The sequence below is a fragment of the Crotalus tigris genome, unplaced genomic scaffold, assembly GCF_016545835.1.
Source record: "Crotalus tigris isolate CLP2741 ecotype Arizona unplaced genomic scaffold, ASM1654583v1 scf7180000017710.2780689, whole genome shotgun sequence".
Classification (NCBI taxonomy): Eukaryota; Metazoa; Chordata; class Lepidosauria; order Squamata; family Viperidae; genus Crotalus; species Crotalus tigris.
In genome coordinates, this window is record NW_024096582.1 from 1,316,923 (window position 1) to 1,438,818 (window position 121,896).

The following is a 121,896-nucleotide window of genomic DNA, read 5'->3' on the forward strand; positions in this document are numbered from 1 at the left end:
GTGAGCTACAGACTGGCTGTTTGTTTCTCCCCAATGTGAGAACACATGTTTCCTGCGAGATCCTGTGAAGAAAATTTGCAACTAAAATCATTGCACTTTACATGTATTTCACATCAGGAACTATTCACCAATCATTCACTTTTTTCCTTGCTTCTCTTCATGAATACTCTATCTAATGGTACTCTCTCTGGCCTATGTAGTACTATCCAGGAAAACTTTTCTTGCATTTTTTTTCTTCTAATTCTCAATGTTAAAGACTTTGCTTTCAAAATTATTTCAAAGGAGAAGTTTGATGAAATTCTTATAGGTGGAGTGTGGTATATGTACACTTATTTAATTATAAGGTGTGAACAGATTTTCACTACACAATCATCTTTCCAGCTCTGGCTTCACACTCACTAATTAATTCCCAAGGGAAGGTTCCTAAAGGAATGTCTCCTATAAGGCTTGTTCAGAGGGGGAAATGTGGGCCTGGGAAGACTTCAAAGTGATGTAATAAGGTATAATAGAAAATATAAACATCAACATAGCATCTTCACCATATCCATCAGGAATCCATACTCAAAAGAAACATTGAAAGGAATTCAAAAGAAATTCTCAAGCAGCCTGAAAATAAGATATTAAAACTGAAAGCTTTTTGACAGGAGAAATTTTCTAAAAACTGTAAAGCAGTTTTTTTACTGAAGCATTAGGAAAAGCATTATTCTCATTTTACCTCCATTTATCCTTCTGGGGAGAACTTAAGGTTGCTTTAAAAATGGAACTGCCTTATTTGGAAGATTTTTCCTACTTAATTCTTTTGGGAATCCTCCTATAATACATTTCAACTATGAATTAGATATGTCTATCTAAAAACCAACTGTATGGTTTTTAGATAGACATATTTAATTCATACCTACAAATTTAAAAGTAGGACACATTAATGCTAATGTATGATATAGCATAGAATCATACTTATTGCAAGCTATATGTTGTACCCACCACTAGATTCCATTATTTTGTATGTATTCAATGAGAATAACAGATAGGCAGCTATTTTTGTCTTACATGGTGAATGATATAGCAATAGTATGAGCCATGTATCCTTGAAAATTTATTCAGAAGTATGCCATATCTTGCATGAAGAGCACAACAACTTGCAAAGATAGCACAGCAGCTCTCTTTGAAGATGCCTATATTTTCAGATACTTTAAGTGAGACTGAAAGAAGGCAACCGCCATTGGGTATTTTAGTAGGTGCATTAACTGGATATATCAATTATTTCAATCACCTGCATTGTTTTTCAGGCTGGTAGGGAAGCTTCTATGAGGGACAGAGAAATATATAAGATCCAAAGCACTTCTTTTGATTTTCTTTCTTTCTTTCTTTCTTTTTGAAACATACAATAAGGCAAAATCATTATCCAACTCTAGAGGGTGGTACCTTCATTGCTTAGCCCAGGGAGTCTGCATTGTCAAATCCATTCACACCCATAATTAAAAAAGCTCCGAGAGTTTCTCCTTTCATTTCATCAGAAATGAAAAGGTTAAGTCTATTTGGAAATGATATTGTATTTTCATGCTGGGGAGACAAGGGTAGAACCATGTTCCTAGTTAACCTGAGTATAAGTGAAGATAAAGTGCTAGAAGGTAATGTTAAAAACTAATGACAATAATTGGGGCTGCTCTCTCAATTTTCAAGCACCAACACCTGCTCTCCCTAAACTATCCGAAAGTCCTAGATTCACCCACAAGAATCAATGTATAGCTTAAAATGTACTCAGAAATCTAAATTAGTGGCTTAATATAAAAAAAGTTCTTGGTAATGATTCAAGCTTCCTGAATTAAATATATATATATATATATATATATATATATATATATATATATATATATATATATATATATATTCCCCCAAATCCCAAGATGAGTATCTGCAAATACCCAGAAGAACATCTGCAATTTTGAACATCAGAATCAATTATTTCCAGAAACATCAAATGCACCAGAAATCACATCCAACCAATGTTTCATCTGTTCTTATATAAAACAGTAATCGCAGAAATCTATATGATGTTGCAAACAAGGACTGAGTGCTTGAAGTCTTATTGCAAGAAACTAAGTGTGACATTGTAAGAATTACTGAAACTTGGTGGTATGAATCTCATGATTGAAATACAGTAGAGGAAGGATATAATTTGTTTTTTTTAAAAAAAACCCAGATCCAACAATATAAAGAATGACTTCATTGGGTGAAGGATGAAAACCCTACTAAAAGTGTGTAAGTGAATACTAAAGGGAAAAGGCAAATTGACTTTATTGTGAAAGTATATACTACCAGTGGTCTAACTAAGCAGACGATATAAATCAGGGGTGTCAAACACGCAACATCACATGACGTGTCATGACGTATCATGACTTTTTTGCCATTGCCGGCAATGGGGTGGGCGCAATTTCGTTATGATGCATCAGACCGTGGGCTGGCAGTTTGCCACCCCTGAAATATTTGCAGACCAGAGGACCAGGATACCTAAGGAAAACACCACTGTATTAACGAGGGATTTCAATTACACTGACATCAACTGGAAATCAAACTGCTATAGGCAGGAAATCCAACAAACTCTTGATGTGTCTTTAAAAGCTGGAGAAGGGAAATAGAAGATCAGCTATATTAAATGTAATGTTTTTTAACAGAAAAAAAATGGTAAATTTCACTAGCCTGAAGGCAAGAACTAAAGGTAGCCAGGTTAATGTTCTAGATTTCAAGAGAGCTGACTTCAACAAGCTAAAAGTAGTAATGATGGAAATCCTGAAAACTTCAATAATTAAGGCCTAAACACAAAAAATAACAAAAATGGGGGGAGGAGATGAGACTAGAATTGCTGAACTAAAATCTTTCCGATAAACTGAAAAACAAAAAGGACAAGTTTGAAAATTGGAAAAAGACAAAATATCAGGAAACAATTGTAAGGATGGCATCAAAAAGGCTAAAGCTCAATATGAGTTAAAGCTTATTATGAATATCAAAAATAACTTAAAGAAATAAGGGTACTTTAGGTATGTGTGGAACATTAGGAAACTCAAGGAAACGATTAGCTCACTGGTTGGAGAAGATGACAAAATGATTACAGCAACAAGAAGACCATTGATCTGCTTAATTCTCATCTTGCATTTGGAAATGCAAAAGTAATCTGTAACAAAAATTATTTCAAATAAGAAATAAGTGAAACATTTGTTAAGTAAGTTTGTCCATTTTACGACTTTTCTTTCCACAGTTGTTAAGTGAATCACTGCATTTGTTAAGTTAATAACATGGTTGTTAAGTGAATCTGGCTTCCCGCATTGACTTTGTTCGTCAGAAGGTCACAAAAAGTGATCACATGACCACAGGATACTGCAACGGTCATAAAGGTGAGTCAGTTGCCAAGGATCTGAATTTTGGTCATATAACCATGGAGAAGTTGCAACAGTTGTAAGTGTGAAAAATGATCATAAGTCACTTTTTTCAGTGCCATTATAATTTTGAACAGTCACTAAATGAACTGTTGTAAGTAAAAGACTACCTGTATTTACTTTTTTGTTCTGATGAGCCAATAAAAAATTGATGCAGGTTAGTGGTTAGTATGGTATGGTGTGTGAAAGTAGGAGTGTGCTAGTAAATGTGAAGAAAGCAGCCTCATAGTTATACTCTGATAATACTGTGAATTAATCTTCTGCATTTTACAAGTGAAAACAGGAACAGTCCTAGAATGTTAGGCAATTTTAGCCATCATTCTCTTCTTTCTAGACTCATACATGATTCCACTTTTCAAAATAGTTCTTCAAATGTGTATTTTAACAATATAACTAACAAATTTCTGAAAACTGCATTGAAAAGTGCAATCACTGAAGTATAAATTCCCGTCAGCACATTTATTGACGAAATAGGTGGATTCTTGAACATTGGTATTCCTCCACTAAGATCTGACTGTCTTGCTCAAATAATACTATACAGTATCTTGTCAAAGACTCTCCTGTCCCCTGCTGTGCCCTGTGCTCATTTATAGTGAAACCACCTGTTCTTTCCTGATTGTTAAAACAGTGTGATTTTTCCCCTCTCTTTGTTAACATTCCTCATAAATTGAGCTGTACAATTAAATTTGTTATCTGTCCTGTATCTTCCACCATTTCACTGGCTGTTATTAGGTTATTGAACAGAGCCCCTTGGCAGACTTCAGGTATCAAATGTTCAGTAGTTCTGTCAGGAGGAGCAACTGGGGTGTCTTTCTCTTACCAACCAGTTTAAAAATGCTCTCTTCTACAATAGGAATGTCTGCCCTGAGTCCCGGTGCCAAATTTCAACAGCATTTTAATGCTAATAATAACAATCTACACCATTATCAGGCAACTAGCCCTCTGACAAGATGAGATAAAAAATGTCAGAAACACATAGAGAAAGAAAAACAAACAGAAAGAGGGTTCTTGTAAAAAGAAAATGGAAACAAACTCATGTTTGCCTCTTGCCACTCCTTGTTGTGCTTTAACCCTGCCAAGGGGCATCCACAGAGTTGGAGAAAGTGTAGTCCAGTGTTTCTCAATCTTTGCCATTTTAAGATGCTTGGACCTCAATTCCCAGAACACCCCAGCCAACAGATGGATATTCTGGAAGCTAAACACTACACATCTTAAAATGGCAAACACTGGTGTGGTCAAAAGGGTCAAGATGGCAGAAGTGATTGTGCAAGTGTGTGGTCTATGATCTCTATAAAACACTTGATTGGCTTTGGTTTAATTTGGCATTTCATGTTGTGAGTTTGATAACTTTTGGTAGAACAAAAGGAAATCAGTTTGGTCACCTGGCTAGAAACCAAGACACTGTGAGTTCTAGCTCCACCCTAAGTATGAAAGCCAGCTGAGTGACTTTGAGCAAATCACTCACTCTCAGCCCAACCCACTGCGGAGTATTATTGTTGTAGGGAAAATAGGAGGCTGAAAGAATAATAGGTATGTTTGCTACCTTGGGTTATTTCTCTCTGAAAAAATCAGGATCAAGCCAATGAAAACTGCATTGGGTCCTATGCTACAATGAAGCTCTACAAAGTTAGATGATTCACAATGCTAGAGGAATGCTCTAACTAACTTCTATGTACAAACTAAGTTGTATCAAAAGAAATGGTAGCACTTTACCCAGAAGAATGTTATCTTTGCCTTTATATATCAGCCAGTCTAATAGTAGGCAATCACTACAGTAGGGCCACTATAAATCTAAATAAATATGCAGCAGGGAACAGATTATAGCCATCATCTATCATGGAGTAATGCTGCAAAAATGTAATTAAATTGGTTAACACCAATGGTAGGTGATTTTTGCCTTCGCTTCAACATGCTGGCAGGCACAGCTACTTGAATGGGGCTGTTGGAAATTTATCTGGGAAGAAAGATTGCTATGAACAGATCTTTTTGTGCTGTAAATCTGCCTGTATTTTTCTTGAAGGTCTTTCTTGAATCTCTCATTCTACAAGAAATGCAGATAAGGTTTAGTATAAAAATAAACAAATGTTAACACTAGAACCTGGTTTTCTAGATTTACAAATCAGGACTCAGATTTAAAACAAACTGGTTGAATTATTACCTGAAGACAAACTTGAATTAATATAAACAAGCTAGGCAATACTTCTGGATCTCTGCCAGGGAAGATTAATACCCCATCCCTAACTGACTGACATTAAAATTGCTAGGAAACACATTCCATCAGCCTAATCTCATTCTGTGTATTCCAGATTGTATGCCATTATGCTTCCTTAATGAGGTAAACATATCCACTCAGTTGTTGGAAATTATTTACATTCCACATTTTATTATCATTTATAAACAGTTGTAGTACCTGTGAAGCACAGGCATTGATCATTAAGGGAGTTTAGGCAGATGCTCTTCTTGAGGTATTCATTGCTTTGTTTAAGCTGTGGCTCTTAACAATGAACTTAAAGATGATTAGTGATTTCTAATCAAGGTTTATTAAACAAAATGGTTTAATTAGCTTGTCACGTAAACTTCAGAAATGAAAATAAGACAACTGCATATCTAATTTTCAAGGTTACAGGTCTGAAAATCAGGGTAAATTATAGTGGAGTTTATCACTTCTAGCACTGAATTTAGCATCTGCAATAGTAAATGAAGTGCAATATTAAGCAGGTAACGTATCCCATCTATTGGCTTAAAACTGCCCTAGGATAAATTCTACAATTTATCACTACAATTGTTCAAATAAAAAGGGTTCTATCCTACTATAAAGCTTCTACTTTTACCTCTATCCCATGTATATATGCCTGTATATATACATCTACGTTTCTGTACGTACCAATGGAAATCTAACTAATACATGTGTTACCTATGTGTAGAATGCAGACAGAATCAATTATGTTTATCCTGCTTAATTTCTCAACCATAATACCTTGAGATTGTCGTCATAAGTTAGCAGTCTGAAGCCCAGGGACAGTGTGAGAATAGACTCCCAGGGACAGAGTCAGGAAATTGTACTGGCTAACCACGCCTCTTCACTTTACTAGTTATGCTGTAAAATGTCACATTTCAATGTAATTTCACATCAAGTTGAAGCTACTGAGAGTGGTAATAAGAAGTGATTGATATGCTGATGACATTCACCTCTACTTTTCTGTCTCCTGAATTGAGTATCAAATCAATTTTTTTACTACAGTCATCTACCAGTGAAAGGAGTATAGTTATTAAATAAGTGTAAAAGATAAGTCAAGAGTAAAAACAAAAATATAAAAAATATAAGATATAAAAGATATATGAATTAAAAACTAGAAGTATATATACAAAAAGCAGGAATCTGAAAGAAGAGGTAGAAGTATTGGACAGATATAGGGGAGCATAAAAGTTGGTATGTGGACAATATGTCTATCAAATTACAAAGCATTCTAATATGGTGAACTAGGTGGTTGTCAAATACAGTTTATAGCAGCAGAGGTCAACATCTGACAAACTTTTAGTGCAGTTCCATAGAACCTGACAACACTCTATATTATAGTAAAGTTGGCATCTGAAAGAGTGCTGTAAAATTGTTTTGCATATAAATGTCTGTATAGTACAAATGCTGGAGAAGCAAATGCTCTGTTGTTTCTTTGTGTGCAGTGAGAAAATTAAGCATGTTTTGAATCCATGTCAGAATACAGTGATGGAACTTATCAGTATCAGTTAAAAGAAAATTGAATCCTAATAAAATGAAGACTGGGTGGGTGGTTATAGAACATGAAAAGTGGAAAGTTTAGCTGTTCTGGATGGGTTTTCATTTCCTTGGAAAGGACAGGTATGTAGTTTTGGAATGTTCCCATTGTTATTGAGGGCTCATTCAACTTCTGTGATATGAGTGCCTATTATCAGCATTAGTGGATATGCCAATAATATTCTTTCCTAGATAGAAACAACCTAGAACTAAGAAGAAATTTCCTAACAGAACAATTAACCAATGGAATGGCTTGCCCTCAGAAGTTGTGGGTGCTTCATCAATGGAGGTTTTTAAGAAGAGATTGGACAACTACTTGCCTGGAGTAGTATAGGGTCTCCTGCTTGAGCAGAGGGTTGGACTAGAAGACCTTCAAGGTCCCTTCCAACTCTGTTATTCTTTTATACGAAGTGATTCATACATGGGTGCTCACATTTCAATTACTATAATGCTTTCTTTGTGGAGCTTTCTTTGCACCTGGTCTCAGAGCTGCTGAGCAGGCACTAATATTGCTGAAACCTGACATAAAAGGGCTGGAGAGTACATGGTAAAATTGCAGAGTATCATTCTGTGTTCCTCACTTTCACAATTTCCCTCATGAAATGGGATGTACCTCTATTTACATCTTTTAGGCACTTCTTTAAAATCTACTCCTTCACCTAGATCAGACATATCAAACATGCCGCATGTGGACTGGATGCGACCCATGCAGGCCATGCCCATTCCGGCCTCACAAAGGAAAAAAACATCCCGATATGTCACAATATGGCCTGTGATGCGATCAGTCTTGACACTCCTGACCTAGACATTTACTACATGAATGCAACATGTATGACTTTAGTTTTAATTTGTATTCCTTCTTCCCCTCATTTTAAAGTAAATATATATTACACTATACCAGCGGTTCTCAACCTATGGGTCGCGACCCCATTTGGGGTCGATCGACCATTTCTCGGGGGTCACCAAACAAGGCGATCCGCCATTTTTCCCCCTCGGGGGGCGCGGCTGCACATGCGCGCCGTGCATGGGGGCATCGCCGCGCATGCGTGCTGCACATGGGGGCATCGCCGCGCATGGGGGCACCGCCGCACCACGCATGGGGGCACCGCTGTGCATGGGGCGGCGCCGCGCATGCGCGGCACGTTTGTGTGACGGGGGGCGCCATCACACAAACGTTGAGAAGCACTGCACTATACTTTTTTAAATAGACTTTTTAGATGGACTATTCATCTTTTAAGCAACATCAGAAGCCTAGGAAGTACATAGTAGAACAATGCACAGGCACAGCACAGATACCTCTCTCCCAAAGATTTACTTTTTACTCTGTTAAATCTAGCCTTACTTTTGGTTAGCAACATTAAAAATGTCTCTTGGAAACTAATAAGACTATCATAGCCATGAACAATAATCTATAAACTTTATTCCCAGGATATGATTTAGAAATCTATTGTCTCTTATTATAAAGGAATCTTTGTCTAAAATCCTTTATTTTACTGAAGCTTTTTAAAGGACACCCAAACTAAGGACCAAATCATTAACTCTCTTTGGTATCACAACCCACAGAAATCTAGCAACATTGGTAACTACCTAGGGTTGAATTTACCAGAGGAATTGCACTGTTGAGATGTCTTAGACAAAATCTTAGTCCAATCCAATCCAGGTTTGAGATGAGTAAAGTTCCTTATTACTGATGCCTAAGTTTCAGGGAGCAGAAACAAAGCATTGCCTGGTGAAGGATCAGGAATTTCAGATAAGCAGAGAAGAAGTGGAAATAAAGGATTAGGTTATTCCAGAGTCTGGCTGCTTTCAGGTAGAACCTTTTTTACAGAAGTTTAATAACTGATCTGTATTTAAAAGAAAGTCTGTTTCAGAGCAACAGCTTTCTTTCCATATCAGGTCAGCTGCAAAAATGAAATCCAAAGCATTTTTAAACATATGTTTTTATCATGTTTCTTCCTTCATTGCCATTTATTGTTTTAAAATGTTAATCCCCTGCAAATCACTTGCCATTTTGCAGTTATATTTACCCGGTGAAGAGAAATATGTCTACCTGAAAATAGATGGCAAAATGTATTGTGCTGACTGGCAATAGTTTGCTCAGAATATAAGTTACAGAATGAACATGAAAAATAAACTAAATACATAATCCACTTTTATGTAAAATAACAGCGCTTATTTTAAAATGCATCTGTGCGAAGCTGATGATGAATACTCAACATAGTGAAACCAACACATCTTGTGTTTTCACTATTCAGTATTTTAATGTGCTATTTAGACTTTAGACCATTAATTATATATTTCTCTCACACAAAAGCTGTGTGAATGGGTACCGTAGCCTTCAGTGTTCTTGGTTATCTATAGTATTAAATTTCTGTAAGGAAAATGGATCTCATTATGAGGAGAAAGACTCTAGGAAGATTGCTGTCCTATCAACTCTATTTCCTAATAGGCTTCCTCGGTCATTTCCTTTCCTTCAAATTCACATTGCTGGCTCTTTTGAAAAGCCAGCATTTATCTTTCCAGGTATCTATGGTAACTGCTGTATCTTCTACAGCTGAAGAAGGCTCCATGGTTACCATAATTACCAGAGAGCAATAGGCTTGTTTAGTGGCATAGGACTAATTTGGTAGCCATATGAAGATAGACATCCACTTACAACTCTTAGCCAGCAACCTTTTCGACATAAAGACATTCTGTCTGATTCTCATGAATACAAGATAATACTGTCAGTGCTGAAACTAGCAAAACTGCTAAAACTAATAGACAAAGTCTAGGCCCTGGGAGGAAAGGAAAACTAAGCTTGGCATTATCACCTGAACTATCTTCTTCCTCCAAATCGTGACTAAACTTTACATGTGTCTGGGTCTATCTAGGTCCAACCCTATTACCAGGCTAAGGATTAAGAAACTGACCAGAAAGGCTTAAATCAGGAAAAACAAGAAACAAAAGTCATTTACCTTTTCTATTCACTATCCTATTGTAATACCTGAAGGTATATTTATCACCACCATCCTTTTCTATGAATTTGTAAGTAGCCTTACAAATTTGTAAGTTACAGCATGAGATTTGTTTCTTTGCTTGATTGATTGATTCATTGATGCTCCAAACATCTCATCTAGAGGTGACTTATATAGATTCACTTTCAATGGAGCATAAATTTTAGATGCTATAAATATGGACAATGGAAAACCAATGCCATTCACAGACTCAGCATTATTTGGTGTAAATCCAATAGCCTTAATTTCCCCATGCAGCTTTTTTCTTGAAATGTTCACTTGTTTTTCTTAGATGTTTTTAAAAACATACTGTATATCTCTTCATCATATTTTAAAATAATTGAGTATTTAGATAGAAGGAAGGCAAACACTCTTTATAACATGAAAAGAAAATAATTTGTTCTTATAGCTGTGGGCACTTGGATAGTGTCAAGCCCACAAAGTTGGCAAACCAAGGAAGCAGGAACTATCAGGATTTGAAGAACATGACTTTTAGAAATCTTGGAAACTTAAGAGTGAATTCCCAGTCATGAGCTGATTAAACTGGAGCCTGTTCCAAATGCTTTTTTTTCCATGTCTGTAAAAAAATTAATAATAATAATTCTTAATTTTTAAAATCTCATTGCATTGCTTCTTCTCATATAAAAAGAATCTTCCTTTTCCTCCATTTTCTTATGTAGTGTCTCACAGATAGTGAGACACTACAGATAGTGATGTCTACCCTATGTAAAGATCAAAATTACGTGCCAACTTAACAAAGGCATATTCACATGTACTGTCTAAGCAATTCCTGCCCTGTACTTATGCCAGTTTGAATCTTAACCATTTTTTTTAAAAAAAAAAAAATCTGGACAGACTCTTTGGAAACAGTTTACAAGATATTCCATCAGGACTACAGGCTACCATGCTTCCCATTACTAATTTTCCTTCTGCTATGCCCTCCCACTTTCATAATCCAGGAAAGCCATTGCCAATAAATTTCCTTCTTATGGGCAGCTTTACCTGGATATTCTACAGGTAATTTATGCTATTTGGAAGGTGAGGTGACATCCTTTTATGTCAGGTGAGTGAGAAATGGTGAAATAGTGCATTACTTTTCTTTTGAATGCAAGGAAAGTAGAAAACTTGACAAAAGAAAAAGCATAGTATAAAAAACCCCTGTTCTATAGATTTTGAATCAGTAGCCTTCTATTTGCAAGGCAAGAATTATAGCCATTTAGCTGTTATAGTATTAAAAGCAGCTTTTAAATGTATTAGGAAACTTGGTGAGTAATCTCAGTTGAAGATTTTTTTTTCCTCTTTAAAGGAGCCTACGAACTACTGGAGTTATCCTGGAGCGGACCTCAACACATTCTCCAAAACGGGCAGAAGATAACATAAAATGAAAAGATGTACTTCATAAATGGACTATAAAAACATACCCTGAGTTTGTTTTAATGGTGAGCTGTTGTCATCTGTTTCTGCCATCCAGAAATAGATACCTACGCATTCTTGTGAAGTAGAAATCATGCACTCATAACTTGATCTTTCATTCCATAATTGGTTTTGCTGAGCATGCAGTTGCTGAAATGAAGCTTTTGAAGCAGAAGCAGAGCTTCATAGCCTTTTTTCATTTTTCACTGATAGTCACTATTCCAGCTGTTTTCTCAGGTGGAAAAAAATACAGATATATTTTTCAATGGGGAAAAAAATAATATGGAAAAGTACAGGAAAAACCCTGGTCCCAAAGCTGTTCTTCTGATACAAATTATATCACATTAACTGCCTTGTATGTGAAAGACAAGGAAAAAATAAAACAACACAGAAAAACAATTGAAAAGTAAGTATAAAATGTATTTCCATTTCAAAGTCCTATTTTATCTAAAGAGGCAAGGAAATTTTGACTTTGTAAAATCTATTGAATTCTCCTAGTCATGGTGGGGCAAGCTAGGTGCTACACTGAATACTATTTTTTTTCATCCTAATAACTAGAATCTTATTCAGTTACACTTGATAAACAGAAATTTGCTTGAAAGGGAGAAATAAACATGAAATTCTGCATTATTTATTACAATATCCATTTTCTTCAAAAGGTATCATAGAAATTATTCCAAACTACTACATTTATTGGTGACTGCAAACTTCTTATGGATTTTTTTGTATACAATTCTTTTTTTCTTCGAATATCAATATTTTACCATTTTTTTTAACTATGGAGGTGTGTTCCTTTAAAGGTTACATTTTATTCCAGTATAAAAAACTGTTGAGCAGTAAAATTCCTTTTTGTTCCCATTTCAGTGTTACAATGTGCTGCTCATAGGTGATTATTATCTGTACTTTTATTTTTAGGAGTGAGCTCTCTGTAAACCACAGATCACACGATGGAATTAAATGGAATCGAAAGCTCCTAGTCATCTGAGTCCCTTAACTTAAGTTCATGTGCTTTTTTTCTGAGCTTCTCTACAAAGACAAACAGCCTATTGCATTTATAAACATGATCCCTTGTACCTTCTTGTAAGTAGTATTGTATGTATATTTTAAGGAGCAGTAATAATAATTATATATCCCAAATTCTTATGTTAGCTGAGCTAGCCCTGTAATTTACTCATTTAAAAAACAGTATATTTATGACAACAAAACTAATAATAACCTGATTCCCACTAGCTAAAGAAATTCGCCCGTCATGTTAAATTGGGTGTTTCTATTTGATAAAAAAATCAATATTCACTTTACCTCAATCTGCCCTTAACCATTTAACTATTCCTTACAAGTTCTCTCATTTCATTGAATAATCCTTTTATCTGCCCATGTTCTAAACTGCCTTTGATTATGTTGCCATTCTTCGCTGTCCTGAGTTCCCAAAACAACTTTTTATTGTTATATATTTTCTTCATATCAGATATAGAACTCTATGTTGGAAAGTACTATGGTAGTTGCTCTGGCACCACTCTGAAATTTGATTACTTTCTATTAAAGGGTCCACTTATATATTAAAATAATACAAAAACCCAAATTTCTGAAATAAATACAATGTTTCAGTTAGATCCATAGCTAACTCCAAAGATTGACTTTGATCCATCACCCTGATTATTTTTTTACCCTATCAATCAACATTATTTTCATTTTCTCCTTAACTGAAGTTAACCCCTTCTACATATCTTTGCTTTTCATAGACCCATATTGTCTGGGCTTGTGCAATATGCTAAACTGAAAAAAGAACAGATGTTTGTATCATATAAACCACCATCCTGAAACAAATAAGCTTAACTTACAGAATTACAGAATAATAGAGTTGGAAGGGACCTTGGAGGTCTTCTAGTCCAACACACTGCCCAAGAAAGAGACCTTATGCCTTCCAGACAAATGACTGTCTTAAAAACCTCTAGTGATGGAACACTTACAATTTCTGGAGGCAGACTTGATTTGAGCAAGCTTCTTCACTTTAAAAAAATGTCTAGGTTCCCAAAATATATTTAATCACATTCTGTTTGTGAATCCATCAAAAAGTGAAAAACTACCTAATAAAAAAAAATAAGTTTCCTGGAGATAAATTTGTGGTTTTCTTCAGATCATCCACTGTGAAATCTGTAGATATAACTACCATATAATTTCTACTTGAACCATAACTAAAATTTCACAACATGCATCCCATCTTCTAAGTGCTGCAACAGATTGCAAGAACTTTTACCACCAGCTTATCAAGTACTTAGAAGACAAGGACTGGATGGCACAAGAAAATGACAGCCAACAATTTAAAAGCCAACCATCAACACACCCCAATCAGCATTTAAAAAGCCACATACAACAGGCACTATATAAATACCACACACAGAACAATCCACATGCTGCTAGAGAGAAGTTCCCTGAAGATGGAATCCAGCACGAGAGTCTGAAAACTTGGAAGACAAACCGATTGGATTCTGTATGCTTACTAACACTATAATGGATCACAAGAAGAACAAACCAGTCAATTCAGGGCCAAATTGATACTGCCAGTTCCCTTAGGTGTTTTAGGCAAATGATGCAAATGTATGACAGACTTGCAAAGATAGATTTGCTTAGCAAAATCAAAAGACCTAGAAAAAGGGAAGGCATTGAATAAGTGAATGGTTAGGATTAAATTGATTATCGGTATTTTCTTTAAAAAGATACATGATATTTCTGAGATCAGGTTAGCATCACAAGGGATTGTTCATACAATCATTAAGAGTCAAGCCCCTCTCAGTGGCATCCTCGTTGGCTTCCTGCATCTTTGTATGAAAATCCAAAAAGATGACAGTAGGGTGTGCTTATAGGACAGCAGCAAGAAATTATTTTTACAAAATGGAGTGATATCCGGTCCTATTTCCTGAAATAAGCACATGGTTCAAAGGCTTCATTAAAGATAGCAGCCAAAGTGCTCATAGATGAGAGAAAAACTTCCCTACTGATGGGGGCCAGATTGTTCTAAGTTTTGACTTCCACTTCTGTGATGTGGACAAATGTTCACTATAAACTCATTTCAGTTTGCATATTCAGCCAAGTTTGTGGCCAGAATAGTACTGGTTAAAAGGTTGCTGCATTGATGAGCAGCAACATCTTTTGACTGTAATGAGTTAGAGAACATGAAATAACAATAAAGCCTTTATCCTTATTCCAAAAATAGCATTAAACATTATTCACTGTTAAAAATACTGTTCTGAATAGTCAATGGGGAGGTGAATTTATCTAGCCTAAAAACAAAGGGCAAATATTTCATCTGGAGAAGATACAGATTGCATACAGAGTTATTAAAGGTTCCCATTTCTACCTGCACCCCTCCCACTTCCTAGGATAGAAGGACTACTGGAAGGACAGAGAGATTGCAATAGCAATAGCATTTAGATTTATATACTGTCCCATGGTACAGCACTCTCTGGGCAGTTTACAATGTCAGCATTATTTGCATAATAAAAAGGACCCAAGAATCTGGGTCCTCATTTTACCGACCTCAGAAGGATGGAAGGCTGAGTCAATCTTGAGCCTTGTCAGGACTGACTCCAGAGTTTAGACAGAATTTACTTGCAACACTGCACTTAACCACTGTGCCACCAGGGCTCTTACAGATGTACAGTATAACTTTCCACAAACTGTATTTCTAACCAAGGTGAACAAACAAAGGTCTCTGGATTAAGGTCTCTGTTAGAATGCAAATAGCAATAGCAATAATACTTAGAGTTATATACCGCTCCATAGTATTTTACAGCAGGGGTACCCAACCCCCAGTTGGTACCGGGCCATGGCATGCCAGCAACCGGTCTGCACAAACAAGCAAAGCCCCATCTGTGGGATGCAGGCAGCACACAAAACCATGCACTCTTTGGTCCGCAGAAAAACCTCTCTCTGTGGAACCAGTCTCTGATGCCCAAAAGATTGGGGACCTCTGCTTTACAGCATTCTCTGGGCAGTTTACAATGTCAGCATTATTTGCATACTGCTTCCAACAATTTGGGTCCACATTTTACTGATCTCAGAAGGATGGAAGGCTGAGTCAACCTCAAGCCCATCATGATCGAAGTCTGCAGTACTGCATTCTAACCACTGCACCATCAGTGCAAATATTTTCATATCATTCAAAGATCAAATTTCACCCTGAATCCAAAAACAATTGCTTGCTAGCCTAAATATATCTATATTTGAAATATGTATTGAATTTAGTGGGTAAAACATTTTTGGAATTGGGCTAAACTTCTCGTGTATACTTGTGGTTGCCACAATGTTATATTTTCTTCTTATTATAATTTGTTTCTTTTGCAAACACAGTCAGAGGAGATAAAAGGAAGAAAAAAAGAGAGGAGGAAAAAAAATATAATTATGAAAAGCATCATCGCTGCGCTATAAAGTCTGAAAAGAGACATGAGTTAAATCTGCATATTAAAATGTAATAGATCACTTAGAAGATTTAAATCAGCACTAAAATGCATCAACAATAAAAATATGTTATACATCAATTAACTGCAGCCAATATTATTCAAATTATAAATTATAAATGGAAATAAAAGTTACAATAATTTCTGCCTAATATTCAATATTTGTCAAGTTTAAGAAATCATATAAAATTTAATGCTATAATTGTATGTTAGGAAAAAACCAGGATTGCTGCAATCTTAAGTACATATAACCTCAGCTTGACAAAACTGAAATGTCTTTCTAATAAACCTTTACTATTGGAATCTGTTTATATACTATTTACATAGCTTGGCTTTAACAACTGACAACAACTACTTTTTCAACCTTTTGTTTCATTACAGGTTCTATAGTAAGTTTTTGAGTGCAATCCAAGGTGTTGATTGTCCCAGGGGCCTCTGTCTATTTCACCAGATCCTGCAAGGTGGGAATGTTCCAGATCCCTCCAGTGATGCAGTCTGAGTTTCTCATTTGTTTTACACTACATTCACCTAGTTATTATAGGAAAACTATCTATTCAATGATATAAAAATGGGATTTGTTTATCAGTCAGTTTGTTGCTATTTGATTTGAACTAGGAGGGAATGATCTATCCAAGTTCACCCAGCTGGCTTCTGCACCTTAGGAAGGACTAGGACTTAGTCACTACATTACATCTCATGGATAAAGTCTGTTCTTGCTTTATATTTACAATATGACAACTCAGCAGGGTAGACATTCCCACACCTTATGCAATTGTCTGTTTGAATGTATGACTGCTTGTAGATATGTGGATAAAAATTTCCACTAAAGGAATCTTTAAATTTTTTGTTGTAAAGTGCTATCCATTTTTCCTGGCAATTTTATTTCAGAGTTCCATTCTGAGAAAGTTATAGAGACCCGTCAGTTGGGTGGCATTTATTTCTTTTGGCTGTGATTTTTTTCATTCATTTCTTTTACTCCTTTGATAGTCTTGTCCTTGTGCTAGGAGTCAGGCCAGGCACCCTGCATTTGTTTGCAATGTCCAAATCTGACTGTAAATTACATAAAATAATTGATTTTCTCTATCTGGCCCAGAACTCAATACCCAGGAATAACCTGCTGAACGTCCCTATAGGGCAGGGCATGAGGACAATCATTTCCACAAATTTTACATTGGGGATAAAGGAAAAACTAAGCTATGCAAGGCTGAAACAAATGTGATATTGGTTTTAAGCTGTTTTATATTATTTTCATATTCCCTTAATTCTTTATACATTTGAACTGATTGAATTCTATCCAAAGAATTTCTGTGGTTGACTGGAATGAAAAGACAATAAAAAAGCAGAATAGCAGGAAAAAAACTGAAGTTACATATAATCCTTTGCCCATATTTTAGCTATGCTTTTCTTCAATAAGCCATAGTATCTCTTGTAAATCTAATACATAAAATACCAAGCTATATTTAGTGAGCCTGTATAGCATAGAAAGCAAAAATATTTTTGTTTGTGATTATCAGAGCTTTTTTTGTCATAGAACACCAAGAACGGAGTTCCGGCACCTTTTTGGGATGGAACCTTGTAGGGTAGGCAAGGCAGGTTGTATGACATGTGGTGAGTTCCGGCACTTTTTTTTTTTTTTTTTTTACAAAAAAAGCACTGGTGATTATGCATGAACTAGAATTGTACAAGTACATGAATTGTTATTTTTACAATGAAGATAAACCTTGTTTTCACATTTTGTAATGTACAGTATAATGTATAATGTATAATGAAATTTTACTCTATATAGTACACTAGGATTGTGCAAAGGATTCCAAAAGTATGGTTCGCAAAGAATGTTAATAATAATCAAATACTCTGCAGAAATGAGAAGTATTTTCCTTGAGTAAAGGAAAATTGTTGATTTTAAAAGACTTCAAAGCTGAAAGTATTTGTTTGTGTCTCTGTGTGTTTGTGTATATGATCCTGACTTATATCATGTATTATGTTGAGGAAGAGTCATTTTGGCATTTTAATTTAAGTAATTTAACCAGCTATAAAAACATTAAACTTCATTTTTGAAAAATAAAGAGAAAGAATATATAGTCTTCAGAATAATTCCTTAGCACTAGGTTTTTACTATAAACTTTGAAAAAAGAATTCTACTAAAACACTAGGATACTAGAAGGCGACATAAACTTGATGGCACATAATCAAATCAAATCGATCAATCAATTAATCAATCAAGAATTAAAATATTCTTCATCAGTATTTCTAACATTTTTTTTACAACTTTGGACCATTAAATATTCAAAAAAAGTGCAAATCATCCAATTAAACAAATATGTATCCTCTCTTCATGTTTTTTGTTTAGGAGCATGTAAGCATTTTTTGGTGAATAGGATAATAATTGTTGCACTTATGTATATCTTTATATCTCCTCCATTGTTAAAGGCTTTTAAAAATAAATTTTAGGTAATATTTATCTCAGAATATTTGATATATCTCATGCCATGTAATTATAACCTATATCACAAATTTGCTGGTCGGGATTCAGGAATGATCTTTAATAGAAACCCTCAAGCACCAAGTCTTTCATATTAGGAAGACTTGCTGGCTGACTGATGTGAATAAAGAGACAGCAGGTGAGGTAGCAGAGTTTCTGGTCAATGTGGAGAAACTGTAGTGACCAACTGACCAAAGGTTTCCAGCATCAGAGTGGTCCTCATCATCGGCGCTTCCTGGGCTGATCCTGTGCTGTGAATCTTGTCTTCCCTATACAAAAGCAACTATGTTGCGCATGGAAAATAAATCCCAAAAAGCAATGTGTGAATTAAGACAAATAAATATTAACAAAATAGTATGCTTGTTTTCAAACTCTTGCCAAACTTTATTTCTCCCATAGGGTTGTTCACATTTTTTTAAAAGGAAGATCACTTTGGTTAAGTTCTTGGTTAACCAAAGACTGAATTCACAAAGATTTTATCTAACTTTAAATAAATGGATGCACAGAAGTTCCAGGCCACCCAAAAATGCTAAATCTCAAAGACATAATTTTTTGTGGTCATGATTAGGCAAATCTTATTTATTTACTAAACTTTTCTGCTGATTCTGTATAGTTGTATCTCTTTACTGTTGCTATTATTGATAGTTATATTGTTATTGTTCATGACACAGTAAGCCAGATGTTCAAGCTGGATTTGGCATTTTTATCCAACTATCGAATCCTTCCCAAGGGCCCAGGATAGGCAGATAGGCAGATTATTGTTTTATGTCTCAACTATGGGATTTTTATTATCCAAATAAAATAGTGCTGAACTGTTATGAAGTTGTCAGAATTCATAAATTCATAAATTGTAGTGATTAATTAATTTGGGACTCTGTCATAGGAAGAGTTGGAATGGTAGATTTGAAATGATGTGATGGTCTCAAGGTTAAAGGTTTTAGAAGCTTCATGCTCAGTTAAAACATTTGTCATGAGTATTGGAGAAGGAGGTTTCCAGTAACTCCAATAGTTGTTTTGTATAATGGACACTGGCAATACTGGGTATATCAAGGAAGATACATCTGCAGTTGGAGACCCATCTGGAGCAAGCAGAACCCAAGAGAACAATCTTTTGAGCAAAATAGCAGTGGGAAAGATGATAATTTTTGAAAAATGGACCAGATGTCAACAAGGGCAACTTGTCAAAAGTTCTAGAAGCCAAAAAGCCCAGAAAATAAATCATTCCCATTCTTCTTCCTGTTCCCCCTAGGAAAAGTATGCCCAGAAGTGAAAGAAGAGAAACAGAGAAGGAAAAAGAAAAATAGATAAGACATTGTAAAAAAAAAAAACTTACTTTGAAACTGCTTTTATAAATCTGTATATGGATACTTTATATTAAAGCTAAGACACTGTATATGTTAAATATCAGGGTAAACAGAAAAGAACTGAGGTTCCTGTCCATTTTTGCCATCTTTTGATAGATTCAAAATCCATTTAGTTGTTAAAATAACTTCTCTATTTGACCTTGAAAATGAACTTGTACTTTTTCCTCATACCTTTGTTTGTTACCTCTAGTTTTAACTTTAATCCTTTTTGTATCTCTTACTTCATCTTTGCAATCTGTAAAGCAGCAGCTTCAGTTGGCTTGCACACACAACTGTTTCCAAGCTTCCCATTTATAAACACAGATAAAATACTTGGACTAGAAGCACAATTCACTTCAAATTATAATTACACCATCAACACTTTATCAGTTCATGGGCATTCTGTTTTTCTTTTCTTTTTTAAAAAAGCAGATTCAAGGAAAACTTTGCAACATAGTAAATAGCTATTTTATAACTACTTTCCATAGGGGAGGGAGGGAAGGAAGGAGAGAGGGAGGGAAGGAGGGAGGGAGGGACGAGGAAGAGGAGGGGGGAGGGAAGGAAGGAAGGAAATCAGACAAGTTTATGTTTTTGGTAATTTACATGCCAACTCTCAAATCAGAGTGATCCTTGCCATAAGACCATTATTAACCAGCCTATAGGTATATCAGTGAAAAGACTGTGGGCCCCTTAGCTTTAACAAGTGCTTCAAGAGATGAAACTACCTTCTTATTCTTTCATTTGAAATAAATATTTAGTTGAGCTACATCAACTGACCAATCTCACCTGGATACTGATTTCTTTTATTGAAATTGTGAGTTTAGTTCTTATATTTTGTACCAATATTTTATAATCAGCTCTGCCTTATTCTAAAAGGACAGACTGACCCTGCAGTCTATCTGGAACGTGGCATCAGACTTCTCTACAACAGGAATGACCACTATTGCAAACTGAATTACAATCTATCCTATAAAAACAAAGCAAAAATTGCTTAAAAACAAACAAATGTTAAGAATCATTGCTTGAAGATCTCTAAACTAATTTATGTGAAAGTTGGCATATGTCAGTTCCTCATGATGCTTTAGCATACCAGTAAATTTATCCCATTCCAATGAAAAGGAAAACATTTTTGTTGTACCCACATTAAGTAGAGGAACATGCAACTTTTTTTCTGAATCTTGTTCTGGATCTGCACAACACAGCAAAACTAAACTGTCTTTGGAACAATCTGGAACTGCAGACTTGGCTCCTAAACTGAATTTGATATCTCTGTCTCTCTTTACTTTAAAACAAATAATTATCTAAGAAATTGCCATATGACCTTCTAATAATCATTGACAGAAATAACTTTAAAAATCGCCTGATTTCATAGTAAAAATGTCCACTGATAACAATTACTATGAAAGATAGAAATGCATCTTTGACATTCTGGGAAATTCCTTCCTGTAATTGGATGCTTGGAGACAAACAAACGAGAGCTATTATTATCTCACCTGCTTGTGCGTTTCCCAGGGGTATGTGAATGATGGCTATAAAGTCCTAAGAAGGCTTCTGGTTTGATCCAGCATCATCTTCCTTGTGTTGTTATCATTCTTCATCCAAATGCAGCTGAGTTTAACATTATGGTATAATCTGTGATTATATAAATTTTAACTGTTTAAAGGGCAAGATACTTTTTTATTTTGCTAATTTTTATTAAAATTCAACTTAACTGATTCTCTGATTAGCAGAAGAGGACTAGCACTTAAATACTGCTGTCCATTTACAAGAAAGAATAAATTACAGTAGAGTAGTAGGTATATGTTGGCATTACTTTGATATAATCTATATGATAATAGAATATAAACAGCTAAAGAAATAATCTGAGCTGACTTGCAGCACAGTTCTGCAAGAATAGGCTTCACACATATCTTATGTTCAGCAACAAATATAAAAGAATTATAAACAAAAGCACAACTAATTTAGACAATGAAATATGCTAAACTAGCCCATGCATCTGTCTATAGAAATTCTAGTTTCTATTGTGAACATCAGAAGAACCAAGTTTCCACTAAAAATAATAATAAATTCCTGACATGGCAGATGTAAATGAGCCCATCAAGGAAACATTGGTGATCTATCTCAAAGTGCTTTTTCAAAAGGCACCCGAACTATGTTTTTATTTCCTTGAGGAAGAAGGCTTTTTGCTTCTATCCAAGAAGCTTCATCAGTTCTGGGTGGACGTTGGCAGGTGTGTGTGTGTAAGAATTATATATCTTTTGCAGTTATCTGGTCATTAGAACTCTCTCTGAGAGCTGTTGAGGTCACTTGAGGGTTTATCTGTGCCTTCTGAGTCACCTGAATCAGAGTGCAAATGGGTGTGGAATCTTCTTGGAACTGCTGAAAGGATTGCATTGTAAGAAGATAGATGGTGTTGTCTCCCCACCCCAGCCCACCCCCGTTGAGGAAGGGATGTTCAGTTCTAACATAGATGGCCTCTTTTACCCATCTTTCAAACCAACAGTCCTCTCTGTCCAAAATGTGGACTTTGCTGTCTTCAAAAGAATGACCTTTGTCTTCCAAATTCAGATAAAGTGCTGAATCTTGTCCTGATGAGTTTGATCTTCTATGTTGTGCCATGCATTTGTGAAGTGGTTGTTTGGTTTCCCAATGCACAGGTCTGCGCGTCTCACTGCATTGTATTGCATATATCATGTTGCTCAGTTTGTGTCCAGGCATTGTATCCTAGGGTGGACAAGTTTCTTCCTTAGTGTATTCTTGGGTTTTAGTGTACATGTATGCTGTGTTCATCAAAAATCCTCCTGAGCTTTTCAGATATTCCTGCAATGTATGGAATATAACAATGTTGCTTCGTTTGTTGTTCTCTTCTTTCTCAGTTATGGAGGACAGTTATGGGTACATCCTGTTGGGTCTGAATGATGTATCATTTATGACATGATATCAATTCACAATGCTGCCCATGTTTTAGTTTTGAGATTTTACAAAGTACTTATCCATGGCTTATTGGAACACACTGAAGTTCTCCTCTCTATATTCATTTCTAGAATGGATTGGCTTTTGGACTGGAATAGCAAAGCATTCCTTTCCCTTCAGCCCGGACTCATTGTCGGCAGATTGCTTCTTGTTGGGTTTGGACTGACAGGAATTTGAGCTCATTTGGACTTGTAGTTAAAGATGCCAACTCCTAACATCAAAAAACTATATCGGGAAGATCCAAGAGCTCTGTCTAAATGTTCCTTCAATTTTATAATGTTGTCAGACATCCCTACTCCGAGGCAGTACCATGAGGCAAAGCTTTATGAAGCTAATTTCAGTGTTATAATGGAAGGTGGTGAAAGTGTAGGTATCATTACCTTATCCCTTCTATTGGTGTATGTTCCCTCCATCCCTCCAAGCAGGAAATACATAAGCCTTAAGCTACCTTATATATAATGCCTATAAAGCCTTAGCTTGTACTTCATCTTGAAGAAAATCTATGGTGTCAGCAATTAGATCCCTAGAATATTGTTTCTTCCATTTACTAGTTTAGCTTGTGTGTGCAAAGAGTAATCTGACACATGAAAAGTACAAATCTCACTTTGAACTGGTAGATAAAAAGAACCCAAGAGGAAAAAGATGTTTATTACAGTCAGAAGACAGAACAAAGCTCTTGTTAAAGTCACTGAACAGAGAAAGAAAAAAGTTTATTCCTAAAGTGCCTTTTATGCCCTATAAATAGCTGGTGCAGTGGCAATCTAGGAAATTTATGCCATATATTTCTTTCCAGAACAAATATGGCATTAAGAGAGGAGCAGTAGCAATATATGATTCTTTATGGATTCATAGGTCCATCCATATAAGATGAATTAGTTTATCTCCAGAACAAATATGGCATTAAGAGAGGAGCAGTAGCAATATATGATTCTTTATGGATTCGTAGGTCCATCCATATAAGACGAATTAGTTTATCTCTGGAAAATTACTTTACCATTATCTTTATCTGTCTGTCTATTCTTTGAGTTCACCAACAGCAATACATTAACAAGTTAAATTAAGGAAATAAGATGATATGACAGAATTAGGCAACCTGGCATCTCCAAGCATTTGCACTGCAACTCCAATAATAACTGGCCATTGATTCAAAAATAATAAACACTGTAGTCTAAAACACAAGGTGAATCCTACTCTGACTATATCTCTTATAGAAGACATACCTCGTTTACAATGTAGAGTATTACAGTACCATTTAGGTTTGGATATCAGCACTATAACTGGCTTACAAAATCCACATAAGAGAATCATAACGGGGCAAAAAATGACAGGGGAGAAGGTTGTGCTTGGTGGCTGGGATGGGTTAAAGGCTTTTTTCCATTTAACCCAAAACAAGGTTTGCCCCAAAAAGCTAATCTAATTAAAGTGGAGAAGAGGTACCAACAGCAAGCTGAAAGCAACCACACAGTGATCTAATGATAGCAAAGGAGTGATGGCAAAGTTCTCTGCCTGGAGAACTGTCCTGAGACAACAATCAGATCAAGCATGCTACCACTTGTGTTGGTCTATCAATACCTTAGGTCAAATTGATGGTTGCCATGATATCATGAATTCCTTAATTGAACCACACTTTACATTGTGTCACAGAAAGTTAAAATATCCCAGAACTATCAGTCTTGTGTGGTCCTTGGTGCTCTCTGAGCTTGGTTTTTTTCTTGCAAAAGTTTCATTACCAACTAGGTAACATCATCAATGATGATCTTACATAGTTTGGTAATGAAATGTTGCAGGGAAACAATCAAGCTTAGAGAGCACCAAGGATACTGCAGTTCAATCCTGAGCTACAATATTCTGTTATATTGGTACTATGAGTGTTGTTGGCTTTTACCTCTTAAGGCTGAAACATTTTTGAGCCAAACCAGGAGTACAGTTTTTAGAAGGAGGGAGCAAATCAGATAAAAACCACAAGTAATCGAGGGCCATCTAAATGGTGATGAAATTATAGGCTAGTAATACCTTTTCTTCAATGTATATAACTGCCCATGCAAAGAAAAATCATATAACATTATATATTGATGCAAACTTTCAGTTATTCAGAATGTAGAGTAACTTTAATAGCTTAAATAGCAGTGGTTAGAATGCAGTATTGCAGGCTAATTCTACTGACTGTAAAACACTGTGAAGAAGTATATAAGTCTACGTGCTATTGCTTTTGCTATTCCTAAGTTCAAATGCAATTGTTGAGTTTAAACCAAATTACAATGGATTTTAAAATAAGGTTTATTGTTTATCAGGTGCTTTTATTATGGTCATAGGGTATAATGTAAGCTAGCCTCCTTGTGGTGCATTCTGAGCAACATGACTTTATCACAGCTAAATAGTCCATACATTCTGACTGCTGGACCTCACAAGGATCTCCCATCAAGAAGCAGCAGCATGAGTATCGATAAATAAAACAATGGCTGATACTGTATTCTGTTATGCAATATTGCATTCTGAAGAGTCTATCACATAAGTATACAAAATCCTCATGATCTCTAGATGGAGTTAAAGAGTTAGAATTCCCATTTTGTCTCTGAGAATGTCTGCATAATTTTAAAGCAAACAAGACCAATCCAAATTTATATGCAATATATACTACGTGATATGATACAGAGCTGATTTTAAATCCAGATGATACAACACAATTGATTGTGAATTCTTCACACATAATCTTAGTTGTGGAAGTAAAATTTACTTGTGGCATGCTCCAATCAAGGGCAAGTTGTATCTCAGAAGTTTTTCTCACATGAGTAGCACCTACTGCCTGATTAAATACCAATCAGATAGGAAATACACTGATAATTGGATAGCATCATTCACATTCAATCAACACTCTGGTGGGATGGCATCACTGAAAAACTACTGCTACTGCTGTCTGTCAAAGTGGCCATTGAAAGAAGATTAACAACAACTGAAATCAGCTAAAAATGCAGAACTTCAGCAAGAGCCAATTTCACACACTTTAAGCAAATTGCTGATGAGTACTCTGTTACAGCATGTTCCCTCAGTATATATTTAATTTATATTAGATTAAACCAGTGTTGACTGTTTTACTTTAAACGTATAGTTTACAAAAGAAAATGCAAGTAACAGAGGAAATAAATACATCAGGATATATACTAAGCACGATAATGCTGGCTCAATTTCAACCATGATTTGTTTTAAATCTTTTTCACTCTCAGGTTGCTGGAACAAACTAGAAACATAGATAAAACATTAAATCAGAACCTTCAGACACAATATGCATCATGCCAAAAGCGTGCCTACTCCATTGCCGGCAATGGGGGAAAAGTCACAATACGTCACACGATGTCACATGACATTGTGAGTTTGACATGCCTGTGCTAGACTAAGAGCAAGGAGTCTTGAGTTCAAATCCTGTCTTACCCATGGATGCCAAGTAGATGGCTTTAGGCCACTCACTCTGGGTGAGTGACAAATCAATTCCAAAATCCTTGTTAACCGATTCAAAGGTGCACAGCTCCCTCCCCAGCAACCTTGCATGTTGTGTCTGAAAACACACTTCACAAGAGCTCAATCCTCAAACAATTGAGGGGGTAATAATAATAATAATAATGTTGGAAGGGACCTTGGAGGTCATCTAGTTCAATCCATTGCTCAGGCCGGAATCCCTATACCATTTCAGACAAATGGCTGTCCAGCCTCTTCTTAAAAACTTCCAGTGTTGGAGCATTCATAGCTTCTGGAGACAGGTTGATCCACTGATTAATTGTTCTAACTGTCAGAAAATTTCTCCTTAGTTCTAGGTTGCTTAGTTGGTTAGTTTCCATCTGTTGCTTCTTGTCCTTTCTTCAGGTGCTTTGGAGAATAGCTTGACTCCCTCTTCTTTGTGGCAGCCCCTGAGATATTGGAACACTGCTATCATGCCCCCCCTCGTCTTTCCCTTCATTAAACTAGACATACCCGATTCCAGCTTAAAATCTGCTTTATCTTCAATGGAAAGTAATGGAAACTAATTAATAATCTGAGGGACTTGATGCATAACAGCTTTTATTGATATTTTAAGGCTATAAATACTTACATAGAAATAAAACCCAATGAAATCAGTGAGATTTTCTGTTAAGTACCAATTGTGCAATAAGATGGAAAAATAAACATATACCAATGTATTAGTGGTCAGAACAATTAAGGAAAAATTAATCCTAGGTCTAAGCTGGAAAAATATAACACAATTGAAATACTTAATAATAGCTATTATTTCAGAAATAATAAATGTTTTTAAAAAGTTTTTCTGCATGCAACAATACTGTAATGAAAAATTCAGCCAAAATATTTTCCCTCACTATATTACTAATAAACCTAATGCATTTTTGAAGTAATATCTATAAGATGCAGTGAAAAGACTAAAGCTAATGTAATGTGTGTATGTTTGTGTGTGTGTGTGTGCGTGTGTTAAATTTAGATTTTTGCTGACAAAGAATTAAAGGGAGACTATAGCTATAAACTATAGCTATACTAGTCTCCCTTTAATTCTTTGTTGGCAAAAATCTAAATTTAACACAGAAATAGTTATCGCAGTAGCGACTTTAGATATACATACTTCAGATATACATATTTGTGTATGTGTTTTCTGGGTCTAAGGCCATAATTAAAAAGAAACTAGTACAATTTATGAATCAGCAAGTTAATTGTATTACCCATTTGTAGCAACCATCTTGCTTTTAAATCTCAGAAAAAAAAATCATTAATCTAACCTGAGATCTTTATCTGGAATTAAGATAGAAGATAACACAACACCTTAATCTAGTGTCATCCAGAGTGGTTGGAAAATACTGCAATTCCACTATGTTTGGAAGATGGGGAAACAGAAATCCATCCTAAAGGAAGCTTTTGGAGAAAAATTAATGATAACTCAACAAGGTGTGAATACAAGAAGTCTGTTTGACCAGAGCAAAGGTCCACCTAATTAAATATGCTATGTCACCAATGGTCAACGAGATGCATTCAGAAAATTCCCAAACCATGAAAAGCAATAGCTCTTTGTTATTGCTGCTCACCAATCATAAAATGTATCAACAGATGCACAGTGGTTACATTTGGTTCACATATTTACTTTTAATATGAATTTGTTTAGTTTATTTCTACTTTCATATTCAAGAAACAAGTTGTACTCTCTATATTCAATGAAATCATTTTAAGATCAAATAGAATTTCTGGATCACCTGAACCACTTCCAGTTCTGAGATTTACCTACTGGAAAAACTGCCACATTGCCTCCAGAAAGTTCATAACTGACATGGTCCAGAAGTGGAATAGAAAACCTATGAGTTGAGAATGTGGTGCTCCTGGAACAATACATTTTATATGCATCTTCAAAAAAACCTCCCTTCTTGTTATTATTCATTGCATATTTCAATTATTTGTCTCCACCTGTAAGGGAAATTGGTCCTTTCTTTTTCAATATTTTTATTTTGTGTGTCAAGAGACAAACAGCAAAAGCTTACAGTATCAATGTATCAAAACTGGTCTTATGCATTTGTGTCATATATCTATATATAACTCAGTTTACTTAACAAGAGAAAGCACTTGGATAGTAAATCTTAGTTACACTTCCATCACATAAAAGTTTTCCTTAAAGAACTGGAAATAAATAAGATAAAAGACAAAGGACAATTATGGTTATTTATATCTTTTGAAAGAAATAAGTCAGAATGTGTGGACGTATATATGAAGTGTCTCTTCTTCAATCATTAAAGTTGTCCTTTCTTTCCTCAAGACTTGTACAACTATTCTAAAAACTACTTCCAGCCACCTTTTCATGTGTATTTAATATATGCATACTTTGTTTCTATTTTTCCTAGCCTAGGGCAGTTTCTAAAACAGCCACACAAGTCTTGAAAAAGATTTAGCTGCATAAATAGTTCAGAACAAAGAGTCCTTTGCATACACTTGTGTGCATTCCAAATACTTTTTTTTTTTTTTTTTTTTTGAGATTTTAAACAATCCTGATAGCTTAGCTATGTTGGTTAAAGGGAGGAATAACTCAGAACTGTAAAGAGATAAATGTTTTTCTTAGGAACATCTAAAATGTCACAAAAGAAAGTGTTGACTTCTGAATTATCCAATGTAATATCACACTAGATCAGGGTTCTCTAATCCATAGCCTATAGGCCTGCAGCAATATTGAGCCAGTAATAGCAGAACTATTGTCTAGTTTATATGGAAATATTAGTTCTTGAAGTCATTTTTGGTTCCTGGAGACTGCCTGGACATGTCCCTGCAGTTTTCTCGGAAGTGGTTTGCCATTGTTTCCTTCTGCTTATTAGGGCTGAGGTTGACTGGCACACAGTCACCCAGCTGGGTTCATGCCTCAGGTGGGACTAGAACTCCCAGTCTTCCAATTTCTAATGGCTTGCTTAAACCATTACACCAAACTTGTTCTCGGTTTATATGTCCTGGTTATTGTACAGTTGCACAAGGAGAAAATAGAAGGTACATATAGACATAGTTTATTAGTAGTTATTCAACTAATCTTTCCTTTTCTTACTCTTAAAAGTACAAATTACTTGGGATAATAACAGCTTGGTTTATTGTACATATCTTTATTTAGGATTCTCCAGGTTTAGGTAATTCAATATTGAAATGAACTTTTTACAGATGTTTCATTACTTCCAGCAAGACTTCAGTACAGTACTTCAAAAGTGAGGATGGTCTGCATTATTTATAGTGAGGCGTCCTTGGTACTCTTTAAGCTTGGTTCCTTTCTTGCAGATATTTCATTACCTAAACTAGGTAACATCAGAAGTGCTAGCTGATGATGTTATATAGTTTGGATAATGAAACGTCTGCAAGAAAAGAACCAAGCTCACGGAGGACCTCTCATTTCAATCCTGAGCTACAAATATTATTGATAGCCTTTGTGGAAGTTGTATTCTGTGGGATTGGTTGATGACCAGATCTCCCTAAGCCTGGAGAACGCAAACTAAGTATGTAATATATATTACTGTCATCTTTTGTTGTTCTTTGGACTGTCATTATTGCTCCATAACACAAAGAAGCCCTTGAGGAAAGTAAGCTGGTATTTTCAAGCCCTCGCACATATCTGAACTACTGAAAAACTGCCCACCTGTCTCATGAGGCCTTTTCTACTACCAATGCTTTCCTGGCAAAGATACTACAAAAGCAGTTGGACATTCCAAAGAAGAAGATACATTTATTACTTCTTCCTTTAAGTTTTCAAGAAGCCTATTTATTTTTTAGGAAAATAAGTAAAAATATTTATGCGGATATTAAAGCAAAAAAAACCCCACTGTTTAGAAACTGTTGATAAAAAACAAAGTAATGAAAAATTACTTTGGACAGAAAGGTGTAACAAAAGTCATTCATGTCTAAAATAATTTTTTAACTTTCCTAATCTCAGTCAGGGAGCATGCATTATTTGGTACATTTAAATTTATTATTTCTTAGTTTAAGCATTTAGTTAAAATTTAAATTCATATCTGAATTTTATCTGTATGATATCTAGTTAACTTAGGTTAAGGTTTTTATTTAATTGACTTACTGTAATGGCAGACTCTCATGCTTTTTGCTTTCTTCATGTTTGGCTTGATAGTGACTTTAGTAAAGGTAAAAGAGCCCCTGCAGATTTTACTCTGCTAGTCGTTGCCACCTCTAGGCGGCAGTGCTCATCTCTGTCTTTGGCGCTGTCCAAAGACATTTCCGTGGTCATAATGCCAGCTGTTACCTTTCCACCAAAGTGGTATCTATTTATCTACTCACATTTGCATGTTTTCAAACTGCTAGGTTGGCAGGAGCCAGTGCAAGGAATGCATCACGTGGCATTCGAGTCTTGAAGATAGATAACTTTTATTGTCATTTTTTACTATGGGCACACTGGCACACATTAAAAATGAAATTCTGTTGCCTGCTCTGAAAAGTGTACACCTACATAACACACATATAAACATGCTATATACAACATATGTATATACCTACATCCTTACATATAAATATTAAACACTGTCTATCTTGAATACATAGTGAAAAGAAGAAGCTTGAGAGTTCACAAGGTTAATACTGTAAGGAACAAAACTGTGACTGAATCTGGATGTGCTGCTTCAGATACCCCAAAGCCTCCTCCTGGGCTGCTGGCTTTCCAGCCAATAAGCCCAGCATCTTAACCACTGAGCCACCGCACTACCCAGTGACTTTAGTATCTTGTATGAAAAGACGTCAGTGTTGAAACTCTCAGACTAATGCAGCACTTTTTTTGTTTGAGGTTCCTAGTCTGGAACTAAAATAGTTCATGGTTAAATAACAAAAGTTCAGAAATTTGATTATATTCCTAATGCACATCACTTTTTGGAAATACTTAAGTGGCCACTCAGCTCTAATAAAGCCACTTAAGACTCAGTAGCAGGATCAGTCTTCTGCTGTTGGCATATACATTCTCTTATATATGCATATAATTGTTTCACAGGTTTGCAACCCCAGTAAACAACTATATGACTAACAATATTCATCATCAATGTCCTGCAAGGTTCTACTAAATTAAAAAATACCAAGTTCTTAAATAATTTAAAAATAATCAACAAATTAATCTTAACTACTTTTCTATACATCAGACAAAGGATATTTAGAAACTAACACACTAGCCTGAGCTAAAAAGCTGCTTTCAAAGGAGCCCTAGGATTAAGTTTTAGTCTTAAAACAACTAAATCTGTCAATTTTTAGGATAAAAAGAACAGACTTTAATGCACTTCTAGTGCACATTTTTGAGCAGCCAAAGGGACCCCAAATTTTGTTTTCATGCCCTCAGAGGCATCTTTGTACAGGAAATGTGGCAGCACAGCAGCTTGAATTCTGAGATAAGAAACAGATGAAAACTATTACATAAACTAAGTCTACAAATTTGGGATTTTGCAAAGAAAAAACTTCCCTTCCAAACTTTCTCCAAAAATCCACTGTCATTCTCATGTGTGATATACTTCCGTCCATTTTGTGACTGTCTGTCGCTCAAAAATGTTAAGTGTGGTTCTTTGGTCCCAAAAGGTTTCTTGTTCCTGCTAAAGAGCATTGGGCTACTCAGAGCACAGATTGTTTTATTTATCCTGTCCATAAAATAACATAAAATAGATTCCCAGTGTACAAACACAAAACTTAGAATCCACTATTACCTGGCATCCCATCTATGGCCAATGGCATAAGTAAGTAAGTAAGTAAGTAAGTAAGTAAATAAATAAATAAATAATGGGTATGCTAACCAGGTAAGGGATAAAGATACCAGATATAAGCCTTACTGCAATTTCTCCCTATATTCAGGTGGCTTGAAAATTCAGGTAAAATGAAAAAAGAGAATATTTAAGTAGTTTCTGAGTAGGATTTGATTATCCAAAGGATGTAAGGCAGTCAAGTGATCTAATATTCTAACGTACACACTTCTCTGCTCACTTCACAGCATGAACAAAGGAATGGACTGAATATAGTTCCACTTGTTACTATAAATAAAACATTGCTTTAAGTTTAAAGTGTAAATGCTTGACTTTGCCACCAACAAAATGTTGTCCTTTTAAAATGGTTATGTATGTAAATAGGGCAGGTTTTAAAAAGCAATGTTTTTATTAATAATTCAGACAGAGGAGCCCATGGCTAAATTATTTTCTTCAGCTCCATGGCTGCCTGTGTTTGTTTTATCCAACTTGCAGTGAACCAGCATCCTTTGTCTTACATCTTACATTCAGGGTAAAAAGCATTAGAGATTATTCACAATGATTATATAAAAGTTAGGGTACTGAGGATTTCATGGCAACCTTCGTTTGTTGCTGTCTCATTCAGCCAGTCACAGACCAATTCCTGAACTACAATTTCTATCATTCATAACAAGCTAGAAAATCTGGACAGCACCAAAAGGAAAAGGATTGGTGTACCTAATCTTAGTTTCCCTCAAATCAAATATGCCTCGTTGCATAATAAGCAATTGTGTGAATGCCCTCTAGCCTCTGAATGGCAAGGACTTGATAGAGATGAAATCTTCATGAGAGATGAATAAAGCTGTAGCTCTTTTTCTCCCTCTGAGGCCACAGCCTGGAATAAAGGCTGTACCTTTTTCTGAGCCAAAGTGGCTCTTCCCAGTCTATGACTCTATCTGAAATTAAATAGGAACATTTTTCTACTGAAAAATCCACCTCACCAGTCTAAAGTGTACAATGCCTTCAATTGTGGAAGGTGCAATTCACTGCAATTGGAGGGTGTCAGATTAAACAGGAAAGATTTTCTAGCATGAGAGACTATCTATAACCACCACATAATCCTTGCAATGACGTATTTTAATTTCTACACCAGTCTGAACTCTTCTATGGATCCCACTTGTATCCATGAGAGCCACAGTTGTTTGCAGGGACTAAGATTCCCTTTGTAGACCTTAGCATCTGGCTACAATAAACTGAGAGGTAGGAGAGTATGTGTGTGTGTGTGTGTGAGAGAGAGACTAATTATGAAGAACAGACATGACTCACTGAAAGAAGACCATTCAAAAAAAGGTCTCTCCGGGTTGTCCTTTAATTTTTCCTAAATTGTTCAGTCTGAACACCTGCAGTCTATTTTGAGCTATTTGGTGTGATCCAAAATACTTCAGCACAAATCATGGCTGTAAGATAAAATGTACAAGGAAAGGGGAGGGTGCCCTGCTACCCTTTAAATGCTTCATCTCTTTCAACCCATATTTGCAAGGGAAAAAGAAATAAATGCTAACACAGTAGAGAGGAATTTCTTTTAGTCATTTTTGTTTAATGTTGAAAGTATTAATCCTGCTTTGATCATCCTACGCAGTCTATCCCAACTTTACCTCCCCCCCAAATTCCTGCTTTGTACTCTTGATAAAATGATAGATATTATTCACTGCCTATTCCTTGCACATGTTCAGGCTGGAATTAATAGAAAGGAATGATTTATTAAACAACATGTGTATAAATTATTTAGGATCAATCGGACCAAAATAGTTAAGGTTGTGTCTTGCATATCATAATTTGGGGTAGAAAACTCCCCCTCATTTTATACTTAAACTTTTGTGATAAGCCTTTATGAGGAACAGTTTTGCATTAGCTCTTGATAATGTGTCCATTTTTACATAGCTATGAAATCAGATTTGGGTTGCAAAATTCTGGATGACCACTAGATGGCAGCAAAAAGATATAACATGTTGGAATTGGTAGCTTTGTGCACATCCCCCAGAAGTAGTTTTCTATCTGAACATCCACAAGAAAGTTAAGAATCGCTGAGCTTCATTATAAATATTCTGACAATAATAATCACATGGCAATACAGACTAAACAACAAATTATCAAAGCACCAAGAATAGTCAACATAGCACAGAACAGAAAAGGAAATAAATGATGTATACATACATCAGAACTGGCTTCGAATAAAGGTTTGGGGTCTCACATAAACATAGTATCTGTTTACCCACACCTTGACTTAAAAACAGAGGCAGCTGCTTTAAGCATTGCTTTGCCCTTGCTGTATCAATTCCTTAAAGCAGCTTTAAAAATCTTCCTTCTATCAACTATGCTTGAAAAGTAAGACAAGGAAGCTGAGCAAGGCAACCAGTTTACCACTATTATATAGCATAACCAAAGCTGAGAAAGAAAAGATACAAGACTCCCAGACAATGCAGCTCCACCCAATGCTGTGGTCTTCAGGCAGAAAAGCATTGTGAGAACTGGATAATCAATCCCAGGGTTTTTTGGTTTCATCCTTTTTCTATCATATAACAATATCAATACTTTAAAAAAAAGAACATGTGGGTTCAGAAATGGAGGACATGTTGTCTGTGATATAAGTAAACAGATATATGCAATGTATGTATATGTGCGTGTGTTTTTGTGTATATATAAAAATTTCTCCACAATCAAAAAAGTGGCTTTAGAAACCACTTCAACTTAATCTTTGTTATACATGAGATAACATGTGCACTCTGTGTGCAGTGGGATGTCCTTATGAGCAGTTTTCTATTAAAATAGCCAGTAAAACACTAATTTCAGGCTGAAAGAGTTTAGACTGGTTTCACTCCAACTGAACAACGGGATGGCAACAAGACTGATGATGTAGTGTAAAAAATTACCTTCAGTACAGTGAGTCACCTTTATGCTGGAGCAACCAGAACATATGGATGAATCAAAGCATCTGATCTGATTTGTATATATACTCCACTGTCCCTTTTGAAGAAATGAAGTGCTGGTTAAGTCATTTCTTCAGAAAACAGACCCCGCCAGACTGACTAAAACCAGTCATGATATTTTTCAGCTTTTTTTTTTAGCTGAAGGATCGGTTGTTAACCTTCAAAAATGGGAAAGGAGACAGAGAGGGAGCGGAGAGGACCACCCTTTGTAGTTTCTGTTTAAGAAATGGCTAACTCAATAAATGAAACAGAAATTAATGAATGGAATAGACACAATTCACTTTTTTCTCTCTGCTTGGTGAAGAAAAAAAATCCATATACTGGTTGTAATATCTGAGTATATTTATAAACTCATATGATGCAAGCCATGATGAACATATTAGTTTCTTACGAATGATCATTTTTATTCTATTTGCTTCTCGTTTTGGTAAATGAATTGCCAAAAACTGCAGTTTTAACCTACACTTTTAGTCTAGATTAAACAGAGCTGAGGATATACATTAAGAAGTGAATTCAGAGAGCTATCTGGCACATGAGTGAAGCGCTTTATTGAATGGTTTGCACAGGTGTACTATTAGAGCTTAATTCAAAGGCTATCAATATGACCTTGACAGAATTGGTTCTCTCTGGCCTTTTAACATGTCATTAAGGAATGGAAGGAAAAGGTGTTTAGCTGTTGGCACAATATCTGGGTCTTCGTGGAGTTAATTTCCCTTGCACACATGCCAAATTCTATCTGAATACCTACAATTATCAACCATCCTTAGATAGAATGAGATTTGTCCAGGGAATCCAATAATCAATTTACCATTAGTAGACCCATGTGCCAGACATTTTTTTTTTATGAATCCAGGAGCAACGAGCAAGTATTCAATGTGAAAGTACATTACAAATATTGTATCTGTTGGTAAATGTTAAATGTATAGGGTCCAGTGATCTATATACATATATTTTCCTATGGATTATTAAAGCCATTTACGTTTCATCAAAACTAAGTCTAGCTGTGTTCAGTGGATCTTGGTTCTTTGAAATGTTCTTCTTTATCAGTTGTAAGCACCAATCCATTTAATATAATGTTGGATTTTGGTATCATCTTTCTAAAAGCTATTGTAATGGTTTCTGGGAGGTCAGTTGCTCCTATTCTCATCTTCAAACCTTCACTCAAATTCCTCAAAAGACGAAAAGCTAGTCCAAAACCCTTCAGTCCTGGGACTGGATGAAGAAATTAAATTGCAACCCCACTCTGGAAAGCATTTTCTATTCCTGCTTCAAATTTAGAGAAGAAATAACCAAGACTATAATTTCTGCTTGGTTCACAGAAAACTCTAATCCATTTATATTACCCAGACTGTGAACTCATAAACTAGTTGCATCTTTCAGAAGGCTTGTGTAGCTGTTTCTAAGATTGTGCCCTAAGGGTGTAGGCTTATGGGTACATACATAAACTACTTCCACTGGAGCTGTCAGTGGAGAAATAGTCTTCAAAGCAGCCTGTAGATTCTTCCAAATAATGAATAATATCATTATTCAAATAATAAATATTTGAATACTTCATAGAAAACTGTTTCATTCGTGCTAATGTGTTTTATACTGCGCTAATATTAATAATCCTACTGCAAACTATTAATTCAATTGGTTTGGCCCACTGAACTGTTTTGAAGCATTTTATGAAATCCGCCTGCTATATTTTTATCCACTTAGTCATTCATAGCCCACATTTCTGCATATTCCAAGTAAATGCTGTACACCTGACTCAGGTGTTCCCTATTCATAGAATTGGGCCTTTTCAGAGACTGCTGTCCTTTGAAACAGGTTATCGCCTGACATTTAAAAAGACCTCTACCCTTACAGCCTTCCAGAGAATAGCCTTTCAGTTAAATCTTGGCTTTTTTAAAACAACAACAACAACAATCCTTCAGTGATAAAATAGCTGGAGAAAATTGGAATCATTATTGGTAGTTATTTGTGTCTCTGTGTATAGATTGTTGTTGATTGTGCTGCATTTTGATTTTGTGCCCTCCCTACAGCATCCAATGATAAACACTCCCGTGCTAAATGCAAGTCATATTTCAACCACATTGACAATGCTTTTATATGCCTACTCTAGCAACCAATGCATTAGGCATGTGAAGGTATTATTAAAGGAGATAAACCTTTCTAGAGCCAACAGAAATTTGAGATGTGACAAAAAGGCATAGCAACTCTGAGGGAAAAAAAATGCTATCCTTCAGAAGCTCCATATTAAGTAATTTGAGATGACTAGTAACGATCATATTGGAATTATTTCTGAAGAATTCTTGTAATTAACATGTCATATCAGAAAGAATTTGCCGCCAATTGGATAAGGGAAATTTCAAAATTAGTTATTCACAGTTTTTCTCCTCAAAGTCAAAAGGACTGCAGAGAACAAGTCGCAAAAACATATCAAAGCATGTACTGAACTTTCCACTGCCTCTGTGCTATAGGGCTCGACATCTCTCCAAATCACAAGAGTGAATGTGGTGACAATTTTTCCAAAGGCGATGTTGAAAAAGTGTGGGGGGGCCCAAAGGGGGAAATCTAAGGTGAAAGTTACCCTTAGCATCATGTTATATACAGGAAAAAGAAAAGTAGAAACACGTACCTCCCTAGAAATGTCTGACTTTTTCAGACAAACATCTCCTGGCTCTTTATAGAATAATTTAAACAAGAGACTTCTTTTAAATGTTACGTCTTCTATCGATGCACAGGTATTGTGTGCCCTCTAGTGGAACAATGATGTACTTCAAAGCATTTCAATCCACCATTGTGATTATAGCTATACAGTCACAATGGGATTCTTTTGCCTATATTTTATGCACGGTTCTAATTAGGCTTTAACTAAATACAATAGGTGAGCTTATTAATAATCAGGTAGTTGCTGAGTGGCTACATTAACAGTTGAATTAGCTGGCTGTGATAGCAGTGACTTGCATGTGCAACTGTGCTTTGGTAAGGATTCAATTTTAATGAAGGTCACTAACTCCATCTTTATACAATATGTTTATTCATTTGTAATAAAGGAAGGCTTCCAGAGGCCCCTGGGACTGACCATTAGCTCACCTGCTCCATCATGTGGAATGACACTGGCATCAATTCAAGGCCAGCAGCTATCATTATTACTGGCACATCTGTGGTGTCCCCAGGTATGCACCTGAGAAAGAGATGGCATTATACCGCCAGTAATGTTTGTGTCATTCAGTTTTCATTTCAAAATAAAGTCCCCCTTTTTTCTTGATAAAATAGAGTCTTGGATGTTTTTATCTGTGTTCTTTTCACTGGCAGTTTGCTTAGCAGAAGAAGGAACTGAACAGCCTGGAAAGGCATGGGAAGAGGCAATTTGTGAGACCTGGATTTTATTTTGTTCAAGCCAAACCTCAAAGCTGCAGTTTTAAAAGAGAGGCAGAAGAGGATGTAGTGAGAAGGGGACCCAAGAGACAGAACACATCAAATAAGAAAAGCTGCCTGGACTACTAGCATTGGATCACAGAGAGGAGTTTTGGCTTGTGTTGCAAAATAAAAAGCAGCTCCATTCCATTTGAAAGAGATCATGGTAGTAAATAATATTGGGAGACTTATTGGGAGACTTTAAAAGAACTATTGAGGACTTAATGTTTGGCAGCTGCTGCTGTTTTTGCTTAAATCTTACTTAGTCTTTTAATGGTAAATAACAATGACAAATGATAATCATTCTTTGTCATAACAGATAAGCGTAGTACTACCAGTATATGACTGGAGCCACTACACAAATGGCTGGTTGATCACACAGTCAGCCAGATGTTTAGACTGGATTTGGCATTTTTATCCACCTAACGAGTCTTTCCCAAGGACCTGGACAGACAGATGTTGCTTGATAGCATTAAAGATATTCTCCCATAATGTAAATTGTTTCAAGTACACCTGTCTTTTGCAGTTGATTGAGGGTGATTTTGTCAATGCCAATGGTGTTCAAGTGGTGCTCCAGATGTTTTGAGAAAATTAGTAGCAGTAGTAGTAGTAAGGTAAAGGTTTTCCCTGTCCAGTCGTATCAGCCCAGTTCCAGTTGACGCAGTGTTCATCTCCGTTTCTTAACCAAGGAAGCAGAAGTAGTAGTAGTAATCTACAATTAGATTTACAGTTTATGACTGGTAAAAAGTATTATTATTACAGTATTATTTGACACCAGTACTTACAACACATTAAGGAAAATAAATACCCATAAAGATGCCATGTGGGGGGGGGGAAGGAAGTTTTGATCTGCCTCCTAGAGTTTTCTTTAAAAAAGTGTTTTTGGTGAACTGAGCTCAAATTTTATCATACACTTTTAGATAGGTGTTTGCAAGAGAAACAATATCGTTCATATGATTGTGTCATTATACACGTTGCAAATTAATGCACATGCATGATTTCTATCATAACATAACCCATGCAAATTACATACAAAATTACACAATTTTCTCACTTGTATGGTGATATTATAATACGCCTATGGACATATATTCTGACCTTGTGTGATACATAGCTTTACAATTCTCCTTGCAGGATCAGTAGCAGAATTCCTTTCAATTCCTAAGTAGAAAGATTGTAAAGTAGAGTATATGTAATCCTTATTAATACGTTCCATTCTTGATAACTCCCATCTTTCTTGCTATGCAAAGTACTAGAACTTGAGGTCACCCAATGAAATTGAATCCTGGAAGAATAAGGACAAATAAAAGGAATTTCTTTTTTACATAATACATTATTAAACTTTGAAATTCACTATTATGAGATATGGTGCCAGCTAGTGGCTGGCCTGGCCTGAAAACATGGGTGGATCAATTCATGAAAGTCATGGAGATCACTAGCAATTAGTCTTGCTAGCATTGTGATTGACTCTGAAGGCCATCTGCTGGGAGACCAGTGGATTTCCTTGTGCAATGGATTAGCTACTTTTTCATTCCCTCATAACTAATTGCTGTACTAAACTATTTCTCCTTTACTGTACTCTTTTATTGCAAAGGCTGGTCAAAGACTGTAATAAATATATTTGATTTGATTGGCCATTGTCAAAACAAACTGCTGGACTGAATGGATCAGTGATCTGATCTGGCAGGGCATTTCTTATGTTCTGTCTCTCAGCATGAAACATAAGAATTAGATATCCAAGTGGCCACATTTTTAGCCTTAATCCCCTTTCCCCATCACTGCAATTTAAATACATTTTAAAAATACATAATGCAGGTCTAAAAACTGTATGATTGATAGACTGATAGACCGCCCAATCTTGACCCCAAAAGGAAAATTTCTTACAAAGCTCATTGCCTTAGCTATTCGAGGGACTCCAAGCAGTCTGAATCCCTGGTAGTATGAGATATTTTATTGAGTCTGATATTCTACAGGCATAGAATTATAGTGTCGGAAGAGACGTCTTTTAGTCCAACCTCCTGCTCAAAAAGTGAATCCTTGGACCATATTGGAGTCCAGTTCCCATCTTTCCCATCAAGCATGGTGGACAATTATGCTGGACTGAAGTTGGTTTAATACGTCTGGAGAACATCAGATCAGCTAGAAATGATCTGTGATAAGTATTTTTAAAAGCATTTAAAACAAGGATGTACAATTTTACAGAACAATAATTTCATCTTTTAGCACCTGTCTATAGCTATATTCCAAAAATTGACAGGGCCGGAACAAAGATGTTAGCAAGATTAGGGCAAAAATTAAATTTGATTCAATTCAAATGTATTTTAATATGATAAAAAGACAGCTAACATCATTACTGACTATTCTCTGCTCATGGTTTTTAAAAGCACTGTCATTAACTGCACGCAGACCTCAATGTGCACCAGTGTTTTACTGCAATGATAATTAAATGCATCATAATTCCATTCTTCTTGTTTAATACTTTAAAACACTATTGGGGGGGGGTACAGTGGTCTAAACATACAGTATGATCCTCTCTTCTTCATCTGAAGTCTCCCAAATCCATCAGCCACCTGATGGGTGCAACAAGGAATGGGCTCCATTCCTTCAGCTGTCCTGCCTTATTAATGATGATTATTTCCTAAGTGGTTACAGGACATCATCATAGGCCTACAATTCTATACATATTTACTTGAGGAATAACAGTTATCCAACTTAGTAGGATTTACTTTTCAATAGAAATAGTGTATGCATATATCTTGCACTGAAATCAGTTTTGGCTCTGTCATGCTCATTTACCCCAAGGCAATAGTTTTAAAACAATGTATGTTTCAAGAAATAGTTAAAATTATCCAAAGGACAAGTATAGAAAGTGGAAAGAGGGGCACATAACTAAGTCAGAATATCAGCAAAGAGCCTCCAAAGATGAAGTGAGGAAAGCCAAGGCTCAAAATGAACTAAAGCTTGCAACCAAAGTCAAAGATAACAAAAAAAGCTTCTTTCAACATGTAAAAAAACAAGAAAAAAGTGAAGGAAACGATTGGTCCATTAGTGGGTGAAAATGGCAAGAAGGTGACAAGCAACAGGGAGAAAGTAGAACTATTTAACTTATTTTTTGCATCTGTCTTTACACAATGGGGAAAAAACAGACCAACCTATCAAAAATAGTGCCATAAAAAACAGAATAGAAACACAAGTTAAGATAGGCAAGAAAATGGTAAGTGAGCACCTGTCCAGCCTAGAGGAGATCAAATCGCCAGGACCAGATGGATTACACCCTAAGGTTCTCAAGGAACTGGCAGATGTGATCTCAGAACCACTGAACTATATTTTTCAAAGATCCTGGAGCACAGGGGAACTACCAAAGGACTGGAAAAGAGCTGATGTAGTTCCCATCTCCAAAAAAGGAAAAAAAATGGTCCCAGGAAATTACAGACCTATCAGCCTGACCTCAATACCTGGGAAGCTCCTGGAAAAGATAATCAAACAACAAATCAATGAACACCTAGAGGCAAACAAAGTCATTACTAAAAGCCAACATGGGTTTGTCAAAAATAGATCATGCCAGACAAATCTTATTGCATTCTTTGACCAAGTGACAAAATTAGTGAATCAGAGGAATGCTGTGGACATAATTTACTTGGACTTCAGTAAGGCATTTGATAAAGTAGATCACAACCTACTACTTGACAAGATACAAAAATGTGGGGTAGAAAGCACCACCACCAGATGGATCCGTAGCTGGCTGACCAGCCACACTCAGTGTGTGGTCCTCAATGGAACTGCATCTACATGGAGGGAAGTGTGTAATGGGGTGCCCCAGGGCGCTGTTCTGGGCCCAGTGCTCTTCAACATCTATATCAACGATTTGGACGAGGGGATAGATGGGGATCATCAAATTTGCATACGACACCAAGCTGGCAGGAATAGCCAACACTCCAGAAGACAGGCTTAAGATACAGAAGGATCTGGACAGACTTGAACACTGGGCACTATCTAACAAAATGAAATTCAATGGTGAAAAAAGCAAGGTTCTACATTTAGGCAAGAAAAACCAAATGCACAGATATAGTATTGGGGGTACCTTGCTCAATAGTAGTAACTGTGAGAGGGACCTCGGAGTCCTAGTGGACAATCACCTAAATATGAGCCAGCAGTGTGCTGCAGCTGCCAAAAAGGCCAACACAGTGCTAGACTGCATTAACAGAGGGATATAATCAAGATCACATGAAGTGTTAATAACACTTTACAATGCCTTGGTAAGGCCACACTTGGAATACTGCATCCAGTTTTGGTCACCGCGATGTAAAAAAGATGTTGAGACTCTAGAAAGAGTACAGAGAAGAGCAACAAAGATGATTAGAGGACTGGAGGCTAAAACATATAAAGAACGGTTGCTGGAATTGGGTATGTCTAGTTTAATGAAGAGAAGGACGAGGGGGGACATGATAGCAGTGTTCTAATATCTCAGGGGCTCCCACAAAGAAGAGGGTGTCAAGCTATTTTCCAAGGCGCCTGAAAGCAGGACAAGAAGCAACAGGTAGAAACTAATCAAGGAGAGAAGCAACCTAGAATTAAGAAGAAACTTCCTGACAGTTAGAACAATTAACCAGTGGAACAACCTGCCTCCAGAAGCGGTGAATACTCCAACACTGGAGGTTTTTAAGAAGAGACTGGACAGCTATTTGTCCGAAATGGTATAGGGTTTCCTGCCTGAGCAGGGGGTTGGACTGGATGACCTCCAAAGTCCCTTCCAACTTTACTATTATTATTATACAATGGTGAATCTGCTTCAGAAAGTTAGACTTTATCAAGTTAGCAAGCTAAGTTTTAAATTAAAGCACAACTCACTACAGATCAATGAATTGATTTGCATGCATTTCAAGCAGGACTGCTTTCCTTGGATTTTGAGTGCTTAGTGGCAGTGCAGTTGAAGCCTCTGCATAATTAAATCTATATTTGTTACATTTCCCAAGGTATTGAAACAGGAGTTTTAAAAGGCAGAAAGTATCCATTTGTACAATAGTTAATACAACCTTTTACAAGAGTATTTCCTGTTTGAGTTTGGAAACTATTTATTTGTGCAAAATGCTGCTATGAAACTGCTTAGTATAGCAGGGATAAAGTAAATTTTAGCCATATATTGTCTTGTACCATTCAGATCCATATGATCAAAATTGTGTTCAGTGATACGCTTTTTGAAACTACCTTTGAGCAGCAACTGTCAAATAACCATATTTTGGAATTGCAGAATATTTCTATTAAATTATGTACTTGCAGATGGGTTTTTTTTAATTACTGGATTTTCCAAGATTTTGTTTTTGTTTTTTACCAAGTATGGAGTTGTGAAGCTGGTCCTTGAGTATAAAGAACACAGTGTAGCAGGACATGGGCTGTAGTTCAACAGCCCCTTAAGCACATGGCCTAATTACAATGCCTAATTCGCAAAGTCAGAAAACATTTCATTGCTCAAATCTCATTAAGATTTGAAACAATGGACTTGGAATTGAACATATTTATTTATATGATTAATTTTGTATGTTAATATATACAATAAGAGGATAATGGACATGTAGTTCCACACATTTAGAGGATATTAAGTAGGGTAAAGTTGTTATAAGAAATAGTATCATTAATACACATTGATTTAGAAAGTCATTTTGAACACAAGCTCTTGTCATACATTCCCTCAGCAACTGACCATCTCTGCTTTGAAATACTTTTACAATAATTTTTTTTAAATGTAACAGTGATTATTTCTCATTTGGATTAATTTGTATATATTTGTATATATTTAAGGAAAGAAAAAACAACATGAGATTTATGAAATGAAAGTCTTTCAAGATCTACAGTGTGACCTCATCCTAGGGGTCTGGAATCTATGAACGGTGTGATTCTCAGAAATATTCTTGTCTCAGAATCTGATAGAAATTCTTTCAGAGCTAAGTAAACATAATTTGATTTTGTGGAGAATTACAGGCATCATTTATGTTAAAAGATAATACAACTTTCCCAAATTAATGACTCTCAAATATACTGAAATTTCAACTCTCCAAATGCCAGGCCTAGTATGAAATTCTTGATAATTGTAAAACTAACACATCTGGATAGGAGCAGCTTGGTATAAGGGCATACTGTACATTAATCAGCCTTCAAAAGAATCTTACTTGATATTTTCAACTCACAGAACACTATTCACCAAGTTTCATTTCCTCTAAGTTTCATGGAAAAGATGAATACCTGGCAGTAAAATTTATGTTTATATAAGGTTTTACAAAGTGGGGGAAAGAGACTAAAAAATAAAAAGGACACCAAATTGTAACAAAGTCACCATATTTACTGATGTTTTTATTTATTTTTTATTTATTATATATTTATTACCGGTAGCTCATATCTTTTTTTCACTGTTCAAAATTATTCTTAACTCACAAGAGTTTACTGTCAATACCCCTCAAACTTCAGTAAAGAGATTAAAGCCATTACTACAGTTGATAGAGTCACTTCATCCCAGAGAAGTATCCCTTCATCAAAAGGAGGCATGGCTGCCACCGTCCTGTCTTAATCCTTCAGCTCTCCCAGTTAGGACTAGAGAAAATTGCTAGTTGCCTCTTATCTGCTCCTGCTCAGCAGGATGACAAATGAAACATGAAATGGCATGCAGAACTTCCTTTAATCAAAAGTGTAAGGACCTTGTGTTTATTCTTATTATATTGGCCCACCAAATGGCTAAAGTAGAGAAATGTGTCACAGCTAAAGGGTTAGGACAATGGAATAACTTTTTATAATGCCCAAAGTTACAAGTTCTAGGAAAGAAAATTCAAACTCAAATAATTCTGATACAAAAAAAATTATCCAAAGAGTTTAAATCATAACAAAGACAGCTGAAGAAAAAAAGGTAAAAAAATATAAACAACTACAAAGCAAATAAACTAGTTGGGATACTAAAATTTAACAGGCTATTTAATATTATGAATGCACCTAATAACAACAAAAAGGAAAATAAAAATATTATAAGAAGTTAAACAAGAAACCAAAGAGGGTTTCAAACATAGATTATAAAAATAATAACAGTATATGCTCTAATTTAATGACAACTGGACTTGGTATGAAAAAAAAATCAACAGAAAAGAAAAAAAGTCAACTCTTTGTCATATTCAACCATTAATGCAAAGCAATTTTTATGCTCTTCAGTCCCAGAAGATCCAACTATGGTTAACCACTAATGCAATAAATGTAAGAATGTTATTACTAATTGTTCAATATACCCTGGAATCCTAAGCCTATACTTAATGAATTGGCCTTGATAAATTATCCACAACCTAAATAAATGTTATTTCTGTTGGAACAGAAATTAAATTTGTTCCACTGATTCAGTATTTAATTACAATCATCACTATAAATACATTTAGTAAGGTTGAATACCTATTTTTCATTATTTTAAAGCAATAGCAATTGTTAGGTTCAAAACACAACAACGGCAGATAGCATATTCAATCACAAGGATTCTATTTATAAAATAATTTATCACCGTACTGTTTTTTAAAAGTTTCAGCCAATTGCACATCAACCCTGCATATTTAAAGACTGGCTAATCAAACCATTAGTGAAAATAATCAGCGAAGCAAATCAAGCAACAAAACGTAAACAGACAAGAAATCCAGAAGTAGAATCACTGTGCTATTTGGATAAGGGAGATTACTAGATCTCATTGTTTTTGAAGACTGATTACTTTGAATATTTCTAAACACTCCATTCTGAAAAGGGTTTCCTGGAATACTACTGGTTGGTTTAATATGCATAATGATATTTATTTTATTCAATATTTAAGTAATTTTGTTATCATGCTATTATAGGAAACATAGATGCACAGTTTTCTCTTTACTCCGTTTATTGCAAAGCCTTCTAGAATTTCCAAAAAAAGGCATAATAACTCAGACTTAGCAATCTTTGTCTCAAGTGCTTTAAAGGCACAGACCACCATAGTAAGGACAATATGAATAGCACATTATTATAATCCAATTAAAATTAAAACATTTTGCTTTAATAATTATAAATATTTATTTTTCATCAGTTAAAACACAATCAAATTAAACAGAATTGGAACATATATACAATCTGCTTTTAAAATTCCCCAATATACATTTTATGATTCTGGGAGATGTAAGTACCAGAACTGTCCCTAATAAGGAAGCATCAGTAGCCAAGTTCCCTTATTTATCTGCCAAATCTTAGGCAACTCAATTGTATGACAATTGAAAAATCAGAACATCAACTATGCAGGTTCTTGTTTAGCTTATATTTATAATAAGTAATATTTTATCATTTTAAATGGTACAATGGTACATGATCATATTGGTAAATATACATTTATTTATCGGTGGGACACTAGCGTGTTAGATTACCGATTAATATTAATCGATTGGTCAAATTATTTAATGTCAGCTTCAAATTACAAAGTGATTCTCAAGCCATAATTTTAAGTTTGTTAACCAATGATTAAGATGTCCATGTGATCCAATATTATTCGCTGGATGATCTTCAGGAATTTATATTGCAGGATTACTTGGGTAGAACATTTAAATAATTATTTTAATCAGAAAATTAAATTCTACTCAAGCTTTAAATTTTAGAACATCTATAATAAAAGATGGGAGTTTTGTAAAAAAAAATTCTTTTAATATTCTAACAAATCTAATCAGTAACACTATAGTATCCAGCGCATCAAATCAAAGAAATACTCAAATGAGTATTATTTCCAGTTGATTTGATGCAGACTGTCATAGCTAAGAAAAAATTAAATGCTTTATATTTGTTATATAGAAAATGTAATTTACAACAGCCTCCCTTTAAGATAATATGAGTCAAAAATATATAAGATTTTAATTTGTCAGAAGAAACAGAAGCGGGAAGATATTCCCAGATTATTAATAAATACTTCTCTGTAAAAAGGCTCCAAAATCTTTTGGAAATTAATCTCCAGAGCTCTCCCTGCTCTCTCAGTCCCAGATTCTGTATATTATTCAACTTCTAAAAATGTTTTAAATCAATGTTTATGGAACAGGGACAGCCTGTCCCAAATATAGTAAAAAAAAATCAGATTAAATTTGCTTATCCTTCCACAGTGAGAATCCAGAGTTGGAGGAGAGATGGTTGACCTGACATCAAAAATAAAATTTGGCAAGGTTCTTAGCCAAGACAATATACCTATCAAGCTCCTTAAACAAAATCTAGATTGGTGAGGTCTTTTATAGATGCTTCTATTCACTGCAGTATAGGTAGTCCTTGACTTACTATCATAATTGAGCCAAAAATTTATATTCCTAAGTGAGACTATTGTAATGTCCCATTTTATGACCTTTCTTGTTACAATTGTTAAGTAAATCACTGCAATTGTTAAGTTTGTAACAGTTGTTAAGTGAATCTGGCTTGCCCATTGACTTTGCTTGTCAAAAGGTCATAAAAGGTGATCACATGACCCTGAGACATTGCAACCATCATAAATATGAACCCATTGTCAATTGTCTGAATTTTGATCACATGATCTTCTGGAATGGTCACTTTTTTCAGTGAATTGTTGTAAGTTGAGCACCATCTGTAGATAACTCTGGTTTGATCCCTTCAAGCTGGAATAGGGCTATAAGAGTCCCTCTATATAAGAAGGTAGTTACAGAAAAGTCTGCCAATTATAGGTCAATCAGCTTCCCATCAGTCTTGGAAAACTTTATGGAAGACATTTAAATGAAAAATTAATTTCTTGCCTTGAGGAATATTTTGTTTTAAAAAAATAATCAGTCTCCTTTTGTATCTAGCAAAAAATATCTATTTTCCTGAAAGGTAAACTTTTTTCTTTTTTCATGATTTTTAATGCTGCTTTTGTTAATAGAATCAAACTGGGCCAAATTATAAAATTACATATCTAATAAAGGCACTGTATTAAAATAGTATAATAATTAGATACAACAGAAAAGGTTTGCCTACAAATGACATCACAATGAATAAGTAAATGAGACAAATGCTTCCTGGCACCTACATCATAAATATGCAGCCCAAATCCTTTTTTTTTTGTCATGAATATCAAGAAAATTAAATAGTATATCCACCTCCTCCTATTTTGTCCATGTCTTCTTTTGCTTCTTGAGATAACCCTAAATATGAATGATTTGGTTATGTAACCTCAAAAGATGTTGATTTTACTGAATCACCTTGTAATTACTAAATTGTTCTTTTATTTGATACATAAAATCAGATTGAATTGGCTCCAGGTTAGCTGAGTTTCATATAGAATAGTTGCAGAAAAAGTATTTATTATGCAACCATCCTGTCTCATTCACTGAAATTTTACCTAAATAATTGTTTCCCACCATTTCCTATGATAATGGTGACAAACCTATGGCATGAGTGCCAGAGGCGGCACTTACAGCCCTCTCTGTGGGCACACATGCCATCGCCCCAGTCCTAAGCCTTCAGCTGGGTTTTATAAAACCTTTTTGCTTTAGGGCTCTGCCGCCATGTGCAAAAAAAAAAAAAAAGTTCAGTCAATTTCAACTTCTCACGAAAAAAAAGATCTTGCAAAGTTGGAATTGATTGATTGAACTTTTTAGTTCCACCCAGTCTGCCGTTACCACTGCAGCCACGCCCACCCAAATGGCCACACCCACCAGGCACTCAATGATGCATAAGTGGGTTTTGGGTTGCAGTTTGGGCACTCAGTCTCTAAAAGGTTTGCCATCACTGTCCTATGACATTATTTTGATAAGCGTTGTTATGTGCAATGAATTATGATTATGGGCATTCATATATTTTTAAGGGATCAAAACCCTATCCTTCACTGGCAGTCAGCAGCCACTTTTTCCCAGCCTTGAATAAATCAGACCATTCTTAAAGTAATGAAAATAATGTGAAGTTCTCTAATTTGGCTGCACTGAAAACCTTTTAATTGTGTCCCAGATGTAAGATCAGAGATAAAATTATCAGATTCAAAATAGACTTATTAAAAGTTAATAAAGTAACCTAAATTAAGATTATTCTAAATCAGTCACAATCTACACATTGCACTTTTTTTGAAAAAAAAATTATCCCTGATGAATTAATGGGAGTTTTCATCTAGTGGGAATCCTGCTGCTTCTGGGAAGTCAATACACAACAAAAGATTTAGCATTAAACTTAGAGACTATCCAACATATCTGTGTTTGTTTTACATAATATGCAAACTATTATGTAGACCACACGCTACATCAATTCTGTTTAATCTGCTTGTCTTCCCAATAATAAATCTTAGTGCATTCATTAGGAAAACGTTTCAGCCTTAGCATATCTTTTGTTAAGTCATCCAAAACAAAAACAACAGTTTGCAGCCAATTCGGTGAATGTTTCCATAGAAATACAACCTACCAGGATACCGGAGGCTGTGTCTAAATTTATAGCTTTACAACAGTAAGGAATCTGCAGAGCAACGACCCAATCAACTGCTGTTGCCCAAAATGAAGCCCGTATTTTTGTTGTTGTTAACGCGAGGCTAAGCACATTAAACGCATCTGCCTGCGTCTCTGTGTGAGTGACTATGAAAGAGGATTATTTAAAATAATGTTTCTACGGCTGCTGAACTGCTTTCTCTGAGCAACAAAATCCAATTCCCAAGATGCAATGCTGGAGGCGTCTCCGGAAGGAGGCCGTGACGGTAACCGCGGCAGAGAAAAGGTAACGGAAAGTATCCGAGTGATTTTAACTTCCTTCGGCTGTTCCCCCCGCTCCTTTAACTGCACTCCCCTTTCCCCCTGTTCCGGAGACCATCGTCCGTTGAAAAGAAGCCAAGTCTAATGTTGGGGCCCCGTGGGCCTTTCCTTTCCCAAGTCTGAGCCTGCAGGCAGAAGCCTTTGCCAGGGGAAGCTTCTTAAAGCCTTTGCCAGGGGAAGCTTCTTAAAGTTATAGGGAGAATCCCGTATCGTTTCGTATAGAAAAAGTGCAGATGTCACGGTGATATACAAGTTCCAGTTCCTGAATTGGAGATGGGCTGTAGACCCTTATTTGACCTGGGAAAACTAAGGATCGAACTTAGCCATCCTGGGATGGCAGGCTACGAGGAAATCCCAAGGATGTGCGCTTGGAAGCGACTGCAATTCTCTCCCTTATTATAGCCAAGAACATTTGAAATTGAGTTTTTTAATCCCGTCTGATTCCCTGCTTGACAAATAAACTCACTAGAAGCCTGGTTAATATGAAATAAGGCGCCCTCATTTGTTTGAGGATTGAGCTCGTGTGAAGTCTGTTTTCAGACACAACATGCAAGGTTGCTGGGGAGGGAGCTGTGCACCTTTGAATCGCTTAACAAGGATTTTGGAAATGATTTGTCACTCACCCAGAGTGAGTGATTGGCCCAAAGCCATCTGCTTGGCATCCATGGCTAAGATAGGATTTGAATGCAAGACTCCTTGCACTTATTCTAGCACAGGCATGTCAAACTCACAGCATCATGTGATATCACGTGACGTATCGTGACTTTTTCCCCAGCAATGGAGTGGGCACGGTTTTGGCGTGACACATCTGGTCTGCAGGCCAGCAGTTTGACATGCCTAGTCTAGCACCTTAACCATTGAACCAAACTGGTTCTATTACTAATACTTAGGAAACATTAGATTACACCAAGCAGATTCTGTAACACTTGCTACTGAATTTATTCCAATATTAAATGTGTTAAATTCTATTGAATTTATTATTGATCTCAATAATACATCTGCTATTCTTACAGAGCAGTATAAAGCATTTTGATGTTTGAATGTGCTGAGGAAGAAAAGTTTTCAATGTGAGTTGCAGAGAAGTAACAATAATGTTTTTATTACACCTGATTAAGCCATGTGAAATATGAAATCTAGTATGTTATTTCTGGATTAGTAATATACTATATAGGTAGAACAGCCATTATGGCTATGAGAACTAACATTGTAGAGCTAACAGCTGGCAAGAAAAGGGATTTATACTGTAACAACCAAGAATTAATCAAAAGCTGCAGTCCAAATTAAGCAGCCTGCACAAGAAAAGTAGTGGTAACTTAAAAATAGAATACAAACTGCAAGTGGTACTTTTCAGCTCTGCTTTTGTTAGACTTTTGTTTCCTACCCATTAACTAGAAAGCTTTATTACAGAAGAATCACTTTGAATTACTTTTCTTGTAGCCTCTTGTTTTGTTGAATCATTTAAAGGTCTATTTTCTATTGTCTTGAATTTGGTTACCCTATAAATGTGATATCAGATCAATAGAATGTGCATTGATCCATGTTTTCAGTCTGTATTATGTTTTTAATCAAACAGATTATGGAGGATAATGAAGGAAGTCCAAAAAAGCAACTGATTTCTGAGCTTCACCAACTTGCTGCTGATGGAAACAAAGCCAGACTTATAGCACTTCTGGATTATTCTCCTTCTCTTATCAATGAAACTGCTAGGAATGGTTGGACGGCCCTAATGTATGCAACTAGAAATGGTCACTTTGACCTTGTGCAGGTTCTTCTTGAGAAGGGGTAAGAAAATTAATAATGTTCAACTTGTCTAAAGTTACCACCTTGTTGAAAATTAGTACTCTGTGAAGGTGATTCTATTTGCTAGAGCAATACATTCATTTAAATTCACGGTTAAAATGAACAAAGCAAAAATTATATTAAATGCAGTTAAAATGAAAAAGGAAACATGTATATCTTGCCTTTTCACTGGGAACTCAAGGCAATGCACATGGGGTTTCATCTCATTTTATTAACTTATTGGCAATAGTGTGAAGTAAACTGAGATAGTGACTAGTTCACGATCATGACTGAGTGCTATGAATCTGGGTTTACATAGAATTGATCCTGGGAACGTGAAAAGTGTGATAAAAAAACCAAAACTAACTGCATCTTGATTCTGTTTGGTATAAAATGGAGCAGAAAGAAACTCTGACATACTTTCAAGATTTTGTTACTATGCTTTATAACAATAAAATAAATTCCTGGAATTCTTATCATGTCTAATTGTTGATCTGGCTAACGACAAAAGGCTAACAACAGTTTTGAAAGGCTGTCACAGTTATTTTGAGCTATAGGTAGTCCTTGACTTACAACCACAATTGAGCCCCAAATGTTTGTTAAGCGAGATGTTTGTTGAGTGAGTTTTGCCCCATTTTATGACCTATTTTTCCACAGTTAGATGAATCACTGCAGTTGTTAAATTAGTAACACAGTTGTTAAGTGAATTTGACTTCCCCATTGACTTTGCATCAGGTCACAAAAGGTGATCACATGACCCTGGGACACTGCAGCTGTCATAAATATGAGTCAGTTGCCAAGCATCTGAATTTTGATCACATGACCATGGGGAGGCTGCAATGGTCATAAGTGTGAAAAACGGTCATAAGTCACTTTTTTCAGTGCCGTTGTAACTTCAAACGGTCAGTAAATGAACTGTGGCAAGTCGAGGACTTCCTGTACTTTTTCATGCTTTTTCTTTCTAAGGGCTGAGTTTTGTTTTTGCCTTCTTTAATGATCATCCATTCCTTTTCTCTACCTGTTGTATTATCGCTGCTCAAAAATATATCTTATTATTCCTTGTGTTCTGCAATGAAAACTTGATAGTTCAAAATCCTAACTGGGCCATGGTGTACTTTATTGTGTTCAGTTTTGATATTATGTTACCAGTGAGATTAGGATTATTTTTATTTTACCTGATATCATATGACATTCTGTCTGAAAATATTATCTAAAAGTAACTTTTTGAAATTTGTTGTTTTAAAGGTGTGACAGGTTCAGGACCAATACTTCAAACCAGACTGCATTGGATATTGCTAGATTTTGGGGCTATAAAAACATAGCTAATTTATTAGCTAATGTGGAAGATGGATTGGAGCCATTTTTCTTCACTTATCAAGTCAAACAACAGGAGCATTATTTTTGCAGGATATGTTTGGATAGGAAAAGTGAGAAGAGAGTAGATTCAAAGTGGCTGAGCATGAAACAGAAGGAACCCACAACCATATATATCATTTTTTCCCATTTAAATCCTTTAGTTACATCAGATGATGGTGAACGTAGTTTCCAGTATCCAAAAGTTAAGCTTTCTAAATTTTTCTATAAGGATATAAAGAGATATCTGGAACAGACTGAAACTGTCACTACAATTTTTCTGGGAGTGGAACCTCAAAGACTAAATGTGAAAGATTCAAATACAGGCAAAAAAGATGAGAATGGCCTAATTACCTGGTTTGCACTTAATATAGATTCTACAGCTACTGACAGTTTTTTACAAGAGCATCCAGGTTGTTATTTTCTTCATCCACCAATGCCTGCACTGCTGCAATTCTCTGAAAATGAAGCTGGTAAGTAGGTTTTTTTGTAACATTCCTAATATAGATTGGGTCACTTTGTAGGTATTTCACTTTACTTCGTGCAAAATTAGTTTAAAAATCCCTGCTTTGATTTGGGATTCAAGGGATTCTGATGCACATCCTTAGTTGTTTCTAGATGAACCATATATAACAAGTATTAGCTCATGTTATCTCTATGTGATTATTACACTCTACTGTAACATATTGTTTTAATTTCTAATTAATTTGCAAGTCTACAAATTAGGCATTGATAATTTATTTACAGAACTTGTTTGTCTTTCTTGTCTCATTTTCTCTTTCATTAAATTTCCTTTATATTTTTTATTAGAATTATGTTTTTGTTAATAGCTGAATGTCAGAGAATTGTTCTGATTACACTTCTATTGATAACTTTTAACATGCTAACATTTAAGGACTAGGCTATTTTGATGTTCTAAAATATCACAAATGTAAAGGTAATGACAAAAAAATCTTCCCAACAGTGTACAAACTGTTAATGCAAAAACTAAATTTTGCATTGGTTTTTATGATAAATTGGAAAGTTGATGTTGCTGTATCTGCAGAAAAGAAACTGGGTATTGACCGAATGTTTTTTATGACCATTTTTAGGAGTCATTGCCCAAGCCAGATCTGTGCTAGCATGGGATAACCGATATAAATTTTGCCCAACATGTGGCAGTGCAACTAAATTAGAAGACGGAGGCTACAGGAAATCGTGCATAAAAGAAGACTGCCCCAGCCATCAGGGAATTCATAATACATGCTTCCCAAGAGTTGGTAAGAGAATTGCTAGCATGTTGCTATTTTCTTTGCTAATGGCAGTAAGAAAAATCATAGTAATATGTAGAAATATGAATTCTGACATGCCTCTGAACTCGTGCATTAACCTAAAAATTAGAGCTGTGTGTTTGGCATAATAGAACTGCAGGTTAATAATGGGAGAAAAATGGATAGTCGGCAGGTAGAAAAACCATGTCAAAGCATGGTTTTCAATGTTTTAAAACAATTCCATTATTATTTAGTCTATGATGAGAAGTGAACATATGTGCACAGTCCATGTAATTACAGGTAGCCTTCGACTTAACAACAGTTAATTTAGTGACTGTTTGAAATTACAACATCAATAAAAAAGTGAATTAGGACCATTTTTCACACTTAACGACCATTGCAGCATTCCCTTGGTCATGTGTTCAAAATTCAGAAGCTTAGCAACTGACTCATATTTATGACAGTTGCCGTGTCCCAGGTTCACATGATCACTTTTTGCAACTTTCGGATGAGCAAAGTCAATGGGGAAGCTGGATTCAGTTAACGTGTGTTAATAACTTAACAACTGCAGTGATTCACTTAACAATTATGGCAAATTATGCTGACCTACAGGATTTCAATCTTGTGATGGTCTGTGCATTGTCCTGGCAAATTGGAAGGGTCTTGTTGTTCAGCATCCTTGAACATAGAGAAATGAGAGCTTGTTGTCTTCTAATGTGGGGCAGTATAATATTGCTAAGGAATGGGATGCAGTGTTCCAGTGCACAGGAATAGGATGCAGTGTGACAGAGATGGTACATATTATCTGGTTGGACATCAACCATTTGGGTGTGGAAGCTGTTAAGCCACACGCTAGCACAATATTCAGATGGGGAATAAACCAAAGCCAAGACTGTTGTTCATAGGGCGTTAGCATCAACACTCCAGGATGTTCCAGTCAGTCTGTTCAGTAAATTGTTGTAGCTTTTCCATTTGTATAGATGTTTTCTCCAAGCGTTACCAGAAGATTAGTGATCTGTCCAGTGTTACCCCCAGGTATTTCGGAGAGTCATTACATTGTAAAATACAGTTCCAAAACTTCACTGAAGGCTGATAATTTGCGTACCTATTGCTGAAGTGGAATGTGGATACTTCTGTTTTTGTTAAGCTTGTTCTGATTGATTTACAATATTGATCTTTAAATTTATTATTATTGTTATTGTTGTTATATAAATCATTTGCATCAGTGTTAGTTTGTATCCAAATTTTCACAAGCCCACCATGCATATAACATTTCCTTGTGTTTTTCATATTTCCAGCATTACCTTTGTACATTTTTTATAATTAATCTGGTGTCATACACCAATGATAAACCATTTTATATATTTTTCTTAAATTAGGGCACATTGTAAATTTAATACCAGTTACCCACATTCTCTACCAAGTGTCCACCTCTGCATTATAACCAAAATTAATATCATTTTATCATGGACTCTTTAACTTGGTCTTCTGTTTCAAATCTTAACAAAAATTTACATTTTTGCTATTATATGTTCATCATTTATGGATAGCCAAATTTCAAATTATTTGTATTTTTCCAATTGCCTTTTTATCCATTTTAAACTTTCTTTTAACCTTGTAGATAACCCTAACCCTAATACTTGTAAATAAAAAGCATTGGAAACAATTTCCTTCTTCAGTCAATTGCTCTCATGACTGCATCTTAAGTTCTCAGTCTTCCTATACTGTATTTCTTAATCTTGATATAGTAGCCATTTCTCTTCTAAAGAATGCTTCTTTTGCTCAGGTTAATAAATGTATCTATGGGCAAAACCTGAGTTTATATTTGTTTCATACCTTAAATGTGGCACTTCTTACATAGTGACTTTTAAAAACCATATTAACTTTAACATACCAGAAAATGCCATGCCACTGAAACCTTCCAATTCTCAGATTCCTTTATTTTTCGAAAAACCCATTCTTTCATCCAAATTAAACATGCTACAAAATATACAGTTTTTGTACATCTTCCATAAATATTTGCAAAAACAAAAATAAAGCAATAGACATCATTAAAATTAGATTCTTCCTTTTTATTAGTATTGTATGTGCATATGGATAAGCTAAGTTTGTTTACTGATATATCCTATAGTTAACAAATTGTTATGTGCTCCTGGCTACTTTCCTTCGTGACCAGAGGCAAGCTCGCCTGACCAATAACCAGCCAAGACACAGTGAAGGCCTTTTGTTTCGTTTATTGCAATAAGCAGGGAGAGAAGCTCTCAAAGCTTGGTTCTTTCCAAAGTTTTAACCCAAAATATCTCCTTCTTTTATTCATCCCTATCACCGGCCGCTACAGCCCTCCTCTTTCCCCATTGGCTGAGGTAGTATGAGGTTACACTCTTTCCGTCTGCCTATACACATTTCCTGATAACACACTAAATCATATTCACTTATACAATAAGAATAAGAAAAATTATTTTCTTATGGTTATTTTTAAACTCAAATATATTTATGTCCCCATTAAACAATAAGTTCTTTTCCTTCTTTTCAATTCAATTCATCATTTCAATTCATCATTTTCTTCTTATCTTATTTGGCCTGGTTTCCTACTTTCCTATATTTCCTGGCTAGCCATTTCCTTAAAAAAACTATTTATCTATTTTATGACTTTCCTCTTCCTTTCTCAGACCCAGCTATTTTTGCCTATATGGTTATCTTACTTCCTTAATGTTATCTCTTTCTGACTCTCACCATCTGTATTTTTCTTTCTATTCAATTAGTTTCCATTGTCTCTGAAGATTTATCATAATGATGTATATTTATCAATCCCCCCTGTATTTCTGTATACTCTGATGAATCTTCATTTTTTGGCTATATTAGATAACATAAATTTAATCTGTACATCTTCTCCAGAGATGTTTTTCGCTACTGACCCCAATGTTTTAGTGCAAAATGAAACACAGCAGGGTAAACATTGGAGACAGACACAACATATAATACCTATCACAACTATAAACACTAGTCCTATAAATATTTGTTTTAACCATCCAAAATTGGGAAGCCAATTTGTTAACCAACTCCAATCACCCCACATTTTGTTCAGGAGCTTTGGCCACATTCCTGATTCCTTTTGCAATATCCATCACTGCTTCATGATTGTCAGCTACCTTTAAATCCCACAAACAAATTTTTACCTTTATTTCCCAGGCTGTTTTGGTGTGTTGTCTTCAGTAATATTAGAAGTAGAATCATGATTATTACACAATATTTCACATCCACAAATTGGTCCACAATTACAACAATAACAATAACAATAATCACTAGCTATTACAGAGGTAACACATCTACCACCTAATTCTTGCAATGTACATTTTCAGTTTCTAATGGTATGACTTCTGACTTAATTATTCATTTTATTTGTAACAAACAACTTTTATTTTTCTGATGAGTCACCACCAACATCTTTGTTCTTCGTCTGGGGTCACCTGAAATTCTAATAAAGATATTCAAAATAGGTAGGGGTTCTGGTCCACTACCTATTCAAGTCCTTTTAAAAGTGGCTTTCAGTCCTTGTCCTGGAATAACCGTCCACCCTCTTTCAGGTCCAGTCACCATCTTTGCTCGTGTGTAGTGAGTCCAACCCTTCTCAGCCCTCCGGACAGCAGATATAACAAGGAACTTCCTTTCTTTGGCTGTAGAAGTTCCTCCTTCCATTTACGATTCAGCACCCACTGTCCCGGCTGGATTTTATGGACTGGAAATTCCAAAGGAGTTGTTTGCGCCACCAAGCCTTCCTGTCAAAGAGAAGACAGAGACCCCAGTACTTGTTCTACATTTAGCTATTTGTCTCCCTCCTTTGGGAGTCTTAACCCTTTATTAACTCTTTTACATACCAAACATCCCTCTGTAGCCCTTTGGGCTATCCCATAAATTCCAAGGGTAGCATAGAATTTCAAATACATTTCCACCTATGCTTTAATTCCCCAATATTTCCCCTCGTATAGTTTTTGGATCACCATTCTTGCAGTACCTTGTAATAACCAGAATCCCCTTAAGACCATTTTTGTTGTTTGGTAATTATAAATCTATATCCTTAATCCTTTTACTATCTATTTTTCTTTCCCCTTCAACGATAATATATTCTAGATATTTTACCTCCTTTCATACCAATTGGGCTTTATTTGCTAAACACCCTCAATCCTTTCTTCTGCCAAAAAGTTGCTTTCCCATTTATTTATAATTCCCAGAATAAGTTCTTACAAAATTGGGAAGCTACATAAAAATGTATTTGCTTCCACAGCTTAAAAGGGGAGGAAAGAAAAGAAAGAAAAATCATTTGTCCTGTATCAGATAGACTACACTTGTCCATGGAAGCTCTATCAAAAATTGTCACATTTTTCTTTCTCCTCCCCCTTTCACCCTGATTAGATACCATGTTACAAAAATATAATTCAATAAACTTATTGTAAATAACACATTCAGGATTCTAAAAGGTAAAGCACATAGGCTCACCAATTAGCATTGGGCCAACATTTCTGGAATGCCTTTTGTCTCAGGCAAATAACATTCAAATCACTCTTGTGGCAGCACATCAAAGAACACCAGAATAGCTAAGAAGACAAAAGATTGTCTTCCCCTTCCCCCACTCACTAAACCAGACAGAGTAAAAATTTATACAAAACTTTTGCTTGAAACAGCCCTCAGTCAGGAGGAAAATTGCCTTAACATTTACAAAAGTGGCTTGCCAATACCTCCTTCCTAGGGCTGAACAAAAATAAACCAGCCCCAAAACACTCAGCCAACCCTCATGGCCAAAGCAGGATTTGAACTCAAATCCAGCCTTGCAGCCTGTGGCTATAACCCTGAAACCGAATTGGTTTTCTATAAAGATTTCCCTCCCCTGCTTGGCTCCAAGGAAAAGGAAAACAAATTGTGCACACACAGTATGCAGCAATTAATCATCTTTTCTGCAGTAGCAAGGAGTTCCAAAGACACATATTTATCAGATGTTAAATAAAACATCATAAGATTGTTCCTTTGACAAGAATACCCTCAAATGCATTATTAAGGATAAATCCAAACTAAAATGCAAAGGAAAATCACTGAAGCATGCCACACATACAAAAACAGAATATCAAGTTGGATGGGACATTAGAGGTCCTCTAGTCCAATCCCTTACTGAAACAGGAAACTCTATCCATTTCAGACCCTATCAATTTCTAACCTCCTCCCAAAAACCTACAATAATGAAGCATCCACAATTTCTGGAGACAATTATCCCACTGATTAATTATCCTTACAGTCAGGAAATTTTACCCAATTTCTGTTCTTTAAAAACACACATACACACAAACAAACATGCAGACAGAAACTGCCTCCCCCCCCCCCTTTTCTTCTTCTTCTTTCTGCATCTCTTACTTTTCCAAGGCAGAAATTCTTGGGTTAAAAAAGTAACAAACTAAACATGTTTAAAAGGATTGCTCAAAAATTTCACCCCCCTTCAATAGCCCTTCCACCATGAGTTTTAAACCCATTCTTCCTTCCAATGTAATATTATACTGTTTCTGGTGAATTACTTCACCAAGGTTCTTTAAAGTCACCCTTAAAGGATCCATGTGTACCCCTCTTCTATTGCCCTCTTGGGCCCATATAAGAGGGTCCACTTTTCCTTGAGCTTCCTCACTCAAGGTCATAATATTTACAATTATTTCTCTTTCATTCCCCATAATAACAATCCTCAATTTACCAATTAAGTACCCCCTGGCCAAATTACAGCTCCATTTAACAATACAAAGTTCAGGTCCTTTTACTACTGTCTGGACCATAGCAGATTTAAATATTGTTGCTTCTACTACATGTCCATAATTCCCTGATCCTTAATCTTCCCTTTCCCAATTTGCATTCCTGGAGGTAAAAGTTCAGGGTAAATCTGGTGGTCCAGAATCCACCGAATACACCCTTTCCTCCTCCAGGGATCCAACCTTTAAGGTTTATCAGGGGTTCCTAAAAAGCTGAACCCAAAAACAGATTAGTCCCCTGACACCCCTAATCCTCAAAATTCACCAAATTTGCTAGTTCTTCCCCCTCCTTCTTCTTAAGTACTCATTTTCCCAGTGTCCTTCCTCTTTACAAAAGGCACATTTATTTATTTATTTAAGGACTGGGGAAAATTTTTCTCCTAGAGATTTATATCCCCTGGTGCCAACTGGCTATCCTCACCCCCAGCCTGCCTTTCCTAATTTCCTGATTACTCTTCCCCATCCTCTTTGCTGGCCTGTTTGCAATAATTGAGCCATGAATTTTTATCTTATGTTATGTTTATCTCTCTCCTCTTCTCACTTCACATATACTTTCTGAGCCTCTTTTACCGCTAATAAATCTTCTATTGTTTTAGTTTTCCATCTGTCTAATTTCTGCATTTGTACCCTAATACCTTCCCATGCTTTCCATTGGTCCTAAAAACATTTCTAACCTGTTTTCCTACTTCAATAGGATTTTATATTAGTTTGGGCAATTCTTTCTTAGATTGCCTGATTTCAAAAGCTGTTAGGGGGGACAATTCCCCCCCCCCTTGTCACCTTCCAAACTATAGGAACCTCAAGAAATACATAGCTTTCTACTTAACTCTTTCACACAAAATAGCAGATCAGAGTTCTCGCCTTTCATCCTGGCCAGGCATAAAACTTACCCCCAGCTCCTTTCTTTCTCTCTCTCTCTTTCTTCCATCTGATTATTTCCATTCTTTTAACACCTTCTATTGTCCTTCTAATTACTAAGAAACTACCCTTCTTCACCCTTTCTTGCTTTTACACCAGACACAAAAAATTCCAAATGCTTCACCCCAGGCAAAACAATCATTAAGACCTTGTTGTTTTGTATATTACTGTTAGAGGGTCTCTCCCTCCCCTCCCCCAGGTTTTTAGAAATGAGTCAATACAAACACACAAACACACAGACCATTAAACATCATTTCCACTTTCCACTTTTACTCTTTTAGGGCACTTGTAGCTTGTTCTCCAGGCAGTGGGGAAATACAAGGAGTGTTTCTGATAGACTTTAACCACTGCCTATCCATTCCCCATTGCTCTAAGCTAAGCTGAGAAGCCCAATTTAATTTATTGGCTGGCCAAACATGTACTTAGGCCAAATATATTTATTTATTTATTTATTTACAAATATTTATATGCCGCCCAATCCCAAAGGACTCAGGGCGGCGTACAAAATTAAAAACAGTCGTAAAACAATAAAATAATCCAATCATACCGCGAGTCCGATCATATCCCGGCCCCCGGGGACATCAGCCCCAGGCCTGCCGGAACAGGAGAGTTTTAACGGCTTTCTTAAAGGCCGGCAGGGTGGGAGCAGTTCGCACCTCGGGGGGAAGTTGATTCCACCAGGTCGGAGCCACCACAGAAAAGGCCCTTCCCCGAGGGCCCGCCAGCCGACATTGTCTGGCCGACAGGACCCGAAGGAGGCCCAATCTATGGGACCTCACCGGTCTCTGGGAGCTGTCCGGCAGAATGCGGTCCTGTAGGTAACCTGGCCCTATGCCATGAAGGGCTTTAAAGGTGATAACCAACACCTTGAATTGCGTCCGGAGACCCACAGGAAGCCAGTGCAGCTCGCGGAGAATAGGTGACACGTGGGCGTACCTTGGCGCGCCCACAATCGCTCTCGCGGCTGCGTTCTGAACCAACTGCAGCCTCCGTACGCCCTTCAAGGATAGCCCCATGTAGAGCGCGTTACAGTAATCCAGCCTTGAGGTGACAAGGGCATGAGTGACTGTGAGTAAAGCCTCCCGGTCCAAATAAGGCCGCAACTGGTGCACTAGGCGAACCTGTGCAAAGGTCCCCCTGGCCACAGCCGATAGATGTTGTTCCAAATTTAGCTGTGAGTCCAGGAGGACACCCAAGTTGCGTGCCTGCACTGAGGGAGGTAAATTTGCCCCCCCCCAGGACTAAAGATGGACCGTCCAGTTGGCCTTTGGGAGGCAAGACCCAGAGCCACTCGGTCTTGTCAGGGTTGAGTCTAAGCCTGTTCACCCCCATCCAGACCCTCACATCTTCCAGGCACCGGCACATCACGTCGACTGCTTCACTGAAAGGACACGGGGTGGAGATATACAATTGGGTATCATCCGCGTACTGATGATACCTCACCCCGTGTCGCCGAATGATCTCACCCAGCGGTTTCATGTAGATGTTAAAAAGGAGGGGGGACAGGACCGAGCCCTGAGGCACCCCATAATCGAGGCGCCTAGGGGTCGATCTCTGTCCGCCCGCCAACACCGACTGCGACCTGTCAGAGAGGTAGGAGGAGAACCACCGCAATACGGTGCCGCCCATCCCCACCTCTCCGAGACGACGCAGAAGGATACCATGGTCGATGGTATCGAAAGCCGCTGAGAGGTCAAGAAGCACCAGGATAGAGGAATAACCCCTATCCCGGGCTCGCCAGAGGTCATTGGTCAGTGCGACCAAAGCAGTCTCAGTGCTGTAGCCGGGCCTGAAACCAGATTGAAAAAGGTCCAGATAATTGGTTTCCTCCAAGGATCGCAAGAGTTGAGACGCCACCACCTTCTCTACAACCTTCCCCACAAAGGGGAGGTTGGAGACGGGACGAAAGTTCTTCAAAACAGCTGGGTCCAGGGAAGGCTTCTTGAGGAGGGGCCTCACCACCGCTTCCTTTAAAGGTTGCAGGAAAGACCCCTCCATCAAGGAGGCGTTGATTATCGCCTGGAGCCAGCCTCGTGTCACCTCCCTACTGGCAGAAACCTGCCAGGAGGGGCACGGGTCCAATAAACAGGTGGCGGCATTCATTGCCCTCACGGCCTTGTCCACTTCATCAGGGGTCACAAGCTCAAACTCGCTCCAGATAACATGACTAAGACCAGCCCCTGGCAACTCGGCTGGCACTGCCCAGGCGGAGTCCAGGTCTCTCTGAATCTGAGCGATTTTGTCCGACAGAAACTGAACAAACTCCTCAGCTCTCCCCTGCAAGGGTTCCTCCGCCTCCTCCACTTTAAGAAGGGAGCGGGTCACCCTAAACAAGGCGGCGGGCGAGATTCTGCGGACGCAATAAGTGCGGAAAAGTGAACACGCTTTGCCACCCTTATCGCCACTAAATAAGTCCTAAGATAGGCTCTTAATAGTGATCGGTCAGATTCAGAGTTACTGGCCCTCCAACGTCGCTCTAGACGTCTCTTGTGGTGCTTCATCTCCCGGAGCTCCTCAGTAAACCAAGGGGCCCTCCGGGGACCACCACCACAGAGAGGTCGCAAAGGCGCAATTCGATCCAGGCCCCCGGACGCCGCCTCATTCCAGGCCGCAACCAGGGACCCGGACGAGTTGTGGACAAATGAGTCAGGTATTTCCCCAAGTTCCTCCTAGAACCGATCTGGGTCCATTAGGCACCTGGGGCAGAACCACCTAGTCGGCTCCCTCTCCCTGCGATGGGGGAGTGATGCTGTGAAGTCCAGCCTCAATAGGAAATGATCTGTCCATGACAAGGGCGAGATCTCTATTCCCCTTAATTCCAGATCATGTCTCCATTGCCCCGAGAGAAACACAAGGTCGAGTGTGTGACCACCCCTATGAGTTGGATCCTGAATTACCTGGGTCAGGTCCATGATTGCCATGGAAGCCATGAACTCCTGCGCCGCCTCTGAGCGATCGCCGAGTGATGGCAGATTAAAGTCCCCCAGTACTATAAGTCTGGGGAACTCCACCGCCAACCCGGCTACTGACTCCAGCAACGCAGGCAGGGCTGTTGCAACGCAGCTGGGAGGTAGGTACGTCAGCAACAAGCCCAACTGAACCCGTGAACCCAACTTCAATAGGAGGGACTCACACCCAACAACTTCCGGGGCAGGAATCCCACGAGGACTCAAGGACTTCCGAGCGATGACTGCCACTCCCCCACCCCTGCCCTGATGTCGAGGCTGATGAAGCACCACAAACCCGTCCGGGCACATCTCCGAGAGGGAAACACCCCCCTCAGGGCCCAGCCAGGTTTCGGTTATACATGCCAGGTCCGCCCCGCTGTCCAATATTAAATCACGGACAAGAGGGGCTTTGCTGACAATGGACCTGGCATTAAGCAACAGCAACCTACAATCAGGGCCCTGTACTCCCCTGTCACCAGTACTACAGGATGAGCCTTTTGAGGGGCCGGAACAAGGAATCGCTCTAACATAGCGAGTCCTCGTTCCCCAAAGATGGCCTGCCCCTCGGCTCCCGCCATATCTGCCCATCCCAGTCATGACCGGGATGCTCCGACCTTCTCCCCTCCCCGGAATACCCCCACCTTCACCAGCCTTCTCCCTTCCTGACCGGACTCACTTTCCATACAAACCAAGCCCAAGGGTAAGTCCTGCCCCCCCTACTTTTGCTATTGCACTCAGCAGAGGGGGTACCAGGCTCCACCCCCGACTCCACCATTCTCATACCCCAAACACTCAATATACATTCACACTCAGTTTATATACATAAAAAAGTAAAAAGATTTCACATTCATATGCCCTAAATACAATAATAAATTTATATATAACAGGGCCACCATTCATCTACATGCATACTCACAACAAACATTCTCTAAAAAATAGTATTGCCCCTCTATGTCCCAGGCGGGCTGCTGCGGCGAGGCCTGCCGCCACGGGGGGGGGGGGGGGCTGTGGCTGCTGATGGAGCAGGCCGACACTCTCCAGCGGCAGAAAGTCAGGCTGTGGGTCGCTGCCATGCGGAACGCGGGATATGCCGGGTAGCGGGGACGAAGCGGTGGCAGCCTCCAGGCACAGCAAAGCGGCCGAGGCGAAAGACAAAAGCCCTACACAAACCCAGTTAGAAAACTGGCTAACCAGACCAAGCTTCAGTGGAAAGGAAGCCATGAGGGTAAGAACGCTGAGCTGGGGAGGGTAAGGCGGGCAGGGTAAGGCAGGGTAAGGCGGGGTAGCAGGGTAAGGCGGGGCAGCGGCAGCTGGAAAAGCCCCGGACGAGGCACGCCCTTCCCTTCTCCTTGGCGAAGGTTGAAAAATTTTCCTCCGCCCGGGAAGCTACCTGGCAGCTCCGCCGCCTGCTTCGCCCAAGCCCGGCCTCTTTTCCAAACTCGTTGATAGGCCCGAACGCCGCCGCTAGCCCGGCTCTAGTCCCCGCCTATCTTCAACTCCGGCGCAGCAATGGCGGCGTCGGCCTTGGCGCTGGCCGGCAAAATAATCCTTATGCTACAGTCACCGGTGGTTGGTTTTCTCGGCTGAAGTGATGGGACAGCGGGGGTGGGGTGGATTGTAAAATCCGCTTTCCTTCGTCCTTCAACCTTTGCAAGCTGCCGCGGGCTCCACGAGAAGGGCGCAAACGGGCCTCTGCACCGCAGCTTCTTTGCCGAGCAGGCCGGAGCGAGCCCGACGGCCGTGGGAACGTTTTAACTTCTTCGCCCCTTTAAAGGAGGCGGGGAAAAGCCCGCAGTTCCGCGCTTCCCCCTTCTTCAGCTTTCCAGCCTCTCCGGAGACTCCTTTCCACCTGCCCTGGGTGCCAACCTACCTCCTCTGTATCATCCTTCCTTTGTTCAAATGCCTTGTTTAAAGCATTGACTTAAAATACTTCAACATTCTCCCTAAGGGATTCCCATCTCCCTAAGGGGGTTCATTCCAGAATGTAAATACCTTTCCTCTTTTTCCTTATTGGCCGGCACACTGGCCGGGGAGGCGTCCCTCCTCTTCAAACTCTTATTGCCCATTAACACCTCTCTGATATACAGATACCCCTCTGGTATCTTACCTGTCAGGCTGAGTTGAAGTCCTTCCTTAGGTCGGCCGACTTTCCCTTAGGTTTTCACTGGGTCCTGGCTTTCATCTCGGGATCTCCAATTCCTCCTTGTTTGAGCAGGGGCAATCCGAACTTTAGGGCTGGGAAAAACTTACCCAGGTGCGCACTCCCCTTTCGAATATCCCCGGCTGCCAAAGATGGAACGGATGCAAATCCCGGAGGAGCCCCCAAGGCTGTTATGTGCTCCTGGCTACTTTCCTTCGTGACCAGAGGCAAGCTCGCCTGACCAATAACCAGCCAAGACACAGTGAAGGCCTTTTGTTTCGTTTATTGCAATAAGCGGGGAGAGAAGCTCTCAAAGCTTGGTTCTCTCCAAAGTTTTAACCCAAAATATCTCCTTCTTTTATTCATCCCTATCACCGGCCGCTACAGCCCTCCTCTTTCCCCATTGGCTGAGGTAGCATGAGGTTACACTCTTTCCGTCTGCCTATACACATTTCCTGATAACACACTAAATCATATTCACTTATACAGTAAGAATAAGAAAAATTATTTTCTTACGGTTATTTTTAAACTCAAATATATTTATGTCCCCATTAAACAATAAGTTCTTTTCCTGCTTTTCAATTCAATTCATCATTTCAATTCATCATTCTCTTCTTATCTTATTTGGCCTGGTTTCCTACTTTCCTATACTTCCTGGCTAGCCATTTCCTTAAAAAAACTATTTATCTATTTTATGACTTTCCTCTTCCTTTCTCAGACCCAGCTATTTTTGCCTATATGGTTATCTTACTTCCTTAATGTTATCTCTTTCTGACTCTCACCATCTGTATTTTTCTTTCTATTCAATTAGTTTCCATTGTCTCTGAAGATTTATCATATTGATGTATATTTATCAAAATTGTACACTGATACTCATATGTCACTTCAACCCTCCTGCCATCATAAAAATACTCTTCAATATTTTCCTCAAGTTGAAAAACAAGACTGCTTTAGTGCTTGCAAACATCCTGGGATTACAAAGTTGCCTCATGAGTCCTGGGTTATGGATGGACTAAATGTAAGATCAAGCATTCAGAGATCTAAAAGCGGACATTTTTAAAATGTGTTTATAGCCACATAATTATAGGAGTCATTTGAGAACACAAGGCACAGTGGGATCTGCAGATGGAGGGTAGAAGTCAAAAAAGGCAAGCTAAAGAGATACATATGTAACACAAGAGATCAGCTTACATTTCAGCACAGCTTCATTGTCAATTTTTATTCCTCCCCACACACTTTCTATGGATGGTAATGGCAAAGCAGTACAGTATATCTGATTTACTATTCTGAGTAAACATTATACCACTATGTTCTCTCTAGAGATCTTGAATTCTCTCTCCTTTCCTCTTGTTTATAAAGTACAAGAGGTACAATGTTGAACAGATATAAGCAAGTTTAAAGTATTTAAATGATTATTCCACTATATACTGTATATCCTTTCTTGTTTTTACCTTTATATATTTATTTGCAGTTAATTTTAAAAAGTACATTTATATCTTTATTTAGATCAGTTTTACATAACTGCTTACTGTTTATTTCATATATATTTTTGTAAACTTCTTCGCCTCCTTCTCAAGATGTATTGTAGCTGTGTGCCTTATCTTTTTATTTTCCTTTTAGATCTTGGTTGGTGCACATTCTTTATATTTCCTACAAGTTAGTTGAAAGTAGGAGTAAATATTTATTATATATTCAGATAGCTAAAAAAGAAAAAATGTGATCAGCATGAGATATGCAAGATCGCTGAGCCAACAGTTGGAAATTTCAGTAAAATTTCTTTAACAAAACAAGTAGTCAGCAAAATTTGAAACTCCTGCTCAATACTTTATAGCATATAAATTTGCCAGAGGCCATCAGTCTTTAAAGCATATTTACCTAATGGGATTGTCATATCTGTCATTTTGAGAGGATAAGATCAGAAGCCAACAAAAAAGAAAAAAATGAAAAGAGAATATTGAATATAAAAGTATGAAGGAACTGGGTTGTGTATCTATACTTTAAAAAATTATTAAAAATGCAAGTGATGTGACAACCATCATATCGTACATCACATTTTTTTCACCATATCTTTTGTCTGTCTTCTTTTACTGCACTTGCAAATCCTACAGATAGGCAGAAGAAAGAGTGGACAAAAGGAATGGTTATGTAGGGATCACTGGTTGAAACCTCTTTCAATATCTTTTTTAATTTTTTTGAAGGACATCTTTCTGAGTGAAAATGTCAAAACCTGACAAAAGAGACAAGACTATGTAGCAAATTCAGGTATTAAATTGGTGGGAAAAGATAGAGGAAGAGAGAAAAAGTGGGGAGAATACAGAATAGGAAGAACTTAGTAGAAAAAAATTATCATACAGTGCACAGCTGTTATATTTAGTATGTTTTAGAAAATAATATTCCTGGAAGGGCTACAGTAAAAGAGAGTGCAGCAGTTCTGATCTCAGTTGTGTGTTTCCAACCAGTTGTTCTTGGATTCTACCAAATCTGTTATGTTTCTATTTGTAGAAACAAGCAGGTTGTCACGTTTTTCCATGTTTTTCTTCTTTTTATTAACAGATCATTTACATGTTGCCTTTTTGCTTCAATAATTAATAATTAAAGACAGGTCTGATTAAAATTATAATTAAGGGAAAACTACTAACTACACTATACTAACTTAATCTTATTGTCCTTTAAACATTGCATTTGGAACTCAAAACATTATCACCAAGCCATTAATCTATAACTGGAAGTTGCCGAAAGCAAAAAATCCTGCTGATTAAATTGCTGATGTCTATAACTGGGTCACTTATTCCAGTGTTTTTATCAAAATCATGCAGCATCTCAGGCAATTTACTTCATGAGTCTGGCTTTTGGCCTAGCTAGGTACATTCCCAGAAGGCATCAATGTTAAAGAAAAAAAAACATATTTTTTTTTTAAATTCTGCAGTACCTTTGCCTAGCTACAGGACTTCTTGTGAGAATTGGGTTTCAGGCATTGAAAGGAGATAGCAATGCTAAGTAAGAATGGGTAGGCTTATGCTTCTGGCTGCTTTTTTGTAAAAGGGATTTAAATATTTATGCTTCTCCTTAATTTCTGTTTCAGATCCTGTAGTGATAATGCAAGTCATTCATCCAGAAGGCAACCATTGCCTTTTGGGAAGAAAAAAAAGATTTCCCCCAGGCATGTTTACTTGCCTTGCTGGATTTGTAGAGCCTGGTAAGTTTTATTTGTATGTATAATGTCAGTTTTTAAACTTTTTTAACTTCTTTCTTTTGGGGGTGGCAGATGGGGGAGGAAACGACAGGGACACATGATTGCATTGATTTCTAAATAGCACTTTCTTTGATAAAAGCATGTTACCATTTCTGCTCCTGAAGAATGACTAAAGTTCCAGTCACATGTATATTAAGGATCTTTGCAATAGGTTTATATCTTACTTCCATTCAGGCACAGAGGCTCAGTGGCTTAAAAGACACTGGAAAAGATCTATACTTCAGCGGTTCAAATCCTACCTCACGTGACGGAGTGAGCTCCCATCACTTGCCTCAGCACCTGCCAACTTAGCAGTTCAAAAGCATGTATATGCAAGTAGATAAATAGTTACCACTTCGATGGAAAGACAACTGCATTTGGTGTTTCACCATATGTTTTACACTCCGGCGTGATGTCATGCTGGGCATCTTATTAACACAGTGACACTTACAGAAGCATAGAAGAGAATTCACGTTAGAAGAATACATGAAATGCAAGCAGTATAAAGTACAATTAGAAAATAGGGAGCTAATGTTTGGGCATCAGTTATATGAGCATGGTTGGGATTGCTAATCATTTGAATAGGGATTGCTAAAGAATCTGAGTTTGGTCAATTTGTGAGCTGGAACAAGGAGAACTTAACAGTTGCCTGTTTTAGCAAACTTGCCTGTCTTGGAAAAATTTCTTGGTTAGAGCTGAGCTGTGTTTTCCAAAGAAAACAAGTCAATTGCTTGAAGCGGAGGTAGAGTTTATTTGACAAGACAGAGTCATACCAATTGAAAGTGGCCATAAATTGTAATTTGAAAGCAGGTTTTTTATGTATATAAGAAAGTCTATTGTGCCTAGCAAGCATGCAAAGTCAGCCTGTCTTCTAGGGATTATTAGAGAGCTCACCAGATCTGTAGGGAGGAAATGCTGTTTGCCGCTCTGCAGGGTTTTATAATCACTACCTTTTGTGAGTCAAAGTGGTGACTTTGAGATGAAGGTTTGGAGTGAAACATTGAAATGAGGACATTTCATATCTAGAGAGGATTTTCTTCGTTTTAAGTAGGTTGCTGATATTTGCCAAGTTCCTAGTTTTGTCAGTTTCAGCCTAGGGGTCAGAAACAAAGGGAAGGCTTAAGCAGTCTTTTGTTTTATTGTCTGGAGTTCGGCTGGGAGGTCAAGAAGGAATGGAGGACAAAGTGACATAGAAGGCAAAGGATAACATAGGACTTTGGCCTTCCTACCTGAACGATAACGAAGTAGCAGTTGGTAAGAGAAAAAGAAAGAAATTGACCCAACAGATTGAAGTAAAGGAGGAATTTAGAGGAGGATCCATTTTGCTGAATTGTCTTAAAATTGCTTAGAGAATTAGAATTAGAAGCTACATAAAGAGGATTTAAACTCAGTTCTTTCAACTGGATTATTGTTTTAAACATGTTGTAAGAACTAGTTAAATAGCTTGTGTGGCATGTCTGTCTAGATATCTAAAAAAAAAAAATCTGGAAAAGTGACCCTGAAACAGAACAACATTGTTCTAAAAAAGGAATTTAGGTACAAAATTTATAGCAGACTAATAGATTGTAACAGAGATTTCCCACTGTTCAAGATTAAAATAAGCAAGAGAGTATCTTTTTACTCATTTAAGGAGAAATAGAAAAGAAAATGGAGGGTGAAGGGGTTCTCCATGATATAGCAAGGAGAAAAATCCACCCAGAGAATAGCTGATAGATTTGAAGATACCTATGGTCTATGGTAAGCAATTCAGGTAAATTGACTAAGGAACTTGTCCATCAGATGTCATCCCTTCTTGCATATTGAAACCTCAAATTTTAAGATAGACACTCTATTTGAGAAACCCTTCAAAAATGTTTTTAAGCTTATATTTCATTACATTATTCAAGTTCAGTCCCTGAATAACTTGGCAGCAGCTTTCTTGGCAGTTTTTCTCTTTTCTCTCATATTCCCTGCAGAGGAATAAATAAGAAATATTTCTCGGTATTGATAGTATCTGGTTCTAATTAGGAAGCAAGATTTGGATCTCTTGGGAATAATACAGGAACAGTGTGGCAGAAGTTTTGTCATATGCAGATTCAAATAAAAATGAATAAAATTGGTTTGCAGGGAAGGTAATTAACATTCTTTCATGCAGAAAGCACAAAAACAGAAATCATGTTTAATTGTGCCTTGAATAGATTCATCAGAGGAGTCAAGATAGCATCTTGCTCACTGAATAGGACTTGAGGATAGGTAAGACAGCAAAGCAATTTGGAAATATATGACTCTTTTATGACTAGCAGCTTTATAAGTTTTATTTATTCATTAGGGCAGTTGAGAGTTGCAGAACATGGGCCAGTAATATCTTTTAGTGCAGTGTTTTTTTTTTAATTTAGCAATTTTAATATATATGGACTTCAACTTCCAAAATTCTGCCAAGTTTGAGAAATACTGCTTTAGTAGATTGCACTGGAATTTCAGGGAGGATTTTTTTGGGGGGGGGGGAATCCAGTATTCATTGGGAAAGAAGTCCTTCCAATATTCCTATTTCAGAGCTTTAATGATGAAAAATGTCAGTAAATAATTTTAGCTATTGTTGTCATAATATATGGTGATATTTCTAAGGTACGATGAATTTCAGAAATGATTCTGACTTTGATTTTATTGTCACTTTGTTTTGCTCTTGAAATTAATGCACAGAATGCACTGAATAGAAGTTCTGCTGAACTATTTCTAGATTTGTTGCAGTTTGGCAGTAATAAAACCCAGAATATTTTATTTATTCTGGGTTTAAATCTGAAACAACATTTGGTAGGCATATAACAGTAATTTTTGTAGGGCAAGGAGGACTCCTCAGTTTTCCAGCCATCTCTCCCTGGACATCCCATCCTTAGTCTTCCCAATACCTTTCCTAATGTTCTCCCTCACTTCTTCTCATTCTTTATTAATACACTGGTCTCTGTGTTGCTCCCTTACTGATAGCAGTAAGGAACATGCCCTAAAGCAGTACTTTCTTGCCTGCCAGTGATTTTCTCTTTATCCTTCCCACCTCCCCTCAATTGCTGCTGTTCATGCAATGTATTGTACTGCTCCTATCTTCTCAGTGCTTTCTCTTCCCTGCTTCAATATTCCTATGTGGGATGGCCAGGGAAGGCTCTTTACCCTGCCCTTTTTTTCTCCTCTTATTTTGCCCCTGCCTCAACCTTGTACTACTGTGCTTCAATCCATTTTTGGAGCAAAACAGCCCTGTTTCAATCCAAATGCAGACCAGACTAGCTGATTACAAATGGGGGTGAGTGGGTGAGGGGGCAGGTGGACCATTCAGAACTGGATCATGCATAGAGCTTTTTGCATATCCCCAAAATATTTATTATTTGGTTGAAGTGCACAGATGCCTAGAAAAGACATATAAGGCATATATGGTGCTATTTGGGTCCATCGAGAGATGATTATGGAATAATCTATCTACTGCTCTTTAGGTCATGAGGGTACTCAGCAATAAGTATTGGTTTGACAGTTACTGGACCAAGATTATTAGTTATGGTGGGAAATGTGTAGGAAACAGCAACCTTTAAAATAATCCTGTGATCACTAGATCGTTTTTCCTATATATCAGTGTATGCAGCATCCAGAATCCTCTCCATATAATGTTATTAAGCTTCATAACATGCTGTCAGAATTCAAAATACCATCTTAAGTATTCTACTACTGTTGTTTTTTATTTGTGTGTTTTGATTTTTTTTAAACAATTCCCTTCCCTACTTCAGCTACTGTATGTCAATTTTTGTCTGTACAATATGTCTATCATTTAATAGGATAGTTTGGTTCTCAGCATGAAAAAGATTGTTCAGTTGTGCTATAAAAGTGCCATTAATGAAGGTCCAATGTGTATCTAAAAGCATTTCATTAGTTTGGACTTAATAGATGCACTGAGATAAAAATGAAATAAATATTAAAATATTTGCATAATTACAGTCTATAGCTGTTATTCTCAAAGCAGTTTGTGAGTCCTCTTTTCTTTATTTCAACTGGAGCTGTCAACATGCTTTGAAATGCAAAGATCCCAAGCATCAACTCTTGAAAAATTATATTCAGATAATTAAAAATGAGGTTTGAAATCTATAAAGCCGAACAAGTAATTGAAATCTCATTGCAGTCTTTAATTAAGATTAGGAAAAAATCTATTACAATTTTCATTAATACAATTTTTGCACATCTTTTACCAAGATAGGTCTGTTCTTTAGAAATTTAAATTATTAAAACTTATTCCAAATGTTAAAATGCTGCAAGACATTTGTTGTCGTAAATATTCCCTTCCCTTCGTAGGCACATCCTGTTACCCTGTATGGATTCAGTTTCTTTATCTTGCTGAATATCCGTGTACAATAAAACTGGGAGAAAAGGTATAGAAATAATTTAATTAGACTTGAAAATATGCTCATTGGTAAAAGCAATGGCAGGGGACCACCACAGAACTACTGCAAAGATGTGCAATCAGTTTACATCTTTTGAAATTATTTGCTTACATTGTTTTGACCTTTTTTGCTTTTTATGAATGAATTTTTCTGTTGGAAATAGTTTATGCTCTGATGTTTGAATAGCCACAAGAGATTGCTCAAGAAAGTTTCGTATCTTTTGGAATAGTTTAAAGCACAAGATACAATTTTTGCATTAAGCTTTGTCAATTAACTGTTCTATTTTTTCTTTGATTAGGAGAGACAATTGAAAATGCTGTTCGAAGGGAAGTAGAAGAGGAAAGTGGAGTTAAAGTGGGCCGTGTTGAGTATGTCTCTTGTCAGCCATGGCCAATGCCCTCCTCCCTAATGATTGGATGCATAGCAGCTGCAGTGTCTACAGAAATTAAAGTTGACAACATTGAAATAGAAGATGCCCGCTGGTTCAGTAGAGAACAGGTAAAGTTCAATTTAATTTCCTTTTCTTATTGATTGTCTTCAGAATGCATTGGTTACGGCATACAATATGGATGTGCTTTTTCACTCAGACAAATTAAACTTCTTACTCTCCTTATTGTACAGTGATTACCCTGAAATTGAAAATTATATGTTGGTCAAAGAATTGATACAAGCAATTGTTTCTCTGTTGAGCCCATAGATCTTGCCAGTAAGTTGTGTAGGTACATTTCATTGAAGACTATTAGAAATACATGGTTTCACTCCAAGCGTAATGATCTTCCTGATTCAGTTTCACAATATTGTCTCCTTGGAGATATCAAATAAATTAGGTAACCATTTTTATTAGAACAAGATCTAGTTCCATAAAATATTTCAGGCTATTGGTGTTTAGGTAAACACTGATAAAACAATTATTTCATAAAGTGATTTGCTTCCCATGTTTTTCCATTCATATTTGTTCATTACCAACTTTGATGATCTGGCAGAATGATCAGTTACATTCTCTGGTTTAAATGGATGCTTTCTACATGTTCATTTTAAGAGTGAAGAATTATTAGCAAATATCCATTGTTCGTTGAAACTTAGTTTAGCTTGTTGAAACATATTTTGAATCTAATACATTGATGTTTCAAAAAAAAAGGAACCAATGCTTTTAATCTATGGCTTTTCCTTCACCAGATTTAGAAATAGAAAAGGAAGTAGATCATTCCAGAAATAGTAAACACTACCTATATAGGAAGTAATGGATAGATATGAGATTTGCCCAATGTCTTCCATAAAATAACAGTTGGGTATTAATCTTAACTACTGTCTTTCAATTAGGGTGAGCTTCCTGTTCTGATTTTTTTTTTCATTTCAGATAATAGAGATTCTCAACAAAAAGAACCAAAATATTTTTGTGCCACCACATCAAGCCATTGCTCATCAGTTGATAAAACATTGGATTGGAATGAATGCTAATCTTTAAATTCAGCAACCTATATATTTCCATTGCATCATAACTGCATCTTCTAAGATAAAATTAAACTTAATGTAACTATAATAGTAATTTTAAAATTCTAATTCCTTCATTCTACACACTCTTGTAATTACTTCCTGTAATATTTATGTTTACAGTTCTTTTAACAAATTTTGCATTGTCAAATGTTGCCTAAGTTCTTGATAAATAGGTTCATAAAAGCTTATTTTACTAGGAAATAAGTTGGGTATCCTCTTAGCAAGCACTGTATATATAGTACCTATGACAGCCTGATTAGACCCATTGACCTCGAAAGGTTTTGTTTTTTTATGTAATTAAATTTTTAAATGAGAAATGTCCAAAAATCTCATAAGATAAGCCAAATCTTATGAAATCTCTACATTGATAGCCAAGCTCATATTATTATTATTATTATTTGGGGGGGGGCATAAAATTGCTAAAGAGTGATACACTTGAAATGATTTATGTTGCCTTGTATTGAATATTAAATAGTATTTTATCATTAGTTCATTAAACATAGCAAAATTATCAATATAGTATCAGTATAATATTCTTACCAATGTACTATGTAATTCTTAAAACGAAATTGTAAAATTTCTATTAAAAGAATAGACATTGCATTACCAATGCAAACTAAAATCTCATTCTGGTAAGAAGCTTGCTGTGTGTTTTGCATAGCATTACCTTTAGCATTGCTAAGTCATAAAGTTATAATTTGGTATTTCTGGATATATTTGCATTAAGCAGGCTCAAAAGTTGCTCCAACATACCAGATTAAGAATTGTTCTAAATGTGTCATCAATGTTACATTAATATTATTAAGTGTTTAAACTGAGAGAAGTTTGGAATTAGCAAGCTGACTTTTGGCTTTTTTTTTTTTTTGTCCCTTGGAGCTCTTTAATAAAGTCTTCCTAAATCCTTCAGCTGTGTGACATCTATTAAAAAGATTTTGCCTCCGTAGAGAGTTCACTAACAAAGTTGTTCCCTGCATTTTCTTCGCTCAATACCTCTAGTCCAATTATATCAAATTGAAGTTAAATGTATTTCAGACTAACACTGAAACAAGAAAAGTGCAGGAAGTAGAACAAATGGCATAATCCAAGTTTTAACCAGCTATGAACCTGGTTTTCTTTTTGTACTGCAAGATGAAAGACGCTCCCTGTGGGACTCAGGAGAAAAAATGGAAATGTGGCTTAACCATGACTGCTACAGGACTGAGTAACAGAGATGTGGTCTTTTTGAGAAATTGGAGAGTATAGCCTGCAGTTATTTCTATTTCTGTTTCTTTTTTGATTGCCAATCTGGGACTTTCCTACCTTTCCCATGGGAGAGCTGAGCTGTCTTTTTGTTTCAAGTAATCTGGATACAGTTCCGATCAAATGATCTCCAGTATTAAGCTGAACGGGCCCAACCATTTCCAGACAGCCATTTAAAACCCTGTAACAATCACATATATTTTCTCCATACCCATAAAAAGTAGTTACAATCCCTTCCAATTTAGTTAAGCTGCTTTACAATTTAATTCCATTCCTTCAGTTATTATGGTTAAAGATTGTAACCTTATTGCACAACATTTGTACTCCATCGTATTGCATGTATTCTTTCTAAAATGCTGATATGCCATTCTTTTTTCAAACTTGCTGGGACATCCAGCCTAGGACTGAGAAAGTAAGAACAAAACCTATCCCAGTTGCCACTCGTTCAACGTTTATTCTTTCTTTTAAAGCAATGTCTGTATTTTGAGCCACGGTCCTTTAATTAGTTGCACTATCATGGTCACAACATCACAGGAGCAATATTTGGTAGAGAAAATGTATACATGATTATTGCAGAAGAAGCCTCATTAAGTTCAGTGAAACTTGTTCCTGGCCTTAAGTTTTTTTTCTTCTGTTATACCAAGGCAGCAATGTCTATTAGGCAGTTTAAAAAAATCAAGATGGCAGAAGACACAATCTGCCAGGGCTAAATCACACCAGCTATAGACCATATCTAGACTTTTTTGACCCACCATGGATGGGTCAAAATGGATAAACTCCATGGATGTCCCACTGTAATAGGCAAAAAAACCTACATGGTAGCAGTCAAGTATGAATTGGCTGCTGCTTAATATTCAGTCTGTTTAAAGCAGCGGTTCTCAACCTGTGGGTCGGGACCCCATTTGGGGTCGAACGACCATTTCACGAGGGTCGCCAAATAATGCAGTCCGCCATTTTTTTCCCCTTTTCCTTAGCTGTGCTACTCCCTTTTATTCTATTGGCTTTTGAAAGCCAATAGAATAGACTCTCTAGAATAGAGTCTAATTCTATTGGCTTTCAAAAGCCAATAGGAATTGTCCAGGCTGTCTCTGCCCTGCTGAGCCCGCCAAAAGTCCCATTCTGCAAACGGTGCTGCAAGTTGTCTGCAGCGAAGGCAAGCTGTCTGGAAGTTTCCACCCCTCCCTGCTGAGCAACTACTAAAAATGTAAGTAAAAGACGGCCAGGGGTGGGAGGTGGGAGGCCGGCGGGTGCAGGGAGGGTTGCTGGCGCGCATGGGGCCCAGTGGGTGCCTTACCTCTCTTGGGCTGGGCCAGTTGGTGACCCACCCGGTGGTCGGCCTGCGTCGTCTCTGCCGCTTGCCAGCTACGCCTCGGCTGGCACAGGGGGCGGCACCACGCATGCGTGGCGCTCCCGGGCAGGAAAAGTCCTCGACTTACAACCGGTTGGGTAGTCCTCGACTTACAACTGGTTGGGTAGTCCTTGATTTACGACCGGTTGGGAGTCGCGACATTAAAAAGGTTGAGAACCACTGGTTTAAATGTTCTGAAAAATTACTTTGATTAATTTTCAAACATACTAAAAGAAAAAAAATGTTCTAAATCTGTTTATACATGTGAGGGAAAAAGAAAATAGGTATTTGTAGGCTGATTAAAGATAGGCCATTCTTAATAATCTCTGGAATTAAATACCTTAATCCGATTCTGAGTGTAAGGAACAAGAATAGATATATAAAGAAATAGAGCAAGCCAATCAGGCTTAAGATTTTACTAGTCTTTCCTATGAATGTAAACTCTTCCTTTCAGAAAAATAGGAAGCTGATACAATTTGCATAGGTGAGTTGCTTGCCCATTGCTTCTGGGGGGGGGGGCGGGATATAATTTAGACCAATAATAAAAATATATACACCTTTATTCTTTCATCAATCAAAAAACTGTGGCTACCTGTATGTGTTTATATTAGTGTTTTGAAATAATAACACAGAAAAGAAAATAAATGAAAAAACAAGAAAATGAGATAGGTGAGGATTTTGAACTGTGTTTTATATTCTTTATGATACCACAGATGATTATTTTGTTCTTTCCAGTGTGGGAATATACAGCTATAGTGTATATTCCAAATGAAATTGATTTGAATGCTCAGCCTTTATAAATACTTACACAAATCTATTCATTTTCTGTTATTAACAAAATGCCAGCTACATTTCCTATAATAGAATTTTACAAGATTTGTTCCAATAAAATAATATTCTGTATTTTTCCCTCTCAGAATAGGCTAGTTTCTTTATCTTAGCATTACTTGGAGCCATATGATTCTAAAGTTGAAGGATTGAATTCTGAATTCAAAGTTCTATGCTAAAGATCAAGCGAAGATAAGAGTTATTTAAAGTTTGTGTGTGTGTGTGTGTGTGTGTGTGTGTGTGTGTGTGTGTTTGTGTGTGTGAAAGAACAGGAACAACTAAATATATTTCTCCAGTCGGCTGAATTTTTTTTTGAGGAAGAAACTTTTACATTAATGGAATTCCTCTTAAAATATATTATAATGGCTTTACTTCTATTTCCAAAATGTATTTACTCTGAAGTGGGTAATTCATTTTAAATGTTTAAGGTTATATCAGAGTCCCTTTGATTTAATTCCTTTATGAATATACATTATTATAAAGTATTAGTATTACAAGAGGTAGTAGCAAAAATTTGAATTATATTTTCTCAGAGAATCTACATTTACAAATTCTTCAGACTTCACTTTAAGTGAACTATAATCATTTAAGAATGTACAATTTTACCTTCAAAAATATTTTCTTCTACTTCTCTTATACTTCCCTTGATGACAATTTATAATACTAGGATGTTTAGCTTATTCTAAGAGGTTCTATATGCATAATTTATTGTTAAATGGAAAAAATAAATTGAAAACATTCTGATTAATGTTTATGTTGGAAAGAATGCTTATTGTCTAAAGTGATGGTGATGAATGATGATACCATTTTTGGATTGGATTCTGTGGATAATGGAAAACGCTTTCTGCCAATTTATCAAACTCTTTGAAATCCCCACTGCCAACTGTCATTATGTCTTGGAAGAGCTTTTAAGCATCCAAAAACTATTTTTGTGACCATTGACTGCTACAGAATCAGAACAAAGCTGAGTGTATTTGTTTTGAACGAAGCTACACATAAAAATCAGTATTAAAAAGCATATTAATGGTTACAAGTCACATAAATGAGAGCAACAAAAAATGGATGTAATAAAAATAATAGAGATTGGTAAAATTAAATGTAGTTTCCAAATTCAATATGATTCCATCTTCATTCTGGAATAGCAAGAAATCTTTGACTATTAAGCCATGAGTGAGTTTATATTGTATAATGAAGGAAAAATACTTTACTACCTTCATTTGTCCTGCTTAGCAAAATCTCTGCATCACAACCCAATAAATATGATATCAATAGATATATCAAAAGTCTATGGATTTATAGTGATATAATTTATAGCCAGTTATAGGCTTCCTTGAATGACCTTTTACTAAACTGAACATAAGTCACAGCTCATCAGCCTATTTAATTTTCTATTGTCCTTCAATGAGGTTTTTTGTTTTATTGTTAAGCAATGTCAGTTAAACTGGTTACACTATATTATTTCATTTTCATCTGACCATGATAATGTAGGCATTTTTCTTAGTGTACATTAGCAGCTCAACTTAAAAAAAAACTCTAAAAAGTAATGTTGAAAAGATAAAATCAGAAAATGTACATTGTGTCTGCTTTCGCTTTACTTTTTCGTACATCCACGTGTTCCCTCAATTTAATATACTTTGAAGCTATAAAAATGCAGAGATAAATTCCATCAACTGATTTTTTATTAAAGACCTTTTGCAACTATAAGATTCACATAGTTAACCTTCTTTGACATGTTATATAGCCCATTTAAAAAGTTATTCCCAATGAAGTAAAGTAAAAAGACATTTGGGAAAAGAGGTTAAGAATTAGTGTGGCTCTTCAGTCTCTAAGAATGATGAATTATGGTGTTATTTATATGGTGCTTTCTGTCATCAATTTAAGTTGGACCTTTTAAGATAACTGTTCATTCAGTATATATATATCTCAGGGGCTGCCATAAAGAAGAGGGAATTAAGCTATTTTCCAAAGCACCTGAAGGCAGGACAAGAAGCAACGGGTGGAAACTAATCAAGGAGAGAAGCAACCTAGAACTAAGGAGAAACTTCCTGACAGTGAGAACAATTAATCAGTGGAACAGCTTGCCTCCAGAAGCAGTAAATGCTCCAACACTGGAAGTTTTTAAGAAGAGACTGGACAGCCATTTGTCCGAAATGGTGTAGGGTTTCCTGCCCGAGTAGGGGGTTGGACTAGATGACCTCCAAGGTCCCTTCAAACTTTACTACTACTATTATTATTATATATCCATATGCTGTAAAACTGCTATTAAGTTTTGTGGTGGTGAATGGGGAACAAGCAAACTATTTTTTCATTATCTGACAGTTTAAAGTGTTCCATTTTTAAAAATAGAAATTTTCTAAGTATCATGTCAACACATGCAACAGACCTAAAAACTTCCTATCAACACCTTTAAAAAAAGATATTTTGTCTGTTCATTGCTGCAATAGACACACACACACACACACACAAATATTTTCTCTTGCAATACTACCAATTACCTTCTTTGCTATCTCAGATTTTAAAATTGCACTGCTGCCAGCAGATGACTCTAATATTAATCTTCCCAAACACTAGCCAGATTTGCAGTTGGCAAGCTCCTAAGCTTTGTATGATTTTAATCAGTAATTTTAAACACTATGTTCAATACTATATAAACAGAAAAGTTCAAAAAATACAGTAAGAGCCCTGATGGATCAAGATTAGAAAAAAAGTAGGTTATTCATCTGAGAGTAGCTATTCATAAGCTCTCAAGGCCAGAGATGCCTAATCTATGATCACTGCTGTCTAAAAATATCCTGAACAAAAGAGTGAAGCACTGTGATTTATTTCCTCAGGATTTAACAGCTTCAGCTCAAATCCTGGCTTGTGCCGCTAAACAACTTCCCAGTGACAATGTTAGGAATTTAGACTTTTCCATTATAAAGGTCAGATATGTTCCAGCATGGACATCTTGGTATTAAGTCCCAACTTACAATACAGATCACTGATACTCATTTTAAGGCAAAATTATACCTTACACCATTTTGATCTCATTCAAAATGTAATCTTCTGTATTCATAGAACGTGATAGCAAGATTAAACACAGAGAGTCTATTACCAGTATATTGTTCTTTGTACTTCATCTATATGTTCATTAATTCTCCATGTTCTCCCTCTATCAATACTTATATAATTCCTACAATTGTATAGAAATGTGATTTCAAATTTTATTACATTTTAAAATATGAATTCAATAGATTATAATCAAAATATCTAATTTTATTGGGAAAGAAGCATAGAGGAATTTACATGTCAATAAATAAAGTGGCCTTTTCCTGATCCTAATTAATGCAACATAACATTCCCAGCTTGGTGCTCTCCTAAAATTCCAAGTTAGTTGTAAATTATGCTTACTGAGAACGCTGACTGTTGTAGTCCAATATATGAGGGATTTCCTGCTTTTCCAAGTAAAGGCTGATAAAAAAATATATTGAAATAAACTTAGGCAAACAATCATCGTGCATGGACATCAATCACAGTTGTTCCATATAATAGTGGTGGTGCAGTGGTTAGAATGCAGTGTTGCAGGCTAATTCTATTGACTGCCAACTGCCAACAGTTCGGCAGTTCAATTTTCACTGGCTCCAAGGTTGGTAAAACGAGGACTCAGATTGTTGGAAGCAATATGTTGACTCTATAAACCGCTTAGAGAAGGCTGTAAAGCATTGTGAAATGACATATAAGTCTAAGTGCTATTGCCATTGCTATTGCTAAAATAATTAAATAGCAAGGTATTAAAAAGATGAACAGAAAACATTTACATGAGTAATACACTTTTTTTCTGCACATAAAAGTAACGTACTGGTTGCTATTAATCATTGTTGAAATACTGGGGAGGAAAAGCTGCTACTTATGTCTATTGTTTGTGTCAGGATATTTATTAGGTCATGAACTGAATGCTTTATTGAACACTGAATGTTTTGCTAAAAATTATACACAGTGTGGGGATCAAAAAACTGAAGATGGCAGCTATAGTCATGTGTTTATTGGCATCCCTCTTTCCAACATGCATTGCAATGACACCTAAAATGGTTGCAAGGCTTCATGTGATACTCTGTTCTGGGACTGATGCCTTCCATGCTGCTTGTGCATGTATGATTATGTTATCCTATTGCATAAATGACACATGATGATGTAAAAAAAATAAACTAACGAGCATAATGCAAGCTACAAGCAAGTACAAATTATGCAATGAAGAGTCACATATAAGACCATACGGGGCAGAGAAATAGTGAAAAGAAACCTCCTTATAAAATATATTTATTGGAAAAAATGATAATACTGAAATTATTGAGTAGACTGGGCACAGAGACTAACATGCTGGAATAAAGTTAAGACAAAATGAGTTACTGAATAAGGAGAGAAAAGTGTGCAAGACAAGGTCTACAACGGGCTGGCTATTTATGTCACTCAACTCAATCTGTCCTATTTCTGCAATGCCCAAAAAATTATGAAATCTGCAAATCACGTTTGAATCGTAAAGGTTTATCCATGTGTCAATTCCAATATTTCTTTCGAAAGAGTGATGTGTTCTGGAATTGAATCACCTTTTCTCAGTTTTATACCATCTTAAACTGCAAATAGAGGCATCCTGATGAGGTCTGGGGGAACCATACAAACTATCTGTGTAAAAAGATACCATTGATTAAAAGACTCTGCTCCTATGGCTTAGGAGAGGTGGAGATCATTGGACATAAACTCCTTCGATATTCTTTCTATAGAAGATATTCGAAAAAAAACATATCCTCCCAATAATTGATAGGTATCCTGGCCATTCCAACACTGCTTATCTCCAGTGGCTGCTTAAGGACAAACAGACCGTGATTACAGCTAGATTCTGTGCCACAGCACTGGGGATTCATCGAAAACATGTGATTAATCCACCATAGCAATTTTACACAACTAATGTAGTAAACTCTTTTGTGTTGTTGTTATTTGTATTTTAGTATTCAATGACTATGGGCTTTATGGTTTAAGGATTGATACTATAGTTCAGTTAGGCTATGTGTAATTGACAGACTGGATGCCAAATTGTGATTTGAATATAGATTTTATCTGTTATTTATTATTTTATTCTAGATTTTTAACTGGATATTCATTGAGTGTTTTTATTTGTTCTGGTCTCTGATTTTTGACAGTAATAAACTTAAACTATCTGTGCTGTACCAGCTGACAGTTTCAGTCTGGGATGATTGAAAAGAAAGCAACCATCAGCAAGTTGTAATTATCAGAGGTGCAGTAGAATCAGAATACACTAGGAGCATTGCATCCTTTTTTGATCTATTCAAAATTATCATTGGCCTGCCAGATATGTTTAAGCAATCTTACTTTCAGAATAATAACAGAATTCTTCTTTTATTTTTATTCTTCAGATAAGTATCAACTGATGCCAGCATAACATTGAAAACAGGACAGGTGACAATCCAGGAAACACCAGTACTCAAGAAGCAACGGATTTGCAATATCTGATTGAAGTAGAAACCATCTTTCTTATACACAGTGAAAAAGGAAATAACACTGATTTCTTTTTGAAGGCAATATCTGATAGTTGAAAAAAAAAGGAAAGTGAGGATAAGATTGTCCTGCTTGTAGTCTTTGCTGCTCAGCAAATGATATTGTCACAGTGTAAATATTGATGACTTAGAAAAGACATCAAAAGGATATAGTACAATGGAATATAATTCTGTGGTCTGCTGTACAGAGAAGTGAAACCTGATTTCTTGAGTATGGAAATGAGTGTTGTGATCCTCATGATGAGCCACTGTATGGCTTGAAAGTAAAAACCCTTTTTGTAAAAAAAATATCATCACAAAGAAAACTGTTAACAAGTAGCAAAAAGACACTAATTTCTTAAGTAATCTTTCTGAAAAGTCTCAAAAAAAACCCCTCCAAATACACAGTCCAAATTGCAAGCCCATTGATGAAAATAAGTGTTGATAGGAGGGAAAATACACTGGTGGAAAGGAGTTACTGGTTAATGCTCAGACTGGTGGCAAAGCATTACCCTGTTCATGTAATTTTGAAACTATATGAAAATATTGTGTTTCACATTTTTAATCATTACAGTGTCCTGCCATTCAAATTTTGAGACAAATTTTGACTTTCAGGAAAACATTTTTAAGTTGCATAAGTCCAGAATGGTAAATTCTTTACATCTCCTCCAGCTTTATTTGCTGACTCTGCAGAAACTGCTTAGATATTACAATTAAGATTATTAGATCCTTAAGAGGACAACATGGATGTACCAGATATATCCTCAGTTGCCTTAAACTGGGAAAAAGAAAATGCTTCCTGTCAAGAGAATAGGAAGGAATGCACAAAGGGAAAAGATTTCTACAAAGGAATGGCTTTTTCTGAATTCAGCTGTTCTACAGAAACCCCACAAGAAAATTACAGTTCCCAAGAAATCCATTTTAGAAAGAAATATAATGAAGAGATGAGTAATGCACTACAAATACGGAACAACAGCTTATTTGAAACAGGGACCGCTATGCTAATTTCATCCAAGGAATCAAAAAACATAAGAAGGTATTCTTTCCCAGTCTCATCTATTGATGTATTGTCATTGCCTCAACTTAGAAGGGACTCGGGTTTTTATTCCATGCCATCTTTATCTTTAAAACTCCTCTCCGGACCATTCAAAGCAGTAACTACTTATAAAATGAGTACTGATAGACGTGTCAGCTATACAAAACCTTATTCAAGTTTCACATCATTGTTTGGTACTCTCACAGATCTTAAATCTTCACACTGCTATGCGTTTGCTTCCTGTGATCACAATATGAATGTGTGTCATATAGAAAGCAAATTCAACACTACTTTTTCAGGGGACAACTATTTAGAATACAGGGAGAGTAGTAAAGAAATGGGGAAGGTGACAGTAGAAGACTTTCATTCCATTATGAATTCTTGTCAAGCTCAAAAGGAGAAATATAGACCCATTAAGACGCCAACAACCCCAAAAGGAGGTGAGGAATATATTACCTTTGAAAAAGATGGTTTTGTTTGTGAGATTCTAAAAAGCAAATACCAACAATTTCAAGTCCATGAAAAACTACCAAACAAAGTAACTGCAAATCAAGACTCTTTGCTTTCCGAAAGGCTATCAAGTGTAGAAGACATTCAGGGTCAACAATCAGTAATACAGTCAAACAAAAATCTTCCACAAAATATTTCCGAGTCTAAAGAAATGAAAAAACCCCAGAGAAAATCAGTCACGACTGTAATAACTGGAGAATTGGAACAGAAGCTCATCATTCCAGGTGACATTAAATCTATGGCAAATTCATTTGGCTTGGCAATAAAAAAAGATCCCAGCAGAAAAAGGGAAACAGTATTTATATTGCCTCTTTTGGATACTGAAGAATCAAATCAAGTTAACGAATTCCAAAGTTGTACTGACATTCAGAAAATGTCTGAAAACATTCTGGAAGATTCTGATTGCCAAGATTATTCTATACAGACTAAGCATCTTTTAGCTGGGGACTCTTTCACAGATGCTCCAGAGATGTTCTCCAATGAAAAACACATAAGTGTCTCTCATCATTCTGAAAGTCATTTAGCAGAAGTTCAGACAGAGACGTTATTCAAACCCAGCTCTGAAAAACGAGATGAAGAAAGGGAAACAAATAGGAATGCAGTCATGATCTCAGCCACATTCTCATCAGTAAATCAAGCTGATCAGATAGGCAAGTAATTTTCGAAACTACTTTTCAAAGCATTGTTTCATTGTGAAAAATATAGCAAGGTAAATAATGCATATAATGAACAAAGAGAATTTCAACCATCATAGGTACCTTCTTGATTTTTTTCTTGATCACACTCTTTGGATATTCCTGACCAGAAGAGAAGTACAGAACTTAAATCTTTTTAAGCTTCTTCTTACATAAATTATAAGCTTATGCTAGAAACCATAATTTTATTTTATGCTATTTTCAGAATGTCTTAAAATATTTCAAGAATTATTCTTTATATTACATTAGGAAAAGGAGAAAAGGTATAGTCAGGAACAGTGATTAATCTAAAGACTCTAAAATGTTCTGAGATGAGCTGGCTTAAAAGATTTCCTTCCCATTAGTTGCAACGCTAGGAGTTTGTTTATTTGTTTTTAAAAGTGGTAGGTAAAGCAGTGCATGTTGTATCTTCTTGGGCTCTTGTTTGGTGTTCTATTCCTGACAGAATGTTGGAACCAGCTCTTTGTGCACATCTAAAATACATGAAATATAAATAAATGGAACCACTGTAACTTCCACTCAGGCTGAAAAAATATTTGGTACTATTTGTATTTTCAGTAACTGATATTAAGCTAACAAATATGCAACCTCTATAAAGCAGAATATTTTAAAAGGTAATCTGACTTTAAATGTTGTCAGTTGTATAGATTGTTTCTTTTTTCCTCCCACAAAATATAGCTAAATCACTGAAAGACATGAGCACAGGATTATCAAGGGACCAAGTGCTGAAAGATGCAAGGACAAACAATAGTTCTCAAGAAGAAGAAGAAAAAGAACCAGACCGTTGGGCTAGAGCTAGACGAAGGAAATGGTTCAAAAACAGCAAAAGACACCCTTCAGCTGGAGAGCGCTCTAAGAATAACAGCTTCACCAAAAGATTCAGTAAGTACTGCATTTAGTTGGAGATAAGGAGAAATATTTTGCCAAAGATTTGTGGATAAACTCACCACTTGGGTCATTGCAGAATATTTTTTTTTATTCAAACTTTATCATGTCTAGAAGGAAAATGATAAAAAGCAACATGTTTAGAATGAGGTCCAGGGCCATATTAAAGAGCTTACAATGGCTCCAGATACCTCCAGAATTGGTTCCTAGATTATAATTTTTAAAAGGAAAATGACATAAGGGGAGATGATTAAATACAAGAGAGAAGAGCAATCATAAGAACTATTTTAAAATTTAATTTAAATATTAATGAAATAAATTTTAACTTTAGTCCTCTCTCATGTATGACTTAATATGGCAGGGTCTTTAGCACCTCACTCAAAGCCCAGGATGCTTCTTGACCCAAAAAAGTTGCATTCTGAGTTTAGACAAACTATCACAGAAATCCCAAAGCTGCATATGAGCAGAGAACTGTAGACCTGACACTAACAATATTTTTACACTCTAGTAATTGCACATGAACAATCCAGTGCCTTTTAACAGGACCCAGCTCTTTAGTGTGCTTCAATTTAATTAGGAAGGTTTTAAGCTGGCTCTTCTCTTAAGCAGAATGAAGAAACTTTTAAATAGCTGATGCTAAGGATATAAGAAAAAAGACAGCAAATATTCAGGGTTTAATATATTACTAAAAGTTTGCTGTATTTTTAATATCACAAAAATCAATGATTTTTCTATCATACATTAGGAAAACAATAAAATAAACAATAAAACAAAAACATAGATTAAGAAAACAAAAAAAAATCCTCCCAGCCTTTTATATCTATCTATAATAGTCTAAAATGAGGGGAAAAATAAATGTTTTGACAATGTATCTATCACTAAGATAAATGTTTTATTTTTATTCCTTTTGCCAAAATGTAAGGTTCATAAGTGTCTTTGAAAGGAATAATTATACTAAACTATACTAAGTCATACACTCTCATGCACTTGGTGCTGTGACATAAACAATAACTTGTTACTTGGAAGTGCTGTGTTATGAATGCTATTGTCCCTTATGTAACACCATGTTGATGAATGCTTTCTGGAGTGATTGAATTAACCATGAATCATTCATCCATATGATCTAAGCTGTTTCTTGAAAACTCCTCCTCTCCTTACCTGTGGAACTATAAATCATATTCATTGAGCCTTAAAATCAGTTGATTTTGATAAAGATCAATGCATAACACATGGACCTCCATGGGTCAAAAGCACAACAGAAAGGTAAGCTCACCTGGGTTTTTGTCTGTAATTTTCTTTTCTGTGATCCAGCAATGTAATGTCGAATAACTCATTTGAAGGGAGTTAATGAGAAGAAAAATCTGAGTTTTGAGAGGAAAACTCCCTTCTGTTTTTCTATAATATGCTGCATTAAATAAGAAGAAATTATCAGGTACTTTACAATGTATTAATTAGTAATGAAAATAACACAGGGTTCAGAAATTATATATATAATTTGTGTATATATATAATTGTGTATGTGTGTGTAAGGACAATGTTGAGACAAAGAAATTCCTATTTCTTTGTAAACATGTTATAAGAGGAAATGGCTTAATATGGAAGGAGTATTAATCTAAATCAGTGATTTTGATAAATTGATTTTTGTAAACCTACATATAAAAATCAAAGTTAAAATGTATGTTCAAATATCAAGAGCATCACTTATTTTAGACTCTCCTTTTTGCTTCCCACACAAATTCCACAGCTTGGCGGTTTCTATTCTTAACATTAACAAGCATTCAGAATATTGGCTCATAAAACTAAACCTTCAGAACTCATCTGCTTTCCGAAGCAATGTGAATGTATCTGAGCAAAAACATTTCTTACATAACTGGTAAAAGTTCAACTGGATAGAACAAACTTTTTTGTGATCAACTTTACATGTTTTTATACCATCATGAAATTTAGTATGTCTTAGATTCTGAGTTCAAGAAAATAGCAACTTGTATTGTATGGTACAGATATAGCTTTTTTAAATAAACAACATGGATTGATATTCATGATTAGCCTTCTGATTAGCCAGGGTGCATGCACTTGCTTGTCAAGTTCACTAGAATCTGGCTAAGCCTCCTTTTTGGCTGCTTATCCGGGAGTATAAAAGCAATAGCAACAGCTAAGGTATAGCCGATTCACAAATCAAAGGTTTAATTAGGGGACAGCAACTGAATCAGGGTCACATATGATTTCTAAGCATGGAAGCATTGACCTAGCCCAAAGGAAGAACAGCATCGAGCTCTCTGTTCCCTTCTGGGAACTTGTGCTGATCAAATCTAAAGAAAGAAGGGTAAGGAAGTATTTCTAGCGATAGGCAAAAGGAGGATTCACTTAATAAAAAATGAAATCCTTTGTCTGAAGCTGACACTAGTCCTCAAGACAGCTTATATTAATACTTTAAATATTTAATACAGATGATAAAATATTTAATATAACTTACAAAATAATAAAAGAAGATGGTATAAGAACAGGATGAGGACTGAGTTGCAACAATGTTTGGTCTGGATGATGAGGGGAAGGTTATCTTTGTTTTTAACCTTATTTTATGGTTTGTTGTGAGCCACCTAGAGTCATTGTATGAGATAGTCCTGCCATATAATTCTTGTAAATAAATAACATGAATAAATAAAGAAAACTAACATCTAACTTTATAGAGAGGGAAAGAAGAAGCCATTTAAATACTCAAATAATTTATTTATAATAACGAGCAGAAAAATCATGAGCAAGCCATGAATCGAAGCGGAGGAGCCCTTTTGTTTTTAAGCATTTTTTTTTCATTTTTTACTAGTAGATTCTAGTTTTACTTCATTTTTTTTCTTTAAATAACTTTGCCACTTTCTTGATTACACCAACAAAAATATCTGATCTTTCCAAATCTGCCTTTTCCCAATTCTTGTCTCTTTCCAGTGAATTCAGAAGATGGCTGTTCCTTGGATCTGAGACCACTCAGGGAAAGTGAAGGCTTCCACACAGAAATGTTTCACTCAGCTTCCTGGGTGTTCCAAGGGGATGAGGCTAATGCAGATACTAACCTCAGCTCTCTTAGCAAAAGGCCAGTTACTAGTAAGTAAAAAGGAGTGTGATAGGCATTAGACATTTTTGTCATTATCAATTGCAATATATTATTGCTTATAAAAACAACAGCTCATTGGTTGGTTGGTTGGTTGGGTTGGTTGGTTGGTTGGTTGGTTGGTTGGTTGGTTGGTTGGCTGAAGAAATCTCAGTGTGCCAGGAAGGATATAAAAGGACATTCAGGCATGTGATATGAAGGGGATCTGTGAGAGGTAGGAGGAAATAAAAGAAGTCCAGATGGTACCCAGGACTGCACAATCAGAAATACAGAAATACAGAATAACAACAGAATAACAGAATAATATTCTTTTTATGTGAAATGCAATGAAAAAAAAAAAACAAGAAGAGGTCAGAGCTATCACCTTGACTATGGGTCTATGACAATTTGTCATGGCCAACTCACCACAGCCTACTTGCCACAGCCAACTAAGCACAGGACAACTCACTATGGCCAACACACTGAGGGATAACTCACTGTGGGACAATATCAAGGAAATAGTAGAATAGAATTGTTAAAAAACGGATGCAAAAGGAGGGACAAAATAAAATGTGAATGACAAAAATTAAAATATTTTTATTTATTTTAAATAATTAAATTGAATTGTTATATTGGCCTGCAGTGAGTTGTCCTGTGGCAAGTTGGCTGTGGTGAATTGTCCCACAATGAACTGGCCATGGTGAGTTGGCTGGGTGAGTTGTACCATTCTGTTTTACTATTGTTATAACCGTTCCAGACATTGCTGTGAAGTCTGTATGTATAATCAATCATTTACTTGAACAATGTACCTAAATGTACATAAAAAAAGTTAAGTGTGCAACTTTCAATGAAATCACAGTTACCATTCTGAAACCTATTGGGTACACTGTTTGTCTCGTAAGAATGCAAACTCAATTATATTAAAGAAATGATGGGATTATCATCCCAGTAATGATAAATGTTCTTTTCCAATAAAAATATCAAAATATTTTACTCTGTATCAAAATATAAGACACTATAAGATCAAAGTTAAGTTGAGGCAAATTTCATATGAACAGGAAATTGGAAGCTAAGGATACTTTCTTAATAAACATAGATCAAAATCAATAACGAAATTAAAATAGAAAACATCATTCAGTTCTTTTACTGCCCTGCCAGGCTGCAGCCAATGTACTATTGGAATTATCAAATCACCCTTATGATTGCTATTTTATATTCTTGATTCTTTCTTTGGATCTTTGGATCTGATTAATGATTAAGATTTATTAATTGCTTTTTTTAAAAAAAATCCATTTAATTGTAACTTTATAACAAGAAGTAGCCCATTCAGAATAATTGCTGGTAGTCAACAAATGCCCCATAAAAATATCAACTTGAGCATTTTACTTCACCTTTGTTTTCTTTGTTCTATTAAGTTCGGGAGCGAACTGTGAGAATTCCTAAAGGAACGGGTGATTCTCCTTGGGGATTCCGAATCCAGTTCTCAAAGCCCATCTTGGTAACCGAAGTGGATTCCAGTAAGTGGCATGATCATCCCCAAAGCTTACTTCCTTCATGAAAAGATATAAAGGAGTTTTAAATGGTATGATGTTTAAAATAGCCAGCAAAGAGATAGCAGGTATTTCAACAATTCTGATTTTTTTATTGTGATTACAATGAAGCATATTTTCTAGAATTCTACTGAATTTCTATAATATGGAAGAAAATCCTGTTGTTACTCTTGCAAGTAGACCTATCATTGTAATAAAAATGCTTTGGGGAACAGTTTTCTTCTCTTTTGCCAGTGACTTATGGATGAAGAACCTTCCTTGATTCTGACTTTCATTTAATCAAACTAAAAGGGTCAGCTGTTGCCTGAAGCAATTACTTCCCCTCTGCTCTGCTTTATAGTCTGCTAAAAAAAGATGGTGATAATGACAAAATAGGTCAGTGTGCCTTGGCAGTTAGGGGAAAAAAGTGGATTTGCTTGTAGTTTTGTCTCTTTTTTTGAATAAGATCATTTTTTTTAACACCTGACCTCTTCTTGTGATAATTCTGTTTGACAGAACAAATGATTAGTTGAATACCTGCCACCCTGACATGTATCTCTTTAGAAAATATTTAATATTGGGAGTATAACTTTTAGAGTCACATGCTCTTTCTTCTCTTTTCCTTCCCCACATAAATTTTAAAACATCCGTTTCAGGCTTACTGAAAGCAGAGCCTTAATAGCTTGCCCACCAACCCTGATTTCAGGCCACTAGTTTACTTGTTTGCTTTTATATGAAGTGTATCCTTGCAGAAATCATTGCTTCTAGAAATTCACTTAAATTAAGTTTTATTTGCTGCTAATGGATATTTATAATTGCTATACATGAAGAAAAGGGAGCCAGCTGGAAACTCATGTTTCACAGAATTGATAGGCAATCTCGTACCTTCCAGATATTTCAGCCGGTTCTACATTCTTGTTGTAGCATTACACTTACAGTTCTGTAGGATACGGTATCTAAGATGGAAACTGGGTCAGACCCAGTTCTTGACTGCACTATTGGACCTTTCATTGTCCATAAATGTACCTCAAATCTGTTGTCTGAAGAATTTTCTGTGGACTATAAGAGTTTTATGGGTTGAGAAGCAGTTTCAAAAGACATTTACGAGTAAAACCCAGAGAAATTCAGAAGTATAACATACTTTTTTTGAAATTTCTTTTTGGCATTTTAAAAACTTATTAAATGGCAGAAATAAATAAACCATAAGCCAGTTCCATCAAAAAGGCTTCTTTTCTCCAAACTGCAGTAAATGAAGATGGTGATAATAATAAAAGTTACAAAAAAAAAAAACCCTTCAAAACTATTGAAATGGCTTTGGAAATGTAATGTGAAATTTCTGGATGTATCAGTCAAATGCAAGATACATTATTTGATGAGCCATAATCTCTCATAATGCAAGATATATTATTTGATGAGCTTTTATGAAAAGAGCAGAAGCTCCCAGAATGTCCACACCTGTCATTTCTCTGCTAGCTTCTGATTTTTCCTTCCATTCCTTCAGAAAAGAGCTTTATACTGTTCAGATGCATTTTCTAAGGCAAGGGGTATCAGAAAATTTAGATTACTTGGATTAGTTAAGGACCTCCGTGTTTGTGTTTTCTGGAAGAAAATATTTCAGAATACATTATGACATGTAATACTACACTGCAAAGAGATACAGAGGAAGAACATCATTCTGAGAAACACTGAGGAATAATTCAAATCATAATGAATTGATAGGCTTGAATTGAACAAATTTTCTACATTTCCTTCTGTCCCTAGCATGTCTTTACATAAAAGCAGGCTACATCCATCTGTACCACAGACATAATGTATATGAATTTTAAGCTACTGATAATAATCCAGAGGATAATTTAAATATTTCTGGATCAGACATTTTTTATATGCTTTGAAATCCCATCAACCAGTGCTATCTGTAACAATTATTTTCAAACTCTCAATTCTTCTAATGTTTGTTTAGCTCTGTGGGAATGCATAATGGTTAAGGTGTTAGATTAAGATTAGGGAAACCCAGGTTCAGTTACATTCTTAGTCACTGAAGCTCACTTGGTAATTTTGTGCCAATCACTCTTAGCACAGCTTAGCTAGCAGCACTATTACAGTAGGGACAACAATTGTATTGCAGTCTTAGTCCAATCTATTGTAGGGAATACTTGGAGAAGAGAGGGCTATATATGCTGCCTTTTGCTCCTGAAGAAATATCTAAGCACTTCCATAGAACCATCAGTCCCCCTGGCCTCAGAAATGCCATCTAGTTATCCTACAAGTACAGGTAGTCTTCAGTGTAGGACCATAATTGAGCCCAAATTGTGTCCAAAATTTCCAATACTAAGAAAAGCAATTGTTAAGTGAGTTTTTTTGCCCAATTTTATGACCTTTCTTCCACTGTTGTTTATTGAATCACTGCAGTTATTAAATTATTACATCATGGTTATTAAGTGAATCTGACTTCCCCATTAACTTAGCTGGTCAGACGATCACAAAAGGCAATCACAGGTCCCGGGACACTGCATCCATCATAAATACATGCCAGTTGCCATTTTGGTCACATGATTATGGGGATGCTACAACGGTCATGTGGGAAAAGGTCATAAGTCATTTTTAGTGCCATTGTAACTTTGAACTGTCACTAAACGAATAGTTGTAAGTTGAGGATTAAATGTATTTGTTATCCAATGAGCTGTCCAGCTCCCTCCAACTAACCATTAAGGGAAACCATAAAAACCTGCGGTTAGAGCTTCATCTTCCCATTCTCACCAATTTTTCATCTGATTTCACATTAAGCTAAAAACAAAAAAAAAAGTGGAATCACCAGATGCTTTTTATTAGTTCAGTTCACCTGGTGTTTCTGGGCAATGGGTTCATTTCCTAACCAAGCACCCGGCCACAGATCACTTCATCTTCTAAGTATGTCTAAGTAGATCCATAGGGATTTCTGTAAATATAGCTTTGCTTTGTAACTTTCCATAGGTTGAAAGTTGGAGTACAGTGAAGAGCGATAACCTAGCAATATTAAGGAAATTCAAGAAGTACCCCTAGGGGGAAAAAAACAATTCCTTCTCTACTACTCTTTTTCTTCTACCATTGCCTTTGCAGTAATTGTTTTTATGTCATAATATGAAACCAGGACTGTGTTATGGAGCCCAAGGTCCATTGTTCATATTCTAGGCATCTGCCTTTTCAGATAATCCATGATGTCATTGTGTAGTGATCTCATGTACTTAAAAATCAAATGAATTCTGTTCAGGTTAGATTATTTGTGATTGTGATCTAATAAAAGGGAGAAGGAGAATATAAATTCCCTCCCCTTTTCATTTAGGCTATTTTAATCCACCTCAAGCAGAGAACAATAGACAGCAGTCTACATGAGCCCAATACTAAACAAGTTCAACTTGGATTGCCTATGCAAAGCAAGGGAAAATCTTAGGAATGACTTTTCCAATGTCTGAGAAGTGGATTGCAATGATGGATGTAATGGGAATGAGGCTGTCTCCTTCTTGTGGATATTATCCAAATATTGCTAAATGCTGGGCATTTTTTTTTTCATTCTGTGACAGATAGTGCAGCAGAAGAAGCGGGCCTTCAGATTGGAGACATAGTGATAGCTGTCAATGGCACAGATGTTTCCAGCATGCCTCATTTAGAGGCAACAAACCTAGCAAGAAAAGGTAAGTCTGCTCAAAAATATGAACTGATTATTTGTAAATGGTGTCGACACCCACAACAATAAAAGACATTGGGTTTATGCAAATTTAAACAGAAACAATAGTTGCAGCACAGAGTTAAAAAGTCTCATGTAATTTTTTAAAAAAACCATGTCCAACATTAAAACTTTTACATATTTCAGGAGATCAAAATCCTGAAGATTTTTCTTTTTAAGTTTAAGACATATTCTAATGGATGCTGTTTTGGTAGCATAAAATTGAAATAAAAAATCAAATCAAGGGGTAAAATGATGGATTGGCTTTTCAGATAGTGCTACTCACCTATCAGGATTTTTGACACACCCAGTGAAGGGATCACAATCAATACAAAAAGTCCCTGGTTTAGCTCTAATTGTGCTTATTCAAATTTGGTGCTTAATCTTCTCAATGGAAAAATTGCACACTTTGGAAAAACAGAAAAAAAAATGAGGAGCACCTAACTCAACCACAATTATCAGCATATATAATAAACATTGGGCAACCACCTTTTCTGCAACTTCAAAGTACAGTGAATATTAAGTCCCAAGGCACTGGTTTTATACTATGTGTAATGTGACTAATCATATCTAATATATGCAGCTTCCTTCAATTCAATCCAAAATTATTTTCTTCAGCCTTTTTTATTCTCAATAAAACACCATGAAGAAATTGCATTCATCAATCTTTCAATTCTCTGCCTTCAAGCTCTCTCCCTTACAATAGCACTGGGTAGTCAACCTTGGCTTTTTTATGACTCGTGGACTTCAACTGGCGCAGGAATTCTGGGAGTGAAGTCCACGAGTCATAAAAGAGCCAAGGTTGACTACCCCTGCAATAATGGATAAGGTCCCATTGGATCATTTTTGATTCGCCAGTTCGCTAAGTTTTTTGTCCTATCCACATTCTCCGTTCATACACTTTCTAGAAATTCCTTATTTATGGGTCAGTTCTGTGCCTGCCAAAATACAGTTTCTTTAGTCACACATGGTTCTTTCTCACAACACTGAGCAGTATACTAGGATAAGAAATAATGGATGGAAACTTGTCAGGGAGAGATCCAATCTAGAATTAAAGAGAAATTTCCTGACAGTGAGAATAATAAATCAGTGGAATAGCTTGCCTTCAGAAGTTGAGGGTGCTCCATCACTAGGGCTTTTTAAGAAGAAATGGGACAGTCATTTGGTAGAGAGTCCTGCTTGGGCAGGGAATTGGGCTACAAGACCTCGAAGAGCCCTCCCAACTCTGTTATTTTATATTCTGATATTAGTTCTTAACCCAAAGCCAAAAATAGCCAGTCAAATTATTACAACAGATTTTTCTAATTTTTTAAATAGTGCTTGGGAGTCTATTTGCAGAATTCTCACCATTTTAAGATATCATGAAAATAAGAAAAGCCAGGTTGCTCTGTTCGCTTGAGAATTTAATTAATGACAAAAGCAATGGGATAACTCGGCAGCAGTTCTTAAGCTTCTAGCTAGGAGAGATATGGTAGTACAGTATTTTATTTATTTATTAGATTTGTGTGCTACCCATCTCATCTACAGGCATCTCTGGGTGGCTTACAAAATTAAAAACTGGTAAACATTAAAATGATAAACAATAAATAATAATAGTCATTATAATAAAAGATGGTGAGGAGATGAGCACAAAGTACATGTGGAGAGGTGGAAGTGTTTCTTGATCTGATACCACCTTTAAAGTGGTGCATCTCTATTGGGGCCCCAAGCCAAATGGCAGAGCCAAGTCTTCATATCCTTATGGAAGGTCAGGAGGGTAGGTGCAGATCTCACCTCGGGGGGATATGATGTTCCAAGGGACAGGAGCCACAGTAGAAAAGGCTCTTTTCTTGGACCCACTAGCTGAAATTCTTTGACCAACGGGTTCCAAAACATGCCCTTTCTGATGGCACAAGTGAGGTGGGCCAATCACACTGGAATGAGATGAAATTTATAGTGGAAGGATATTCTCCATGGAAGCACAAGAAGATGTGTTCAGGGCAATATAGATTGGCTCTTATCCTATCTGCATTCTCAGTTTGGTTGGATTGTTAATTCAGTGCTATTCAATACAGTTATTTTCAAATTAGAGGAAAATCAGTTTGAATGCATCTGAATCAAATCCCCAAAGTTGAAATAGCCCTAGCAAATACATATATTTTTGACCTGCCACTGCCTTAAGTATTTAAACACAAGAAGCTTTACTCATTAACTTTTCCTTCTTTGAGGTTTTTTTTTTTTTCAAAATTGCAACAGCAGAGGAACAAACCAAAGAAAGTTTAGAAAAGATCAGTTGCCATTTCTATTGTCAAGGAAGTTGAAATATATCTCATATCTATAAACTCTTGAGAGAACAAAGTTATTTTTGAATAATATCATTCTGGTGCACTGAAAAAGCTGACTTTAGGATAGATTTACTGTAGATACAGGGTGAGTGATGTGATAATATGGCAGTAATGATTCAAGAGAAAAACGTGACTTAGATTTTTTTTAACAAATTATTTTTCTCTATGGGCAGGGATTACTATTGTTATCTTCTTGCAGAATCACCTATATCTAGGCCAAATGTCAGACAGAAAGAGCACATTTAGGATTCAGATAGATGAGACTTGAGAAGAGTGTCCAAGATATTAATCTACTATTTATGTCTGGTATTTTCTCTGGAGGAAAATTCATCATTGGCTGAATTAATGCAATAGCTCTTAGCTCTTCAGCCAATAAAGAAACTCTTTCTGATAATAAGAAAAAAGGGCTCTTTGCCACCAGCAGAAGCACAATAATATTCATATTAATATGACATTTCTTCTAGGAGATATATTTAAAATTCAAACTATTCTTGAGTGAGGGCTAATTATACCCAAGGGATTTTGACTTCTCAGTCATACTATTTTGACAGAGATAAAAATGTTTAACAAATGCACGTTATTTCTCAAGATACTGACAAATTTATTTTAGTATATACCAAATTTTTAATTGTAAAGTTGGAATTCACACTCTTCTTTAGAAAAACAAGAATTCCTTTTCTAATTATTAAGAAGAAGTTTGAGAATTCTCTGCTCTTGTTCTCCGAATCTGAATGATAGGAGCTATTTTTCATCAGCAGAAGCACAGTAACATTCATATTAATATGTAATTTCTTTTAGAATGTATATTTAAAAGTTAAACTATTCTTGGATGTTGCAATTCAGAAATCATTTTAGATAAGAAGTCTCAGATTTTGTCAAAGATGACTTCAGGTTCCTGCTCCCCTTATTGGAATGACAAAAGCACATTTGATTGGAACTTCTATGTGTGAATGTTGACAGCACAAAGCTATTTTGGTCAAACCATAGTGGGTTCAAAAGCAAAACAGAGCAGGAGTTAAACAAGAAATAATTCACCAGCAAAACAAACAGATCATGATCCCTTGACACTGAAGTTCTTTGCAAACAGTTGCCTTCAGCAACCAGCACTGCCCACACCTTCCCTTTTTATTAAGCAGCCCCAAGGCATGGCTTCTCAATGCCTTCTCCTCCTCCCTTGGAGTTGCTGTATTGTCTCCTCTGACCTGCTCTAGTTAACTGCCTTCATTTACAAGTGTCTCTAATGACTTCCAGCTGTGAGTCCTCAGAGTCTGACTCATCTTCCCCACACAGCTGAGTCTCATCCTGAGCACGATTGGAGGGGCCAGGCTCTTCATCAGATTGTGAGTCTTGTAACTCATTAGAGCCTCCCTCTGACTCTAATGGCTCTCCAAACCCCTCCTCCTCCTCCTCCTCCTCCTTCTCCTCTTCCTCCTCCTCTTCCTCCTCCTCCTCCTCTGATTCCCTGGACTCAGCTGCCAGGTCCACTGGCTGGCACAGACTCACAACACTAGCTAAGTTTGTTTGTTTCATATTTCTCGGTACATTTTCAATGAATAGTGCCTTGCTATACATAATGCTGTATATCAACATCAGTAGGGTTGATGGTAGCCATTTTTATAAATATAAGATTTTTGAAAACAGTTGTAGCTTTTATAGGAATAGAATTCAATATGTCTGTTTTGACAAGATATTTTCTCAACATTAAGTTTATAGTAGAGCTTTAGAGTAAAGCTTTAGTATATATTTTCTGTTTTAATTACTTCTATTATGTGCAATAGAAGAATCTGTTTTTTAATTTGCCATTATATACTCAAATATTTCAGGTCCTGATATATTGAACTTATTGGTGGGTTCTGATATCAGTCGTTGTCCCAATGTCCCTCATCCAACATGTCGAGGATACCTCCACAAACGGACCCACTCTGGAATCCTAAAGGGCTGGAGAAAGAGATGGTTTGTATTAAAGCATGACGGTTGCCTATATTATTACAAACACAAAAAGGTAAGACAAATGCAAAATTGTTATCTATAATGCAAGGGTTTCATGAGATTTAATATAGAACTGCATTGATAATTGTATCAAATAGAACCTTGGAATATGTAAGACACTGTACAAAAAAGCATAGAGGTTTTTTTTGGGAACAGGTACTCCTAAATATCTAATTTTGTTTAATACAGATGAAATTTTAGCATGCATTTGATGTTCATATGTACAAAAACTTCCCATAATACTCATTAAATTATATATTCTGTTTCAGTACAAAATGAGATTATCTTGAGTGCAGGATGCCTCACTTTCATTATCTATCATACCCAACTTAAAAAGTATTGGGGAAAGAAACTCTAATATATTTTAAAAAACTAAGTTAACAATAGATAATATTATGTTAGATCAAAGCTCGGTGTTAAGCAATTTCTTATATTTCTTTTGAGACATTCTTGAGATAAATATATTTATTAAAGATTTATTTAAAAGTATAGGTTGCTTATTAAATGAATTAATTTACCACAAACTCTATTATACAACTGAGAATTTTAATATGCGTACCTGCTGCTTTGGTTTAATAGAACTCATGTTAAACCAAATCTGTTTTGTTCTTTTTATTGTTGTTGCACTCAACAGCAAGCACAATGCCACAAACGTAATAATTCATATTGGCTTGAATATGCATGAAAGTTGGTTCAAGGATACAAGTTAAAAAGCTTTTTTTTTCTTACACATATACATATACATACATATACTATTCCCTTTTGGGCTGTTATACAAAGGGCAGGAAAAAATTAAGAGCTAGCAAAAGAAATTTAGAAACTCTTTAGTTAAAAGAAATTTAACTAAATCTAGTTTACACCAATGCTATTAGCTATACCTCTCCATAACTTTCCGTCTTGGTAAATAATTTTCACTGAGTCCATATCTTAGCTCATATATTGCCTTTTGTTTTTAAAATCTTTTTTTTTCTTTGTGTGTATCTCATGAATTTCATCCAATCCTGACTTTCTCCTCATTCCATTCCTCTAAATGTATTTATTCTTTCTTCATACTCTAGTGAATAGTATCAAAAACCACAGAAACAGCACAACTCCTCTGGTTATACTCTCTTAACAAATCAACTATAGGGGAACTCGTAAAATCTCTGTGCCATTCTACTTGCTCTAATATTTTTCCACTTATAACTTGAACTTATTTATTTTGATACCTTAATTTTCAGATGCATTATTTTTATTGCAACAAACAGTCTCTATAATATTTTTTGCAAATATTTTTAGGTCCTCAGCCAACCATGTGGCATCATCTGTATACCACAAGTACTACTTATACATTTAAAATCATTAAACAACCAAAGGAACATCATAGAGCTCAATGTTACTATTAACCATCTGGTGAACATTCTATTTATGTCATGGATGCTTCACTTCCATCATATCTCAGGGGCTGCCATAAAGAAGAGGGAATTAAGCTATTTTCCAAAGCACCTGAAGGCAGGACAAGAAGCAATGGGTGGAAACTAACCAAGGAGAGAAGCAACCTAGAACTAAGGAGAAACTTCCTGACAGTGAGAACAATTAATCAGTGGAACAGCCTGCCTCCAGAAGCAGTAAATGCTCCAACACTGGAAGTTTTTAAGAAGAGACTGGACAGCCATTTGTCCGAAATGGTGTAGGGTTTCCTGCCGGAGCAGGGGGTTGGACTAGATGACCTCCAAGGTCCCTTCCAACTTTACTACTATTACTACTATATATTGCTTTTGTTTCATTTAGCAAGAAAACTTCAGTACCACATTCATACAGACCATTCTGGAATCATATACTTTTTTTTGTAAATTAACAGATAACACATTTTTTCATACATTCGTACCTTCCTCGCTGACCTGTTGAAAAGCAAAAATCTGCACATTCCCAACCCAACACAGACTTTCACTGCACTTTCCAAATTATGTACATTTTATTTCCCATATTCTTCTGAAGTTGCCAGCATCTTTCCAGATATACTTAGCAAACTAACTTTTGCATATATTTTTTTCTCTTTTCATATGTCCACTTGTCAGGCACGAATGCAGTCTTAACAAACACCTTCAACAAATTGCCCAACTACTATAATCATTTATTACCATAGGTTAAGCCTTTTTCAGTTTCACTGTCTTCCCTTCCCTTCCCCATTTTCAAAATTCTTACCGGATTTATGATTTTCAAATATCCCTGTAATTTCAGTGTTCCTATATATCTCTGAGGCTTACATTTCAATCACTCACAACAATAGCAAAACTTTGTACTGCTGTAACATTCCTATGGTCCTACCATGGTGGAAACTTTTATTTCTGACAGAGTCCTGAAGCTATTAAAACTTCCCGTGTCAATGGTCATCTCATGGAAGAGGCTTCATAGTAAAAAAAAAAAAAAAAATAAAGTATAAAATTATAATTACATCCAGGATACATCTATATGTGTTATCTTCTTCAGTATCTCACCCTTAATTTTAGTCTACAATTTCTATGCCTGTATAACCTTAAATTATTACTTGGAATTCAGACTATCAGAAGTGAGTTTGTTCCAAATGTATAAATGATTCTGTATCTTTTTCACTGTTGGATCTTTCACATTTCATCGTGAATAATGTATAGAGAAACTAGGTCTTGCCTTTACTTGAAAATGATATTCCAATTCCAACATCTTACCAATTCAGACATAATTCTGTTTAATTTGGTGGCTCAAGGAGAAAAGCCTTGTTTTTATTTTAATATCCAATTGTCTTCTTATCTGATTTATTCCAAATTTCAATCCATATAATCTGATTTAAAAAGAATAATGTGTAAACTATGGTTAACTAGTAAATATGGAGTTCTGATACAACACAGCTAGAGGACACTTCACTTTCAGCAATGTATCCTTATCTTACAGTATACAGTAGTACAGTACTTTCTTAAAGATAACATGTTAATTACAAACAATGTCCAGCAGGTGGGGACCTTTGATCAGAAATATTTTTCAAATCACTGGAAACAAAATACAGGTAGTCCTCAACTTACGACAACAATTGAGCCCAAAATATATGTTGCTAAATGAGAAATTTGTCAAGTGAGTTATGCCCCATTTTACGACTTTTCTTGCCACATTTCTTAAGTGAATCACTGTAGCTGTTAAATCAATAACATTTTGTTAAGTGAATCTGGCTTCCCCATTGACTTTGCTTGTCAGAAAGTCACAAAAGGTGATCAATGACCCCGGGACACTGGAACTGTCATAAATATGAACTGTTGTCAAGCATCCAAATGTAAACCACATGACCGTGTGGATGCTGCAATGGTCATAAGTGTGAAAATTGGTCATAAGTCACTTTTTTCAGTGCCGTAGCAACTTTGAAAGGTCAATAAATGAACTTTGTAAGTCAAGGACTACCTGTATATTTACTGTCCAAAATGAGATAGTACTATAATGCAAGACTGAGGAAATTGGGAGCTAATAAAGTGAATCAACATTCTGTAAAATACAGCAGGAATACTGTATTGTTTCTTTTTGGTTCAAGATTAAGATCTTCAACTTGAAAACAATATTTGCACAATTACTAATTGTGGAAATGGCTCCTTATCCTGTCTTCCTCTCCCCTTTTTCCTTTGTCTTGCCGTTCTCCTTCTCCTTTTCCTTGCAGATATAGTTCCAATCTGGACACATGTAATTGCATGGGGAAAAGATGTATTTAGTCTTTTGTAGCACCCTCTATAGGTTCAGTCTGAATCTTCAGTGGTTTTTGTTTCCATTGAAAATAGAGGGGTCATTTGTTTCGATGGAAGCTCCCCTATAACCTCGCACATGCAAGAACCCAGCATCAACAAAGGGTTAAAGCCTCTTTTACTCTAACCCAAGATTATCAGACATCTGCAACTTACTTTTTAAAAGCTATTTACATAAAGTTAATTTTAGTCCTTGATATAAACCAGCTACAACCCTATATGTTTGGACTTCAACTCCCAGAATTCCCCAGCCATCTTGGGAGTTGAAGTCCACACATTTTAAAATTGCTGAGGCAGAGAAACAAAATGCCTGTTTCAATGCTATTTTAATGTCATTGTCATGGTTCCAACAGACAGAGACAAATAAAACAGAACTCCAAGGCTTGGAGATTCCCAAAGATCATGTTTATTAGTTAGAAAGTATCAGCACGATCAAAAGTGAAACTAAGTCTGAATTTCCAACTAAAAATTACCCAGTTACACAATATGTCCCACCCACAAAACTATGCCATCAACTACATTTCCCAATATATTCATTTGACATGCTTTCTTATACAATGCCCAGTCCCTGATCACAGGAGCAGTAGATGACCTTGGTTCCTACAGGACAGAAGGTTATTTTGACTAGCGAAGCACCTGGGCAAGCCCCCTCCCTCCATTCTATGTGGCAACCTAAAATGAGGAGAAGAATAGCTGTAGCCAGGTTCATTGTAGAGTTGACAGTCAGCAGACATCTTGTGTTAAAGATGCATGAGTTTCCATAAGGTTTTTCTGCAAGGTCTTTTTACAAAGCTCCTTCCAAACACTCAAAAAATATTTTATGGCTGCTCAAAACATTTTATGTTGCTCATTCCCAGCAATCCATTCTACCTTGTTTTGTTCCATGAAACTCATTTCTGGGAAGGATTGTAAAGAGGAGTCCAGAATTTATACTTCCCACCAAAGTATCTATCTGTCCTGCCAATAAGTGAACCAGAACTACAATTACCAGCATTTCTCAGTTGGACAATGATGCTGTGGTACCCATTTTTTCTTGTTTCCTTTCTTTCTATTGTAACAGAGATTGAATAGTACAATAAAAATAGTTACATACAATGTAAAATCAAGCAGTATTTTTCAAAATAACATTGATTGATTGATTACGTGCCATCAAGTTATTGTCAATACTTAAATTTTTGCTATAATGATCTGTCTGTAATGTGGTATTTCAGTGCACATTACTACTTTGAGCCTATCCACCAAGCTGCTGGTCATTGTCTTCTTTTCTTTCCTTCTACCTTTCCCAGTACTAAAGTCTTATCCAGAGAGTTAGGTCTTTACATAATGTGTCCAAAGTGGGATAATTTTAGCCTGGCCATTTATGCCTTGAATAAGAACTCTGGGTTGATTTGTTTGATGATATGTTTGTTTTCTTGGCTGTCCACAATATTTTCAGCAGTCTTCTCCAGCACCAAAGTTCTAAAGTATCAATACTGTTCCTGTCCTTACATAAAGTCCAACTTTCTCTTCCATAAGAATGTCATAAAGAATACCATAGTTTGCATGATTCTGAACTTAATTTTGATATTGTTTATGATGTTTGCTATCCATATTATTTTTGCACATACAGCAGTGTAATGATTTTATAATTATCTAGAATTTTCTAATTTTGTACTTTCTAATGCATCATCAGTGTCATATTTAAATATGTCAAATAGCAGTGGGCCTACAATGGAATCTTGCAATACATTGAACACTTCCATCCAGTTGCTTATTATTATATTTTTCATTGCATAGCCAGTCAGGTGTTCAGATTGGATTTGGTATTGTGATCCACTTATTACATCTTTCCCAAATACCTGGGATAGGCATATGTGGATGTTTGATGGCATTAAAAGTATCACCACAGGATATAAGCTGTTCAAGTAAAGCTGCCTTTTCCAATTGATTACTGGTGATTTTGTCAATGCCTATAGTGTTCAAGTGGTAATCCAGATGATTTGAGATTGCACTCAAGGCACCTATCACTTATCTCCCAGCAATTCTTGTTGGATATGATTAATCAGCTGAATAATGATAATATAATGCACCTTCTATTTTGCTATTTTTCTCTGCTTTGGTGAAGTCAAGGCATGGTACAGCCACATTCAACTATACTGGTCACTCACTCAATCAAAAAAGGAAGATCGGGTTGATTTTGCATGATTTTTCTTTGATAAACCTACTCTGACTCCTTCTAAGCATTGCAGAATTTTCTAATGCTCACTGATTTACTGCTCGATCTTCTGTTCCAAAGTTAAGACAAATATCTGCTTCAAGCAGACAGACTGTAGTTACAATCCCCTCCCTTTTTTAAGATAGCAACAACATTTGACTTTTTCCAATCCTCTGGCACTTATGACTGTCTTCCATAATTTCTCAAAGATCACCAAAAAGACATTCCCACTACTACTTACTGCTTTCTTTTATCTTGGCATCTGGTTTTCTTGCTTACATATCTCTTCAATACATACATAATCTTATTTCAGTCTTTTGAACTGTTCATACTTTAGAAGGCTTCTAGATGTTTCTCTAAAGTTCTCTTCCACATGCACATAAACACATCACTGCTAGATCAGCATCCAAATATTCAAGAAGATGACAGCAAAGTGGATCCCTTGGCAATTCTTTTATTTGTTTACTTCAGGGGTAGTCAACCTTGGCTCTTTTATGACTCGTGGACTTCAACTCCCAGAATTCCTGAGAAGTGAAGTTCACGAGTCATAAAAGAGCCAAGGTTGACTACCCCTGGTTTACTTGATTCATGCTTAACTGAATGAAAAGGGAAATTGAGGGATTTGTCTGTCAAACTGGAAAGCTGCCGATCATTCTTTATCAGGCAAGCATAGATAAAGCATTTCAATCATTTAAACAAGTTTTAGTTCAAAAATCTTCTATATCTATTTCTGTGTTATATCCAGCATAAAACATTCCCAGCTAATTCTCTGCTAGTAAGAATTGTCAATGAAAACATCTGGCAGGTAAATTTACAGATTAATCAGGGAACATTGTCTAATTCTAATCTATTTCATGTGCTACTTCCTAATCTTATTAAATAAATTAGCAATGCAATGCAACCCTTTTTTATTTTTTATGTTCAGTGGAAAACAGATAATACTGCTTTATTGTGTATAATCCTTTCACATTATACCACTCATGCCCTTCTTCCTTCAAGCCTCTATATTCATTGCTAAGTGCTTTTCCTTTAAAAAAAGGCTTAACTATAAATAGATTTTGGTCCACTCTGTTGCTCCAAGAGGTACAATGTACATTTGCATTACATTCTGACAAAGAGCTTTATCTGCCACAGGCAGAGAGATATCTATTCTTTACAAGCATCCTACAATCTATTTCATTTACAAAGCTTCTGAAATGGCCACTGCCTGTCAATAGATTTGCTAATTAATCTCTCAGAGTCTGTCTGAGCTGTAATGCACAAAAGTATAAATCACAATTTAGTTTTTGGTTGCCATGATCCATCCATCCATTCATCCATCCATCCATCCTTCCTTCCTTCCTTCCTTCCTTCCTTCCTTCCCAACCTTTCTCTTATTAGGAAATCATTCATTTTCTTTATTGCTGGAAACCACAATGTACATATTAAATGTTAGGCTTAGAAAGCAAACAAATATATGAAATAGATTGGAATATCATTCTTTTCTCAAAGAGAGGGGGCCCATTCATTTCAAGTCCCTGAGTATCAGAAGCATTACAAGTATTGAAGAAACTATGTTATATCCTAAATGAGTGGGCACTGTTACACCATGATGTACATTCATATTTTAATCATTGTAATTAAGAATAGATGCCCATGTCTGCATAGAGAGCTCATTTATGAAAGCTAAGGAGAAGCCCAGTTTCTTTCAACTCACACAGATTTTCTCAACATTTATACCTCTTTTGAAATATTAAAAAGGAACACCAAGAATTCCACCATGAATCACTGCATTTCTGCATTCTCCTCTTCTTGAGGCAAACAAATTCTGCTGAGATCACATCACACAGCATCTGGTAATAACTGTAACAAGATTAATCACAACATACAAATGATGGAGAAATATAGTACGGTATATATTTTCCTATATGTATTGCTATAGCAAAATGTTCTGTTGGAAGTAGAATAGTTTAGCTTAGTTTATAGTTTAGTTTAGCTTAGTTTGTTTAATTTATCTTAGTCTAAGAATTTTTCTAGACATAATTTTTAATAAAACATTATCTCTTTAGTTTTTACGTAGGAAGGCTGTACATCAAATTCAATAATTTATAAGAAACTTCTTCAAAGCCTGAAAGTGAGCATTTTACAAAACCAGATACTTTTGCACAAATTATATGCTTAACACACACACACAAAACCACAAACACAATTAATCTACCATATTTGTTATGAGTACTAAATAAAATTAAGCCAGACTTGAATAGACTACGAGTCATTCTAAACTTGCAGGGGTGTCAAATTGCCGGCCCATGGGCCCGACACATCATCTGGAAGCTGCACCCACCCCATTGCCGGCAATAGCAAACCCATCCCAATACATTGCACAACGTCACGTGACGTCCTGAGTTTGACATGTCTGTATCTAAAGCCTTTTTATATTTGCTTTGCTCCAGCAGCGTTTCTGGACCCTTATATATATTTATGCAATGTCACCAGTTTAAAATAGTGATGTCAAGATATTTTTGTTAAGTGCTGCAGTAGCTTGAGGGCCAGGCATTAACTGAATGATGATTTCCAATTGATCAGCTGGAAGAAACACTGATTGGCTGATAGAGATGAGCATAAACTTAGTGTTCAAAAGACAGAGATTGAACATGAACACATGGCCAGTTTTCAAATGGTTTCAAGGGACTGTAGACTAGAAATGGAGTTGGAACAATGCAGTAAACTAAAATTCAATAAAGCAAAACATACACATTGTATTTAACTTTTATTCTATATTTATAAAATGAGAAATATCATACTACCAGTACAGTCTTCATAGTACTTTGCTAAATTCATATGATATTTAATCAATGAACCTTGAATTGCAATTTAGTCTTACAGAACCCCTAGAGGAAAATAACTAGAGCAATGTTACTAAAAAAAAAAAAAAAAATCTAATGCTTTGCTGACATCAAATAGTTGTCTTAATTTATGCAACCCAGATTTCCTGCAGCCATATAAATACTCTAGTTCCATGCCATAAAGAGATTTGTAAGTAATAATCAGCATTGTGAATTGTACCCAGAAGCAAACTGGGAGCCAGGGCATTTCACAGAGCAAAAGTGTAACATGGACTTAATGGACCATTTGAACCTTCAGAGTTCTTCAGAGTCAGCCCTATATACAGTGCATTATAGTAGTCCATTTGGAGGGTTACCAAAGCTTGAGTGATCATGTATGTCATGATTCTGTGCCAGCCTGTGTTCCCAACAGCTGAGTCTGGGGAATCTGAGGAGGAGGTGGAGGAGGGATTTGAAGGCCATCAGGGTCAGAGGGAGGCTACAAGAATCATGGTTTGATAAAGAGCCTGGGCCCTCCAGTCGTGTTCCTGATGAAGCTCAGCTGTGTGGTGAGAATGAGCCAGACTTGGAGGATTCACACCTGATGGACATGATGATTGATGCTCATAGACGCCGGCAATTAGCGAGAGCAGATCAGCAGCAACAAATACAGCAGGGGAGGAGGAGAAGGCACTAGAGGCAATGCCTTGGGACTGCTGTATAAAAAGGGAAGGTGTGGGCGGTGCTGGTTGCTGAAGGCAACATTGCAAAGTACTTCATGGGATCATGTTCTGTTAGTATTGCCGGTGACTACTTTTCTGTTTGTATCGTGTTTTATGTGGACAATTTCCTCCATTTGGATTGTGTTTTGCTGCTTTTGTTTCTGAACTATTTGGCAGGTTTGTTACCCATATTAAGAGGGGTTTGTTTTGTTTTGAGTCTCCAGCCTATTGTCTCAACAGGGGTTTGGTCCTTGCGCCTTTAACAAGGACGGCTATAAGCTGGGATAGAACAATGTATGGGACTTGCTTATCCAGAAAGGGGCACAACAAAGAGCTGTGGAAAAGCCCCATGTCACATTTGTTACCTGCTGTTTGTGAACCCCAAATTATGTACTAATCCTGTCTGATGTAGAATTAAAGACTGGAAATCATCATCTCCAAGAGACCCTAAAACCCAAAGTACTCCATCTTGCTGTGATTGAGCTGTATCTTCTCCTTTCCGATACAGAATCCTCAGACCCCAGGCAATGAGATAAAACTGCACTGCATCACTTGGTTGTTCAGAGCAGAGATATGGAGCTGGGTATTATCCATGTATTGATAATACCATATCTCAAGATGTTGAACGACCTTATCCAGTGGCTTCAAGTAGTTAAACATGAGCAGGGAGACAGTTGAGCCCAGAGGCATTCCACACAAGAGGAGCTGTGAGATAAATTTCTCCCCATATCCCTCATTAATACTGACTGGAACAAACTGCAGAGAAGGTTGAGATACAGCATAAAACAATGTCCCAATTCCTAATTCCTGGAGCTGATCCAGAAGGCAACCAGAGTTGATGGTATCAAAGGTTGCTAAAATGGACACACTATCTCCATCCTGCTTCCTCCAGAGATCATCCACAAGTGCAGACAATGCTGTTTCATTCAGAGCCCTTTGAAGGCAGAAGGCAAGCATCTTCTCAACAATCTGTCCTGAAATTTTGCCCAAAATGAAGAGGAGAGGGAAAGGCCATGGTCTCTTTAAAGGATAGCAGAACTGTCTCCCCCACAAGGATGTACAAATGCTGCTTAGATTTACCATACACTATTTCACAGTCAGCCTTAGCTAGCTCAGAAGGATAAAAATATATACTGAAATGACCAAACTTTCAACCAAGAGCCCTGCCCATTTCCTCAAGATTAACAGGATCAAATTGAGCCCTAATAACTAAGCTAGGATGTATTTCAATCTACTCCAAATGATGTGCACTAAGGCTAAGATCTAATTTATGCTAACCATTAATTAGGAATTCATTCTATAACTTTAGTTTCAGATTTATACCTCCATTTTGTATCAGCTCAAGGCTTAGCTCCATAAAGTCATACAGTAAATGTATTCTCGTTATACTGGTGCAGAGCCTTCCTTTTCAGTCCTAAATATAAATATGTTTGCTGGCATCCAATCAAATCATAGTTTTAATTTATCCAATCCAAATAGTGAGACTGTTTATAAAAAGTGTTATGAATGCTGACTATAATCACATTTGAGATTCCTCCATTTCTTTCAATGATAAATATATATATATTGAGTTTTGAGTTATGTTAGTTCCTGGTACTTCTTTAGTTAAATATTTATAACTTAACATTGATCAACAAACATCAACATGTAAAATGACCAAGATTGAGAAAGAAAATTGATTGCCCATGAAACAGAACCCGTGTAACATTTTGAAAGAAAATGTTTTCCTCTTCTCAAATTCAATTGTAGGAGATTGGTTTGCTTAATGACAGAGGAGAGACAGGATCTGATATCACTGGTCTATCAGATTTAAATCCTATGACTCTCAGATTCAATTTCAACTCCATATTGGACTGGTTCCTTATTTAAACTCTATTTTCTGACTTTATTTGGAAATCTTGATTGATTTACAAACATGTTGCAATAACCTGTCAGTTATAAAATCAAATTACTATTGTCCAATCAGACTGAAAATATTAATAAGACTTTTGGTTACAAGGCAACATTATATGGCCCACTGTCATCTACCATATTCTGTAAACTTTAAAAATATTGTCATGATGCTGATGATGAAAGGGGAGGAATGTGGCCAGAAAAATTGGCCTCCTCTTTCCAAGCTGTGCTATTAGAAAATATAGAATATTGAGATATCCAATGTGTAAGAACATTAGACAGAAGCATAAGTGTTTCATAATTTGTCTAAATTACAATTAGATAAACAAGTCTTGCTACATAAACAAGACTTTGCCTTTCATCCTCTGGCAATTAAACTTGCACCATAAGCACTCTTTAAGTTTGAATTTGTTGATTTTGTTGTAGGATGAAGGAAAATACAGACCGCTGGAATTAACAAAGGTGGAAGGTGCTGAAGTCAGCATAGATAATAGCCTGGCCAAACCTTTTGCATTTAAATGTGCTCCTCAGGCTGGAAACAGGGTTTTCTATTTCTGCACTACATCCGCCCAAGAATTGAAGAGGTACATTCCACTCACTAAATTAGTATATTTCTTCTCTTATTTTCATGATGCATTTATTAAGTTATGTAACAGCAATACCCAACAGCCTGTAATGGAAGGGAGAGAGAATAAACATATGGCACTCAGACTTAATTACAATTCTCTCTTTCTCTGGCAAGGATTGTCTCTATTAGCATTCTGTTATTTCCAGTAAGTTTTCCTTGGGGGGAGGGGCTTGGAGTAATTTGTTTTTTCTTTAATGTAGCAGTTCTGTTAGATCACATTAGAGTTATATCTGGTCCAAGATTCTATTTTTCACATGACCAACAAGACCTCTATCAAAAGTTCAGAAGCAAAAGAAGAAGAATGTAATGTTTTTCTCTATAGTCTATACAATTCCTTGTCTATTCATAGACATGGTGTGTGCCAGAAGTCCCATTAATGCATTTCCAGTGAGTTACCAATCCATTCTTTTGGACTAGACAACTAGAGAAAGAAATATCAAATGTATGCAACTCAAGAGGCTTTAATCTTTTCTTGCATAAGCCTTTCAACTGCTGTTAGGCAATGCATAATTCTTTTCTTCCAGACATAACTTGGCATTTTTGTATTTTTTTTTCCACAAAGGTGGGTAGATGCCATGGAAAAAGCTGCACATCCTATTCATCAGGTAATATGGTTTTTAAAATATTAAAAATAAATTTATTGTTTGATATAGAGGTTAATGGAAACTGGAACCTCAGGACAGATATGAAAGGTTGCTGTGGGTCTATCACTTTTAAAGATGCTAAGTTCATTGTCTGAATTGCAATCCCAATGTCCAATTTACAGAAACTCCACTAAGAGCCAGATTACAACTGGCTACAGTTCTGGCTGTTGAATGCCAGGTCATTCTGTAATAAAGCTGTCCTCATACATGATTTGATAATACATGAGAGAGCTAACTTGGCTTGTATCATTGAAACCTGAGTAGGCCAAGACAGGGGTTCCCCCTCTCAGAGATGTAGCAACTTGGGTTTTATGTTGGCCCTCAGAGGATCTGACCTGCAGATAACCAGGTTAGAGATTATCTGAAGAAGACTGTTGCTGCTGTACTATTCTCCCTGATGCATAATATCTTCCCTGCCTGAGCTTCTGGTTCCCTTGCTGGGTTGGTGATTGAAACCCTTAGCCTTGCAATACTTGGAAATTTCAATTTGCTGCCCAGTCACACTGAGTCTAGAGTAGCTCTCTAGGTCATAGCTTCAATGGCAACTATGGACCTGTATGGACCATCAGGCTCCAAGCATACTGAAAGCTGCATACTAAAGCTAGTTTTTATCTTGGAGCAGTTGACTATGATTTAGGTTTTGCAAACATAATCATCAATTCATTGTCAAGGTCAGATCACTTTCTGATTGCTTTTTGGTTCACTGGTGCCACCCACACTGCAAGGGGCAAAGTCCTGATACAATAGGATTCCAGAAGGAATTTGAGCTTTTCCCTAAGGGTCTGGTGGACTGTTTGGCTGAGATGGCATCCTGAAATGAGTATGTTGCTGAGGCCTTAGATCAAATTGCATAGCCTCTCTTCCTATGCCAATATTGGGACACCTCTTGATTTTCTGAGGAGCTCCAGGAAATGAAGTATATAAAGAGATGCCTGGAGCACTCTTAGAGGAAGACTAAGAATGAATCCAACCAAGCATAAGGACGCCTATTAGGGCTTACATTGTAGTTATAAAGATGTTAAAATGTTCTCATTTCTCTATCCTTATTGTATTTGCTGGAACCTGCCTGGCAGAGTGTTATGGCAACCCATTTGTTGATGAATATGGACAATCCATAACATCATCTCTAGGATTTATGAGGAATATTCTTGATATTTTACAGATAAACTTGCTCAGATCCACTCAGAATTGGAGTCCAACTGGTCAGTTCCAGTTGAAATGTCTGGGGCAAAAGCCTTGTGGAGTTATCTGGAGTGAATGAAATGGACAGAGTTCTCCAATCTGTTACTATGACACATGTGCTTGTTAGATCAAGTCCTCCTGGATAATTAAAGTCACCTGGGAAGTGACCTGTAATTGAGTTTATAGAATGGTGTTAGCTTTTTTGAGTGAGGAGGTTGTGCCATTGGTTTTGAAGTAATTCTAGTCCACACTCTCCTCAAGAACCCTGACCAAGACCCAACAATCCTGGACTATTATCTGGTCTCCAACTTTCTCTTAGGATCTGTGGTGAAGATGGGATGAGATGGCATGGTGCATCCATCCTCATGATCCTTGATTTCTTTGCAACTTTCGTTACCATCAATCACTATATTTTTTTGGATCAACATCTGGGATTGGGGGTGAGAGGCATTGTTTTACAGTGGTTCTCCTCCATTCCTCCTCTGGTTTCAATTAATGTTGATTAGGAGAGAGAGATTCTGCACATGACTTCTTACCTGTGGGATCCTCAGGGTTTGACACCAATTCACTCTCTCTGTGTGTATGTGTGCACTGTATACAAACATGCACACACACATACTTATAAGCTGCCCAGAGGTATTTGAAGATGGCTGGCTAGTAAATGCAATAAAAAATAAACCTCCAAAATTAATGGCCTTATCATAGCCATTTTGTTTTCTTCCTAGTGTTTTCCCACACATTCAGGGTCCCCCCCTTTTTTTTGATTAATCAAGTATTGATCCATTGGTTGCAACAAGAATTGACTGATCAGCTTGTTGCCCAAACCTGAAATCATGGGCTAAGAAAGAATGGTTGCCTCAAAATAACCCTGGGGCTTTCTGACCTAAGGCAGAACTAGAACTCAGTCTCCTGGTTTCTAGCTGGATAGCTTAACAATTACACTAAATTGGCTCAAAGCCTTTTTACGCGCTCTTGTTTCAGTAATCAGTGATCATTTAATGTGCCAATAAAGAAGTGGCCTACCACTTATTTTCTGTTTGGAATAATACTAATAATAGAAAAGGAGTAGATAACAAAATACAAACAGCTGCAAATAGAAATAGAAGAACTGTGGCAGAACAAAGCAAAGGCAGTACCAATAGTAATAAATGCCTTGGTTGCAATCCCAAAACAACAGGAGCACCATTTGAACACTTAACAAAGTCACCATCAGTAAATTGCAAAAGGCAGCTATACTCAGAACAGCTTACATCCTGCAACAATATTTGTAACACCATCAAACATCAACATCTGCCTATCCCAGATGTTTGGGAAAGACTCAAAGGTGGATAAAAATGCCAAATCCAGTCTGACTGTGCAACAAACCATAATAATGCAAATGTTTTATGAGTATTTCAGTTCAGGCTTGAAACATGAGTCAGTGTAACAAAGCTCATCCTTGACAGTGAGAAATAACTGCAATTGGATGCTCAATCATCTAATTGTGCCCATGACAGAGCTGCCCCTTAGAAACTTCTCAAACTTCTGTGACATTTTAAAGACTAGGAAACTTATGTGCAATAAAATGTCATGGATTAGAGCTGCTTTATCAGCTGCAACCCACAGGAACTTTTGATAAATGATTTTTTTTTTCAAGAGACTTAGATGTCATGAAGTTGACTTATAAGCAAGCTCCAGAGTGAATGTTGATACCTAAAAATAGTTTTTGGGGTTACATTTCAGTTGCCTCATTTAAGGGCCCTATTTAGGAAGCCTATTGAATAATTATCACCTTCATTTCACTACTTAAGCAAAATTTCTACAAGCATTAGATATATTTCTCAATAAGTGTTTCGATGTCACGAAATGGTCACTTACAGAAAATGTAATGATTTTTAATAATTGAATGTGGTAGAAGATCTTCTGATAGATTGGATATGACAGAAGTTTAGCCATAAAAATGAAAGGTATTTGTTACATACTGAACAAATAGTTGAAATGTCCACTTTTAAACACATGTAGAGACGTTTGCATGTCAGCAGTTTCTGTACTAGTGGAAAAAATGACTTATTTTCTAATGTTAATATACAGAACCATGTGTGGGAAGATGTCACCATGCACAATACAAGCCTTCCACCACTTGCTATCAAAAACCCAGAGTGCCTGGGGCTCCTCCACCAGCTGGACAAAACCAAGAATACCTGGGTTCAACATTATTGCATTTTGAAAGATGGCTGTTTATATTTTTATGCTAGCATACGTTCTACACATGCTGTTGGTAGGTGGCTCTGCCGTTCTGTCTTTTTTCACCCTTTTTTCTCTTTAGAGAAATAGTTTTTATTTACATAAAATGTAATTTATGTACTAGTGTTAGTTACATAAAATAGTTTATAATATTTTGTAATATTGTGATAACAGTAATATTATAATTTTAATGTTATATAAACTTCCATAGTCTTTTGAATTATGCTAGAAAAATCAATGATCTTCTCCCACCAATTTATTTTATATCCTTCTTAAAATAAGTAACGTAGTTTTATAACATAAGTATTTAGAAATCATGATAGTAAATGGGACAGCTGATTTCATCTTCCATATGCTGAATGTGTGAGGACAGCCTTCTATTTAGCATCTGTGTACATTAGATCCAAAAAAAGATTCTGGTGAAACATAGACAAATGTAGATGTGTAGATGATGACCAAACCCACATGATTTAGAACATATATGTATATGTGCATATGTGTATGTATATATATATATATATATATATATATATATATATATATATATATATGTATGTATGTATGTATGTATATATGTATGTGTATGTATATATGTGTACATACAGATACATATATGAACCAATAACAAACTAAACTAAAATAGAACAGAGAAAACAATAACAAAAGAGAGAAATAAGAGAAAAGGTGCAAAGTAAAATAAGAAAACAGAAGTAAGAAAAAAGAGGAAGATATAAAGGTATAAAGATTTGGCTTCTGATATTCTTTACAGCAGTTATAAGTACAGTTATATTTTAACTTCTCTCTCTAAAGTTATATTACTCTTTTTTCTATTATTTATACTGTTAAATCATTAAAACTATAAATCACAAGTTCTTTTGTTTTTTTCATTTTCTTGCAAAAACTCCATAAAGGGTTTCTAGTTACCTATAAATGTAGATGCTGTCCTGTCTCTGTCAAAGAAGTCAGTTATCCATCTCAGCACGCTTATTCAGTGTTGCCTGTCCTGATGCTCAGGCATTCTCACTTTTTCTCTTGCTTGCTATCAACTACCATTGTTATATATTTATTTATTTATGAGACTTATATACCACTTTAAGTGCAAGCACTCTCTAAGCGGTGTACACCAGTAAGCAATGTATATATATATATATATTTACATTGCCCCCAACAATCTGGGTCCTCATTTTACCTACCCCGGAAGGATGGAAGGCTGAGTCAACCTTGAGCCGGTGAGATTTGAACCACTGACCTGCTGAACACAGTCAGCTAAAGTGGCCTGCAGTACTGCACTCTAACTGATGCGCCACCTCATATACTTCACATTATACAATTGCTCTAAAATTGTAAGCTTATTTGGAGGGACAGTTACCTTGGCTGGACCACTCACACATGCTGCTTTATTTATTCCCTGTCATTGAAACTCAGATCCTGAGACTTGAAACAGGACAACAACAAGAAGTGGAAAGTGATACAGCCAAAGGAATGGTCAGATACGAGATAGCATAGTGCAGTGTTTCTTAACCTTGACAATTTTAAGGCATGTGGACTTCAACTCCCAGAATTCTGGGAGTTGAAGTCCACATGCCTTAAAATTGTCAAGGTTGAGAAACACTGGCATAGTGGGTGAGGCAAGAGGCTCAGAAGAGACCCTCCCTAGCTTCTTGGGCCGTAAAGGAGATTTTGTACTTTCAGACTTGCAAGATTCTGTTAATGTAGTTTTATAATAAGGTAGAGTTAACCATCTGGTCACATTTCCTGTCTGATCTACCTCATAAATCTGATATGATTGGATCCATGTAGTAGTAAAGTCATACTTCAGTAAAGAGTAATTTACACAATCTGACAGAAACAGTTTTATGACTCCTCAAGAGACCATTGCTGGACTCACCAGTGTTGGATACTTTCTGTCCAGTTTTCAACCTTTCTTTTCTAGGGGAAAATTGTTGAAAATGTGATCAGATTGCAGATCTGGAGGGCCCTGACAAGATACTTTCCACTCAGGTTTTGCACTAATCTCATGTGTGATTTCTATCAGACCTGGGATTTGGGTAGTGTAACTATTCTGGTTCTCCTTGATCTCTCATTGGCATTTGATATTATCAGTCATGGTATTCTTCTGAATCAACTATGGGGACAGGGATTGGGGGCATAATATTGTGGTGTTCTCCTTTCACTGGGGTCAGTTTCAGTCAGTGTTGGCAGAGGGGAGAGGTCAGAGCCAAGGATCCTGGTTTGTGGGATCCTTCAGAATTCCAGACTGTGACATGCTTCTGGTCCTTCCATCTATTATACAGATCATCTCATGGGCCCCAAGAGGGCAGTTATTTCTGCTGCCATGATTGTTACTTTGCTGTTTAACTTTTATAAGCTGCCCAGAGATTCATGCCTGAGTGACTAGCCAGAGGAATTAAATGTTTAATTAAATAAAAATAATTAAATTAAGCTACAGTGAATATAATAAACCCATTTTATATTTTTTCCAGATTTTTCATTCATGTCTTCTCAAAGCCCAGTTTCATATGTTCATTTTGCTCACACTGGTGAAACAGTCTCTTGAGATAGAGGGATTCCTGTTTCCATGGTACAGTAGTCTCTTGAGACAGAGTAATCCTGCTTTACAATACTAAAATGCAGAATTGCTGAATTCTACAGCTATCTGTGTTTTATGAAGCAATTGTCTGCAAGTCAGCATGAAACTCTAATTCAAACATCCTTTACCAGCTTGGTTTTCAGTCCAAATTAAGTAGTCTTAATGGCCTTTCAAAGTATGAGCAGGAGTCTTTCCAATCATATCTTTTGGAGTTTTTCCAGTATTCTTTGCCACCTACTTATGATTCTATTTTTTTTCCCCCTAGGGGGTATTTACTTGCAGGGCTACACTGTGAGTGAACAAAGCCTTGGACACAGAAGATCTGTGATTGAAGTAAAGCCACCTTCAGAAGAATTTACTACTTTCTACTTATGTGCTGAAAGTGTAAATGAAAACCAACGGTAAATTATTTCATCTTTTTTTCCAACTATCTGTTTATTTTTTTTCCTCTGGTTGCTTGCTTGTTTATAGATTACTGTAGGTGCAGATAAAATTACACGGAACTACAAAATGAAAAAAAAAGGGAAACATTGCTTGGACAATTAAAAATCTTATTTTATTTATATAAGGATTTAAGATTTAGTTATATAAGGTCACTCAGCTTGTGCCTAAGGCAGAACTATTACCCACAATATTCTGGTTTCTAGTCTAGTACCTTGACTACTACACCAAATTGACTCTCAAAGTATGAATATTTTCTTACAAATATAGAGGCAAGGGATAAATAATGGAAAAGCCTAATTATTGAAAAGATAGCTCTGTTTTCAAATAAAAATATGAAAGTAAGTAATATTAGTCTCCTTCAATGTTGGTCTTTAAAGATAGATAATTTTTATAGTTATCGTGGGCTGCAACTCCATTGAATAGAAGCATTATCCACAATTGGCAGATTTTATGTATTTATATAAAATGGATTTTAAAGATCTTTTTCTCTATATAATATTACATATGTATAAACAAATATTAGGAGAACCCTTCATATTGTGCAATGCAAAGAATATTTTATGTAATATCCAATTGCAAATAAATTCAGCAATTTACCATATACAATAGCACTAATTGAGTTAGTATTATCTATGTATCTTAATCTAACATTTAACAATGAGAAATCAAGTAGAAGTGCTAAAAGAGTGGAATCAAATCTGCTGACAAAATGTAATTTAATAGTTCCACAGCAGAGTCTTCCTTTAAAGTTCTGCCTGGGTAAATGGTAACTTTGGGTCAAATCCAAGAACAAATGAAGAAATGTAAGCTCTTTGTAGGGAAAAAAGGTGCCTTTCAAATATTAAGTAGTCTAGGATACATTCATAGAAATGGTAGGAGATCTGCAAATGATCAATTCTTCAAAACAAGGTATTAAATATTAATAAATTGATTATGACCTAGGTTTTCCTGGAGAAATTCTTAAGCCAAGCTGGACAACCTTAGATCTAAGTGACAATGTGACCCCAAGTTTCTTTTTCTCTCGTATGTACTCAGAAATGACTCAAGGCTAGAAGTACACTACTCAGTCCTGATTGAGTCAGAGACATGAAAACTAAGCCAAGCAATAACAAAACCAAACCCACTTCATAATATTCCTCTGTTCACAGCATCCCAAAAATTGTCTTTTGCCCCTTTATGCTATCACAGAGTATCTGACTTGGTATCCTCACAAGTGTTAGATTTCAGTTCCCTTGAATCCACACTAGTAGAGATTCACTGGCTAGGGATTTTGGAGTTATTGTGATAGCAAAGGCTGGCACAATAAACTTAAAGATGTATTAGTCTTTATAAAAAATGTATGTCTCATAATATAGATAGCTATACCCTTGGGATGTCTTTCCCACAGTCAACTAAATCCAGCTTTAGCCAGAGACCTAATTAAAATAATTTACATATTGTGGATTTAAATGGGTTTATTTTAAGGTTGACTTAATCTGGATCCAACCCATCAATTCAGATGAATTTTTTTTTTGAAAAAAGTATTTAGTCAGGTGAATAATCATCTATTCATGCTAAGGTACAGCCAGCTTTGTGAAAGAGCAGGAGGATTAATGTTTATGTATTTTCAAGGTAAGGCAGATATCTGTAGTAAGTAAAAACATTGCAAAGATTGCAGAGATTAGCTACTTTCTGTAAACTGATCCAAAGAATAAAGTGTGATAGTAACAAATGGATATCATGCATTTTGAAACTCTAGGTCAAGAGTTCCTAATCTTGGCAACTTAAGATATGTGGACTTCAGCTCCCAGAATTCCTGGCTGGGGAAGTCCACACATCATAAAGTTGCCAAGATTGGGAACTCCTGTTCTTGGTGATACATGTTTTTTTTAAGATATGTTTGATATCTCATTCACTATGCTGTACTTAACTGTGTGTTTTAATTTGCAGTTGGATAATAAGTCCATTCAGTTAATGATCAGCTTTGGCTTGTCCTTTTTTCCAGGTGGATCAGTGCCTTGAGGGCCTCAGTCAGTAAATGGCTCCCTTGGAACAAGGCCACAGAAGACTTCACGCATTGACTGCTATAAGAAGTACAATGTGAAAGGAAAACTGAGACTTCTGTACAAGTACAACTACTGGTATAGGCTTTTGTTATGAATTTTCAGAACATGAAAGCAGCTGCTGGCATAAATTCTTGATCGTGTCCTGGTATCCCATGAGTAACAAGTCCTCTATTTGTTGATTATTTTTTTTTGAAGTATATTGAATTAAAAACTGTATACTTGGATGTTCCTTTATTTATTTCAGCATCTTCTCTTTCGTTATTTGAGACAATCCACATGAGTATCTGTATCATTTGAATACAACTTGTTATGCTCTCATTTTCACTGTTTAGAACTTAATTCTCTGAGGAGGCTTGCCAGTTTCTCCTTGGAGAAGTTGTCATTTACTTTTACAGAGATTAAAATGACATTTTTCTGAATAATATTGCTTATTTCCACCAACCCCTAGAGTTTTTAGTGCATTTGTGGGACAATAGTTGTTATAAATAGCAGCATGTAATTTTGTGCTCTTGCAGTGCTGCTGACTTAATTATAGACATCTCTTATTACTTGTAACATCTGATGTTTCTCACAGTGGTGGGATGGTATGCTCTCTTCAGAGTTTCCGCCAAATTCTGATGAAATCATAGTTTAAAT

The 121,896-nt window shown here is 36.4% G+C and overlaps 2 protein-coding genes across 4 annotated transcripts; both read left to right on the plus strand.

The window, feature by feature from the left end:
• Positions 1–49,913: 49,913 nt before the first annotated feature.
• Positions 49,914–76,365, plus strand: NUDT12 (nudix hydrolase 12). 2 transcript variants are annotated; one of them, XM_039338599.1, is made up of 8 exons: positions 50,020–50,138; positions 51,187–51,240; positions 51,747–51,955; positions 53,198–53,778; positions 54,397–54,564; positions 69,424–69,537; positions 74,266–74,465; positions 75,325–76,365. In XM_039338599.1, the coding sequence occupies exons 3-8, from the start codon at positions 51,750–51,752 to the stop codon at positions 75,430–75,432; spliced, it is 1,377 nt and encodes a 458-aa protein (XP_039194533.1). In that variant the 5' UTR covers positions 50,020–50,138; positions 51,187–51,240; positions 51,747–51,749; the 3' UTR covers positions 75,433–76,365. The 2 variants fall into 2 exon arrangements, with proteins under 2 accessions (XP_039194531.1, XP_039194533.1); XM_039338597.1 differs by lacking the exon at positions 51,187–51,240 and having other exon boundaries at positions 49,914–50,138.
• A 1,758-nt stretch (positions 76,366–78,123) lies between these two features.
• On the plus strand, positions 78,124–121,484 carry LOC120306033. 2 transcript variants are annotated; one of them, XM_039338595.1, is made up of 12 exons: positions 78,126–78,532; positions 84,285–86,600; positions 87,324–87,527; positions 90,471–90,626; positions 92,028–92,129; positions 95,699–95,809; positions 99,989–100,167; positions 111,931–112,088; positions 112,695–112,737; positions 116,029–116,215; positions 119,037–119,172; positions 121,200–121,484. In XM_039338595.1, exons 2-12 carry the CDS (start codon positions 85,148–85,150, stop codon positions 121,273–121,275), a joined length of 2,805 nt encoding a protein of 934 aa, XP_039194529.1. In that variant the 5' UTR covers positions 78,126–78,532; positions 84,285–85,147; the 3' UTR covers positions 121,276–121,484. The 2 variants fall into 2 exon arrangements, with proteins under 2 accessions (XP_039194530.1, XP_039194529.1); XM_039338596.1 differs by lacking the exons at positions 111,931–112,088; positions 112,695–112,737; positions 116,029–116,215; positions 119,037–119,172; positions 121,200–121,484 and adding an exon at positions 101,433–101,708 and having other exon boundaries at positions 78,124–78,532.
• The last annotated feature ends 412 nt before the right edge of the window (positions 121,485–121,896 follow it).

Bases quoted from the DNA above. Each gene is read 5' to 3' on its own strand.
- LOC120306033 (XM_039338595.1), top strand. From the start codon at position 85,148: ATGGATGTACCAGATATATCCTCAGTTGCCTTAAACTGGGAAAAAGAA. The intron at 112,089-112,694 runs GTACATTCCACT...TTTTCCACAAAG, and splicing joins TCCGCCCAAGAATTGAAGAG to GTGGGTAGATGCCATGGAAA. The intron at 116,216-119,036 runs GTAGGTGGCTCT...TTTTCCCCCTAG, and splicing joins ACGTTCTACACATGCTGTTG to GGGGTATTTACTTGCAGGGC.
- NUDT12 (XM_039338597.1), top strand. From the start codon at position 50,085: ATGCTGGAGGCGTCTCCGGAAGGAGGCCGTGACGGTAACCGCGGCAGA. The intron at 51,956-53,197 runs GTAAGAAAATTA...GTTGTTTTAAAG, and splicing joins CAGGTTCTTCTTGAGAAGGG to GTGTGACAGGTTCAGGACCA. The intron at 69,538-74,265 runs GTAAGTTTTATT...TTCTTTGATTAG, and splicing joins TGCTGGATTTGTAGAGCCTG to GAGAGACAATTGAAAATGCT.